The following is a 121,896-nucleotide window of genomic DNA, read 5'->3' as shown; positions in this document are numbered from 1 at the left end:
TATTGTTACATACTATTTACAAATTAATTTCTCACTTCCATTTCCCGGGATGTAGGGTGGCCACGGATCAGGTATCAGAGCAATTCATCTACCAATCAGATGGTCAGTGGAACAATCTCCAGCTCCTTCTGTGGAAGTATCAACTATCCTTAGACAAGATACTCAAAGCACTGTTGCTCCCAGTGCATCCATCAGAGATAAAAGTACTTAGGTATAGATTTAAAAAACTGTGTGAATGTGTGCGATTGGGTGAATGAGCCTTACAGCAGAATGTGCTTCGAGTGCTCAAACTGAGTAGAAAACACTTCTTAAATACCAGTCCAGTTACCCGCCTATACTAATGTTTCATTCTGAATAAATGTCCCATGTCCTGTCCAAAATATAAACTGGCTTCAGCATGGCTTTCCCATCCTTGAGTTGCCAGGAATTACTGTACCATGAAATCATTAAGGGTAGTAAAGGCAGCGCTGAAGAAATGAGGTTAGCAGGGATGGAAGAAAAGCCGCTGGGAAGAAATGGTCAGGTCTATCAGCATTCCAAGGAACTGGGTCTAGATTATGTAATTATGTGTTTATGGAGGATTGTGAGTGTGAGCACTACGCAGTATAAAAGAATACTAATGCAAGAATATTAATTTACACTGACTTTAATTCATGGGAAATTTGCCAATAAATATATAGAACAAAAAATAAATACAAAAAATGTCAACAATTTTCACAAATTGAACAAGCCATTCACAAATGCCAACACTTAGCCTTCTATCTGGGTCTATCTTGGGAAGTGTTTTTTTCTGCTACTGGGGTCTACTGCAGAATGTGGACTCTAATCAGAAACGCAGTGTACTATAAAACACTTGAGGATGTGCAGTTTAGATTAAGCTACACACTAGAGAGAATATTTGGGCGTAGGTAACAGGATGCTCAGGAAGACATCACTCTGGGAAAAGAAATTTACAGGCACGTTCTGACTACAAGCTAGCTCAGCAGTTTTCATTTGTCTAAGAAAGTGGCACGAGGATCCTAAACTGCGGGTTTCAATGCTTCAGCTCAGGTAACAGCTGTTGGTTGACTACTTCTTTGCTTCCATCCATGGTCTTTCTTCCTGCTGGAGCAGAAGAATCGGGAGGTCTGGATGATAAATCAGATGAAGGCGTTGGGCTGGTTAGCCTCTGGATTCTAGAGATCTGTGGAAGGTGAAATAATGCTTTAATCTACATGGTGATATATGACCACAGCTACACAGTCTATCAGCCAGACCCTATTTGTTATTCAGGTTTATCTAAGCAGCTATGTTGTTGTCACAGGGCAGATCCAGGACATGTTGGAGATATTCTGTCTATGCTGGTTTGAGTATCCCTGGTGTGTGGAGATCGGGAATTCTGGGCATTTCTGCTTAGACTGCTGCCCCTGAAATGGAGGGATGGATCAATTTGTGCCACCTATAGTATCTTCGTCATACACCAACTGCTTACTTGATACATACGTAATTCTTTGACATGTTGCATGAGAAAAATAAGGAAAGAAAAGCATCCAGTAACCGATCCTTTAAGCTCCATTTGTACTTGGTATCTGGACATTCGTGTTTCAGGTGGACAAATCCTATTTGACTATGAACAAGCGCTGGTGACAGTAGGAACAGGAACATTTCCATTTTAACAACAAACATACGCAGAAATGGGCTCAAGGAGGGGTAGCCATCTACTGCCACCAGTTCTCTATCACAGACTATCTCACCACTCCGTTACATTTCCCATATGTACGGGGAATGATCCCCCTTTGCCAGGGCGTGTCGATATTACCTTAAGACTCTCTCAGCTGGACCGCTGCCACAACAACAGTCTGCACTCTTGGTGGCGCTGTCACTTGGTGTTCGCTCGCTCTGTGGTATAGTATCACTTCCTGTTCCTGCTCAAACACAGTGGTGTTTCTGAGTAGCTTATTTGCTTAGCAATTTAATTAACAACTTTTAAATACATTCTTTTTTCAGAGTATAATCTTCACATGCTTCATCCGAAGCACACTTTCTGTGTACTCACTACCTAATTTATAGCCAAAGTATTCACTCACTGTCTCTGTACTGTTTCGCTAGCTTAGCTCGTAGCCGACCCGTTAGCACCATGGCTACTTCACCTGTCCCTTCTGCACTTTCCTGCTCATTGTGTCAGATGTTTAGTTACTCCTCGGCCTCCTTTAGCAGTAATGATATCTGTAACAAATGTAGCATATTTGCAGCTCTGGAGGCCAGGATTACTGATCTGGAGACTCGGCTTTGCACCCTGCTCTCACCCTTAGCTAGCCAGGCCCCTGTAGCTGGTGCAGCCGAAGATAGCGTAGACCCCGCTAGCTGTTCCCCGGCAGACCCCAAGCAGCTGGGGAAAGACGGCTGGGTAACGGTGAGGAGGAAGCGTAGTCCTAAACAGAAGCCCAGGTACACCACCAACCCGTTCATGTGTCTAACCGTTTTCCCCACTCGGTGACACACCCGCTGGGGGTCAAACTCTGGTAATTGGTGATTCTGTTCTCAGACATGTGAAGCTAGAGACACCGGCAACCATAGTCAATTGTCTTCCAGGGGCCAGAGCAGGCGACATTGAAGGAAATTTAAAACTGCTGGCTAAGGGTAAACGTAAATTCAATAAAATCATAATTCACGTCGGCAGTAATGACACCCGGTTACGCCAATCGGAGGTCACTAAAATCAATATTGAATCGGTGTGCAACTTTGCCAAAACAATGTCGGACTCTGTAGTTTTCTCTGGTCCCCTCCCCAATCAGACCAGGAGTGACATGTTTAGCCGCATGTTCTCCTTAAATTGCTGGCTGTCTGAGTGGTGTCCCAGAAACGATGTGGGCTTCATAGATATTGGCAAACCTTCTGGAGGAAACCTGGTCTTGTTAGGAGAGATGGCATCCATCCCACTTTGGATGGAGCAGCTCTCATTTCTAGAAATATCGACAAATTTATTAAACCCCTCAAAACATGACTATCCAGAGTTGGGACCAGGAAGCAGAGTTGCAGTCTTACACGCCTCTCTGCAGCTTCTCTCCTCCTGCTACCCCCCCAAAAACCCATCTCCATAGAGACTGTGTCTGCTTCCAAAAAGACAAAAAAACAAACTAAAAACCAGCAACAAACAACTTAAACAATCACAAAGAAAGAACAATACAGTATCCACATCTGAACCAAAGAGTAAAACAGTGAAATGTGGATTATTAAATATTAGGTCTCTCTCCTCCAAGTCTCTGTTAGTACATGACTTAATAATTGATCAACAAATTGATTTACTCTGCCTTACAGAAACCTGGTTGCAGCAGGATGATTATGTTAGTTTAAATGAATCAACACCACCCGAGTCATTCTAACTACCAGAAATCTCGAAGCACAGGTCGAGGGGGGCGGTGTGGCAGCAATTTTTCACACCAGTCTATTAATTAATGAAAGACCAAGACAGACTTTTAATTCATTTGAAAGCCTGATGCTTAACATTGTCCACCCCAGCTGTGAAACTCAGAAACCAGTCTTACTTGTTATCATCTATCGTCCACCTGGGCCTTACACAGAGTTTCTGTCTGATTTCTCAGACTTTATATCTAATTTAGTTCTGAGCTCAGATAAAATAATTATTGTGGGTGATTTTAACATCCATGTAGATGCTAAAATGACAGCCTCAACATGGCATTTAATCTGTCATGTTGTCATGTTGTCAGCTGTCATGCATAATAAGAGCATGACAGCTCTTATTATGTAAGAGCTGTCATGCTCTTACATAATAATCAAATATGTAAGACTGCGTTCTTCCATTTGTGCAACATCTCTAAAGTTAGAAATATCCTGTCTCAGAGTGACGCTGAAAAACTAGTTTATGCATTTATTACTTCCAGGCTGGACTACTGCAATTCATTATTATCAGGATGTTCAAAAAACTCACTGAAAAGCCTTCAGCTAATCCAAAATGCTGTTCTCTCTACTTTTAAGATTAGGCTTAAAACTTTCCTTTTTGCTAAAGCATATAGTTAGGGCTGGACCAGGTGACCCTGAATCCTCCCTTAGTTATGCTGCAATAGATGTAGGCTGCCGGGGGATTCCCATGATGCATTGAGTTTTTCCTTTCCAGTCACCTTTCTCACTCACTATGTATTAACAGACCTCTCTGCATTGAATCATATCTGTTATTAATCTCTGTCTCTCTTCCACAGCATGTCTTTATCCTGTCTTCCTTCTCTCACCCCAACCAATCACAGCAGATGGCCCCGCCCCTCCCTGAGCCTGGTTCTGCTGGAGGTTTCTTCCTGTTAAAAGGGAGTTTTTCCTTCCCACTGTCACCAAAGTGCTGCTCATAGGGGGTCATATGATTGTTGGGTTTTTCTCTGTATTATTGTCTTCATCTTATTGTGATTTGTCGCTTGTTGTTTAAATTCCACTGAATTAAATTCAATCTCATATGCATCTAATTTTAAACATTTGAGATGTATTTTGTGTTCTGTGAATAAAATCTAAGAGTTTATTAGATGTGCAAATTATCTGTTTTTGTTTACACTGGTGGTGTATTGTGTAAACACAGAAAAACTGTCCACTGTCATTGACAATGGTCAACTGACTAGTTGCCACACTCAGGATAACAGCAGTGTGTATCCAAACATATGATTATATGTATGGGTGCACACCACATACAAACATGCTGACTGCAGACTAACGAGTAGCTGGTGTGCTGCTGTCGTCTCCGGGCGCTCCTTATCTTCTCAAAGCGAGCCTCCATTTCCTCCAGCACCTTCGGGGTGTAGCGGACCACCAACTTGACTGATCCCTGTGCAGCCTTCAGCAGCTCAACAGCCTTTTCATGGTGCTCACCTTCAACACTCTGCATGAAGACCAACACAAAACAAAAGTCTCACATGCTACAAGAAGCCGTTTCTTCCGACTACGTTTACTCTTTCAGCAATAAAGTGAACATTTGATGACCTCCCTCTACCCTTAATGATGTGGTTTGACAGCGATTGGAATAGGTTGTGGGTTTTTCCGAGGGTTGCCCTGGTGAGCTGTGCAGAGATCACCCTCATTAACTTCTGATGCACACCCACTCATTTTGTTCTGGAAGGGGACAGAAGCTGCTCCGTTCAGAAGAGAGAACAAGACTTCTTATCAACCCTTTCCAAGAGCAAAGGACAGTGCTAACCTGTTTCAGCTATGACGATGCACTGACATGCACTTCTACAGTGTTTCTTCATTTCAGAGAGATGGATACATCTCTTGTCACGTATGGCTAGAGTACCTCTCCAACCTCCCAGTGATGTGGGCTGGGCAACCAGTTCCACCTCTCAGGGTGCCAGTAACCTGTTCTTATGGTTACATCTGAGTCACATTAAAGCGACTGATGGAGGATCTTTAACACCTTCACTATCGATGTTGGATAAGGTGAGTGAACGAGGTAGAGATTGTAGGTTAAGAGCAGTCTTTTAGGTTTTCCACTGCATGTAGGAATAATTTAAAGCTGTTGCATGGATCCTCTACATCTTTCTCAGCATGTCAGCATAAGAAACACTGCACCATTCACACCTTTAGGAACTCAGGGGGAACCTCATCCACGCCAGAGGCCCAGCCACCACGGAGGTGTTCAACGACCTCAGTGATGGACGAGTCGTCTCTCCCGTCCCCAGCCAGGAGACGCATCAGTGGGCTTAAGGAGGTCCTCAGAGTATCGAGTCTGTCGTCCCATTGTCCCAGTGGGAACAACAGTGAGATCTGAAGGGACCTGACAGGAGGAATGGCCCCCGAACCCCACCCAACACACTTTGCACCTGACCCCTACAACACCTTATCCAGGCCAACAGGTAGGCTACATGAATCAATTAGTATCAAACAGTATCAATTATTGATATCAATTATAATATACTGATACTGTATATTCATGTAGATGTTCTGCTGAACATACATAAAGTACAAAATCTGATAATAAATGTGACTGTTGATGCGCCGGACCTAAAAACAAAGTGTAAATGTGCCATATATGTGTTTATGTTTGAATTTACAAATTATACAGACAATGGTTTTAAACGGGGGCTTGAAACTGGATAAATACTTGTAGTTAACATTTTTACAATAATGCCAGGATTCAGTGACTGCTTCTGGTCTGTGTGCACCTCAGCAGGTTGTAAGTGGGCTTCTGTGATCCTCTTACCACACCATTGACGGAAAGTAGCTGGTCTCCTCTCTTCAGCCCACCTTGGCGGTCAGCCACTCCTCCAGGAATAACTCTTGAGATATAGATGGGAGAGTTTTGCTCTTTTCCACCCATGATGTTAAAGCCCAGTCCCTCTTCTGTCTTGGGCAGTTCTACCACCCTTGGGTGGGCGTGCCCCTCACTGGCTGCAAAGGCTGCCACTGTGGCCTAATCAGAGAGGAAACCACATGATGAGCAAAACAACAAGTTCGATTTCACATCACATCTGCAGATCCTCCATTTGTTACACAAAACAGAGGATCTGACAGCACACAGGTGGGAGGACAAACATATGCTGCATTCAAAGGATGCAATACAAAACAAGCTATTTTCCACAGTGGTAGTGTTAAACGTGGGCCTGTTTATAGACAATCTGAGTAACTGATAAAGTCCACAGCATGTCTTCATCCTGTCTTCCTTCTCCCACCCCAACCAATCACAGCAGATGGCCCCGCCCCTCCCTGAGCCTGGTTCTGCTGGAGGTTTCTTCCTGTTAAAAGGGAGTTTTTCCTTCCCACTGTCACCAAAGTGCTTGCTCATAGGGGGTCATATGATTGTTGGGTTTTTCTCTGTATCTATTATTGTAGGGTCTACTGTACAATATAAAGCACCTTGAGGTGACTGTTGTGATTTAGCTCTATGGACATAAAACTAAATAGAACTGAATTACATAATTTTAATAAAAATGCATAAATAGATCAAATATATTAGAATAAATAATGAAAAACAAACAACACAAAAAGGAGCCTATAGAGAGCACAGCTCGTGGTAGAAATGCAAACATGTTTCTAACAATAGTAAATTCTGATTGCAAAAGCTGCCAGAAAAGAGGAAAAACCCAGACAGAGAGAGTCAGGACATAAAACATGAAGCTCAGCATTTCAAACTGCTGAAAGGAGATGTCGGGAAGAGCACACTGTGTGCTAACCAGTCGAGCATTCGTCCTCACATGGCACCATGACAGGCTTTTAGAGGTCAAAGGCTTAAGGAGACAAAGACCACCGTCAGAGGCAAACTCTGGAAGGATGTCAGGTGGTATTCTGCAACTTCATGTATTAAACGCTGCATTCATCTGCAGCATTTCAAGATTCCCTTCAACTATGCTCTACTGTTTCAGTGGGAGATGTACGATCACTACATCTTCACTTGTTTTGACCACACTCTGCCACTCTGGTGCAAACCTTTCATTTACAAGGAAAGTGGCTGTGGCTCAGGTGCAGCAGATCAGCCACTGACTGGAAGGTTGCTGGTTCCATCCTTGGCTCCTCCAGTCTGCATGCCAAGTATCCTTGGGCAAGATACTAACCCCCAGCTGCTCTCCGATGCGTCCATCAGAGTGTGAATGTAGATTAGTTTGCACTTCAGTATAGAAGGGAGTGCTTGTGTGATTGGGTGAATGAGGCATGTTGCATAGCTTTGAGTAGAAAAGCGCTCTATAAGAATCCGTCCATCTATGACAGAGGTCACCATATTCAGCACTGCAGGAGTGCTACACTGTTAATCCCATTTAACTGTATTACTTTTGTTAAAACACATTTATCAGTTTAACAAGTGCATACGTCACTGTTCTCAGTGTCTCAGTGGCATTAGCAGAGTGTCGTAGTCTAAGAACTATAACACTGCTGTGGTTTGCAATCACAAACAGCCCAAACCTCTAAAATAAAGCTGCTTTGTCAGTTGTAATACCTTGGCTGTGGCCTGGGCTCGCACCTCTGGTCCTCCAACAATGTCCAGAGTGTCATAGAGCTGCTCATAAACCTGAGGACAACAAAGCAGAGCAAAGGTGGCTCAGACTGGAGTGTAATGGTGCTATAGCATCACACAGTGCAGCAGATACACAGACAATGGCTAACACTGCAAACATCCATGATAAATTCTATTATCAGCTAAATATAAGAAACTGCACCACGTGCTTTCAGTCAGTCTTTGATAACAGCTTCAAGGCTCACACTCATTTACTGGTATCTTCTTTACTATTTAGTTATTCATTAAGTCATTAGTTGTTACAGTCATTAGTTATCTAACTTAACTTTTTAAATGCAAGTGTTGCCATGAAAGCTAGCGTGGTGGCTGGTTGCTCGTTCAGCATCAGATTTTAGTAAATGGCCTTAAAGTGTAGTTTTCACTGATTGGAGGCTAAATATGTGGCTGCAGCTCAGGAGGCAGAGCAGGTCTACTAATCTCTACTGAAGGCTGTATGGCCAGTGTGCTGAGGCCCAGGTGAGAGTCCAATCCACGGTCCTTCCATCTCCACTGCGCCACCATTCAATAAAGACAAAAATGTCCAAAAAGAAAGGAAACAAGTGCACATGTTCTCAGATGAGTCATTTAAAAAAACTCTGAGATGATTAAATGAAAACAGACTGTTGTGTGAGGACGTGACGATGCTCACTTTATGCACCGCACATTAGGAAAAAGATTATTAAAACATTATAAAGGGCCGTGGCACTTTACCTCTCTAATGGCAGCACAGAATTTGCTCTGCAGGACTCTCTGCAGGGCCTGCAGTTTGGGAGGAGGCAGCTCACCAGTCCGCTGCAGCCGGTCCAGCAGCTCGATCACCCTGCATACATCTAACCCACAACACACACAAGCCAGGATTAACAACAGCAACACAACACTGTCTGTGGACATTACAGACCCTCCCACAGTCACAATATGCATTTCCATGAGGTGAGTGGGAACATTTCTCCAAGTGGTGAAGACGGCCGCATGAAGGCATCTACTGCCTGCATCTACTGCCTGCATCTACTGCCTTTCCATCCATCCCCAAAGATCCTCAGTTGGATTTAGATCAGGGGAACACGCTGGATGGTCCAACAGGGTGATGTTATTGTCCTAGAAGAAGTCTCTTGTCCTGCAGCGTTGTGTACTGTCGCGTTGTCCTGTTGATAAACCCAGTGGTTACCACACAGACGAGGGCCCTCAGTCATGAGGGACGCTCTCTGCAACATCTGGGCACAGCCAGCAGCTGCCCCTGCACCTCCTGAAGCTCCACTGAAGGAAAAAGCACCCCAGGCCATGATGGCGGGAGACTACCTGACAGGAAAGGACAATGAATCCACATTCGGCCTTTTAAAGGCCATGATCCCACCAAGAGGTAGGGTCATGGCTAAACTGGAAACCTGGACCCTCCTGGGGTGATTACCAACACGATGTTAACCCTCTGAAGGTCTACTGGAAAATGTGAATATGGAGCATTTTGGACTCTTTCTAGTCCCTGTCAGGACTCTTGCTGCAGCATTTTGGATTAGCTGAAGGCTTTTCAGGGAGTTTTTAGGACTTCCTGATAATAATGAATTACAGTCGTCCAGCCTGGAAGTAATAAATGCATGAACTAGTTTTTCAGCGTCACTCTGAGATTACTTATTTACTTATTACTTTTTAAAAACATGATACCTAACCTGAATACGTAATAAAGCGACAGACCTTTCAGCCCAACTCTATTTTTCTGCATAATCATCATATCAAATTGAATCAAATGGAAAAGTCTCTTTTTAAAATTGTTTTATTAGTTTTAATCTTTTAACTTTATGCACATTGCATCAAGCAAAAGTTTAATTATCTGTTAGTCTTTCACATGAAGAAATGTACCATTTAAACCTATGTTCTGCATATTCCAGCATATGAAATAATATTATGTTTTGAGTTTACACTCTTTCAAATAGATGCAAGTAAAACTCAGCAAATAAATAAATAAAATCAAAGATTCAGCAGCTCTTAAATCTATTGTCACCTGTTTAGCAGGAGTGGGACGGATCCCTTAGTAATCCTTTACTTTACTCATCACTTGAAAAACGTAATCGGATTACAGTAACGTGTCACTGCCCATCTCTGCTCAGCATAACATGGAAGCGCCTGTCAGCAAACATAGTGGCTGAGATGAACAGACAGAAGGCTCAGTACATGAGCAGGGCACAGAGAGGAATCGGCAGGAATACCAGAGGCACAACGCATCAACCAATGGCAGACGGAGCAGTTTCCAGAGCCCTGCGAGCTTGAGGGTCCTGCACAGCATCTCTGTTGTTCCTAGGACTGCGCTCTTCTGGACAGAGATCCAGAACCTCTCTGCACTGAATCATATCTGTTATTAACCTCTGTCTCTCTTCCACAGCATGTCTTTATCCCGTCTTCCTTCTCTCACCCCAACCAATCACAGCAGATGGCCCCGCCCCTCCCTGAGCCTGGTTCTGCTGGAGGTTTCTTCCTGTTTTCTTCCTGTTGAAAGGGAGTTTAAAGGGGTGAGATATCATCACCCCACCCGAGATTGGGTACTTCGCCCCAAGTGCGATGGAAGAAGGATTGTTGAGTACACTGATCCTGAAAAATAGGATCATGGTAAAGCTTGAAACCTGGATCTTCCGTAGCTGGTTAACCAAGACTACATGAAGTACCCTCAGAAGATCTACTAGACGATGTGAACAGGGTCCAGTAACATCACGGTGACAGATATCCAAGACAGGGTCTCCAGTGTAAAGTATTGGACAGCACCAGAAGCTGACATGGATCACGCCTGCTGTCTGAAGAAGCTGACTGCACTCCATGAGCGTCTGGCAGCACAGATGAACCAGAGAGACATCTGGGATGGCTAACCATAGGCCAGACAGTCCTGATCCTCAAGGACCCCCAGGAGGGACCGGTCCCCTCCAACTACCGACCAATAACCTGCCTCAGCACCACGTGGAAGCTCCTGTCAGGCGTCATAGTGGCTAAGATGAACAGCAGCTACTGGTAGATCGAGCAGTTAGCGGAGACTGCAAGACCAGTCTGACCAACCTGTGCACTGCCTGGATTGATTACAAAGAGACCTATGACTCGATGCCCCACAGCTGGACCCTGGAATGCCTAGAAGAGCCTTCATCAGGAACTCAACGGGAATGTGACAGACAACATCAGAGGCCAACTTCAAGCCAACTGCACAAGTTACCATCAAGTGCAGGACCTACCAAGATGCTCTGTCCCTGCTGCTGTTCTGCATAGGCCTGAACCCCCTCAGCGAGATCATTGGCAAGACTGGCTACGGATACCAGCTTCTGAATGGAGCAGCTGTCAGCCTCTACATGGATGACATCAAGCTGTATGCCAAGAGTGAACAAGACATCGATTCACTGATCCACACCACCAGGATATACAGCAAAGACATCGGGATGTCGTTCGGACTTGAGAAGTGTAGGAAAGGTAGTGTTGGGATTAAATAATTTGCAGTGCCTCAATAATGCTATGCTTTTTATTAATAAGTGTTATAAAGTTATATAGTGTAGTATTAAGTGGACACAGCCCTGAAAAATAAAGGCATGAGACCATGTGTTCTTGGGGAGTAGAAAGCTGCAGAAAAAGTAGATAAGAGGGGAGCATCTGGAAAGTTACTGAGACACTGTTGTTTAGACTAGAATCAGACAGCTTCTGTAATAAAACGGTTAGGGGCGCACCACCATTTGGAGATAAGTGGCAACGTGTCATGCAGGACGCATCTCCCTTCTAGAAGTAATGTGAAAGAGAAATAAAGTGTTAAATGGTCTGAGTCTGTTTTGTCTTCCATCGGCTGTCTCTGAGGAATCAAAAGAACTCAGAACTGTGGGGATCAAACTACCAGAAGGCAGCATTGCTGTACGAAAGGCCCCGTAGTTACGGTTATCGTTGTTCAGTTGTTAGTTTCACCGGTAGTTTTTTAGAGTGGCCAGTGGAGGTCACCCCACTGCTTTGTATGAGAGAGACAATGGGCAGGCACCTGAGCTTTTCTGCTCCAGGTTACGGGCAGAGAATCGGTCATTCCTTGAGAAGTGTGCGTTAATGAGCAAAGTAAGCTTGTGATGTGTGAGTATAAGTGATGATAAGATATGTTTGGGACTGTGTCTGAGGTTAGTGGGGGAATGACTGTGCTTCTGCCTGTGCAGCTAGTGAGCGTGATCAGGTACCCTGCTGGGGTAATAGGCTGGCCAAAGGAGGAGATAGAAGCCACTGACATCAAGACCAGGAAGCACCTGACCATGCATGGAGGGTTTCACCCCAAGTCCAGCACCCCGAGGCTGTACACTAAGCGGAAGGAAGGAGGCCGGGGACTGGTGAGTGTCAGCACCACAGTCCAGGATGAGACAAAAAACATCCACAAAGACATCAGTAAGATGGCCCCAGCTGACAGCGTGCTCAGTGAATACCTCACGCAGCAGAAACCCAAGAATGAGGAGGAAGAGGAGGAACCATCATGGAAGGACAGGCCCCTGCACGGTATGTACCACCGGCAGATAGAGGAGGTGGCTGATATCCAGAAATCCTACCAGTGGCTGGACAAAGCTGGACTGAAAGACAGCACAGAGGCACTAATCATGGCAGCACAAGAACAAGCTCTGAGTACAAGATCCATAGAGGCTGGGGTCTATCACACCAGGCAAGACCCCAGGTGCAGGCTGTGTAAAGATGCCCCAGAGACAATCCAGCACATAACAGCAGGGTGCAAGATGCTAGCACAAAATGGTGGTGGCTAACCAACCGGACATAGTGGTGGTAGACAAACAGAAGAAGAGTCCGTAGTGATCGATGTAGCGGTTCCGAATGACAGCAACATCAGGAAGAAGGAACACGAGAAGCTGGAGAAATACCAAGGGCTCAGAGAAGAGCTCAAGAGGATGTGGAGGGTGAAGGTATCGGTGGTCCCCGTGGTAATCGGAGCACTAGGTGCAGTGACTCCCAAACTAGACGAGTGGCTCCAGCAGATCCCGGGAACAACATCGGAGATCTCTGTCCAGAAGAGCGCAGTCCTGGGAACAGCTAAGATACTGCGCAGGACCCTCAAGCTCCCAGGCCTCTGGTAGAGGACCCGAGCTTGAAGGATAAACCGCCCGCAGGGGCGAGCAGGGATTAAAGAAAAAAAATTGCTGGAGCCACTCACCTAGTGCTCCGATGAGGGGTTTATGTATATGTACATATGTATATATATATATATATATATATATATATATATATATATATATATATACATATGTACATATATGGTTTTAATAGTAGGGTGATCATTGGCAGTATTCATAGAAGTAGTTCTGAAAGAAATCATAAATTCTTTGACCATTCTTATAGATAAGGGGGAAAGAGGTCTGCAAAATGTGTTCATGTTACCTCCTCTCTTTCACTAACGAGGCCCTCACCCTGTCAGCGCCAGAATAATAACCACTCAGATAATATTGTAAATATAAAATAAAATAAAAAGACTAACACGAGGAGCCTGTAGTCTATAGTGCTCCTCTCGGCAAAGCAAATATTTTTGACACAACCAAGTAGTCAGACGATGATTGTACTTCTTAAAACTATTGGACAGGTCAGGTATAAAAAAACAAAACGTTTAGTAGCTTCACTGCACTGCGTTTGCACACGGGACTGAAGAAGATAACAGAGGAATTATACCTTTAATTAAATATTAATTAAAGATACAATCCAAGCACCCTTTTCACACCTTGACTCATGTAATGAAGCACATGATAGTGGGTCACCCACTGGGATAAATACCTGGGACTGTCCACCTAAGCTTCTCAGTTGAGACGTCTTCAAGAAACTTAAAGAAGTCCAGTTACATTTTTCCCCAAGCTCCTCAGACTACCATGACCTGGATGACTGAGAACCGACACAGATATGATGTTAACCTGCTTTAATGATTCCAAAACCAATTTTGATGAGTATTTGGAATATCTGTCCTGCTGGAACATCCAGTTTAGCGCATACAGCTCTTCACCTGAGGTTAAGTTGAAGACGTTACTCCATCCTCTTTGTGTGGAGATACCTGTAGCACTTGCAGCAAAACATCCCCAGAGCATGTCGTCACCACCATGATCCACAGCATATGTGTATGCAGGTATATGTAGCACAGACTGTATCCCACACACTTTTGATGCTTCATCCTTGGCTGTTTGATCAGTTTTACCAGTGTAAACCTGCTGTATTATATTGGAAACATGGGCTAATTTATTCTGAATTATTCTCTGACACTACAACAGGTCATCCCACTAATGAGGGTTGCTTTTGAAGGTGGTGTTGTAATTAAAGAGTTTAAAAAACTGAATGTGTCTGCGAGCAGCGTTCACAGTAACTCAGAGGTGGGCGTGGCACCGGGGACCGAGCCCCCCTAAAGGTTACGTCCTAGTCACCCCTGCTGCGCACATCATCAAAACTGTGTCGTGGTTAAATTATTAACTTGTTTCGTTGGGGTTAGGGTCTGTGTGCATTAACAGACGTCGAACACGATCCTCCTCACCGACTGGATCATGCAGTACGCTGACGGATACTCAGCATTTTAGGCCCAACCAAGCTCTACACATGCAGGCTCCATACCGCTAAAGACGCAGTAGATGGTGCCGTAAAACCCAAAGAAGCCGACCTGTAGGCGGGGCTCAGGGACGTGTACATCGGTACCTTTGCATGCATTAGACAAGCCAACGCTCATCGTTTCGCCTTTGTTGTGGAATCAGACTGCTCCAGGTGCAAGCACGTCTCCCACACACACACCACACTGCATCTGCTAGCTACGTTACCTCTCTCCAGGGTTAGGGTTAGCTACCCTGCTAGCTACGTTACCTCTCCAGGCTGAGGGTTAGCTACCCTGCTAGCTACGTTACCTCTCCAGGGTTAGGGTTAGCTACCCTGCTAGCTACGTTACCTCTCCAGGGTTAGGGTTAGCTACCCTGCTAGCTACGTTACCTCTCCAGGGTTAGGGTTAGCTACCCTGCTAGCTACGTTACCTCTCCAGGGTTAGGGTTAGCTACCCTGCTAGCTACGTTACCTCTCCAGGGTTAGGGTTAGCTACCCTGCTAGCTACGTTACCTCTCCAGGGTTAGGGTTAGCTACCCTGCTAGCTACGTTACCTCTCTCCAGGATTAGGGTTAGCTACCCTGCTAGCTACTTTACCTCTCCAGGGTTAGGGTTAGCTACCCTGCTAGCTACGTTACCTCTCCAGGGTTAGGGTTAGCTACCCTGCTAGCTACGTTACCTCTCTCCAGGATTAGGGTTAGCTACCCTGCTAGCTACTTTACCTCTCCAGGGTTAGGGTTAGCTACCCTGCTAGCTACGTCACCTCTCCAGGGTTAGGGTTAGCTACCCTGCTAGCTACGTTACCTCTCTCCAGGCACAGCGGTTCTGTCATGGCCGCCATGTCTGCTTCTTTAGCCGGGTGGTAGTACGAGGACATCATCGCGGACTCGGTGCACACTGATCCAATAAACACCTCGTATGGCCGATAAATGTTGTTCACAGCAGTGCGTGGCCCATCGTTGCCCACGGCCTGCTCAGCATCGTGAGTGGAGCTCGGAGACTACAACCTGACGCAGCAGCTCTCCTCCAGCTGCGGCTTCAGTGCGCGAAGGAGCGATGTCATCTACGCAGGACTCATGTGCTCCACGCACAGACACGGAGGACATCCCTCACACACTTTCAGTATCTGCGTTTTTAACATTTATCACCCAGCTGAAAGGCTAATAGAGCACTGCTACGTGTGCTCTGGACATCCTGTAACTGGCCTCCGTTTGTCAGGGTGACAGGTTTGGTAAGAACTGATCTGAGACTACGAAATAAACAGAAAACATTTGGCACAGACTCGTAGACAAAGGATGCAAAGTGAATGGTGAGAAACTTTCTGGCTTTAAGTCACATCTTTATTAAAATGTCCTTGCAAATATTACCAACAGCAGGAGAGATCAATAAAAAGGAATAAACAGATAGCTCATAACTGCCACAACACTACAGCTCCAATCTGACAGGATGCTCATTGGGACACATTTACCAAAGTCAGTGGCTCCTACATCTGGAAATTAAAACGGCTACACCATCGACCCATTTCAAAACAAAGTTTATTTGTGTTTGTTTGTTTGGGGGGGGGGACTACAACCAAAACCATCGCTACAGTAAAATGAGAGTGTGATGTAGTGGCACACTAGTGGGGTCATGTTGAGAGCGTACCATGACACCAGGTTACAGAAACAGACAGGAAGGCTCTGACATCACAAAGGTCAAAGAACACAGACGATGAGTACGAGACGCTCCGACAGGCGCTTCATTTCAGTACTCGTCTCCTGCAGCCTCCATCTTGTAGCCGTTTTCACTGGAAACGTAGCCATCAGCTGACGGCGCAGACTGCTGGCCCGCCATCATCCCATCCTGGCTGTATTCCTCCATCTGTGGCGGCACTCCTCCATCATCCTCGTTTACCATGTCGTCTTGAGGGCCCATGTCATCTCGCAGGGAGCTGTGGCGCTCCTCTCGCCGCTCTCCCCTGTCCCTCTCTCCACGCTCCCGTTTGTGCTCCCTGTCTCTGTCCCGCTCTCCCCTGCGTCTGTCTCTATCCCGGTGGCTACGCCTTCTGTCCCTGTCCCTGTCTCTGTCTCTACGCTCCTCTAAGCCCTCGCTCGCTTCTCCCTCGTGTTCCTCCAGCATGCGCTCTCCGACCTCGGGGGCAGCTTCTCCTTGGCCGACCTCCTCCCCTCCTTCTGGGCCCTTGACCCTGTCCCTGTCCCTTTTACGATCTCTGCTCCTGCTCCTCCTCTTCCGGTCTCGACTCCTCTCCCTGCTCCTGCTGTCTCCTCCCGATGCCGCCCCACGCTCCCTTTCGCGATCTCGACGCCGGTTAGTACCACTGTTGTCGTCTGCTGCTCCGATCTGTCGGTCCCTTTCTCGCTCCCGGGAACGGGTGTGGCGACGGCGTTCGCGAGATCGGGACCGGCGACGCTCTCTGTCCTTGTCCCTGTCCCGTTCACGGCTGCGTTCCCTCCGGTCTCCACGGTCACGGTCACTGTGAGCAGCACAGTTGCAATATTATTTACAGCAGTATTTTTACGTCAAACTACAAATGTAGAACGAAGACCCACCCCCCAAGAGGACGGTCGTCATAGCGTGACGCGTCATCTCGACCAGAGTGCTTGATGTTGACATCAGCGCCGCCTCGCCTGGTGCCACCCAGTCCACCTCCTACACAAAGAAACCACAAACATTTCTAACATGTTCATGAGACGTCTGCTTTCTTAGGTGAATGTTGACAGCGCCACCTTGTGGAAACAGAGGCGCTGCACCTTACAGTCCCACAGTGGAGGGACGCCTAACGGCGAACTTAGACAGCAGTGCTCACCTAGCCTGCGAGGACGCCACCCTTTGACAGTACGTCCTCTTTCCACGTCCACCAGGACCCTTCTGCCATCAATCTTCTTCCCGTCAGCATGCTTATAGGCGGCTGGAGAAGAGTAACGGGAAGAGGGAAGATAAAAGGTGAGGAAAGGGAGCGAGGGAATATGGCTAAGGAAACAAACAGTGCATTATTATACTGACCAGGAGCAGGCGAAGCCGACATGGCTGCTCTCTGGGCAAAAGTCGAAGGATAATGGGAGCAGACTTCCTTCCACCCGAAGAGTGATTGTTACATTACACCATTTCTTTTACTTACTCAGGGTCCTACACCAGCTCCACCACAGAGCTGCTGTTTTAAGCTGTGGCATGTTTGGATTCACTGCTGCTAAACCTTTGTGTCACCCGCTGACACGTCTACAATGAGTTTGTTTTCTAGAAGATTTAAATGCATCGAGCTACAAACTGTTGGTAAAAAGCTGCAGCAGCTTCTGTTATTACACAAAGCTGCTTTCATTTACAGGTTTGCTGAGAGCAACATACAGTAGGAACATCAGGACCTGGCAAACTGTCCACTCGTATACCACAACATGGTATGACCCAGGTTGAAGAACGTGCCACGATCCAGCTAAGCTACTTGATGTGTGGACCCAAGGCTAAAACGTTAGCATCCATGAGAGGGGCCTTACCAAAACCCACCAGACAACATCATTTCACTGATAAGAGTTCAGAAAGGCTCAGGCCAAGCTTTAAGGCCTCACTAAAGTACCTCCACACCACGACAGTGTCACAGCACATCTACTTACCATACCCCGAACCCATTTCCCTCTTCAAGAAGGGTTTTACCACCAGTCCTACTGACATGGACCACGTGGGGAAAAGGAAAGGAAATGTGGAAAAATATAAACAAAAACCCAAAACAAACAAAACTGGGCTTCTTTGCAGGACTGGCTTTATCACAACTCCAACCTACTGAGAAAGAAATGTTCCTAACACTGGCATGCCATGGATGTGTAGGCTGAGATGCATTCAGATGTTATAAACTGGAGTTGTAGAAACTAGCAGCTGGAAACTTTGGTCACTTCCTGTTGTATTGACTATCTGCCTGGATACGCAGTGAAAATCATTAAAGCTAAGTGAGAGCGAGGCTGAGAACCACAACGGTTTGTTTGTGGCTGCAACTACGCAAAGGGGCTGATCACATGACCCCGGCACGCCTGGTTGAGGGAAGAAAACCCAAACTGGGGGGGCTCATACACGACACTCGGAAACTTCAAGTGAATCATGTTAAAGCTGTTTTGCAGCCCCCCCACACTAACTTATCCATTTTGTTGGTGACCCGTCCTGGAACACTTTGACCTGACAGCACAGGAACCTCGTGATTAACGTGTGGAGCTTCACTCTTCACTGTGGTGAACAACAAGATTATCGGAGTAAATAAATGATGAGATTTAAGCTTTTTGGTGACAGTCTGCAGTTCGTAAGGCTGCCAACTTAAGCATTGCAGCAATTTAGTGCTGTGCAATGAGAAAGACTGCAAACGCCACGTCACAACAAACTCCAGCTAATGCGAATGGCAGCCATTTAATAATGCGTGTGGCGCTGTCAGGCTCAGCTACCAGTCTGCCTTCATTAACCTGAGGTGACATTTAGGACAGGCGGTCGGGTGCGTTCAATGGTAAAAGTCTAAATAAAAGCTCTGTAGGGTCTGCAAGAAGACGCTTTACCCATTGAACCCTATCCCTATGTAGGAGATGGAGGGTGGAAAAAAATCTTACCCATCATACAAACCCATTATACCAACCATATACTGAGCTGTGGTAGTAGGGTGTAGATGTATCATAACCATCATCATCTGCCAGCCAGCTCTGGCCAATAGCCATCACAGATTGGCGGCTGCAGTGGCAATGAGAACAACATACAGTTAATACACTGTTTACCCCACATTCCCCATCAGTTCATCCCCTGCTCCAACTACACAACTGTGATTCAGCAACTCTGGTCTTGAAGAGCTGATTGCACCAACATCCCAGAATGGCGTCATTGTGTTCGATGACACCATTCGACTAAAGAGACAGTATTTACTGTGGCATCGCCGCCAGCTTAACGTATCTCGCTAGTGTGGAAAGGCTGAATTAATCTCACCATGACCAGGGTTGAAGACCACCGATAGATTGTAAAACGTGGGCTTTGACACACGTCTGGTAAAAAACCCATTCAATGCTTGGTGACCAGTCTGACTATGTGCTTACCATTATAGTCCAACCGGGAGAGCTGCTCTTCCACAAAGCTACAAGGCCTAACAGTTAAAAAGACAATGTGCCTTTGACAGGCAAAGATGTTCAGGCTCACAAATGAAACAGTTGACCCTGCCCCCACACAAGATGCAAAAAAGAAAACAAGAACGCCGTCCTTAGACCAGACTGATGACACGCATCTCTCTCACACACGCACACACACCTCACATGCACGCACACACATGCGCACACACACGCACACACACTGTAGAGCTCCAGCACTAACCAGCAGCTGGGCTCAGCAGCAGTCACTACAGAGAAAGCTGCTGTTACAGAGCTGCAGAGGAGAAGCGCCCTGCACAGTATTTGGTCTTTAAGAAACAAAACTATGTTTGGGTTCATGTTGGTACTCACAGTGCATGTCTCTCTCATGCTCATATTCAATGAATGCATAGCCCCGAGGCTTCCCCGTCCTCTTGTTGTAGACTATGTAAATCTGGAAAAACAGAAGAAAAGAATATATCACCATATATATCATTACCACACATGCTTCAAATTATACGGCGATATGGATTTTAGGCCATATCGTGCAGCCCTGGGCAACAGTAACTCAAATCACGAGTTGTTACAACCAAAGTAAGCAGAAGAGCATCCTGAGTGTGCATGCACTGACAGCATGCAGCAGAAAGCAACACGCCCACCCAGGACCAGGACACGCCCCTCTCCTGATGGCTGCTTCCAGCAGGATAACACACCGTGTGATAAAGTGGATCAGTTTCTTGAACATGACAATCAGTTCATTGTGGATAAATGAGCTCTGGGTCACAGATCTGAATCCAACAGAGTGCTACTGAAACATGGTGGAGCTGCAGTTTAGCATCATGGATGTGCAGCTTGCAAATGAACAAAGGCGATACGGACAACAGTTCCTGAGGAATCCATGTTTTTCTCTTCAGGTGAACACGGAGTCCAGCCTGTTACCATCAAGGTGTAGCTTAAGCGGCTGGTGAGTTTACACCTGAGCGACCTGCCCAGGACGTGCACATGCGTTAGTCTGTCTTCATAACAGAAATAAGTACTGAACACATCGTCGATCTTTGATGTTCTGAAGGTGCTGCTGACATCAAAGTCAGTAACAAGGCGTGCTACACACACGCCAACACATCGAACCACAGCTGTCCAGATGTGTAGTAATGAGGAATGAGAGAAAGCTGGCAGCTGCTGTGTGCACAAACCAGTCTGACGCTCCTCAGGTTCTGGACCTCCACACACGGACTGGTATTAGGCATCCAAACAGCCAGTACCACCAGTACCAGCTTGGCTCAACTGGACTTTGATCATTTCCATGACGATCGAGTACCAGCTAATGTGCGTGGGGTTGTTATAGCAACACGTGGTTTCACGTATGCGACACAGGAGCGCGTGGAGGGAACAGCATACCCCCTGCTCTGTGTGGGCTCGCTGTCAGACTCGGGGACCACGGTGTCGTTGTCAAGACAACAGAGGTTTGGGTTTGAATGAGCTCCTGATTCAATGACGATGAGCTCAGTTTGGCTCTTCTGTGACCAGTTTATGGTGATTCCTTCCACTTCTCCACTACGGCCCAACACTGCTGCAGAGTTTAGATGTTTCTGTAACCAGTGCCACCAGTTTGGTCATGACAGAGCTCACTGGTTCTCCTCATAATGAGACGTTACTCGTGTGACGACAGCTTTGTACAGGATGGGATTGAACGAGCTGCCGTGACTCGGCCTTCAACACTTCATTTATGGACCGCCATGATTTCAATAGATGAGCTGTTTTCTGGAGAAAATCTCACGTCGGAGCAGCTTTAGAAAGACACGGACTCCAATTGGACACGTGTCCAGTACACGAGCCCGACAGTCAATACAATTATTACAGCAGGTGGAAAGTATTCCAATAATCAAGAGTAACATTTCTCCTCCTGAGATCTGCAACTGTTTTAAAGGCTAACCTTGATATCTTTGTTGCATGACCCTGATACCGTTAGACTGCAGAACAGGCTTAGCTGGATCTGGATGGATCGTGGCTCAAATATCCTCTGTTCGATTCACCATTGCTGCACTGCTACATTTGATAGTTAAGGGGCAACACAAAAGTGTGCCGATGCCAGTTGTGTACCGTACACGATAAATAAGACATTAAGCACAACGTTACTCAGACGGGACCGTGGAAACGTACCCGTTTGATGGGGCCGTACACTTCAAATTCTCGGCGAAGCTTGGACTCAGTGGTGTCATAATTCTGTAGAAAGAAGATATTTAGAGTTCACAGTTCATACAGGTAACACCCCCACCCAAAACCCCCACTCCCAACACACTTGGGCAGGCAGCTGTATGAATATACTAACCACTCGTGCCACGAACAGAGTCTTGAAGGCGTCGCCCTGTGCGTTGGGGTCATTATGAGGATCCCCTGATAGCAGAACAGAAAAGCAACATTAGGCCAAATCTCCACATCGTGCAGTGTCTGCAGAGCGTGTGCCGTGTCAGGAACTTACAAAGCTTCAGCTCTGTCTCTACCACTGCTTGCCTCCTTTCAATCTTCTCTCGTCTCTACAAAAACAAAAGATTCACAGAAACGGTTAGTGCTCAGCTTTCTTAACGATCGTTGTCGTGTTCTCAGAAAACCTGACACACAGACTTCAGAGCTTCATCTAGTCTCTTTCAGCATTGGATTAAGTTCATTTCCACCTCTAAATTCTTCACAAAACACCCCATAAAGTTAAGATGCATCCCGTTTCCACTGATCACCTGTCAGATGTTATGTCTACAGCCTGACTGGAGCCCCAGCTGTGGTAAATAAAGCAAACTGGACATTATTTGGAAGACCATTATAGACCTTTCTCTATAAAAAGGTCCCACAGCTGACAGTCCACGTCAGAAACACACCCAAGCTGTGAAGTCCAAGGAGTTGTCCTCAGAGGCTGATTGTAGGTGAAGGAGGCTACAGAAAAGTGTGTGCAGTATTTAAGGTCCCAAAGAGCCCCGCGGCCTCCATCGTCTATACATGGAAGACGTCTGCAGCCACCAGCACTCTTCCAGCTGCCTGGCTGATCTGTGCAGTTGTAGTTGAGGGTCTTAATCAGGGAGAACCTGATTCTGAAAGAACCATTTCAGCTCCCACGGTGCTCAAACCCTGTGCTGTCCAGCAGTGTGGAGAGAAACTGGCCTCAAAACGGTTACAAATGATCCACAAGCATGAAGGAACAACACGAATGTGTGCAGTGATTTGTGTGTAACCTGCTTCGATCCACACAAATGGATTTCCATGTGGAAACATGGAACTCCTTTTTTTTTTTTCACCTCTTCTCATCACACTCAAACACAAACAAGTTGTCCCTCTTTAAATCACATACAGGACATGATATTTCTAAAATTAGAAATATCCTGTCTCAGAGTGACGCTGAAAAACTAGTTCATGCATTTATTACTTCCAGGCTGGACGACTGTAATTCATTATTATCAGGAAGTCCTAAAAACTCCCTGAAAAGCCTTCAGCTAATCCAAAATGCTGCAGCAAGAGTACTGACAGGGACTAGAAAGAGAGAGCATATTTCTCCTGTTTTGGCTTCCTGTTAAATCCAGAATTGAATTCAAAATCCTGCTCCTCACATACAAGGTCTTAAATAATCAGGCCCCATCTTATCTTAATGACCTTGTAGTACCATATCACCCTATTAGATCACTTCGCTCTCGCTCTGCAGGCCTACTTGTTGTTCCTAGAGTATTTAAAAGTAGAATGGGAGGGAGAGCCTTCAGTTTTCAGGCCCCTCTTCTGTGGAACCAGCTTCCAGTTTGGATTCGGGAGACAGACACTATCTCTACTTTTAAGATTAGGCTTAAAACTTTCCTTTTTGCTAAAGCATATAGTTAGGGCTGGACCAGGTGACCCTGAATCCTCCCTTAGTTATGCTGCAATAGATGTAGGCTGCCGGGGGATTCCCATGATGCATTGAGTTTTTCCTTTCCAGTCACCTTTCTCACTCACTATGTATTAACAGACCTCTCTGTATTGAATCGTATCTGTTATTAATCTCTGTCTCTCTTCCACAGCATGTCTTTATTCTGTCTTCCTTCTCTCACCCCAACCGGTCGCAGCAGATGGCCCCGCCCCTCCCTGAGCCTGGTTCTGCCGGAGGTTTCTTCCTGTTAAAAGGGAGTTTTTCCTTCCCACCGTCGCCAAAGTGCTGCTCATAGGGGGTCATATGATTGTTGGGTTTTTCTCTGTATCTATGAAGCGCCTTGAGGCGACTTTTGTTGTGATTTGGCGCTATATAAATAAAATTGAATTGAATTGAAATGCAGAGCATTGATCATTTCCCCTTAATAATAAAACCTTCATATAGAAACGCGCACTCTTTTTGTCTGATGATCTGAAACATCTCAGTGTTACACCGGGACATGAACACAGCTGTGGATCTGTGCAGAGCTAGCAGCGTGAAGCTCGTGCATGCAACGTGACATGTGCGTATCGGGCGACTCATGCACACATATTCAAAGTTTTGTACGTAAGCAGACGCAGTTTCAGACATCTGCATGAACAGAAAGCTTATTCAGAGAAAACTAGTGAAGCTAAACTTCTTATGTGGTGTAAATGATTGGTTTCAGGTTCGGTTAAAAGCTTTTATAAGTAGTTTTACATGTGCTCACACTGCTTTGCATGTGTGTGTGTGGACTGAAGCGTGCGAGTCCTCACACACACACATTTGTAACCTTTTGAGCCAAGTTTCTCAGCTTCTCTTCAGCTCGATTCTGCTGCCGGTGCTGTGGACGACGCCACGTTCACTCAAAGGTCCTGGACAGGCTGCTTCTTGATCCGTCCTCGCTCTTCAGTTTGCTGACCTGCCTCTTGTCAGGCGGATGCTGCTGCTGCTACATTTTTCGTTTAAAAACAAAAAACTATCCAACCACATCTGCTGCTAAGTGAGAAGCTGCTCAGGCCTCGGTGCGTACTCTGGGAGCACCCTCTCTGATTTTGTGGTTAACTGGAGCAGCACGGGGTCAGTCAGATGTGAAATATGCCACCTGCAGACGTTCTCTGGCAGCAGTTGGCTGGAAGCGTGATTGGCCAGAATCGGGAGGCGTCGATGAGGGACAGGAAGTGAACAAACTGCTCTCCAGCACAGCTCCCTCACACTGACTCCTCCTGTTCTCTATAAAGCTGTATGATGTACAGATCACTCAGTGACAGGTCTCCGGTCATATCTCTGTGTGGCTGTTTTTCTTGGACTTACAGTGTACTGAATATTTCTGATGTAATCTGGACTTTCTTACACAGTGCCAGTCTTACTGTCTGTCTGCAAAGCTTTCAGTCAAACCTTCCTCGCTGTGTCATTCTGGGCTGCAGGAGGAGCAGGTTGAACACTCACCTTTCTCTCCAGCCGCTCTTCACGGGTCTCTGCTCTTGTCGGAGGCGGTGCATCTCTCGGGTCCTGGTCAGAGAAAGGAGATATTTAACAGGACTAACGTGGGACGGAAGAAGAAGGGCTAACCAAAGCGTACAGCAGATTTTACATTCACCTCGAAATGTCTGATGAACGGGGCGATCCCACTGTACGGCTGATTGTGGTGCTTTTCGTGGGGTAACTTCACCAGCTGAGGTAGGAAAGGTATCGGGTCCCGTGGAGCAAAGAGGGCCAGGAGGTTGGGTGGTAGGAACTGCGTCATTTTTCACCTATTGCAACAACAAGGGGATCACTTCATTGACACTTATATGCTGGTGAATCCGGGCACTGAAGCACGCGACAGCCCCAAGAGCGGAAGTTCTCGGTACATGCTAACTGTTGTCCCGATTACGACGACACTCCTACAACCATAAGGCTAGCACGCGTTTCATTTTCACCCAACATCCTCCTTAACTTACAAACAGCACGGCAACGATATCTGAAATGTACGCGCTAACAGCTTTAAGTCCCATCGACTTGCTTAGCGCTTAATTGAGCCTTTCCAATTAGCCACCAAGCTCACTATGCTAACATGCAGCGTCCGCGGAGTCTTACCTTCTCTCCTCCAGTGTTTAGCAAATTTCAGATCATGTAGCAGAAGAAGAAGCGAGATCAGGTAGATCAGGTCCTTTGTGACGAACTTACTTCGACTGAAGGAGATAATATACGTGGATCTATTAGTAATAAGAATCTGATCTTCAGGGTACCCACAGCGTGCAGCGGCGACAAATAGCTAACTGTTCAGAGTTCGCAAATAAAATGGCGGGATGCCGCAAAATAACGACAATTGTCGTAAAACGAATCGTTCAGCCAAGCTGATCGTAAAAATGAGAATTAAGCGTTGAGTCGACATTATGATATTGTTTGGAGTGTTTATGAAGGAAAACAAAGTCAATTATGGTGTTAATGTTTTATCTTGTGTAAGCAATATATACATAAATAAACCAAACCAACCCTACTTCACTGGAAAAACGACTTAAACTTGTTGGTTAAATCTTTGACTTTAGTTTAAAAAACTGCATTTTTGTTTACTTTTTGGAAGATTTTGATTTAGTGAGTTAATACTCTGTTAACCTTTATGACTCCGTCTTTATATCTTTATTTTCTTTGTACAAAGTTTGCTAATTGGTAAGAAGTTTATATTTTCTGAATGAATAATTCAGAAAACAACTAAGCTGTAGTGCCTCTTCACTTCACTGTGCAATACCTTTTGTGCAATACTTTTTGTTAATAATCAGCGGTGCAATAGACTCCATACTTGAAATGTGCAATTCACTTGTATTTTTATTTTTATTCCCATTTATTCTATTTATCCCCTTTGTATATTTTATCTATATATGTCTTTGTATTTATATATATATATATATATATATATTTTTATATATATATATATATATATATATATATATATATATATATATATATATATATGTGTGTGTGTATGTATATGTGTATATATATATATAATATTCTGTAACTTGTAACTTCTGTCAGTGCTGTGCTTTTTTGGAAACCAAATTTCCCAGAAGAACCCACCCGAGGGATTAATAAAGTTTTATCTTATCTTATCTTATCTTAATATATGGTGCATTTTGTTTATATGTTGATTTTGCTAATAAAAAAAAGTTTTGAGTCGACATTAATTTATGAAAAGAAAGACACACCCTCTGACTCTTTACAGCCTTTTATAGCGTATGCGCCAAAGCGATTGTTGTTCCAGAAAAAGTCCAAAATAACTGGATTGTTTTGGTTCCTTTGAAGATATAACCAACAAAGAGCCTGAAACGAAGCTACGACGGAATATTAGAGCTACTTTAAAAATCAAGTCAAAATATGCAGATTACAGTTGTTTCAAGGCAAACCGCCAATAATTCATTTGTATTGTACATTAATAAAATAACTTCACTCCCTGCCGGATTGTACAGCCTGATCCGGCAGGGAGGTGTGGGAAGCGGTCGGGCACGCCACTTCCGGCTCTCCTCTCTCCTTTGTCTTACTCTTCTCTGTCACCTTTTCTATCCCTTTGAAGAAGTGAGGCTCCATAAATGCTAAAGAGGTATTATTTGTCAGTTGCAGTGAATAGAAAATAAACTGTAGGAAACTAAGCAGCAGAAAGAAGAAGAAAAATAACATTTTAACATAAACCAGTGACACTCTGGGGCCTGATCAACCCTGGCTGGGCCTCCTTGGATGAGGGTGTCTAGTGATAATGGCCGAAACACCTGATGAATCCAAGGTCCACTACTGACCCAAACTGGTAAAGTGTCTTTGCTGCCTTTCCTCATAACAGCCATCCCTCAAGATTATCTCCATTTAAAGCAATGCATTATCCGGGACTGTAACATCGAGTCCTTTTTACTGAATTATTTTATTAGGGTCACAGAAGAAAAACACATTATTGACCATTTTGAGAATAAAGTTAGTGACTCGTATTTGATCACAGTAACGTAGGAGGGGGCGTAAACACGGTGTGATGTTGAACAGGTGGTGCAGAGAGCTGCGTGGTCAGAAGGAAACCCACGCAAACTTGGAGGAGTGGATTTGTACAAAATGAAATGGCTGCTAGTGGACCGATGGCCACAGCCACGTGCAGTAAACCGGATGTATGGTAGGTAGGTATCATTTCTGCTGTAACCCACAACACTGTGTTTCACTGTTTCAGTAAAACTTCACTACTTTCATGTCTAGTTGTTGCAGTGGAGGTGGAGTCATGTGGTTCCACGCTCCCTGCCCCGTGCGCGCTCCCGTTCTGTTGGGGACACCTAGCCTGGCACGGCACGTGCCTTCCAGATGAGCTGGAGCCGTCAAACAGATGTGTGGTAAACGCTTCCGCCAAACCAGGAAGTAAACACTGGATATTCCGTTTGTGTGGCCACATTTAAACAGTTCGTCTTTCTTGTTGCTCTTGACCAATAAAATATTGAAAAGTTTCCAGCCAACTACTGCCCCCTTGTGGCCAAGCGCCCAGCCTACAGGCAGCTTGACTTCATTAGGTCGGGCGCGTTTAGCTCCCATTTCATGCACGTTACATTTGTAACTTTCAGGGTTTCACATTCTTGTGTCTTTCAAATAAACCAGTAAACTAAATGAAATGGTTGCATTTCTCTTTAGCTTACGCTGGTAAGAAATGTCCAATTACACACATGAAGTTCTAGAAAATGCCACTCTTATTGGTTAAGATGATTTTAGAATTCATTTTATTCCATAACAAAGAAATGTGTTTTGGACAAATATTACACACTAATATTTGACTATTGTTGTAACATCACATCCTGTTAGTGTAGTCGGCCTGTGTCTCTTCTCTGCACATGAATCCAACTTGGAAAATGACGTGTTAGTGGATTGTATGTACATTTATGTAATGAAGGTCACGTGGGACCATCGTGTAGTGTTTACTAAGAACAGCTGGGGCCAAAATAGATTAGCGATCGACACAGCTGGCCAGAGTTCGTAGTTATATACTGTCTGTTATATTATTATAGTTTAGTCTACAGGCTGTGTCCAAGTTCAGGGGCTGCAGCCTTTGAAGGACCCTGCCCAGTCTGAGGGTGGTTAAACTGGACGGTGACGTGAGGCTCCAGCAGCTACAGCTGTGGTAGACGGGTCGAAAGTCCTGAACAGTCTCTCTATGAACAGAAACAACTGACAGAGAGCAGACAAAATAAATAATACAATGTTTACCAGTGTTAAGCAACATTTATAGTGTGTTGGTCATTTTATAAGGAGACTGTATAACTGTCTCAGTAACATGCACAGAATACACAATAAAAGAAGTGAGACAGCAGTGACCAACAGCCTACAAGCTGCCTGTAAAGACACAGGGACACGCAGTACTTCTGTTTAGTATTGTTTGACTCCTTTGGGTGTGCAGCTGGGTATCACATCTCCTCTCAGTCTGGATGTTGATATAAAGGAGAGGAGAAACATTTAATTCAATACTATTAAAAAAGGTCCTGTAATTAGTCCCACCATTGAGACACTTCTAACAAATCCAACCAACAAAAACTAAGAACTAGACCCTTGACAAAGGCAGGATTTATTGCAGGGTTCAATCTGGGACTGTATTAGCTCACACTAGACAGGATCTACTTACTGAACCTTGAGTTCATGATACATTTGGAAAGGAATATTTACAACATGATTACAGCGATGAGGATACATACTTCTACATGAAAGTATAGACAAGGGAAGGAAACAATAAAATTAGGCAATGACAATCAGCGAGCTGCTCACGTATTGAGCAGATTGTGGCAAAGGTGGAACACCCCCCCCCCCAAAAGTCTTGTGTTAGGCAGAGGGATGCAGCGCTCCTGGCTCCCTGTCATCCCTTTCTTCCTCGTCCATTTTGCGCCCGTGTTTACGGAAATATCTGTAGCGCTGAACATACAGCTTCACAAGGTTGCTGACTTTGACTGGGTTGATTTCTCCAGTGCGGCTGTGGCAGATCTAAGATAAAGACACAGTGTGATTGAACAGTAACAACTCAGAACACAAGCACATAGCTTCATTTATGGACGCACAGGTCAGACATTTTGACTACATGTTGGTCCAATCCCATCATAAAAGCTCCAATGAAAGAGCAGGACGATCCACTCAGGTGCACTACACAGCAGCAGGGCACTGCTCGGCAGCTCATAGCTAGCATAGCAAAGAGAAAGCTAACAGCAGAGGGTCAGCAGTTACAAAGTACTCCACACCAACAGCGTTCCTTTGTGTGTCTGCAGAGTGTGACTGTGTTCATGTGAGGCTGCATGAATGAAATGCACAGATGGTGATTCTTTGTTCTTACGTTGTCTGGAAGAGCTTCCAGCATGCTCTTACTGCTCGTGATTAAAAAACCTGTCAGCAACCTTATTTCACCTCCCCATGTGTGCGGATCTGCGCAGGTGTGCGCAGGTGTGCGAGGATGTGCGCAGGTGTGCGAGGATGTGCGCAGGTGTGCGAGGATGTGTGCAGGTGCGCGCAGGTGTGTGCAGGTGTGCGAGGATGTGCGCAGGTGTGTGCAGGTGTGCGAGGATGTGCGCAGGTGTGCGAGGCTGTGTGCTTATAGGAAAATCAGAATAGACTCGTGCCAGTGTAAATGAATACAAGCTGATCTGAGACTAATGCAAATAAACTATGCTAATAATGTCAATATTCTTATATTAGTCTTAATTAGTCTTAATTCATTTTATTTCACTGATAAATACCAATTCACTAAATGTATATTATTACATTTATTTGTTAATGCGTTACACAAAGGCGTGGTACCATCTCAGTGGAAACATCCATAGTTTTACTGTAGAAACACTGCATGTTGTAGCCACACTGTCAACTTTACGCTGCTGTAGCGACAAAGTGCAAAGTCAACATGAGCCATGTGATTATAAAACAGCGCTACGTGTGGTTGGATTTGTGTGTGAAGCTCACCTTATGCACTGCTTTCCTGAGGATGTCTTTGTATTCTTCCTTGTTGATGTCTTTGCGTTGATAGTAAGGCTTGATCGCCAGCTTGACCTCCTCTACTGCCCGCTCCTGTGTATGCAGCTTCTTCAGGTACTGTGCAATTCAGGTGAGAGTCATGTTAAATAAAGGAACCCACAAAAAGGCCACAGCTAAACCCCGGGGGTGAAGCAGGACCCCTGCTAAGCCCCGTCCCACCAATACAGGAAGTTCAAGCTTACCTTATCCGGGTCTTTGCTCTCATTGTCCCATCCAGTGTCACTGGAACTCCCAGACACACCTGTCATCCCCACAGGTACGATGGAGGGTGGAGTCTGAGCGCATCCACCAGCTATTGACGGGTGCAGGTGTGAAGGTGGAGTTTTAGTGCAGCTAACCAATGGGAGGGAGCCGTGCAGAATGAACTGGGCTGGGCTCAGTCCAGGAGGTGGGGGGAGAGAGGGAGGGGGAGGAATTTGTAAGGATGAAGAGGAAGAGGACGCCGAGGGAGTGAGAACATGCTGCTGGGACTGGTTCTGATTGGCCTGTGAGAGCATCTGCACGTGAGAAAGGAGACAAACGAGTTGACGGTCATTCAAACAAGAACAGCATCATCGTTTCAAAAAGGCTGCACACAGGAACACAGCAAGGTCCCACAGAGGAACCAGCAAGGTCCCACTCTAGCACAGTGTGTGTGGCCTCCTCCTGAGAACATGCACTAAAATGTTCCTCCCCCCTGCAGATGAATGAAACTCCACTGAGTCACCTGGCTGGTTGCTTGAATGAACTCTTGTGCTTTGGCTCTGCTGGCAATATTGGCCTCTTCCATTTTGAAGAGCAGAGCAGTCACTGTGAGAAACAACAGACTGTTTAGGGAAGCAGACAAACATACACATGTTTTATAACAGGACAGCATGATCTTTAAAACTATAGATTCATATGCTTGTCTAAAAGCTTAAAATAGTGCTGCACAGCCTGTGTCAGTCTACACTTTACCAGAAACCTGGGAAATACTCCGACAGTGACCAGCAACATGTGGAAAATCTGAACTTGTCTTAAGTTGCTATACATCAATACAACCATTATAGCCCAGATTTTAATAATATGTCTGCATTAAGTGCATAGTAATTACATAAATTGCAAAAAAGTGCAATAAACTACAAAAAATTTGAAAATTGTTTTTGTTTTTTTAACATATATTTCTAGTTAGAGAAATTTAAGAGGCTTATCCCTCAAAACTGTAAATACAAAAAAGTTGCACAAAATAGTTTCCCACCACAGGAAATTTATTTTGAGTGCCTTCATAGTTTTATTTTTGAAATACACCAATTTTTATATACTGAAGGAAAAACAAAAATAAATATTATTGTGCAAATTTGCAAAAAAGCAGCATCTGCATCAAAATAAACTATTTCCAGCAGTGCAATATGAGTCCTAAGCATCCCAGAAACGACACAGAAAGTCATAAAGTCAAACATAACTTTTAAAAACACCAGTATAAGCTCATGAGGCCCTGATGGTAAAAAAAACTACATTTCCGCAAAAATGACGTCACTTCCGGTTTCGGGCAGGTCATGGTGGACATGCGATAGTTCGCGTTGACGTCTATTCCAATGTAGGAAGTGTTATGAACAGCTGATCGGATCGGCAAAGCGTGTTTCTGGAATATTATGTTTTTGTTGCTGCAAGTGCTTTTTATGCAGTTTTTGCAAAGCTATATGTGGAAGGAAACTGTGACCGAGGACAAGCTGATGGCATAAGATGTAAGTACAACTCCTCCGGTTTCATATGCAAAACAAATTATTGCGCTAGCTCACGTGGTTGCAGAGCTACCGGGATTTAAAAATAGTTACACAAAACGGAGCGTGCTGCTCTGACCGGCTTTAAAGGGTTAAGTGCAAAGGTTGAGTAAATGCTGGCGCAGTAACTCTTCCTTCATTTCCTCCACAACACTAAGAACTACTTCAGTAATCTCATACACTTAGGTCGATGTGAAGAAATGCTAGTAACAGCAAAACCCTGTCAGTGATGACCTGGTTCAAAGAGGAGAGACCATGTGACCAAGCTGCCCAGCTGTGCACACTACTAACAGTTTCGTTTCTGCGTTTGAATAATGTGTCTTCTCTGCATAGGGAGAGTCAACTTACATGCTAGGACACCTCCGGTTGTGCAGTCCACCCCAGTCTGGAGACTCCAGGGAAGAGTGGGTGCAGGAGCTGGAGGGGGAGGAGGAGGCGGCTTACCAGCAGATGAAGAGGACACAGATGAGGATGGGTCAGAAGAAGACAGAGGTAGAGCCAGGGAAGGGAGACCACAGACGGTTGAGGACAAGGAAGAAGGCGAGCCCAGAGACTTTGACAGATCGTCCTGACTTGGCAGCTTGGCCGTGGGTGGGGCGCTGCTGAGACCAGCTCCTTGTGAGGTGGCCAGGCTGGAAGGACTGGACGCTGGTTGTGTAGGACTCGGCTGCTTTGGACAGTCCTCAGTTAAGAAAGAAGGATCTGGAGTCTTACAGCTGCTGTCTACAGTTTGAGAGTCTGGTGAAGACTCCCTGGTGTCCCGCAACGACGGTGCAACAGGTGGCGGCGGGGTCTGAGGAGGCGACGAGGATGGTGGGAGCACACTAGTGGAGGAGGATGTGGACGAGGAGGAGGAGCAGGGTGCGGGGCCGGCTTGGCCAATATGTGGACTGACCGACTTGCTCCCATCTCCAACGCCTGACTGATCTAAGGAGACACCCCCACCCCAGGCTTCGGACATGACTTTAGTTTGGCTGCTGCCTCCGGCGGCCAGCCCCGCTGCTTCGGCCTTTTCTCTCGTCTTCTTGGCCAGGCGGCGGCGCCGCTTGGTTACCAGAGAGGATGAAGGGGAGGAAGCTGAGGAGGAAGTGGATGTAATGGAGCTGGGTTTTGCTTTCTTGGATTTCAATCCTGCAGGACCGGTCAGCGATGACGGCGGTGCGGATAGACCGCTGCGTTTTCCCATACTGACCAGGTCTTTGCTCCGCCCACCCAGTGACAGCGGTTCTGAACAAGGTTTCAGAAACGGTGACCTGCTTTCATTGTCCCTGCAGAACACAACTGCAATCGAGCCACCCACCACAGACCCCCCAGCACTCCCTGCTGCACCACCTGGGCCGAGAAGGTCCATGTTCAGTTTTCCAGAGCCAACCGAAGACCCCGTGGTGCTGCTTACGCCTTCGCGCACCAGAACCGACACTTTCGACTGAAGCTTTCCTTTCTGACTAGCACCGCCTTCTTTCTTGGACTTCCCAGAGCGACTCGTGTCTTTTCTGCTCTCTTTGTCCCGGTCTTTGTCTTTTTTGATCTTCCTGGTTCGCTTTGCTGACGGGAAGCCAGGGGAAACAGAGGCAGATCCGGAAGAGACCATCAGTGAAGAGAGGCATTTGCTTTTGGTTGTGCTGGCAGAAGCCGAAGCTTCAGAGCGGGCGATTTTCTTTAATGTGCGAGATTTCTTTTTGGGTTCATGTCCAGTCTTGGGCGTAGCTGTAGCTTTAGGGCTGGGGACGGGAGCCTCTGGAGGCAGAGCAGCAGGGGGCGTGTCCTCCAAAGACGGGTAGTCTGAGTCCAAAGCTTCGCCATCCAAAGACAACACGTCAATCTCCAGTTTGTCTGAGTAGCGGTCTGACTCATAGCTGTGGTACCTGGGCGGCGAGAGCGACTGCGAGCGGCTCTGACAGCTGCCTTGTTTCCCCGCCTCTCCAGCTGAATGCCACTTTCTCTTCTTCTTACAGGGCTTGTCCGAGTCCTTCGTGGCCCTCCCAGGAGAGGATGGGGCAAGTCTCGGCGACCCGGGAACGGTGGTGGTCGTTGTGGTGGTTGTGACCGTAATGGTCCGCTTAATAGCGAAGAGGTCAGACCCACTGAGGTCTTGGATGGACGGCGGTATGACGGGACGACCGTCTCGTCTCCTGTCACGTTCCCTGTCTCTATTGCCTTCTCTCTTTTCTCTGCTTCGTTTGGACCGCTCTGAAACGCCTCGCTCTCGGCTCCTTGAATGTTTTCCCTTCCTTTCCTTCTCCCTCTTTCTGGAGCTAAAATCTTCCTCCCGTCCATCTCGTCTGTGGCTACTGATACGATCGTGTTCCCTCCCTCTGTCTGTGTCTCTGTCCCGATCTCCAGCCCGGCTCCGGGGTTTATCCCGTTCCCTCTCTTTGTGCCTTTCTTCAGACAGGCTGGAAAACGACCATCTGGCGTGGCCGTCTCTTCTTGAAGAATTGCAGGACCGTGAAGTCTCTGGGCTGCTGTGCCATCTTTTCTTCCTCTTGCGACTGCTGCTCCTGCTGCTCCTTCTTCCTTTATCCTCTTTGCCCATCTTTTGCGCCTTTTTCTTGCTCAGCTCCTGACCCCACTCTTTGCCTTTCCTTCTCTTCTTTCTTCTAACCTCCTTTTCTCCGTCTTTCCTATCTTTGCTTTTTTGCTGGCCCTTGGAGCTTTTGGAGGGCTTGCAGCACTTGCCACCCTGATCTTCAGGAGGCGTTAAAGGGGACGAGGATGTAGAGGTTGGAGGATGAGAAGGAGGCGGTGGTGGTGGCGGTGGCGGCGGCTGGGGAGAGCAGGGTGAAGAAGCAGGAAAGGAGAGATATCGTTCCTTCCTTCTGCTGACCAGCTTCCTCCTCAGATCCTCGACTCCCACCACAGGCTCATCCTTGAGCTCGCTGTCTACTTCCCAGCTGCCCTCTGTGCACACGGACACAAAGCCATCCCCATCGAGCACTCGGAAGATTCGCTCTGGCTTTGACCCAAAGAAGGAGATGCTGGGAGAACTCAGGGGGAGGGGTTCCTCTACAGGTCGCTTACTGCTCCCATCTCTTTCAATGGCTCCAACGATCTCGCCCTCCTCTATCTCAGAGTGATCTGAATCAGCTTTCATGGTGCTGCAGTCCACCCTCCTCCTCAGAGGGAGCTGAGTGCTCAGACAGGCGCTTGGGAGGTCAGTGAAGGCGTCCGTGGAATCTGGAGGTTCCTCCACCTTCTCCTTTTCTTCTCTTATAGTGTTTCTCTTCAGCACCCTTGCTTTGCCGCTCTCATCATCAACATCTGACGCTGGGGAGCCCGTGGGGTCAAAAGGATCATATTTCTCCCCTTCCCCCACCTCCTTCATCTCAGTTCCTTCTTTTGCTCCATTATTTGGATTGAAAGGATTGTACATCACCCTTTTCCTCTCCGGTTTTTCACAGTCAGCACTTTGTTGCATTAAAGTGTGAGGCAAACAGTCTGAGGAAGTGGTACTGCATGCAGGTTTGGAGAGAGACTGCGTAGCTGTAGAGGCAGAGCTGGAGGAAACCCTGGCTCTCTCTGTTCCATTGAATTGGCTTTTTACATGGCTGGGATAAACGGATGTGTTGGCACATATAGAGGAGGATGTAGACAATGGAGAAGATGGACCGGTTGAAGGAGATGATGCAGAAAATGAAGGTGAGTAGGAAGGAGGGCTCTTTGAGGTCTCTTCAACTCCACCTGGGGAAGAGAAGGCCCTGGGCCTCCTTCTGAAGCCTGATGCCAAAGTCAAGTCCATGAGCCAGAAATACTAGTGGGTCAGAAAGTGAGGGAAGTAATGCTGAGACACCTAGGGCGTGGCAGGTCACACCGGAAAACAGGGCTCAGGAACAACCTTGCAGAAAGAAGAGAACATGTGTCACCAAACGTTACAATATAATCCAAGTGGAAAGGCTGGAGAGCCCATGATCCTGACACGTGAATATCATGGAGCTTAGACTGTCTCTACAACTGTGTTGTCAAAGTGAGGGCATGTCTTCAGTACAGAGAGACTAAGAAAAGACTGAACAAATTTGAATGATATTATTGTTGTTGTTACAAAGAGCTAAACATGCATCTGCCTGTTAACGTGCATCTGCAGGGACTGTAATCAGTTTGGAGTCCCGTCATATGAAACAGAAGACCCGAGCCAGTCTGAGGGGTCCACGGAGCCCCACTGCGCTCTCACCGGGGTGAGCTGAGAGGAGTGGACCCCACACCGGACCAACAGACACATTTCAGTCCACGCTCATTGAACTCAATCATTAAAAACTGCGCAGCACATGACTGTGTCTCTGTTGTTTACACGGTGGATTAAACGTCCTTCTTCTCTGTCGGGATGCTTACGTGGCTTCTGAGTTGTAAAAGAAAAGAACAATATGTTTAGCTTCCATATTAGCGACTTGTTTCTCAGTGCTTGTCACAGATAGCATTATCATTAGCTTTCCGTGGCCGGACAGCGCGTTGGTTGCTTTACAAAACATCTCTCCGCCTCGCGTTTTGACCATTAACTCCATTATGTGTAATGCGGATTTGTCAACGGTCGCACACTCGATTGATTATCAGACGCTAAAAATGTCTGGCGGCAGATTTTCAGTTACCCATGTAGCTAATTAGCTTAGCGCAGCTAGCAAGAAGAGCAGTATGTTGACGGGTTCCCTTCACCCCGCTAACCTTCTGTCTCAGGCCAGAGCTGCCGCTGCACATCTACCGGCTGTTACTTTGTCAGACATTCAATCAAACCACGAAATTAGACATATGCGGCTTTTTGCGGTGTTTAAATACGTACCAGGATTTAAAACGGGTCTGTTCCACCAGTCACCGCCATCTTCCCTCCGTGAAACCGGACGACAAAGAATGATGGGAAACGGAGTGAATATCAGGTGCTGCACAAGAGCCGCATACATCATTTAACACACGTCATTAAAGCTGCCTTTGATGTGCCGTGATCGCGACACTGTTACACATTTTAACAGAACTACAAACTGGCTTTTTAAAAAGAGTCTCTTTTTGTAACAACTAATTAATTTCTGCTGTGACTGATTTACAGACAGCTGTCTGAAGTCTGCTGCCTAAACCCGAACTTATAGTTCAAAGTAACATGAACACGTTTACTGTCATAGCTCACTTTTACTTACTGCTCCCCAGGTAAAAAACACCTGTTACTAAAGAAAGGAGACAGTAGCTGTTCGGTTTGAACATCACCCATCCATCCAGTGTCTGTCTATCCCAGCTGCCATAGTGTAAGAGCCCGGACAGGTCATCCACCTGCTGTGGGGCTAACACTCATATTTACACTTGTGATGATAACCATGCATGTTTTTGGACTGCAATAGCACATTAGCGTGAACAGAAAGAACCCACACAGACATAACAACATGCTATCCAGTATGGCCACAGCAGTGCTGTGAGGATTTTCCCCCTCATATCTTTAGAATATAATTTCACTCCCCTTCTGTTTTTCTTTTCCTTCCTCTCTCTTTCTCCCTTTCCTATCCCTCACTCATGTCTGTCCCGTCTGTAACAACTGAAAATAAAATAAAATAAATAATAAAAACAAAGGTCGATCAAATGGACCAATACGGCAATGCCATGATGATCCATTTGTCAGAATAAATCCATTGGGTATCCTTGTTGGTCTTCAGACAACAATTCTGACGGCTAAAGAACCAAATGGGACAGGCAAAAATAAAATAAAATAAAAAATATATATAATTTCACATGAAAAAACTTTAAAAAAAAAAAATACTAACCTTGCTGCCTTTTCTCAGGATTTTTTCTCCTTTTGGCTCCTCAGTAAAACACGCATTGCTGTGACATGACAAACATGTTCATATTAAACGCACAGGTCAGTTGTTGGGTTGGCGCAGGAACAAATGAGAGAAGTGTTGGGTTACCCACATCTCTTTTAATTTGTCAGCAGTGTGTATGCAGACCAGTGGTAAAACACCACCCGTGTGCATAACTGAAACAGAACAGAGCCCAGTGTTTCTGTGCAGAGTGTCTGACGTGGACCAGCACGCTGCTAACACCTGTGCAAAGCTAAGCTCTGTAGAGTAAACTACAGAAACGGACTTCACACATCAAACAACCACACAAAGCCATTTAACACAAGCAACATGAAAACTGCTGTCACAGATACACTATTTAACACATTTGTTGCCATTGTCTAATTTTATTTGTGTAAGGCAGGTATATACATTTCCAAAGATACACAACATGTAGATTCAAACAGTTTGTCCACATCCCATAGTTGACCTGTTTCTGATGACTCCATCAGGCGACGTACCGCTGAAAACAGAGTGCAAGCAAAGTGCAGGACAGATTTGGCGGCATACCAAAGACAGAGCAACAGTCTTTGTTTTAATAATCAAAATAAAATAAGCTCTAAAACATTTCTTACATGAATGAAGCCTCCAATACGATGTAAAGCTGTAACTGAAAGACAATAAATAGTCAGTGCTGAATGAAGTAACAGTCCAGTGACAACAACAGCTGTGCGTCTGTATTTTCTTTGTGTAATTCTGACCAATCAGCTTGGTCGCACCATGTCCCACATCCTTCCCTGATACAAGGTTAAACTGGAAATCTCTCCAACGGGAACATTCCTGATTCCTTACATTTAAACTCATTTAGTGTGCATGCACGCACCGGGTACAATCAAGCTGCGCCTCAGCTCAGGATTACTGCTTGTATGAATGACGCGTGTTTACTACTGTAATAATGATGATGACAGCATCTTGTTGAGGAGTTTAACAGTGTGGATAAAAGAAGCAGACCCACAGATCGGGCTTCTTCATCCCACCATAAAAATGTGGGGGCTTTAATATTCACGTGGTAATCTTGATATGTGGTATGAACTTTGTCAGGGCAACACAAACACCCCTCACTGCTGCTGGTGATATTCTCTAAGTAGGCCCAGCCTCCTTGTGCAATGAAAACTGCTGCTGGTTTCAAAGCAAAGAAGAAGGTCGTTGGCACGTAGGACTGTCCCCCTCTCATTGGAAACATCAGCTCTCTGCAGCAGGAGGACATAACGACACTCCCCGGCTTCAGACGAGTCCAGAGTCCTTGGCCATCTTGTGAAAGACACCTCTCTGACTGATGAGGTTGGAGGGCGAGTCAAATTCTGCCATCTTTCCATTCTCCAACACCAAAACCCTGGAAGCACAGAGAACACTCAGGAAACTGTTCGCAGGCAGAAATACTACAGCTGATGTTAGCCGTGAAGTGCAACACCACATTAGTTTATGCCTGAAGCCATCATTCTTCACAGAATAACCACAGACTAATATGTTGTATCTCCAAGTGTTTGATGTGATGCCGTGTTGTTACTTTCCAAATGCTCCTCACTATAATGACTCATTGGGAAGTGGTTACTTTGTCGCACACGTCTAGTAAGGCGGCACTGTGCAGTCTTAGGATGACATGAAAGGACAGCGCCAAGTATGAAGCGAGGAGCAGTGACAAGAGTAGCTGAAGATGACGACCAGCGTGGTGTGGGTGGGGTTTATGGAGAACCCCGAGTCAGGAAGAGGATCTTGTCTGCACCACAGTTAAAGAATATTTACTTTTTCCTCTTCATACTCAACAATAGACTATTTTTCTTTATGTGGCTTCCTGCTGGACATTTGAACGAACCAACGAGACGTCCGCTGAACACTGATACTCTCTGGTACACAGAGCGGCGAAGTGTCAGTGAGGCGGCTGTAGCACAGTGCTAAGATCACAATGAAACAGAGGAAGGAGAAATGAAAAGCCTCAAACAGAATGAAAGAACCTGGAGAACAAAGCACAGAGCTAAAACCATCTCATCTTAGAGGTAAAGACCCAAATGGAGTGGACATACATGGATGAGGTCCAGAGGAATGGTTTCCTAAACAACATGATGATGAAACAGGAAATAAATCTGCTGAACTTCATCTTACAAAACGAACAAAGAGACATAAAATCAGAAGGTTTTTCAGAAGAAATGAAACGTAAACGCAGCTCGTTCCCCTCATCAAGTGTTTAATACAGTTTTAGCCAGAAGACGTCAAACTGCTTTCATCAGACCGAGAAACAACAGCAGCAGCAGGGCCTGGGTCAGCTCTGTGTGACGTGGGAGTGGATTTTACACTTCAGCACAGTTTAATCAGAACGATCAAAGCTCTATGCTACAAACCAACACCTGGAAGAAGATTGTGATTATTACTCTTTGCTATTTACATAAAGCTGTTGAGTCAGCAGATAAGGACCAGAAAATAAATAAAACAGCTCTCAAATACGGCAGTCTGGACAGATGTTAAAGATGAATAACATTTAATTATGTCCCCAAACAACATGAGTTGAATCACCTTAGAGGCAGCTGGGCTCTCAATCGATGACTTACACACTTAAACTACGATCCGCTCATTGCCAAAACACAATCAGACAAGATGGAAGACGCTCCCCTTCCTGGGTACGGCTCAAATAGGAAAATTAACTTTCTGCAAGGATTCTTGTATTTATTTCAAACGATACCAACAGAGCCTCCAGCGTGACAGACTTCCTGTTTACACACAGGGTTAAAGACCTAGACCGTGCTACCAGCTAAAGCCAAAGGAGGTCTTTTCCTGCCAAATATCAGAGACTACTTTAACAAAACCTTAATGGACATATGTGACGCAGTCTGCACAGCTCAGCAGGTGCAATGACAAACATGAGGACGGACTCCATTACAGGCGACACACACCTGAGTGAATCCAACCCCCGCACATGAACATCTGTTAGTCAGAGAGAACCAAACCAAGGAAGCCTATAGGCTGATACAGAGGGTCACATGACCCTGAATTCATTCCACATAAAACCAAGAATGGGTTTGTGTCAACAGAAATGACACAGCAAAGATATTTGACTTTAAACACAGGGCAGTCACTTCAGCTTCAAGCGCAGGATTGAGCCTCGTTTTTAAATCCTTCGAGCCAATAGAATCACAGTGACATCACTGCATTTACGTCAATCCCACCAATCACAAACTGCAGGGCGAGACACATGATGCAGGAGGAATGAGCCTCGCTGCCGTCCAATCAAATCTCTGTAGCCGGGCATAAATTGGCTATTTTTTGATGGGAGCCAGCTCTAATGCATTGTGGGAGATGGAGTTTTCCAGTGGATCACAGTGGATGTAAGTTTACAAAGAAAGGCAGAAACGTGGTTTGAATCCATCACTGAGACCGGCTCTCTGCTTTGTTTCTGTCTGACACCATTGCATCATGGGATGTTTCTGCAGGTGTTAGCATATTTCAATGCTTTTGTTTGTTGCATGGAACTAGGGTGATTCACAGCAGGTTATTAACCCTTTAAAACCGGTCGGAGCAGCACGCTCCGTTTTGCGTAACTATTTTTAAATCCCGGTAGCTCTGCAACCACGTGAGCTAGCGCAATAATTTTTTTGCATATGAAACCGGAGGAGTTGTACTTACATCTTATGCCATCAGCTTGTCCTCGGTCACAGTTTCCTTCCACATATAGTTTTGCAAAAACTGCATAAAAAGCACTTGCAGCAACAAAAACATAATATTCCAGAAACACGCTTTGCCGATCCGATCAGCTGTTCATAACACTTCCTACATTGGAATAGACGTCAGCGCGAACGATCGCATGTCCGCCATGACCTGCCCGAAACCGGAAGTGACGTCATTTTCTCGGAAATGTAGTTTTTTACCATCAGGGCCTCATGAGCCTATACTGGTGTTTTTAAAAGTTATGTTTGACTTCATGACTTTCTGTGTGGTTTCTGGGATGCTTAGGACTCATATTGCACTGCTGGAAATAGTTTATTTTGATGCATATGCTGCTTTTTTGCAAATTTGCACTATAATATTTATTTTAGTTTTTCCTGCAGTATATAAAAATTGATGTATTTCAAAAATAAAACTATGAAGACACTCAAAATAAATTTCCTGTGGTGGGAAACTATTTTGTGCAACTTTTTTGTATTTACAGTTTTGAGGGATAAGCCTCTTAAATTTCTCTAACTAGAAATATATGTTTAAAAACAAAAACGATTTTCAATTTTTTTGTAGTTTATTGCACTTTTTTGTGTCTTTAGTGTACAGTACCTGGTGTAGTCCATGATGGTGTTGAGGCGATGAGCTATGGTGAGGACAGTGCAGTCCTCAAACTGAGAGCGGAGGGTGGACTGGATCAGGTTATCCGTCTCCATGTCTACAGCTGCCGTGGCCTCATCGAGAACAAGGATCCTGGTCTTCCTCAGCAAAGCTCTGGCTAGGCACAGCAGCTGCCGCTGACCCACACTGAAGGAGAAGCAGACCGTTTCAAAGGCAGAAAGCGCTGCTCCAGCTCTTTATAAAAACGACTGATATATGCACTGTTGCCCCATAACTAGTGTACAACTGCAAGAAACGCAGGTGTTCTTAATCGCGCTTGACGAGTGTGCACACTAACGTGTTTTTCAAAGCTGTGAACCTGGGATACTTTGTATCTCATTTCTAATTCAGTTTCTAATTTGTGGTTGCTTGGACGTATAAAGCAGTCATACCTCAGGTTCTCTCCTCCTTCACTGCAGTCGTGGTTAAGCTTGTTGGGCAGGCTGGACACAAAGGTCTTAAGATGGGAGAATTCCAAAGCCCGCCATACTTCCTCGTCAGTGTAGGAGTCAAAAGGATCCAAGTTCATCCTCAAGGAGCCTGAAAACAGCACCGGGTCCTGTGGAAGAGAACAGTGTCTTATGCTGGGATCTTTTCCCCATTTTGAGACGTTTTTCAGTCGTGTGACCGTTCATCGCCTTCATCGTGCATCGTGTAGTATACGTGGGGTAACGAGAAGCGATTAACACCTCACGACCAGCTCCCGATCATCAATCGTTTGGTCGTAAGACAATCAAACCTGTTTGAAATCCTGTCGCCCTTCGTGAGGGCGTCACCGCAGCCTCTCACACTGCGCACGCGCAAACACAGAAGTGAAGGTGAAAAGGCAGCACGGCAGCGTGTGACACAAGCGATGGAGGCACAACTTTGAAGAGGCTCAGATGAGCCGTTACGTATTTAAAATACAAAATATGAGTAACTGTATTCCGTTACAGTTACCGTTTAAAAAGGTGGTATTTAGAATACAGTTACTTTGTTGAAATAAATGGATTACACGGCGGTACTTCCCTGTTTCATATTGTGGCGGGTCAGGACTGTTTGGGTTTTGTTTGACAGCTACGTTCTGTTGGTCCAGGCAGCAGCGTTACGGTTGCCATGGTTACAGGGTGACGCTCTCTCTGCGTGTTTCCTGGGTGAGAGAGCGCCTGTTGTTGTTATGCTAAGCTAATAGGCAGAATGCTACAGGTATAGCTCTAAAGAATGTAGCATCATAGGCAGTGTAGTCCGTGCTGCAGGGAGAATGGACTGCCATACACGTTATGTGTCTGTGAGCGAGGGAGGGAGAAAAAGGAAAAGTACGAGCTGTCATTGAGCAGAAACGGGAGCTGGAAGCATGTAAATATAATAATAACCACTGCAGCCAAGAAGAGAGCCTGACGAGCCCAGCTGTAAGTAAGCTATTAAGACTCGACTGTACACCGTGTTCGTGTTTTCCTCTGAAACAATAAGTTCTGTTGGAGCAGCCTTTCAACGCCTCTCTCTGTCTCTGCTAGCAAAGTTGACCCAGACAACAAAGTAAAGCTAGTTTTTGGCTATGAGCCGACACAGAACCCACCGTATTAGCCAGAGGTCCCTTTACTACGGTTCGGAGCCGTGGACCTTCAGTAACAGTAATAAATCACAGCAATAGTACATTCATGTAGTTGTAAACAGCATGATAATATATTAAGTAATCCAAAGTATTCAGAATACGTTACTCTCATTGAGTAACGTAACAGAATACGTTACAGAATACATTTTGGGGCATGTAATCTGTAATCTGTAGTGGAATACATTTTAAAAGTAACCTTCCCAACACTGGCTGTACAACTCTCCTGTAGCTCCCCTGGCTGCTGTAATGCACAGGCTGCAGACTAATCAGTGTAACCGTTTTGATCCTCTCAGGACGCACCTGTGGTATGATGGTGATTCTGGAACGAAGCTCATGGAGGCCAAGCTTGGCGATGTCCACTCCATCAATGAAGATTTGGCCCTCGGCTGCCTCGATGATGCGGAAGAGCCCCAGCGTTAGGGAAGACTTCCCTGCACCCGTGCGTCCCACGATCCCCACCTGATGGAACAAACAGCTCAGAACAGCCACAAACACACTGTCACTGGGCTGATGCCTTCACTGCAGTCATGTGAATCCCACCTTCTCTCCTCCGTTAATGGAGATGGTAATGTTGCGGATGGCCAGATCCAAATCTTGGCGGTAGCGCAGGCCAAAGTTTCTCATCTCTATGCAGCCATTAGTAGGCCAGCCTGGGGAAAGGGTGGAGGGCTCGTGTTTCCACTCTGCCTGCGGGTCCAAACACATGTTTAAAGACACGTATGAGGCGAAACCTTTTTCCAAACACCCCACATATGCTGCCAGTATATCTACGCTATGTCTCACTGCCTTTAAAGGCTTGTTTCTGTGTACCTCTTTCTCTGTGTCGCTGTATTCTTTCACTTTCTCCACAGCCACGATGTTGGTTTCCACATCAGAAGACATCCTAACCAGCCAGGTAAGTGAGGTAGTTAGCTGCACACGGGGCAAGAGGACACCACATTAATGCACGCTCAGTCCTCTAGACAGGGGATCCCAAAAGGTTGGTTCTCTTCATCTGGACGTTTTCAGTGGGAGAAACCCATCATCATCATCATGGTCAGAGGGCCCGGTGGCGCCAGTGTCCGGCAGCCTCGCCTCTGTCAGTGCGCCCCAGGGTGGCTGTGGCTACAATGTAGCTGCCATCACCAGTGTGTGAATGTGTGGATGACTGGATGTGTAAAGTGCTTTAACCCTAACCCTTAGGGACTGAGTAAAGTGCTTTGGGGTCCTTAGGGACTAGTAAAGCTATACAAATACAGGCCATTTACCATTTTACCATCATCATCCAGGTGACTCCTTCAGTCTCAGCTGACTGCAGGTTTCCAACGATTTTCTGAATCGAGGAGGGGGCCCAGGGGTACATCTATCACCATCTCACACTGCTGTGACTGCAAACTCTGTGCTACTCATTACCCAATATGACAGTCTGCACATTAATGACCTCACAGCCCATTGTTCGGTGGGCTGATGTTGGAAACCTGCAGTCAGCTGAGACTGAAGGACCCACCTGATGATGAAAACGTCCCGATGAACAGGATCAGAGTTTTGGCAGATTAAGAACAAACATAAAGCACAAAACCTTTTCCTTCTTCTAGGCAGAGGGCTGTTTGAATTTCCCCTCATAAATAATATAACTGAAATGAAAGGACATCAAATGGAACAAATTACACAACAAAGTTCTCCTTTAAATAAAAAAGTCGTTTTAAACTGAACTTAAAAGTGGGGTGAGTTCCATTACTGACAGAAGACTGTTTCTGAATATTTACCATAGATTAAAAAAACAAAAGTCTGGTAACCATAAACAGAGCTCGTAAAAAGTATTCCTGTATAAACCATGATGGGCTCATACATGTACCCACTCAGTCACTTACTGTGAAAGTAACATCAGGACTGTGGGACACCGTTTCCATGAAACAGTGATGAATCTATTGTCAAAGGAGCTTGCAAAGAAAAGCGTCTGGACTTCTTTCAGTTGCTTGAAGACGTTTCACTTTCTCGGATGAGAGGTGAAACGTCTTCAAGCAACTTAAAGAAGTCCAGACGCTTTTCTTTTTATGCTCCTTTGACTACGATGACCTGGATGACTGAGAATCTTCACAGACATACTGATGAATCTATTCTTAAAATGTTTTTCAGTGAACTTGTGTACTAAATCTGACTGCTAAAACATCAATAAAATGGCTTAAACTAGGGAATAAACAGAGTTAAATTAGTAGGAAGGCTAAGATCCTTGTAGCTCCTTGGCACTCTTTTTCTTTAATGTATGAAATAAGTGCACAGGTTAAGGAGATTGTCCATGTTTACCTGTAGGGCGTAGGAGATGGACAGTCCCATGATGCCTGGGCTGAGGCTCTGTCTGGCAACGACAGCAAACAAAGCAGCAAATGACACAATGCAGTTTCCCACAAACTCCAGGCGAATCGCCAGCCACCTGCAGAAACACAGATTCAGGAAAGTAGATTATTGTACAATATAAGGCGCACTTAAAATCCTTTGATTTTCTCAAAAATTGACAGTGCGCCTTATGTATGGATTCTGGTTCTGCTCAGGGAGCCTCGCGGAGTGATCTGGGTCCTAAACTCCGTCCAGTTCAGGTCCCAAAGTCAAACGAACACTGCAGCATCACTGAGAGTTAAAAATGGTCTAAATTCTTTCATCTTTAATAAAATGATCAGCGTTGCTGCTTTACCAGGTGTAACAATTAAGTTTAACATCCAGACATCCATGAAAACAGAATTTAATACATTTAACAGAGTTAGAAGTTAGCAGGAAGTTAGCTCGCTAGCTCCCACCTGAACATGATATAGCATGTTCTGACTGAGAGGTTTCTGAAACAATTCAAACATACAGCTCTGCTGTCACTTCCAACATAAATGAAGACAGAAAACTAAACAGCAGTGATGTTTGTAGGGTTACTGAAGTTGGGCTAGCTGGTATATAACGATGTGCTACGTGATCGCTAGCAACACAGCTATATTAGCATAAACAGTGAAGCTGGAGGATGAACGCTAACACTTTTCCACTGATAAAAGTTAACGTGAAGGTTCCTGATGGTTAGAGACAAATACAATCGCATGGCAGGATGCTGTAAACGGACCAAACTTCAGCAGGAGAACAACTGAGATAATCCATCCACAATACGAGGTTAGTCATTAATATACTGCAACAACATGGGAACAGAGCAGCTGTGATAGAATACAGCATTAATGAATCAATGGTACAGAAGTGGAGGAAGCAAGAAGAATGAGTTGAGTTTGACTTATCTGACTGTTTTGTTTATAATCCCGTGCACCTTATGTAGGAAAAATACAGTAGTTCCCTTGTGGAGCTTAATGACTTTTAACCAGTGTTGGGGAGTAACGGAATACATGTACCACCGTTATGTATTTAAAATACAAAATATGAGTAACTGTATTCGGTTACAGTTAGCCTTTAAAAAGGTGGTATTTAGAATACAGTTACTTTGTCTAAATAAATGATTACACGGCGGTATTTTCCTGTTTCATAAGGCTATAAAGTATATATTTTTGTTTTCCACGCCGGTGGAAGCCCAAACAAAACGGGCATTAAGAGGCTCTAATTCCTGCGTCTCAATCTCGCGGCCCATGTCGCCTCTACTTGCGCCCGCAAAATGACCTGAAGAAATATTTTAAAAAAATTATTCACAAAAATGATTTGTTATGAAGGCAATAGGCAGAGTGTTACAGGTATAGCTCTAAAGAATGTAGCATCATGGGCAGTGTAGTCCGTGCTGCAGGGAGAATGGACTGCCATACCCGTTATGTGTCTGTGAGCGAGGGAGGGAGAAAAAGGAAAAGTACGAGCTGTCTCCGTACTTTACCACTGTACGTGTGTGTATACACATATACACACACACACACACACACATACACACCCTGCATACAAGGTTAAAAACAAAAGGTGACAGAGCGTCAGCGGCTCCCAGACTCTGGAACTCGCTCCCTTTGAGTTTGAGATCTGTGGACTCAGTCATGTCTTTTAAAAATCTGTTTAAACTCGCTTTTGGTTGATTTTGTTTTGTTTTAGATTTTAATGTCTGTTTCCTGCCTCTGTAAAGCACTTTGTGATTTTATCTTGAAAGGTGCTATATAAATAAAATTTTACTTTACATTTTAAAAGAAACCTTCCCAACACTTTTAACCTTTCAGCCAGAGATTGGAAAGAAACATGAAAATTAAAGCATGTAAACGTAAATGGAGCTTTTCTACATCCAAAGTGAATATAATGTACTCGTGTTGCTGCAGTAATACTCCAATGAACAGTCTCAGAGACATCCTAATTTAGGGACATTCATCCTAAAAGGCGGTGTAAACTGTTGCAGCAGGTGGTGCAGTGATGCGTGTGACGGCAGCCTCCCTGACCTGTTAGCCACTATGCTGGGATAGTAAGCCTTCTGGTTATGGTCCACGCGCTGGTCACTCTCATGGATGAAACGCTCCTGCTCGCTGAAGGCTCGGATAACCGATGTGCCCAGCAGGGTTTCATTGAAGTGGGTGTAAATTGGGGAACGACTGACCGACTCCAGACGCTTCAGCTGGCGAGATGACGCCACATAAAACCTCTGGACAGAGCAAGGATAGACACATGTGACTTATGTAGTGTGAGTACAAGAAAACAATTATTGGAATACGATGTGTTAAATTTGTTTAGATCACAGGAATAAGGAAGGATTTGTCTGTGTGTTTCAGTTTGGCTCAGCTGTGGCCTGAGAGTGTGTAGTTTAGAGAGAAAGGAAGTTATGGACACTGGAGGTCTGCTGTCATAGAAGGAGACAGGAAGCTACAGATGGGGGTTGCTGATGCTTGTACCTTTAATAAAACTCATAATTGTTATAACTTAGAAGTAGGTTTGCAGGAGACTCTCCACCTTAAATGTAAGACAACAAGAGGCCACTGGCCCAGTGGATGCAGAGTGGGAGTCTCAGTGTTTGTAATGTGTTAACTGTGTTTTCTATGTTGTGTAGAGGAATCTGGTGCAGCTTGGGTGAGGAGATCACTTTTATGACCGGCAGGAAGTCACGTACACAGAGACACACACAGTGCTTTGACTGTCACACACCTACATGCACACTCACGTGCTCGTGCACACACACAGACACAGAGTTTGCAGCACACCATGGGGTATGATGGGGGCGCTTCTATAAAGCTGACTGTAACAAACAAAGCAGTGACAGATCTGCAGAGGGACACCGGCCTTGCACGTCTCCCCTTCTAGAAGATGAATGAAGATGAATAAAGGTTTTGTGAAAATGACTGAGTTCTGGTGCCGTGTCTGGAAGCCTCGAGGAATAAAAAGAACCGGGGTGCAGCTGATTTCGTAACAATAGTCAGAATTACAGTGCAGGGAGGTGTAGTACTGTGGGGAGAACACTGGAATATTCTGACACTTCAGAATCAGTTTCCCTTTTCAAACTCACCTGCACAAAAAAATAGAGCAGACCCAGGAAAGGAATGATGATACTGACTAGAGGTGTGGCAATCAGGATGATAACACAAGAGCCCAGCACGTTGAACATGGAGCCCAGGAACATCTTAATAATGCTGGGGATCAGCGTGTCAATGGTGTCCATCTCTTTGGCAAAGCGGTTGACCAGGTTACCACTGGGGGTTCGCTCAAAAAAGGACATAGGTGAGCGCAGGACATCGTACAGCATGGACTGGTGGAGGTACCGGGACGCCAGAACACCCCCAATGGACATGGACAGGGAGTATCCAAAGACAGCCACACCTGAAGGACAGCAGAGGAGCACAATATCATGACTTATTATTTCTGTGTGAAGAACACAGCTGCATGAGACGAGTCTATAACTGAGGGGAACGAGTTGGAGAAGGGGGGCCTGGACCCTAGGGCTGTGCTATGACCAAAAAGAGGTTTGCTGTGTTTGAGTCTGAGGCATTGGACCGGTTTGCTGCATAGTGTGCATCGTACAGTTTTCTGGTCCGTGTCAGACTTTTCATAACCAAACCGCTACAGAGGTAGCCCCTCGTTTAGGAATAAGGTCCTTGATTTGTTTGGACTGGTCCTTCTGTTTGTCATCATTTCAGTTTATTTTGAAAAGTCTCAACAGGCTCTTCAGCTTTATTGTGAAAGGTTTATGTGGAAAATAAAGAAGAGGAAGGCATAGCCACACGCTGGGTTTACCGTCGTTGTTGCTAACGACAACACGTAAAAACAGTCGCCTGTCCGTCTGTAGTGTGGTTATTTTAAATATAAAGAGAATACTCCACTACAGTGACCGTCAGAACCATGAAAACAGCTGTAAACAGTTTATTTTGCGACACCACGAAACAAACGATAGCGTAAAATGAAACGACAGATGTTTTCATATTGTCATCAGATATATATCGTTATATCGAACAGCCCTACTGGACCCCAGCTGTGACAGAGTAGGACCGAGGGCGCGCTGCAGGGTTAACCAAGCATATTATTAGTCAACAGGTGGTGGACACGGTCACCCTGCTGTGAGCTGACACCACATCACAGTCTCCCTCCATCTCTGTCCGGTGGCACCTACATGGAGATGTGCGAGTGTCCTCTGGTGCTCCAGCTTCCCACAGACATGTGATTAAGTAAGCACACATGTCAGGCCTGTGTTGGACTGGCCACCTAACATTTGCATGTGGTTTGTTTAAAAAAAACGATGAGCAGGAAAAAGCAAAGGTGCTTTTTCCTGCTCATCGTGATGAGTACAATGGCTACCCTTGGTGTTGCCTCACTTTCTGAACCAGACAAAAACATGATTTTTCCTCCTGTCATGCTCACCCTGAGACAGGCCAAAGGCACCATACACCCCCAGTCTCATTAGTCTGTTAGGCTGCGTGCCGTTAACCACAGGGTCATCGGTCCACAGACTCAGCCAGTAGTTGGAGAACAGGGAGAGCAGGTGATGGGCAAGAAACAGCAGAAGACTGATGCAGGACAGAAGCACTCCAATGGACTTAAAATAGGCCCAGAAGACAGACAGCTTAACCTGCGGAGGACAGGAGAGCTGCTGTGATCCCAGACTGAACATAGACACATTATACAGAAATGTTTGCATTCATACATGCGACCACGTGCAGATCCACACACCTGCCCAGTGCTGGCCTTGTCAGCCTCCGTCAGCTTCCCCACCTCGGGATTCTTGGGCTTCTTGCTCACCTCCTCGTCTGCTTTGGTTGACTGTTTGGATGCAGTGCAGACACCTGGACTGCTGCTTAAACAGAAGGACACTTATGTGGTTAGTGAGACACCCCAGCCCCCAGGACCCTTACCCTAAATCACTCACCCAGCAAGAGTGGGCACGCTGCCGTTCTCCAGTCGTTGGATGCTGCTGTTTGGCACGGGCTCTAAATGGAGGAAATTTGAAACATGAAGTCGATCTGAGAAGACCAGCTGCAGCAAACATGTATGATAAAATAATGATCAGACTTCATCTCAACAGAACTACTACTCGGTGCTACGCTACACGGCAGCACGACACACTCCTCACCACTGTTATCAGCTTTGTCGACTGCAGCGTAAGTTCGCAGGAACTCTGCAAAGGCTCCCTCTGTGGCCATGAGGTGCTGGTACGAGCCCACCTCTGAGATCTCGCCCTTCATCATGACCAGGATCAAGTCAGCTTGGGGCAGGTAGCTCAAGCCGTGGGTGACCAGCACACGAGTCTGTACATGGCTACACAGAGTTAGTAAACTTGGTCTTAAAGCATCTATGCTGCTGAGAGACAATTTCAACAACTAAAACAACTTTACATTTGGATCATCTTATGTTGTTTGGATAGTTTCATACAATCTACAGTACTGTGCACCAGCCTGAAACCACCACAGTCTCTTAGGTTCTACCTGTAAGAAGCCAGAGGAGTTGTTTTTTTTAACACAATATTTTTGGGCCTTTTTGATAGCAGAGTGAAACAGGGGGAGAGTGAGTGAAAGGCCCCATTTAGCCACATGGTTGCCTTTGGGTCAGCTTTTACAACAAGGTCAGTGTTATTCACAGACAGCGGTAGACGTTCCCAAACATTTTTTTAAACACTGATCTACGAATCATTCAAGACTAAAATGCACATAAACTCAAGGGATGAACACAGAGGCTGCTCAGTGAGCAGAAAAACACCGTGATGTCCCAGCTTGACTGGCAGAAAAACACTGTGATGTCCCAGCTTGACTGGCAGAAAAACACCGTGATGTCCCAGCTTGACTGGCAGAAAAACACCGTGATGTCCCAGCTTGACTGGCAGAAAAACACCGTGATGTCCCAGCTTGACTGGCAGAAAAACACTGTGATGTCCCAGTTTGACTGGCAGAAAAACACTGTGATGTCCCAGCTTGACTGGCAGAAAAACACCGTGATGTCCCAGCTTGACTGGCAGAAAAACACCGTGATGTTCCAGTTTGACTGGCAGAAAAACACTGTGATGTCCCAGCTTGACTGGCAGAAAAACACCGTGATGTCCCAGCTTGACTGGCAGAAAAACACTGTGATGTCCCAGCTTGACTGGCAGAAAAACACCGTGATGTCCCAGCTTGACTGGCAGAAAAACACTGTGATGTCCCAGTTTGACTGGCAGAAAAACACTGTGATGTCCCAGCTTGACTGGCAGAAAAACACCGTGATGTCCCAGCTTGACTGGCAGAAAAACACCGTGATGTCCCAGCTTGACTGGCAGAAAAACACCGTGATGTCCCAGCTTGACTGGCAGAAAAACACCGTGATGTCCCAGTTTGACTGGCAGAAAAACACCGTGATGTCCCAGCTTGACTGGCAGAAAAACACCGTGATGTCCCAGCTTGACTGGCAGAAAAACACTGTGATGTCCCAGTTTGACTGGCAGAAAAACACCGTGATGTCCCAGCTTGACTGGCAGAAAAACACTGTGATGTCCCAGCTTGACTGGCAGAAAAACACTGATGTCCCAGCTTGACTGGCAGAAAAACACCGTGATGTCCCAGTTTGACTGGCAGAAAAACACCGTGATGTCCCAGTTTGACTGGCAGAAAAACACTGTGATGTCCTAGTTTGACTGGCAGAAAAACACTGTGATGTCCCAGTTTGACTGGCAGAAAACCCCGTGATGTCCCAGTTTGACTGGCAGAAAAACACCGTGATGTCCCAGCTTGACTGGCAGAAAAACACCGTGATGTCCCAATTTGACTGGCAGAAAAACACCGTGATGTCCCAGTTTGACTGGCAGAAAAACACCGTGATGTCTCAGTTTGACTGGCAGAAAAACACTGTGATGTCCCAGTTTGACTGGCAGAAAAACACTGTGATGTCCCAGTTTGACTGGCAGAAAAACACTGTGATGTCCTAGTTTGACTGGCAGAAAAACACTGTGATGTCCCAGTTTGACTGGCAGAAAACCCCGTGATGTCCCAGTTTGACTGGCAGAAAAACACCGTGATGTCCCAGCTTGACTGGCAGAAAAAACACCGTGATGTCCCAATTTGACTGGCAGAAAAACACCGTGATGTCCCAGTTTGACTGGCAGAAAAACACCGTGATGTCCCAGTTTGACTGGCAGAAAAACACGTGATGTCCCAGCTTGACTGGCAGAAAAACACCGTGATGTCCCAATTTGACTGGCAGAAAAACACCGTGATGTCCCAGTTTGACTGGCAGAAAAACACCGTGATGTCCCAGCTTGACTGGCAGAAAAACACCGTGATGTCCCAGTTTGACTGGCAGAAAAACAGTTTGGAACCAAGAAGGTTGACTTCAGCCCAGAACTTATCTCTGGATGCTGTGCAGTGTCTAACAAAGAATTAAGGCTGACACAGCAAAAGAACAGCAAGGATAAGAAATGTGAGAACAGGCTGATTTACTGCTCACTGAAGCCAACATCCAAAGAGCTTTGGACTGCCAACAGTTAGTCCTGGGAACTAAAAGAGTTTACGCTGTGTAGAAGAACAAGACTCGTCCTACACACTTTCACATTCAGTTTCAATAAAGTGCTGCAAACATTTCCAAGTTCTTAGAAAATATAAAGGAAAGACGGGTGGCTCAAGAATTTTGCACAGTCCCGTACGAGCAAAGTACCAATGCTGTGAGGGACACACAGGATCCCAGTCATGATCCTGGGTATATGTATATGACTCCATCACACACACCTTGTCCTTCAGCAGTCCCTGTGGGCCGATGACTTGATCAAAGATGTGCTTCCCTACGTGAGCATCGACAGCAGACAGCGGGTCATCCAGCAGGTAGACGGCACGATCGCAGTAGACGGCCCTGGCCAGGCTCACCCGCTGCTTCTGCCCTCCTGACAGGTTCACTCCCTGCAGACAGACAGACAGTCAGAGGCAGACAGTATAGCAGGCTAGCTCATCATTGTAGAAATGCTGCCGGTGTCATCAAACAGCAGCAAAAGACTCAGTGACACACCAACAAGTCTGTCCAAACTACTGTCTGTGGTCTCGCTCAGTAACCAGACGCCTCAACAAGAAACCGGTTCCCTGTGAATTCCTGGGGGTCACATCCTCAAAGCTTTATCGGGCATCTCCTCCAAATACCTGTCGAGTCTTTGCTAATCGTACGGTCATGATCTCACTAACATTTAACACACTGACTCAGGCCTGCAGTCTGACATGTAGCTCTTGGGCTTTCCTTTTCCCATTGCACCGTCTGACCACGATAACAAGTTCCTGGTGTCGGATTATAATATTATTTTGTGCCATGTTAGACCCCTAATTAAAGATTGTGAATTACTATGTAGTTTTAGTTTGCATCATTCTCCTGAATTAGAAGAAGGTGATAACTATTACATTTGTTAAACTGATCTGCATTACATTAGACTGCTGATTTATTGTGAATGAATGATATTGTTTTGTGATGCATTATACTGCTGAGTTATAAGAAATACTGTTCGCAGAAAGTCATCGCCTTATTTGTCTGGTTAGAAGAGAACAGAGCATACTGCCCCATCTCAGCAGGAGCAGATAAACAGGGAGCCAAGGTCGTAGCTTAGGCGCTGTGTGAGAAAGAATGTGAATGTTTAGGCTTTTATGATGAGGTGGGGGCCACTAGAGGCTATAAGAGTTTGATCAAGGCTCCACCATTTTGAGATCTGATGCTGTCTGCTGTATGGTGTCCATCTCCCACGCGTGTGTTCATTAAATCATCGTTTGACTTGACCCGGCCGGACCAGTGTTGTTATTTTGTTTTTCCTCTTGTATCCATCCCCAATATTTGAATCCGTAACACTGGGATGTGCACTCCTGGGAAGACTGATGGCCTCGGGTGTTCAGGTGTGTTTTAATACAATACTACAAACCGACACAACACATGCTCAACTGCAGAAAACTGCATTTAAATAGCAGCACTTGGCTTTTACTCACCTCTTAATAAGTAAGACGCAGTAACGATGTTTTCATAGGACTGCAGAGCGAAAACTGTTTTACGTTCTCCGAGGCCAACTTGTTTTGTGTCGACATTGATTTACACACAAAGACGAGTACTATGGGCTCATACCTTCTCTCCTATCTCAGTGTCATCTCCTGCAGGAAGTATGTCAAGGTCAGGCTGAAGGGCACATGCCTCCACCACATGCTGATACCAGGACTGTCTCCTCTCTTGACCAAAGATTATGTTGTCTTTTAAAGAGGAATTCTGGATCCAGGCCTGCTGGGGAACGTACGCCACAGAACCCTGCAGGGCAAGGACACAGGCACACCTTACACTCATTGGACAATTAATTAAACATTAAGACTGCCTGTCATTTATTATCTATTTAGTCATAATCGCACTCAAAGAATGCAGGCGCTACTAAAGTGGCCACTGTCCTTTATTTTATTTATTCAATACGCTGCTGTGAGAAAGAGTTTCATTGTAATTGTGCATCCTTCCATCCATCACTTATCAAAGGTGCTGGTGCTTTTGTACACGTGTCTGTGTGGGCCCTCAGGCAGCGGGGCGCCCTCAGGCAGCGGGGCGCCCTCAGGCAGCGGGGCGCCCTCAGGCAGCGGGGCGCCCTCAGGCAGCGGGGCGCCCTCAGGCAGCGGGGCGCCCTCAGGCAGCGGGGCGCCCTCAGGCAGCGGGTTCATGGCAGTCTACGGAGCTCAGAAATGAAGCGACTCGACTTCTTTGAGTTTCATAAGGATGTTTCCTCTCATCCAAGAGGCTTCTTCAGCCTCTCAGAAAATTCAGGAGAAATTTCTCAAAGCACAACATCCCAGTGCTCTTCAGACCCAGTCACGCCCCCAGACCCAACCACGCCCCCCTGACAAGCCACGCCCCCGGGGGAATGCTAAGGGGGAACACAAGCTTAACATCATAGTAAATGCTGTGCAGTGCAGCAGGTAGTCCTCGGGCCTCTGTACTGGAGAAACCAAACAGCCACTCAATACACACATGGTGCAACACTGAAGACCCACCTGGACAGCTCTACATCTGCAAGGTCAAAGGTCACTCTTTCAAGAATGCCAATGTTCACATTTTAGACAGATGGTTTAAAAGGAGAGTAAAAGAGGATATCCATGTCCACTGTAAATGACCATTGTTGAACAGAGGGCGGGGCTTATGACTAGGGATGGGTATCGTTTAGGTTTTATCCGATACCAGTACCAAACCGGTACTTTTAAAACGGTGCCGGTGCTTAAACGGTGCTCGAACCGGTGCTTAAAGAATGGAGAACACAAAATTGGTCCAAAAACCTCTCATGTTCAGCTGTTTTTTTGTAAAAAGATAACAATGTTAGCCTTTTCTGCAGCTATGGGGCATATATGGTATCATTCTTGGCTGGAAGCAGCTTAAACAATGGAAAAAAACACAAACTTTGTCCAAAAAGTGGCGATCGTGGCTCAAGAGTTGGGAGTTCGTCTTGTAATTGGAAGGTTGCCGGTTCGAGCCCCGGCTCGGACAGTCTTGGTCATTGTGTCCTTCGGCAAGACACGTCACCCACCACCTACTGGTGTTGGCCAGAGGGGCCGATGGCGCGATATGGCAGCCTCGCTTCTGTAAGTCTGCCCCAGGGCAGCTGTGGCTACAACCGTAGCTGCCTCCACCAGTGTGTGAATGCGAGAGTGAATGAATAGTGGCATTGTAAAGCGCTTTGAGGGTCCCGAAAAGCGCTATATAAATGCAATCCATTATTATTATTATTATTATTATAAAAAACCTCTCATGTTTAGCTGTTTTCCACTTTTTCTTTGGTCATTTTAGCCTTTTTGTCCAGGGTGAAGGGAGTATCTGCCATCAAACAAGAAGACAGCTGCATGTAGCTATGATGGTGTTTGCTAGTTCACCTTACATGCATTAATGTAATAACGTGGTTAGCCTACTCAACGTAAATTACACACGAACAACATTAAGCTACTCACGCAGAGAAGAACGGCTGCTGCTGCATCATCATCCTCATCATTTCTGCTACACTGGCAGGGCTAGGGGCCAGGACTCTCCTCTTCGGGTTTTTGGGGGATGTTGCTGACTCCGGGTCGATAACAGGCACCACACCCGCAGTAGATGTGCTCGGTGTGAGGTCTCGCAGCAAGCTATCAAATACGGCGCATTTCTCGGCTTTTTAAAAAAAACGCTATACGTCGCCAGGTGTTTCATCAGATTTGAGGTGTTACCTCCTTTGACAGTATCACAGTATCAGCTTAAAGCACTTGTTGCAGCTGCTGAGTTTGCATCTTTTGCTGTGAAGTACAGCCAGACTTTGACCGCTTCACTTTGGGCATTTTTAATCTGTAGCTCTGCTCTAAAAGAACGTACGTACCTGGACCCGCCTACTATCCTCGGAAACGTAAAATGATTGGCTAGAATCTGAAGTGTATCACAGCTCAGGAAATAAAGCACCGAAATGTGCGCTGTTTTTCGGTCTGGTTACTACCGTTTATGTCAGAACTGGTGCCATCATGGCACCGGACACCGGTACCCATCCCTACTTATGACACCAGCTGTCTGCCATCTACACTGCAGTTTCCAGGCCACACCAGATTCCCATCTAACAAATGCTGACATCAGCACAAAACCTGCTGGATGACTGAAGTATAAAGAAACAGATATTGGAACAGCACTGCCATGGAAATCTAATGGGAATTCTACATCTAGGAAAAGCAGCAGACAGCGAGATCTCAGTGTGTGTGTGTGTGTGTGTGTGTGTGTGTGTGTGTGTGTGTGTATTCACCTTAACAGTGACAGATCCTTCAAGTTTGTCCATCTCTCCAAGAAGTGCTGAGAGCAGCGAGGACTTTCCCGAGCCCACGTGTCCCACCACAGCCACCAGAGAGCCTTCTGGGATATTTATATTCAGCCTGAACAGAGACAGAGTCGTACAGCTCAACTGCATGTAAGCAGCAGTTCAGTATTAATGACAGACTCTCTACAGAACTGATTAAGGAAGAGTCTGTTTGTTCCAAGCTTATGGAACAAACAGCTGAGCTACAGCCGGGGGTGGCTGTAGCTCAGGTGGCAGAGCAGGTCAGCCACTAACCAGAAGGTCGGTGGTTCGATCCCAGGCTGCTCCAGTCTGCATGCCAAATATCCTTGGGCAAGATACTAACCCCGCGTTGCTCTCCGATGCATCCATCGGAGTGTGAATGTGTATGAATGGTAGATTACTTAGCACTTAGTTCAGAAAAAAGTGCTTGTGTGAATGGGTGTGATTGGGTGAATGAATTAGTTGTATAAAGCGCTTTGAGTGCTCAGACAGAGTAGAAAAGCGCTATATAAGAACAAGTCCATTTACCATTTATAAATATTTAATTTGAGGTAAACCAGTGGCTGCTGGGAGCTCACACATTACTTCACTTTGTCATACAGGGCTGTGCTTCAGAGTACAAGCACAACGTAACCATGGAGACACACACTGCAACTGAAAGTCACACACACACACACACAGACACACACCTCTTGAGTGTTGGTGCTTCGGTCCTGGACCAGGTGAAAGCCCCGTCGGTCACAGAGATGCTGTGCTGGGCTGAACAGAGAGAACAATGACTAGTTTAACCTACTGTGTGTCTGGATTAGAGTATATGGTACTACAGGAAAGGGGACTCACAGCCTTCTGCTGCTTTATGCTCCACGCTGTCCAACTGCAGCTCCTCGTGTGACAGAAACACCCTGAGTCGCTTCAGGGACACGCTGGCCTGAGGACGGACGGTGGGAAACTGTCAGAGTGCAAAGGTGCTGCAGACTGCTGCTTAGTACAACTAACACAGAGGGAAAAGGCCCCAAACCACAATTTATACTCATGTGAATATTCATGATTGCATTTTGTGGGAGAGTGAGGAGAGGAAAAGTCCACAGTGTAACACCCCGTAACACTTAAGGTTTAAGGATCAAATGTGTCAGGTGTAGACTGGCACACCAAAAATGAGCCAGTGCAAAGTCTGTTTCATCATTTGGATCAAATCATGGAGTCGTATTTAAATCATGTGCACGGACAGCGAGATGTGACGCTAACACGTCATCATATCATGGCCACTATGCTCTGCTCTGGGCTTCTGTTTGTTCACACGGTTCTGGGCGGAGCATCCTCCACACACTGCACAGGCTCACAGACAGGTGATACACAGACAGGCTCACACACAGACAGGTGTTACACAGACAGGTGTTACACAGACAGGCTCACAGAGACAGGCTCACAGAGACAGGCTCACAGAGACAGGCTCACAGAGACAGGCTCACACAGACAGGCTCACACAGACAGGCTCACACAGACAGGCTCACAGACAGACAGGCTCACACAGACAGGCTCACACACAGACAGGCTCACACACAGACAGGCTCACACAGACAGGCTCACACAGACAGGCTCACAGACAGGCTCACACACAGACAGGCTCACACAGACAGGCTCACACACAGACAGGCTCACACACAGACAGGCTCACACAGACAGGCTCACACACAGACAGGCTCACACAGACAGGCTCACACAGACAGGCTCACAGACAGGCTCACACACAGACAGGCTCACAGACAGACAGGCTCACACAGACAGGCTCACACACAGACAGGCTCACACAGACAGGCTCACACAGACAGGCTCACAGACAGACAGGCTCACAGACAGACAGGCTCACACACAGACAGGCTCACACACAGACAGGCTCACACACAGACAGGCTCACAGACAGGCTCACACACAGACAGGCTCACACACAGACAGGCTCACACACAGACAGGCTCACAGACAGACAGGCTCACACAGACAGGCTCACACAGACAGGCTCACAGACAGACAGGCTCACACACAGACAGGCTCACACACAGACAGGCTCACAGACAGACAGGCTCACACACAGACAGGCTCACAGACAGGCTCACACAGACAGGCTCACACACAGACAGGCACACAGACAGGCTCACACACAGACAGGCTCACAGACAGACAGGCTCACACACAGACAGGCTCACACACAGACAGGCTCACACACAGACAGGCTCACACACAGACAGGCTCACAGACAGGCTCACACAGACAGGCTCACACAGACAGGCTCACACACAGACAGGCTCACACAGACAGGCTCACAGACAGGCTCACACAGACAGGTGAAACACAGACAGGCTCACAGACAGGCTCACCACAGACAGGCTCACACACAGACAGGCTCACAGACAGACAGGCTCACAGACAGGCTCACCACAGACAGGCTCACACACAGACAGGCTCACACAGACAGGCTCACAGACAGGCTCACACAGACAGGCTCACACACAGACAGGCTCACACACAGACAGGCTCACAGACAGGCTCACAGACAGGCTCACACAGACAGGCTCACACAGACAGGCTCACACAGACAGGCTCACCACAGACAGGCTCACAGACAGGCTCACAGACAGGCTCACAGACAGGCTCACAGACAGGCTCACACAGACAGGCTCACACAGACAGGCTCACAGACAGGTGAAACACAGACAGGCTCACAGACAGGTGAAACACAGACAGGCTCACCACAGACAGACAGGTGAACCACACACAGACAGGTGAACCACACACAGACAGGTGAACCACACACAGACAGGTGAACCACACACAGGCTCACACACAGACAGGTGTTACACAGACAGGTGTTACACAGACAGGTGTTACAGGGGAGGGGTTTGTACTGTACAATATAAAGCGCCTTGACTGCTGTTGAGATTTGGAGCTATATAAACAAAATTGAATTGACCTGTGAGTTGGATGTTGATGTGCAGAGTCTACATTTAATGACCTCAGTTCTCCTCAACACGTCCCCCACGAGCTGATAGGCCTGGATGAACTGTACATCACTGTCATTGGCTTAGAGAACTCTAAACCCAGAGGTATGAAAATGCTACCAGCGATTCATTCAAGTGTCACAAACCCTCCCCACACTGCCTTTGGGGAGGAAGACCACGCTTCCACGCTGCTGCTGCCGCCTGACTCACGACTCAAACAGAAAGAAAAAGAGCCGTTTTCAGGAACAGGAAACTGAAGCTGAGGAGCTTACAGGACAGGTCTTAGACATCTACTGGAAACCCTGGGAAAATGGTGGCAGGTGTGCTAACCTCTGCCTAAACTCCAACAACTCTGAAGCTTAAAAAGCAGCCAGGTATGACCTCTGGAATTCCATGGGAAAGCCCAAGAGGAACTACGAGGATAAAGTGGAGTCCAGCTTCTATGACCCCAAGCAGCTCTGCATCCCTGAGTATAAAAGGAAAACAGTGTTCAGATGAGCTATGCTAAGGAAGACGTTGCATGCCCTGCAGAGGGCAGTCAGGCTGCCACACTGATCCTAGCATTGCTGATGGGACATTATCCTTTGAAAAGGTCAACCCACACAAAGCTCCCGGACCAGTCGGGATTCCAGGTGGTGTTCTCAGAGCAAGTGCTCCACCATCTTCAACCCCTGAAGCAGCCACAGGAAATCAACAGTTTCATGTTGCACCAACGCCTGACCCCTCCTCTCATTGGCCTACAGAAGGAAGAGAGCCACGCACGCTGCCCTCACCCACCTGGAAGAGGGGAGCACATATTGTGACCTACACCATCAGTCCTTTGAAACTCTGTGACCTTTGGACGTCCATCAGCACTTCCTGACAAACAGGAACCAGTTAGAGAGAGCTGGAGAACACACTTCCTCCACCGTCATGACAAACACGATGCAGAGCTGAGTGCTCGGTCGCCCTCTGTACTGCTTAGTTAGTCGTGACTGTGTCACTAAGCACAGCTTTAATGTTATATTCTTACATATTAATATACAGTAAACAGGATTACTGACTACAACAGCATCATGTTTGTTTTAGTGTAGCACGCTACAACGTAACATTACAACCAAACCACACCTGGAAACCCAGTCAAGCGTTGGTGTTAGCAGGCTGCAGACTGGGTGGAATGGTTGTAAACCAGTTGTTTATGTCATCCTCAGTCTTGTTAAAGGGAAACATTTGATCCTGATGTTTACAGTAGCTCTGAGTCTGTGGATGATGTCATCTCTGTGTCACAAAAACTCAGATGAATATTCAAGCACACTGACTATGAGCACAGCGCAGGTGTGCCGCATGGCCAACAAGCCTCTAACAGTGAACAGCTCACTCTGGCACTGCAAACCTGACATGCTAGCCCCGTAAACCGCTTCCTTTCTGTACAGCAGGAGGAAGCAGAGCCACATGGTCAGACTTTTATACAATCACCTTTCTGGATCTCCTTACCTGGATTACTTCCATCAAAACATCCTTGTGATGGTTGGTACTACACTCAGCTTTTAATGCAACAACAAAAACATCCAAGCTTTTACTTAAGGTCCTTAAGCTCATGTATACCAATCCTACCATCCCAGTTTGAGCACTGGCACAGACTGGTGTCCATCTAACATTTTGGTGAAGCTTTCTTTGTGTTTCTTTGTGACGGGATGAGTGTGCGAAGAAGACGGAGGACACACACCTGCACCATGCTGCTAATGACCATCGGCAGCATGTTGAGAGGAAAACGCAGGATGTTGAAGAGTGCGAGCGACACAAAGGCCTTCTGGGCGTCCAGCACGTTCTGTTCATCAATCAGTACGTACACAGCGAAGGTTGACAGGGCCACCTGTGCAGAGATGCAAAAGACAGCGCAATGAGAGTTTCATTAACGACAGTAAAGTGCTGTGTTTGGTTTAACTGCAGCTGCTCGTTGGGATGTGCGTCATGTTTGTGTCGCTCTTTTCCCCGTCACACTTACAAGGAATGGTGCACAGACCCAGGTGAAGGTGGACACCGCCCCCAGGTAGGCAGCCTTTTTCAGGACACGCAGCTCACTTTCACGAATGTCTGACACCTTTCCTTTGAAGGCCAGCTCCCAGGCGTAAAGCTTCAGCACTTTGATGCCATTCAGCATCTCATTCATCAGCTTAATGCGATTGTCTTTACTCTTCATCTGAGCCACCTGCAACAAACACACAACACTGTGCTACAAACAGCTACCAGCTAACAATGTGTGTGTGTGTGTGTGTGTGTGCGCGCGCACATAAATGAAAACAATCACTGTGCTGTCACTCGACACACTCACACACTCTTTAACAGAAATGAACTGGCACCGACATGCTGACCACCCAAAGCATTAACACAGTGCTCTGCAGATTTGAGGCCTGTTATCTACCTCAGTGTTTCCTGTGGGATTATGATATTATTTTATGCCATGTTAGACCCCTAATTAAAGATTGTGAATTATTATGTAGTTTTAGTTTGCATTATGCTCCTGAATTAGAAGAAGGTGATAACTATTACATTTGGTAAACTGATTTGCATTATATTAGACTGTTGATTTATTGTGAATGAATGATATTGTTTTGTGATGCATTATACTGCTGAGTTATAAGAAAATATTGTTCACAGAAAGTCATCGTCTCATTTGTCTGATTAGAAGAGAACAGAGCATACTGCCCCATCTCAGCAGGAGCAGATAAACAGGGAGCCAAGGTTGTAGCTTAGGCGCTGTGTGAGAGAAAGAATGTGAATGTTTAGGCTTTTATGATTAGGTGGGGGCCACTAGAGGCTATAAGAGTTTGATCAAGGCTCCACCATTTCGAGATCTGATGCTGTCTGTTGTATGGTGTCCATCTCCCACGCGTGTGTTCATTAAATCATCGTTTGACTTGACCCGGCCGGACCAGTGTGGTTATTTTGGTTTTCCTCCTGTATCCATTCCCAATATTTGAATCCGTAACAGTTTTGGGGGCTCGTCCTGTGGTATTGGGATGGAAGTTTTGGAGGCTTGGACGGTCCGAGGTGGTCAGACGGGCAGACATTATCCGGCAATCGAACTGAGTGGACAGGCGCCTTTATAAAAGAGGTAGGCACAGGCCTGTTGATTTTATCCGAAGTGTGCTGAATTGGACGATGAAATTAAATGTCTATTCAGTAAAAGTTGCCGGTGGGTGTCTGTTTTGATTTTGATGAAAAATCTCATGAGTTTTGAAACTTGAAGTAAGGTTACAAGTAATAATACTGGGTTAGAGTCCCAAGATAAAGTAATAATACTGAGTTAGAGTCTCAGGTAAAGGTAATAATACTGGGTTAGAGTCCCAAGGTAAAGGAAAATAATACTGAGTTAGAGTCTCAGGTAGTTGGATAGGGAATTGGTCATTTTGTGAGTTAGAGTCTCCATTGGTTTAAAGGATTGCATCTGTGTTGGCCATGTTGAGAGTTAGAGGCTCCATTGTCCATAACGTTGCATCTGCGTCGGTCATACTCTTGTTTTAGAGGGTTGACGGCGGTTTAAAAGTATTATAAATTTTGTTAGAACGGTGGTTAGAGTCCACTAAGAGGCGCATAGCCCGGAGGTTACGCTCCCTCCTGGCCGCGGACGCGCGACCTTGACCTGTCGGCGAACAGGGTTAGTTCAGTTGGTCACTGTGGAGCTTGGGGCACTCCAGAATAACTAGGAGTTCGAGTCTCCTTATCTGCGCTTTTTTGGGCACTTTAAATTGAGGTAGGGACTTTAGAGATGAGGCCAGATACAGTTCGAGTCTGATACTGGTTAATTGATTACAAAAAAGTTGGACTTTCTTCGGTTGGACCCGTTATCTTAAATTTGTCAAAATTGTGTAGGCGCTAAAACTTTCAGGCCTGAGAGTGATTGTAAATATAAGACGTCTTTGTAATATAATATAGAGTTGAGTGTGAAACGAGGCTGTGTGTGACGACAGTGTGCTGCGAGCTATTTTTAGATAGTGTGTGAACATGCAAATGAGGTGGTTGCTGTGAAGCCCACAGAGGACTTCCTGTTTAGCGTGTTATTGAGTTTTATAAGTATGATTTGCAAACAATGATACATGCCTGTAATTAAAACGCTGATTTTGCTGATTACAATATTACAAATAAAGTTTTAAATCACTACGGTGAATGTTTAATGTTTGGCTGAGTTTTGATATGGGAGAGACGGCTTCGCAGCTGCTGGGGGTGAGTGACCGGAAACTTGCATGCCCATAGAAGGCAACTGCCTGACTGTGTGAACTATGCACCAAGAGAGAGAGTAAAATCTAGGCAGATGAAGCGAAGGAATGTTTTCAGAAAAGAAAGAGTAAGTGAATGTTTTCAGAAAAGAAAGAGTAAGTGAATGTTTTCAGAAAAGAAAGAGTAAGTGAATGTTTTCAGAAAAGAAAGAGTAAGTGAATGTTTTCAGAAAAGAAAGAGTAAGTGAATGTTTTCAGAAAAGAAATAGTAAGTGGATGTTTTCAGAAAAATAGTAAATGAATGTTTTAGTCTCTTAATACAGGTGGATTTCTCTCAACCTGGAAACCTGAGTACAGCAGCAAAAGGATAGATTAATAAAATTGGGACGACACACATGCCAAGCTCTGGCTCAAAATTTTACAGTTTGACCTCTCACTTTGTCCATAACCGAAAAAGAAGCTTAAAGGACATCTTCTCCTCCAGTTATCGGTTACCATCACTGGAAATTTTCAGGCAAGTTTTTCACTGAATTGTTTTTGGCACCATGTGTCCCTGAATCTCACAAGCAAGCTCTAATTCCTGGCTGAAGACATGGAATGCTGTTATTTAAGGTGGGAAATCAAAATTTGGGAAACAAAATTAAAAACCACATACAATTGGAGAAATGCCTTGCTTGAGAAAAAAAAAAAAAAAAAAAGTTAAAATAACCCACCCACAAACGCACATACACGCAATGAAGAAACAGCTTACACTCATGAACACGTGAAAATTTTCAAGCAAGGTTAAAGCAGCGAAACTTAACATACACCTGATGTTAAATGATAAAGTTTATCCACTACTAACAATTAAACTCTCTGGGTTGCAGGACAACAACTTGACTTCAAAAAGACAGACACTGGTAAATCACAAACCAGTGATGAAACAACAAATTTAGTGGTTAAAAGAGTCAAATTGTGACATGTGTTCCTGTGATTGATTAATACAAGAGATTACTGAATAAAATAAAATTCCTTTTTTGAATTATTAAACATGATCTTAAGAATTTTAACGTGTACCTGTGTTGTCCTGTCAACTTGGTGGGTTATGAGTTGATTATATAGTGAGAAAAAACAAAAAAAAAAAAAAAGGGGGGGGAGAAGGCTGACACAGGGCCTGGCCCCTCTCTGAATAACATAGCCAAAACAACATTATTTTCAAACAACATCATTTTCCTGTTCGTCTGTTTTTGTTTTGTTTTTGTTTTTTCTCTTTATGCTTAATTACAGGCTGCTTTGTCAGCCCGGAAAGCCGAGGCTGACCTGGACTCCTGCTCTCCCCTCTACCATCTTTGCTCTCCCTTCTACCATCTTTGATGTGACCCTGACCAAATGCTACAGCAGCTGGACTCACAACAACAACCTGAGAATGTCAACAGTGCTGCAGGAAAAAGATCTCATGCAGCGGAGACGGAGAACGTTAAATCCAAGGCCCGTTTCACTACACGGGGGAGATTTCCAGACAGCTTCAGCTGACAGAGCTGTGACGAGACGCCTATTAAGCCCGGATGAAAGGTGAGGCCGAGCAAAAGAATGCTGACCTTAACAACTCTGCATTAAAACTGTGCAGGACAGTGATGGACCAACACGGATGATCGGGCAGCAAAAAGGGCGTGCCAGAGACACGAGGAGTAACTGAGGTCAGGAGGCACCTCAGATTGGACAAAAGCAGCAGAAGAACATAAGCTGAAGGCACAGGTGTCGGGGCAGCCAGGAGCTGACCTCTGAGAAGAGCCGAACAGCAGAGCTGCAGAAGGCCGTGGAGCAAAGCAAGGAAAACATCAATAAACTTCAATCTGACGTGTACGGAAAAGACTCTGAGGTTTCTGCCCTCAGTGAGAGCTCAAGACATCAGAGCAGAAACTGAGCATGGCTCAGGAGGAGCTGGCTGCTAATCGAACCCATCAGTCAGGCTTGGAGTCCCAGATACAGGACTTAAAATCAGGCCGGAGCTTGCTGGAGCAGGAGGTTGTCAAACCTGACGAGAAGCTCCAACACCAGGAGCAAACCCTGAAGGACCTACAGAAGCAAAAAGGGTCAAGTTAAGGAGGAGCTGGACAAGGAGAAGATGCAGGAAACTGGAGAAAAGGACTGCCTCAATTGGGGCCAGAACCAGTATGGAGAGAACTTTGGGCAGCAGCACCAATGGACCCAAACGGACTGAAAAGGGGGAGGGCAGGACCCCAGAGCACGCTTCAGGCCATGGTTTACCCAGAATACCAGAACAGGAAGGTGATGAACACAAACACACACACACACAAACACACACATCTACATACACTGACTCAGAAGCAAGAGAAACACACATATGAACACATATGCACTTGTTGATTGACTGAGAAATGACACACACACATGCACACAAATCGAAATGCTGATTCAATTCACTGAGAAGTGATCCACACACACACACACACACACACACACACACACATGTTTGTGCAATGAAGAGTGATACACACATGCTGCTGCAATGAAGAATGCTTTACTAACAAATGCTATGCTGATACGCAAAATGCTGCACACAAATGTCCAAATACAGAATTTGTTACAGCAACAAGAAGCCATTGATTGTTAATTGGTTAAATGCATTTCATGTCACCCAGAGGGCAATTGTGTAGATTTAGGGGACAGGGTCTGGAGCAGTTTGGTTATGAAAACAATGTCTGTGAGTGATGTCTGTTTATGGCTTAAGGCCTCGACTGAATTGTTTACTGTGCTTCACACAGCCTGATAAGGAGCAGTGGTACAGAGTGAAAATGATGAATTAACGGTGTGAGCCTTATTTCGGAGCGCCACATTTTTGTGATTGAGATTTAATTGAAGGAGGAACACACTAAAAATAAATAAATAAAAATAAAAATAATAACAATAATAAAATATAAAATAAAAAGAAGAAAAGGGGGCCAGCCCTCGGATTTATGTAAGCATCCTACATGTATTTAACACAATTGCCTCAGGCTTTAAAGATTTGTATAAAATTCAACAGGAAATCATAGCTTCCCTGTATTTCCTACATTGTTGGCAGGCTGGTGAGTGCTTTTGCTCCACAGTAAGAAGGTCCTGGGTGCAAGTCCACAGTCTGGCTAGTTTGCAGTGGTTTCTCTCTGGGTATTCTGGTTTCCTGCCACAGTGAAAAGTCATGCAGCTGTTAGAGCTAGGTTAATTGATGATTCTAAATTATCCGTGAATATAAGTGTAAATGGTTGTTTGTTTCTAGGTGATAGACTGGTGACCTGTTCGGGGTGCACCCTGCCTCATAACCTATAACTTTAGAGTTATTTCCCAGCCCTCGTGCAATTCGGATAAAGATAGGAGGATGGTAGTTGTTGTAGACCCATTCAATTTTTATGGTAATCAGAATTTAGACTTTGTTGAACCGTAGGCAATATGAAGACAACATGTAGTATTTAAGGGACCAAGTAGAATTTGGATAAAAGTTATTGAATAGTGTTGAAATAAAATGACAGAATTGTGAAGGATTAAAATATTCCAGGAGCTCAACTTACTCCATATGAACATGTCTTAATCGTGTAATATGAACTCAAAATGCACAGGTTTACTGAATATGAAAAGGTTGTGTTGATTTAACTCAGTTGTTTAAGTTTCTACCAAAGCAAAACATTTGTGTGCAACTAGTGTCCACTATTGAATCAAATAAGTCCAACATGTTTTTGTCAGTGCAAAAAGAAGTTACGGTACCTGTATGCTTACACAATATTGTCCCGGGACGGAGAAAAACTTTCTGGTGAAGTTTTGGTTGATTTTGGGTTTTGCTTAACACTAGGTTGATTTTATCAGTGAGGTTTGGATTGTTTTCTTCCTCTAAGAGAGAGAAAGATGGTTTTATGCTTGGACATGTTTCCAACGGGCCCCAGTATTTGTTATTATATGAGTATTTTATTGGTTACGTTTGTCTTTGCTTTTGTTACAGTGCACTGAAATAAGAACATCTGAGAGGAGTGATCCACCGGTGGTGATATTTTGGTATTTTGTGAGTTCCTGATTTAACAAATCAGCTCTTTAATCCAGGCCTGAGAGATTGAACTTTAAAGCGCTATAAACATTCTTACTGAAAACAGTTGCAAAGTATTTTTCTCCATGATTATAATGGGCTCTGGAGAAATTCACTTATATGGGACATTGATCACATGAGAAGTCCTGAACCTAAAAGGATTGCAGCGAGTCAATCCAGTCAAAAAAAAACCACAAAAAAAACAAGGAACTGTTTTCCTTTAAAATGATGACGTCATCTTGCTGGTGATGGAGGCTTGATTAGGTTGCGTGTGAGACTCCATTATCAGCAATATTTGGTATGAATGTGTGTGAATGTATGCATGTGACTGGACTGTGATGGACTGACGACTAAATGTTTAAACTGACTTGACACTGAGACAAAAACGATACCGACTTTAGGATTAGTAAATGTCCACAAACAATTCACCCAGCCTGTAAAAGAAGGGTGGATGTTTTGTCTCGCTTTGTTTTGTTTTTGCAGGAGTAGGAGGACAGAGACTAGGGGGGGAGGCTGTAGCTTCACATGAGTGTGAACTGCAGACTTAACCCTTTGGTTGCTAATTTTGAGCTACTGATGTTTCCATCAAGAAAATTGTGTTTTATTGGCTGTGTTTCGATTAATGCAGCACATTATATTGTTGGGAATGTTAAATGCTAAAGTGAAGAGAAGCTTTGATTTCACTCAAGACTGAACATGTTATTATTAACCATAGCAGGCCACTGAAAAAAAAAAAAAAAAAGCCAATTAATTTAGATAGAAAAAGTCAAAAAACTCTACTGATGTCTATGAATAACAGGGGAATGATAGACTTGTCACATTCAAAATATAGATATGTAATGACAAACACTGGTCCACGTCATTTAGGTTCTCCATTGAAATAGTCAATAATTTAGAAAAGTAAGATAGAACCGACAGACAGGGGCATGTGGTGCTGCACAAGAATAAGAGCAAAATAAAGAAAAATTAAAATGTACCATTACACTCAGAGGATCAATATGAAATTCAATATATGCTAATTTTGTATGAAGTACGTGACTGATAACTGTTCTGTCCTGAGCTTTTGTTTTTACAGCGCCCACTTGACCACACCAACAGTTTCTCGCCACCAAAAGCGGGTACTTGCAAAGAATAGGGAGGAATATCATCAGAAGTGGGAAAGGTAAGCCCCGATGGGGGTGATAATGTAACACACCCAAAGAAAGATTTTAGGTCTGACCAACCGTCTCAGTTGTGGGCAAAACGATGACAGTCAATAAAATTCTAAAAGATAATTTAGTGACAAAAATATCAAGAGATAAAAGATAAAACAGTCCAGTGTCCCATTCAGGAATCAAATAAAAACACACAGTCCCAAGGCTAGAGTCAGCTATGCCACACGGCTAGTTGCACTCCACATGTTGCCTTGAACAGGGGTAGAAGTTGTCCTTGGAGACCCACTACCCTGAAAGCATATAGCCAGTGATCACTGAAACCTGTGTAACTATGCTGTCTTTAGGCTGTGGCATATAATAGGCCCTGGCCTGCACAGAGAGACAAAATGACACGTTGAGTATAAAATTCATAGCGCAAAACCCATTAATCCCAAAAATATCAGATTATCACATTACATACATGCACAGAGAGACAAAATGACACAGCAGTGTTTGTAGTGTGGGCTATAAGTAGACCAGTGTATCAGTGCAATCAAGTACACCTGCCTGTAATTAGTCAAACCGAATTCCAGCCATTGGCTAACCAAAAATGTGACACACACACAAAAAACCACTCCCAACCCAGTGCAACTTGACACAATAATATGGAGCTGAATTAACACAGGCACACTAGTCTACCATGTTACAACAACACCATTAATTTCACGTATGGTCAAATTCTTAAAACTTGACCCCAAACATGAAAAATTCTTCAAACATTTAGAGACAGAGTGGAGTTCTAGATAAACATAATGTAGCAAACCACATAAGGATGGAGCGTTGGAATCAATAAGATGGTGAAATAACATGCAGGAAAAATGTTGATCATGTTGATTATGTTTATTCCAGTGTGCAGGGATTGGCTAATCTGACCAGGAAATGTTATAAATGGATTCTCGGAACAATCAGCGTTAAAATCACCTTTGACAGTCCAGACTAAGATGGCGTTGGACATGTTCAGGGCGGAAAAGGGTTGGTGTGACCAAGGTGTGGTTTGGCTTGTTGTATGTATATTTCATAATGATACAGCTCTGGATGGACCAGTTACCAGGGCATGGAAGGAGGACAGACTCATTAAATGAGGAGAAGGAATTTTCTGGGATTGGAGATCCTGTGGGTGAGTGGTTGACTAAAAGCATGCATAAAAATAAAAGCTATCTTTTGTTATTGATTGGTAATAGATTGATAATTGGCCACATTCACAGTTGTATTGACTTGTTGTGGACGTAGTCTACTTCATGTTTAAGCACTCTAATTAACAGATTGAAAATAGTGACATTAAAGGAAGAATATGCAGCACCACCCTGTCAGATGCCAGTGCCGGTGGGGCTCAGTGATGAATCAGGTGAGCTTCATGGCTGAATCAAAACATAAAGGCCCCTGCTGTGGTCAGTAAGGGATAAAAAGGGTGTGTTTTACTGTTATTTTAGCATCAGCATTATTGTTACATCAGAATCAAATAACAAGCATTGCATTGAACATTTATTGAAGCTATTGACATATTAACATTTGTATTACAGTGATTGTTATAACCCCATGTTAATCTTCTACCTACAGGTGTCAAAAGTAGTCAACAAGTTCATGTTGAAGTGAAGTTCATATTACTACAGGTTTTGTTTGTAGACAATTGTGAAGACGCAGGCTCTGGGCGGAGCCAGGTGTTGGACAGATCTAACATGACAATTAAATTGATTTCATTCCCTAACACAGAATAACAAGACTGGAGCAACGACACTGGATAGGAGAAAGTCTGATACTTTCTAAGATATGAGCTCACTAACCTTTTTTAATTTTCTAGCTTAATTGAATGGACACATGTTAGAATTAGAAATGGCTAATTTGTTTTTTATGTCTTTTATTAGAATGAGTGGTTTTAATCATTTTTATACATATCTTGCAAATGTGCTTATAATGAGTTGGCACTCGGTTTTTTGAAGGTCATAAGCTTCGTTCGGCGATAGTCCGGACTGATAAAGTGTAAGAAATGCCTTGAGTGCAGCGGGCTAAATGCAAACACGCTTACACACACATACACTAAATTAGGATAAGTCCTTGGGACATTCTGAATATTCTAAACAAATTCTGAATCACCAAAAGATCAGTAGACAGCAACATTAGATTGTTAGAGCTAGGAAGAGAGGTGTTTTGGTTTTCTGTCTCTTACAGAGAAAGGAACAGACACCAGACGAGGTCACAGATATACGAGGATCCTTGGCAGCAGAGACAGTTACGGTGACTGCGGAAACATCAACTGGGTTCAAGTGTCATGGCATTTTGGGCTCCAGTTAGTCACCTCAAAAGGATGGATCCCATAAACACAGCAATAATCATGAAGGGGTTGACGGAAATCCAGGAACACCACACCAACGACGTTCGAGAGGCTGTTGGTCATAAGGAGAACACCTTTCTGTTGCTTTTCATGGGGAACACAGCTGTGATCCCAGAATACACAGATCATTGTTTGAAATCGGGGCAGAATAATCCCCTGATCTGTGCAACGACTGAAGGGTTGTCTAACCCCTGATGTTGAAGGAAACAAGAGCCGAGGATCACCCGACTGGAAGACACTGGTGCCTACAGCCATAAAATAAAGGTTAAAAGCTCCTCGGACAGAGGTTCTAGTCCGAGTACGTTTGGAGGGTATAAGGTAGCACCAAAATAAAGCTGTGGGAGAACTGGGGAGTGATGGGAGTATCATCTGTACCTACTATTGTTGTTGTAATAAAAGTTTTTCTTGCATCTGAACTGCGTAAACACAGAGGTCATCTCACATATGGTTCACCCAACAGGGGGACAAAAGGCCTCAGGAGTAAGAAGAAATGAACCCGGCAACACTAGATTGCAGGGTGTAAGTGAGCTCTTTATGTCTAAAGAGCTCATCAGGGGGAATTGTGGGATTATGATATTATTTTATGCCATGTTAGACCCCTAATTAAAGATTGTGAATTATTATGTAGTTTTAGTTTGCGTTATGCTCCTGAATTAGAAGAAGGTGATAACTATTACATTTGGTAAACTGATTTGCATTATATTAGACTGTTGATTTATTGTGAATGAATGATATTGTTTTGTGATGCATTATACTGCTGAGTTATAAGAAAATATTGTTCACAGAAAGTCATCGTCTCATTTGTCTGATTAGAAGAGAACAGAGCATTCTGCCCCATCAGCAGGAGCAGATAAACAGGGAGCCAAGGTTGTAGCTTAGGCGCTGTGTGAGAGAAAGAATGTGAATGTTTAGGCTTTTATGATTAGGTGGGGGCCACTAGAGGCTATAAGAGTTTGATCAAGGCTCCACCATTTCGAGATCTGATGCTGTCTGTTGTATGGTGTCCATCTCCCACGCGTGTGTTCATTAAATCATCGTTTGACTTGACCCGGCCGGACCAGTGTGGTTATTTTGGTTTTCCTCCTGTATCCATTCCCAATATTTGAATCCGTAACATTCCCAACCACTGCGCCGTGGCATGTAGCTGTGCCGTGGAGGTTATCTGGTTCCACCTGATTGGTACTCTAAGCGACGGGCATGAGTAACGGGCAGCAATGACATTTTCTTCCACTAGAGGGCAGTACAACCACTGCTCTAATAAATGTGTTGCCAACTAAGTAAAACAGAAGAAGAAGAACTTAAATAATAGTCATGCTGTGAGACGATGTTTAAAAAGAAAAGTGTTCAGTCTGACCTGGTGGAGAAAACTCGACCCAGATGAAGCATGAGTAGTGGTCAGAAGGAAGCAACAAAGGTATACTGGGGACAAATGAGCCAGTTCTGCTATATTTGGTGGAAGAATGATCCGTATGGTTTTGACATTTTTCTTTAGTGGTGTGCTGCGGGACTTTTCTAATGTGAAATATGAACCGTGCCTCCAAAAGGTTGGGAAACACTGAAATGTATAATTATATCAAATGTATGTATTGGGAACTTGTCCATTATTTAATGGAAAATGTGGTAACTCCAGTAAAGTCTGACATGGATGTGCATCCGTCCCAGGATTGGGTAGATATGGCGCCTAGAGCCTATCCTAGTGTTCCCAGGCGAGATGCCCCCTGGAGCCGCTCCCAGTCTGTCATGGGGCTAACACAAAGACTTTCACACAAACGTCCAATGATGCATGAAGCAGGAGCACCGAGCATGGGGACATGCAAGCTCCACACAGAAAGCCGCCACATGGCTGAAGGATTGAAAGCCAGCCATAGTTATAATAACAGTAGAGCATGAAAATGTAAGGAAGGTGTATACGGGTGTAGGGTGTGGGGATAATAACACTAAAGTCCCACCTGGTAAGCTTTGGTTTTCATTGCAATTACAGCATTAACAGGAACCATGAGGACCATCACAGCCACTCCAGCCAGCACAGACGGGCCCAGGTTCTGCACACATGACAAACGGTTTCAGTGTGAGTCTGTGGGGCACAGTGTTATTCACACTAGTGGAACCATCCTTCCACGAGCAGAGCGACACTTTAAAAACAGATTTTGTTGCACTTTATGGAGAAACCAGCTGTAACTGACGAGCATTGCATGAAACATCATCTGGACTCCCTCCTGCACGGGAACAATCAGGCTTCGCTGCCCAAGCCTCATGAGCCGAGCCAACACACAATAGAATGTTTATTTTCTTTATATTGAAAGTTTGTAAGCAGCATTAAACATTTGATTTTAAAAATATATTTAAAGTTTAGTTTACTTAACCTGACCTGCCAAAGAAAGTAGAGGGCCAGGACCACCTGCAGCGGAGCAGACCATATCATGTTGATGTATGTGATGAGGTCCATGAAGCGCTGCGCGTCCACTGACATCAGGTTGACGATTTCTCCCACTGTAGAGGCTCGCCGTGCCGCGCTGCTGATGACCAAGGCCTGAGGAGCAGATGAAGCGATGAGATGGAGGCTTTTCAGCAAAAGCAACCAGTGATGGACAGAATAACAGTCACATTTATCAACCTTCATCACGAAGAATCTAAATTGCTCTGAAGAAGCACTGGTGTTTGTCCGTTACCTTCCTATAGACGGCTCCGATGACTGCAGTGCGTAAGCGCATGCCTGACACAAAGCACACATGAAAGTACTTCTGCAGGATGAGCGACTGCACGGAGGTGCAGACGAAGAGCAGAGCAGCGTAGAAGTAGCCCTGCCAGGAGGGGGCGCTGGAATCATTGACAAACTGGATAAGCAGTCTACAGAGAAACAGGAAACAAAGGAACATTGAGCACGTGTGCTGCCCCTCGGTCCTTAACTGCATCGTGTATTTATGTAGCAGAAAAACACGGAGCAGCCCAAAGCAATACGTCGCACTGTCTACTGTGTTTGTCACCACTTCCACACCTAGAGTCACCATGTAATCAAATCCATTTATTTATACAGCACTTTCCACAGGATAAAACCACAAAGTGCTTCACAGTAACATAAAAACAGAGATACATAAAATAAATTAATAATCAAACACAGCACAAATCTAATTAAAAGATAATCTAAATAAATGAGTCTTAAGCTGCTTTTTAAAAGAATAAATACAGTCAAGTCAAAGTAAAGATGGAGGGAGAGCATCCCACAGCCTGGGGGCCACCGCTCTAAACATCTATCTCCTCTGGTTTCAAAATATGTTCGTGGGACTACCAACAGCCTTTGATTAGAAGATCTCAGGCTGCGAGTGGGAGCGTGGGGTTCTACAAGATCAGAAATGTAAGCAGGGGCATCACAAGTGAAAGCTTTAAAAGTCAGTACCAAGATTTTAAAATGAATTCTGAAGTGTACTGGAAGCCAGTGTAATGAGCGTAACACTGGTGTAATGTGCTCTCTTTTTCATGTCTTAGTTAAAAGCCTTGGAGCAGCATTCTGGACTGACTGGAGACGGTCAAGATTCCTTTTGCTCAAACACAGAAAAAGGCTGTTACAGTAATCTAAGCGAGGTGAAATAAAAGCATGAATATATTCATGCTTTTATTTTATTTCATTTTATTTATTTATTTTATTTATTATAATGTTATAACCATGGTTATAACATTATAATAAATAAAATGAAATAAAATAAAAGCATGAATATATTCATGCTTTTATTTTATTTCATTTTATTTATTTATTTTATTTATTATAATGTTATAACCATGGTTATAACATTATAACCATGTTATAACCATTATAATGGTTATAACCAAATAAAAGCATGAATATATTCATGCTTTTATTTGGTTATAACCATTATAATGGTTAAACCAAATAAACCATTATAATGGTTTAACCAAATAAAATAATGGTTTGGTTTAACTTTAATAATGGTTTAACATTTATTTGGTTTAACTTTTATAATGGTTAAACCAAATAAAAGCATGAATATATTCATGTTTTTAATAACCATTATAACCATGGTTATAACCATTATAACCATGTTATAACCATTATAACCATGTTATAACCATTATAACCATGTTATAATGGTTATAACCATTATAACCATTATAACCATGGTTATAACCATTTCTAACTCAGATTTAGACAAAGTTTGCAGTTTGGAGATGTTTCTTAGCTGAAAAAGGCAGTTCCTAATTAACTGGTGAGCGTGTTGTTGTAGGGACATGGCAGAACCAAAGATCACACCACCTGAGTCTCGGCTGAACAGATGAGCCGAGAGAACCAAGATGCTGTTTGATTAGAGATATCTGATTGTTGGGGGCAATAATTGAATGTTGGTCTTTCACCAGCTGGTTCACATTTGCAGCTCTTAGATTTTGTGTTCAGTTCAGAGCACCCAGCCTTCTTAGGGTAACTGAGTGGGTGCTCCACAGGGGGATGCTGTAGTCCCACTGGGAGACCTGACGGTGAAACCTGGAGGTGGAGTCCTATCAGGTTTGGGTAGCCCGTTGATGGGAACGGAGCGCCAAGCGGAGCTCGACTTGGCGCTGAGCAAAAACGTGTGTGGGAGGAGTTTGTTGAGGCACAGCAGTCCTGGCAAAGATATATTTAGGGCAACAGACGGGCTCTGATGGGTTTTCCCGATGATTTAAACAATTAAAGCTCTAGAGCGTGATAAATGCACGCTGCAACTTCAGACAGACGACTCAATGTCATCTTATCAAAGGGTCTACAGTTTCCTCACCGCAGGATCTCAGGGCCAACAAACATCAGGATGTCCTGGATTAATTTATAGATACAGGAGATGAAGAAGTAGGGCCCAAACGTGAGGCACAAGGCCCACAGCAGTGAGGGCTCTTTATTCTTCTTTTGAGGTCTCAGAATCAAGATCTCAGACTCTTCCACAGCTTGGCGCTCAGGGTTTTCACTGTGGGGCGCTCGCTTGGACGAGTACAGCATCCTCTCCTCTGACCTGTGAAGAGGAAAGAGAAATAACCTGGCTGCATGTTTCCCAAACAATCTGCATTTGTATAAGGAAGTTTGATCCCTTTCCTGACCTTTTAAATTTTTGGCACTGTGTGTTCCAGCGTTTGACCAGCTGTGGGACGACTCTGTGGGAGCAGTCCTCAGCGTTCAAGGACCACAGGTCCTTCTCCTCCAGTGGGCGCCTGTAGCCTGTCATCATCAATCTGGTGGAGAGGTTAGGACAGGTAGGAGGATGAAACACAAACATGTAGAAGCTCAATGTGCAGTAACGTTTCCAGAAAGCACCAAAGGCCCATGTAGAAGTTTCAATACAGAAGACGTCTTGTCTTAAATATCAATAAGAATAATCTTTAGAGACCAATATGAGATTTTGTTACACAGAAATAAGAGCACGTTCACTGGAGTGGAACGGCGTGTTCCTACCTGGTGATCCACCAGAAGGTTATTCTGGAGAGGAAAGACGCTCCAGGCTCAGGGCACGGATTCTACAGACAAACATCGTGCAGTTACACACAAATGATGAGCTCAGAAGACACTGATGCAGCAACGCTTTCACTGTACTACCAAAAGTATTCGTCTTTCTCCCGTCACACATCACATTCCCGATCCGTAGGTTTAACATGATGCCGGCCCACCGTCAGCAGCTCTAACAGCTTCAACCCTTGACTCTGCACAAGTGTCAGGAGTGTTTATGGGAATCTTTGACCGTTGTTCCTGAAGGTCAGACACTGACGATGGATGAGAAGGTCCGGCTCACAGTCTCTGCTAATTCACCCCAAAGGGCTTCTGCTGAGGTGGACTCTGAGTTTGGTGTGGAAGAACCTGACAGGCCTGCACACTCGTCTTTATGGACCGGTGCAGTCACGTTGGAACAGGAAGGGGCCATCCCCGAACTGCTCCCACAAAGTTGGGAGCATCAAAATGTGCAAACTGTCTTGGCACGCTGAAGCATTTAGAGTTCCAGGAACAAAGGCCGAGCTGAACTCGGTGATTCGGAGGGGTAAGCGAATACTTATGGCAATATAGTAATCTGAGTATAAATGAGTGACAAGGAAAGAAGATTTGTCAGGCAGCCTCACAGAGTCTTTAACTTCCCGGGAAAAGAGGGGTGGCTGGTCGGTCAGGCTGGACAGGAACAGAGCAATCAGCAGCAGAGCGTAGTAGATGTAGAAGGTGGTGTACCTCCACACACACACTGTCTGAGGCTGCACAACAAGAGGATGTTTTTAATCAAACAACCTTATTTTGTTTATTTACTACAACATCAGTTCAATTAGTAACCAGTTATTTATCATCATGTAAGTAAAGTGAGTGTAGTCCTGCTCACTGAGCACCAACCTGCTCCAAGGCCTGGAAGACCTTTGACCTGAAGGTGACAGTGGCACACAGCAGCGCCAGCAGCCAGTAGATCAGCATCACGCCCGATGACTGAGCCCCCTTCATCCGCTCATAGTGGATTAACATGACAGCCAACAGCTGCGGCACAAGCAAATATTTTTATGTACTAAAAGAAATAGTCTATTTAGTTTTTACAGCATTTATTAAAGAGCATAAATTTAAGAGTTAAGTGAAAAAAGAAAGACTACCCTAAATAACAGAATACATGTGACGGGCTGGATGCTCACCATGGTGAGGCCCAGGAAGGTCGGGCTGACGAGGCGGACAGGTGCTGGGCTGCTCACATGACTCCTTTCCCAGAAAGAATAAAAGACATCTGACCAGCAGATAATCCAAAGTAAAAAGCCAACAGCCTGTGGAAACAAATCGCTCCTGGATTTAACACTCGTGTCATCAATATTGGTTTAATTCGTTGGTAAATACATTTGGTATCTTGTTTATAGACATATGACCGACATCTCCCACAGTTACAGTCGTGACAAGTGGAACCAACCAATGAAACTACAAACACACCGTTCAGTCACTGTCATTAAAACAGTTTAGATTAAACTGTGATCCTTGATAATAATATCTTTGGGTAGCAGAACATCAAATGTTTAAACTGTGAAAACACGCAATTAAAAAATAGATAATGTCATTATGACTGATAACAGCAATATAATTACTAACATCAGAGCTGTAGCAACATTTGGTACCAGTCAGGTTACCTGGTAACAGGTCAGTAACACGACTGTCCTTCCTCCTGGTTAGGACAGGCCCAATTCAATTCAATTCAATTCAATTTTATTTATATAGCGCCAAATCACAACAAATGTCGCCTCAAGGCGCTTCATAGATACAGAGAAAAGCCCAACAATCATATGACCCCCTATGAGCAAGCACTTTGGCGACAGTGGGAAGGAAAAACTCCCTTTTAACAGGAAGAAACCTCCGGCAGAACCAGGCTCAGGGAGGGGCGGCCATCTGCTGCGACCGGTTGGGATGAGAGAAGGAAGACAGGATAAAGACATGCTGTGGAAGAGAGACAGAGGTTAATAACAGATATGATTCAATACAGAGAGGTCTGTTAATACATAGTGAGTGAGAAAGGTGACTGGAAAGGAAAAACTCAATGCATCATGGGAATCCCCCGGCAGCCTACATCTATTGCAGCATAACTAAGGGAGGATTCAGGGTCACCTGGTCCAGCCCTAACTATATGCTTTAGCAAAAAGGAAGGTTTTAAGCCTAATCTTAAAAGTAGAGATAGTGTCTGTCTCCTGAATCCAAACTGGAAGCTGGTTCCACAGAAGAGGGGCCTGAAAACTGTGAGCGACCCACAACCCTCGACTATGAGCGAGGCGTTCAGATACCAGGACCCCTCACCTGCCTCTACTCACCCTCCTGAATGACTGAATTCAAAAGTCCAGCAACAGGTCTCAGCTCCCAGACGACTGCGGACTATTTTTAAAAGAATCCCACACAGCGGGAAACATGGAAGTTTTTAAGAGATGTGTTACTTCCAAAAAAATTCAAAATGACCTTGTTGTTTTTTTAAATTGTACCTTTTCCTCAGTTTAAACATTTTTTTTCTGAATAAATGAATAAAATGATTTTTCCAGAACATCCCATTTTCCTGAAGTTGGAATTGCATCATGACTCGAATCTTCAAACATTTGTGTTTGAACGAGTTTCTGGTTTGCTCCACTGAGAGAACAGATGAGTGCAGCGATGAAAACTACTAGAGCGGGCTCCCATAACTCACAGTTTTGGCTTTGTTGAGGTGATTCATACATATATATCCATGGTCATGGGTATGGAGGTAGACGAGGTAGAAGGGTGCACATAGCCAAAGGTAGAAGCATGGCAGCCACACCAAGACAGTGTTCTGGAAACACTGGGTGAAGTCAGGATTATCGGTGTACCACGTACGGTTCCAATCCTGGAAAAGGAAAAGTAAGTTTGAAGACATCTAACAACAGCAGGCCACACATTACTTATGCGTGGCCTGGAGTTATTAATAAAGCTTTCTTGTCTTATTTAGATCAACAATGTTGTATTTTACTGCTACATGCAGCTGGAAAAATTAAAATGAAAAGAAGACCTCATCACAGTATAGGACAGGGGTGTCCAACTCCAGGCCTCGAGGGCCGGTGTCCTGCAGGTTTTAGATGTGTCCTTGATCCATCACAGCTGATTTAAATGTCTAATGACCTCCTCAACATGTCCTGAAGTTCTCCAGAGGCCTGGTAATGAACTCATCATGTGATTCAGGTGTGTTGACCTAAAATCTGATCTAAAACCTGCAGGACACCGGCCCTCAAGGCCTGGAGCTGCCCACCCTGCTATAAGACAAACTCAGTTAAACAGACAATAACAAGGCAACTCCCAAAAAGGGAATGGTTTTGTAGGTGGTGGACACAGGCCACGGCCCTCTTCTCAGCAGATGGGACTGATTTTCCTCCATTTTTATTACCAGATGACACCTACGGCCCAATGACATGTATTCCAGCTCATCCAGGATGGCATCTGTATGCGCCACTGCAAGAACGTTTGCTGCATCTCAAAACTGTAGAGGAGATGCTAGGATAAGGTCTAATGAACTCGAAGAGCTGGAGAGATGCAGAGGAGCAGGAAGTATAAAAAGCATGTCTGTGGCCACCACCAGTAACCCTTCCCTTATGAGGCTAACTTGTCATTACTCTCTAGTGGACTTATGACTGGTTTGGACCAAAGCAATTCAAAGTGAAGTATGTTGTGAAATGGATTCACAACAGTAGATAATAGAATTGAGTTTATATTATACTTTAATGATGGAGTGCTCCTACCTGGAGTGCTCAACTCACCCAGTAATACTAAATGGACTGCTTCTTATATCGACCCAGAGCTTTTCCACTCTGAGCACTCAAAGCTTTACACACCAATCACACCAGCACTAGTTTTTAGTGCTATCTAACTAGCATTCATACACACTCGCACTCCGATGGATGCATCGGAGAGCAACCTGCAACATGCAGAATGAAGCAGACTGGGATCAAACCACTAACCTTCCAGTTAGTAGATGACCTGCTCTACTACCTGCTACAGCCGATATCAATCCCTCCCTGCTATGTGACAGGAGCCTGACTAGAAAGGTTTGGCAAACAGTGAAAGATGGTAACCAGTGTTGTGATACCATCACCTGACTGCAGTTTCAAAGTGTGATGATTTCATGTCCCGAGCAAACAAAAGAAACCATAACCTACGTACCAACTGCTGCCAAGTCTGTGGCAGAAATATGACCTACCAAAGTCATCAGCTGGGAAATATCAATAAACAGCAACATTTTTATTTTTGTTATTTCAACTAAACCTAATCCTCAGTTTGATCACACCAGTCACGGTATAGAGCAACACCTGGAACAAACACTTACCTGAAACTAATAAAGGATAGAGACTAATCACAGCCAAACATTTTCTGACAACACACCAATTCACTGTAAGAAACCTACTAAAGTCATGAGCTATCCCCCCTCAGAAACCTTCCTGTTCTACAGAATGTGCTTGGTACCATGGTACCACCATGGTTGCTGTTACCGGTGCCTGAGTGTGCTGGGACTGATGTGTTCCTACAGACCAGGAAACGAGAGGGAACAACACAAACACGAGCTCGGTGAACACTTGTTCTCCTGCGAACCCTCCGATGTTCAGATCAGAGAAAACGTGAACTCGGCCAATGGAGGCTCAACGATCAGCTGTAACAAGGATTTATAATGAGAGAAGTGCGTCTGACGTGACTAAATAACACGGAACTTGCCGTGGCTTACTATTAGCATGTACCGGGCACCGGCAACGCCAACTACGAGAGTTTAAAGCTAGAGGAAAAGACACGGTGTCCGTGACAGGTAACTCACCCACAGGGGATCGGACCTGTCCACGCTACAGAACTGATCAAACCCCATTCGCTGCGAAGCATCAGAGCAGCCGGGGCTGCGAGCTCAGCTTGTTTTGTAACGCCTGTTAAGACGAAGAGGAAGGTTGTTTTTCTTCTTCTTCTTCGGTCAGTCAGAACTCGGCCCAAAGGCCTACACTGCCACCTACAGCTTCTGTAACGTTATGGCTGACTACACTATTTGTGCAGCAGCTGCGGTGGGATTGCTGCTGCGATAGTTACAGGAAAAGAACAGGTCGTGTGACTCGTGTCATTACATAGAGCAGATAGTTTGGTGCTGTGAGTGCAAGCAGATGTACCTAATACAGACTTTACGACCGAGATATGTGTCTGTGCTCCCAAAACTGTATATTCACACTAAGACAGCGAGAAAGACAGAAAAGGTCATCATGAAAACTATCCCATGTTAGCTGTGTCTGTGACTGTGTCTTAGAAAGCACTTTGAGTACTCACCTGACGAATATCAGTTCATTCACATTTCTAATGCAGCCGGGTGGAAAATGGGAGAGACATGTTTATCTTTTCCTTTCCACTAGTGGGTGATGTTTTAAGCATTTTCTCTGGTTGTAGTAGAGTGGCTGATTTTTTTCTTTTCTTTTCTTTAAACTTTCTTTTTATTGTTTTTCTTTAAACACAATAAGAAGAACACAAAACAAAACAACAAAAAGATAAATACAACAAGTAGGATAACAAAACAAACAAACAAAACAAACAAAACAAACATGTTGGATCTCTTTGTATCTACAGTTTGATCATTTCTCATTATCAATGTGTTGGTCTTTATCCTGTTGGGTTTATGTACTCAGTCCATTTCTCCCACTTTTTATGGTATTGATCTTCCTGAGTCCTTATTCTGTAGGTCAGTTGTTCCATAGTTTGTATTTCATCTATAATTTTGATCCATTCGTCCTGTGATGGTGGGTCTATCTTGTTCCATGTTCTTGTAATTGCCTTTTTACAGGCAGCAAGCATAATTTTCAATATGTATCTATCTTCTTTCATCACATTTCCCGTAATGACACCAAAGTATAATAATGTACAAGTCTTAGATACAGCATAACCCAGAATTTTACCTATAACTAAATGAACATCTTTCCAAAATTTTGTAATCTTGGGACAGAACCAGAAACATGGGAATGATTCACATTTACCTCTGCACAGCCCCTCCAACACGGTTGTGGTAATGAGGTATGTTTGTTCTTAATTCTGGGTGTTATAAAAAATCTAATTACATTTTTCCAGCACTGCAGTCTCCAGGCACGTGATGATGTTGTTGACTGCTGTATTTTCCAGGTTTGTGACCATTCCTCATCAGATATGTTCACTCCCAACTCTCTCTGCCACTTCAGTTTTACATATGTTGTTGTACGCCCTCCTGCCTCCATTATATGCTCGGAAATTGTAGAGATTACTCTAATTTTTTTTGCTTTGTAAACTTCAGTTATGGATTTAATTATCGAATTTTTATCCAGATCTACACTATGTTTTACTTCTTTATTAAAAAAGTCCCTAATCTGTAAATATCTGTAGTGATCTTGATTACTTAGGTCATATTTTTGTTTAATCTCCTGGAAACTCATAAAATTCATCTTTAATTAGTGTACACATCGCTGTTAATCCAGTAGGAATCCACTGTTCAATCTTTGGTCCATAGAACCGGGTGTAAAACCCTCATCATAGGCTATCCATCGGATTAATCCAAGCTCTTTTTCTAGTTTGTATTTTCGTATCAGGTTAAACCATATTTTAAGCGTAAACTGAGTGACTGAATTCAGCTGTTTAATTACTCTCATTGTTTCTTCTCTGTCTCCTATAAGGCTTTGAATTTCTCTTCCTTGTTCTGATTTTTCTAAATTCTTCCATTTGGCGTCATAATCATTGTCACACCAACAAATGATGTACCTGATTTGTGCAGCATAAAAGTATGCCTCAAGGTTTGGGAGTGCCAAACCCCCCGTGTCCTTTCTTATCTGTAGTGTTTCAAATTTAATTCTCGGTCTATGACCATGATATCTATGACCATTCCATATAAACTTAGATATAATTTTGTCCCATAATCTAAATTGTTTTTCAGGTATATCAACGGGTAGTGACTGAAAAAAGTAGAGAAGTCGGGGTAGGACACATACTTTTATCGTCTCTATTCGAGCGCCAATATCTGATGGAAGAGTAGCCCACCAATCCAAATCACTCTTAATTTCCTTATCTAAGTTAACGTAGTTAAGTTTATATAAGTCCTCAACGTTTTGTGATAAGGTTACCCCAAGATATTTCATTTTTGTTGCTCTCCAATTCAAATTATATTTTTGTTTTATGGTTTTGGATGGGAGATAGTTGAATGTTAAAATCTGAGTTTTATTCAAGTTAAGCTTGTATCCTGAATAAAACCCAAATATCTCAAGTTGCTTAATTAATATGGGAATACATATGTCGGGATCCTCTAAAAAACAGATCACATCATCTGCAAAAAGTCCTATAATATGTTCCCCCACCTCTATTCCTTTAAGATTTCTATTTTGCCTAATTGCTTGTACAAGGGGCTCTATAAAGATTGCAAACAAAGCAGGAGAGAGGCAGCAGCCCTGTCTGGCAGACCGCTCTAATTTTATACTCTCAGTTAAACTGCCGTTTATTCTTATCCTTGCAGTCGGGTTTTGATAAAGCGTTTTAATACATCTGATAGCTTTATCATTAAATCAATATTTAGTAGATCTGCCTTTTGCAGAAATTACAGCCTCTAAACGCTTCCTGTAGGTTCCACTGAGAGTCTGGATTGTGGTTGACGGTATTTTGGACTGTTCCTCTTTACACAACATCTCTAGTTCATTCAGGTTTGATGGTTTCCGAGCATGGACAGCTCTCTTTGACTCACACCACAGATGTTCAATAATATTCAGGTCTGGGCTGAGGTGGCCGTTCCAGGACGTTGTACTTGTTCCTCTGCATGAAAGCCTTAGTGGATTTTGAGCAGTGTTTCGTTGTCTTGTTGAAAGATCCAGCCCTGGTGCAGCTTCAGCTTTGTCACTGATTCCTGGACATTGGCCTCCAGAATCTGCTGATACTGAGTGGAATCCATGTGTCCCTCAACCTTGACAAGATTCCAGTGAGATTTGTTCAGATTATAGACCTATATCAGTACTCAATGTTGACTATAAAATATATACCTCAATTATTTCTAAAAGATATGAATATTTTATTAGAGATATTATCAATGAAGATCAGACAGGCTTTATAAAGGGACGTCTAACCCAAGACAATATAAGGAGAACTTTATATATTATCAATCATATTCAACAAAAAGGAAAATGTGCAGTCTTTATAAGCCTTGACGCAGAAAAGGCTTTTGATAGCGTAAATTGGAATTTTCTATATCAGGTACTTGAGAAATTTGGATTTCATTTCTTTTTTTTGTGAAGCCCAAACTTATGCACCTGCCTGATTTTGTTTAAACAATTATCGCACACTTTCTGTAAATCCAATAAACTTAATTTCACTTCTCAAATATCACTGTGTGTGTCTCCTATATGATATATTTAACTGACATTTTTTATTGTAACAACCAACGATTTATACAGGAAAATAATGACTATTAACAAGGCTGCCCAAACTTTTGCATCCCACTGTATGTAAGACTGCTTTCTTCCATTTGTGCAACATCTCTAAAGTTAGAAATATCCTTTCTCAGAGTGACGCTGAAAAACTAGTTCATGCATTTATTACTTCCAGGCTGGACGACTGTAATTCATTATTATCAGGAAGTCCAATTTCACAGCAGCTCATTTCCGACCTTGCCGACCTTTGGAGGACCTGACCCACGTAGACCTCGAAGGCCGGATCCTCAGGAGGATACAGCCTATGAATTTGGACACCTCTAGTGAAAACTATCCTCCCCGTCTGGGTGAATCTACCGCCTCCCGATGAGCGGGAGAAGAAATGGGCCACTGCCCCTGGCCTATGGACCACCTTGAATTTGAAGGGCTACAAAGCCAGATACCACTGGGTGATCCAGGCGTTGGCATACTTCATGCAGTGGAGCCACTGCAGCAGGGCTTGGTCTGAACAGAGGGTGAACAAGCGTGCCAGGAGGTAATAACGAAGGGAGTCGACAGCCCACCTGATAGCCAGACAGTCCTTCTCCACTGTGCTGTACCTGTGCTCATGCTTTGTCAGCTTCGTATGTATGTCACGAGGGTCTATGAGAAGGTAAACCACTCTATAATGGGAAGAGCAGTGAAGGATCACAGGGAGTAGAGAATATAAAAACTACATTTCTAAAATATAGTTTATTGAACATAAAAAACAACAAGAAAATACCATGGCCAGGGACAATAAGAATTTAAATATATAAAAACAAGACAACTAAAAGTTCTAGTGGCCTCAGCCGAACAATTAAAATCACTAAAAGTCCAAAAAAAAAATCCCAAGTTGGCAGCGCCCAAAAATTCACCTCCAGTTGCAGAAGCTTGCACTTGTTCAGCTGCAACTTCAACCCATGACGCCATAGCCTCTGAAACACTTTATCTAGGTTCTGTAAGTGAGAAGTCAGGTATGTAAATAATATCTTATTCAAATACACCAATAATGACTCAGCAATCTGTCCTCTCAGCCAATGCTGCATCAGCTGTTGAAATGTAGCGGGTGCGTTGCAAAAACCAAACAGCATCCTCTGGCACTCAAATAACCCCATCGGGGTAGAAAAAGCAGTCTTCTCCCTGTCTCTCGGGTCCATCTGGACGTGTCAGTAGCCACTGGCTAGGTCAAGAGTGGAAAACCACAGGGCTCGGGTTAGGCTTGTCAATGTCTCTTCTGTCCGCGGCAAAGGGGAAATCAACCTTTTGACAGCTGGTGTCGAAATTGGAATCAGGTAAGGGGGTATACAGGAGCAAGCTGGAAGCCGTCTAAACAAGGGTGGGGCGATCTAGCACTTCAGAGGGATTTTAGCCCAACACAGAACCCGCTGACCCTGTCCATTGGGGGTCGGTAACGTGAGAGACCTCTACATCTGGTTCTAGGTGTCAAAGTTTCAGGGACAGATCCAAAGGGGTTAATAAAGGTCAATTTCATTAATAAAACTAAACCAACACCACAGCCACCAAACAATGTCAGTACATCTCTGATAAAAGGGAAAGCAGTGGTGGTTGACTACACGCAAATGAAACAGCAAGATTTAATTGAACGCGCCACCGGATTCAGTGACAGCAACCTCTGGCTGGATTGGGAACAGCACGTGTCTGATTGTGTCGCCTGTGCCACGGCCAGACCTTGTCTGTTCACCGAACCCGCGCCACTGTATCCAGAGGACGAGTGGGGTTTCAACTGCATGATGAGGCTAACTAGAGAAGCAGTGAGCACCGGCAATTGCACCATACTTTCGAGCTTATTTCCACCAATAGATAAGCGTACACAAGTAGAACCATTTATACCCAAACCAAATAATTACACGTGCTTTAAGTTTTCAACAAACACAATTAAGTTTACTCTGGGAGAGATAGATTCAAGTTGGTGTAATGTCACACTCAAAGGAAGGACCACAAACAATGCAAGTGACCCAAATACTATCATTGGCACATGGGCTCTAAGCGGGTTGTATTATTATTGCGGACACCGTACTTTATTGGTCAGTAAGTAAAGTCTACATGTCCTGTTTTAGGACATTTCTTAGAATATTAATGCTTACAGGATAAATTTTTTTTTAAAAGTGTTTGATGCCAACAGAAAAAAATTAAGGACTAAAGTTGCAGCTAAAAATATTATTGTGTGGATGCTGTAGGCATCTACACTATTGAGTTCCTGTTTCTCTTTATTCTTTATCCTTACTTTCTTTATTCTTGTCGCTTCCGTATGTTTTTTGGCCTTTAACTCCACAATTTTTGTCTGATTTTTACCGTTCAAATTTTAAACTATTCTGCTATTTCTGCTATGACTTTTGGTATTTTTTTCTATTATACTTTTTAAAATATTAAGCTTTTTATGCATTTTTTTGTCCCATTGAAATGAATGGGAAACTTCCAAAGTTCTACTAAAACTTGCTTGTTTTTGAAACTTAACTACTTCCTCATACTTTCACGTAGAGCAACAATTCAAACTTTAAAATGTTCTCAAATTATTGGGCTATTCATGTATGATTCAGCTTTTTCATATTGTTTACCGTTTTAATCCTATCCCTCTGTAAATTTTCAGTTTCATCTTTATGATTTTTCAGAAAATACATGTGTTGTTATGGTTGCTATGCTCTTGACTTAGAGTGGATACTGGCCCTTTCTGAATCTTCTCTTCATGTCCAAACAACTTCTTGCTACTCGCTCTATTTTCACTCAAGCCCCACAAATTATACATCAAAACACAGGTATTTTTGCTGGCTTTCAGAAAATGTCACCATCATTGTTGTGTCTGTGTGTGTGTGTGTGAGAAAGAGAGAGAGAGAGAGAGAGAGAGAGAGAGAGAGGGAGAGACCCTTTTTTGGCAGCATCTCATTGTAGCATAAAAATTGAATATGTTCAGACTGGTTGACAGGCATAGATCCTGTGTGTGTCTCTCTGTGGCTTTGTGTTTCCATATGTGTCCATGTTTGTAATTGTGTGTATCATCTGGCTGTTATTTCCTGTTTTTTTTTTGTATTTCTGCCAATTTTTCACAGGTGAACAACAAGTAGTTTTGAGGGAACCTTACCATGTTCAGCTTTTTTCAGCTGGTCATTTTGCTTTTCCAGTATTTCTACTTAAGTTATTACTATTCTGCTAAATCACAGTATTTGTTAGAATCATATTATTTCAGCTATATCATAGTATTTCTACTAAATTATGGTATTTCTGCTATGTTATAATATTAATATATAATATGCTGAATCACAGCATTTCTGCCAAATCATAGTTTTTCTGCTAAATCACAGTATTTCTGCTATGTTGTAGTATTTTTCATAAATCACAGTATTTCTGTAATGTTTAAGTATTTTTGGCTTTACATCATCCACACAGCATTTTTGCGGAAAATGCAAATTTTTCTAGTCTATTATTGATGCTCATTGAGAACACAAAGACATTAGCCAGTATTAAAAACCTTCAGACCCTCTTACTGTTCAGGCACAGAAGTGATCTTCCAGACCTGCGAGAAGAAAATATAATCCCGAGCAAATCTTTTCATTTCACAGGTGCAATTAAATTCCTAACGTGTAAATTCAACAACCCGCACGCATAACAGCCATGCGCACACACAGAAGCCATCAGGCATACTAGATCTGCTTTGCACCTTGCTGCAGTTTCAGGCTCCAGCAGGTAACTCACTGTGCTTGGAGGTGAACCCTGCTGGCTCGAACCAGCTGACTGTTGGTGTGTCACCCAGTAGCGAAATCTGCTGGATTTAAACGTTCACTACGGGCAAATGCAGAATTTACAAAAAACGTTTTTCCAACAAAGTACAAGTGAAAAAAAGTGAAATAAAAGTTAATGTTGGCAGCAAGGTGGCGTGGTGATTAGCACGAAGGTCCTAGTCAATAAGGAGGTCCTTATTTTGACCCTACTATCTGGCCAGGGCCTCTCTGTGTTACGTTTGCATTGTTCCCTCTGTGTTTGCATTGTTCCCTCTGAGCACTCTGGCTTCCTCCCACAGCTCAAAGACATGCAATTGTTGGTCTTTGCTTAACTGGTGATTCACACTCACATTTACTCCCATAGAAGCAAATATGAGTGTGAATCGTTGTCTGGATCACTGTGTTAGCCTTGTTTTGTCTTTCTGTGCTGGTGGCCTGTCCAAGTATACCCTGTGTCCTGCCCTATGGTAGCTGGCGTAGGCAAAGATGAAAAAAAGCACAATCATCCTCAGTAGTTACTGACTACTTGTATTGTCAATACTTTTATTGTTAATACCAATAAATCATACCATGTTGCCTGTTAAAATGCTATAAATTTCTAACCATATAAAATGGCATTTTTTGAGTTACTTTGTACCTATATCTCTTCTGAGTGTTCCCACTGTTGCCCTTAATTTCCACACCTTCTCTAGCTCTACTCTCAGTCTCTGGTGTTTTGTGAGGTTCTCATCATGCTTGCTGATGTTCCTTCATCCCATTTCAGCACAGTGAACATCTTGTCCTGATATCTTCTTTGGTCTTTCACTTGAGGTTGAAGAATAATTGTAGAATTTAAAAAAAAGCTTGTGAAAGCTAGAATCAAATTAATCCTTAAGTTGTTGCCAATGAAAGTTTTGTCAGGTAAGATACTTGACAAAAATCTGCTGTTTGTGGTCTCTTTGTGCTCATCTTCTTCTCTTCTTCCCCTGGTCTGCCTCTAACTATGCCTGGTGCTGCCAGAGGTCTCTTCCTGTTAAAAAGTTCCAACTGTTGCCAAGTGCTCACTTATAATAATAATAATAATAATAACGGATTGGATTTATATAGCGCTTTACAATGCCACTATTCATTCACTCTCGCATCCACACACTGGTGGAGGCAGCTACAATTGTAGCTGGGGCAGACTGACAGAAGCGAGGCTGCCATATCGTGCCATCGGCCCCTCTGGCCAATACCAGTAGGCGGTAGGGTAAAGTGTCTTGCCCAAGGACACAACGACCAGGACAGAGAGCCCGGGGATCGAACCGGCGACCTTCCGATTACAGATGCGCTTCCCAAAACAGTCTGCATTTAAAAATCAATCAATCAATAAAAATGTCCCGTCTGTTTTATTTAAATAATGATTTCAGTATTCAGACTTGTCAGGTAGCAACAATACATAAACATGTGAAATTATTATTTTAAAAATTACTCTGACGTTATTGGGGAGCAAATGTGTTATTGAAGAAAAAAACCCCAAATAACCATAACCAATGAAAGTATGGTATATTAGTTTGTCCACATGGTGGCAACATATGGTTAAATTTAGTTGACATCATCTTCATCAAAGACGTCAGCTACAGTCCTATGGAAAAAGAAATAGAGATGTGAATGACTGAATTTCAGAATAACTTGAGCAGGCTTAAAGCCAGTGTGAACAGCACTCACTTGTAGATCGATCCAGTCACTTCATCCAGAAATCCTCCTGAATAAAAACGATGAACCATTAGTGAGCTGGAGACAACCAACCACAAAGTCAACATATATGATCAGATGGAAAACTGTTACCTATTGTAACTTTCTACTGCAGTTTGAATTAACCAAAAACATGTTCCTCTCAGGATTACAAATGCTGGAACACATTGGATCATAATCGGAAAACCTAATTTGATCTAATCTGCTGAGGGATGGCTAAGGGAATTCTTCATTTTGCTTGCAGGATTACCTCTTTCCTCTTTAGCAACCACCTGTAGCAATCTCTGTGGACTGGCAGATGGTATGTCCACCAAAAAGGCCATTTTAAGGAAATGTCATTTCACATGAGCATCCTTGAGCAGCTCAAAGGGACAATGCTGAAGGGCACCAAGGATCACATCCATGTCCCATGGATTTCCCTAATTTCCATTAGGGATTAATAAAGTATTCTGATTCTGATTCTGAACTGGAGGTCCAGTCCTGCGAAATGTAAGTTGCTGGGCACTCCTAAGAAACCAGGAAATTAGGGAGAGGTCAGTCCCACTGAGTGCTGAGCAACCAGTGTGAACCACCTTGATTGCTGTTACCATACCTCGCTGGGTAATTGCAGATCAGCTGGGAAAGCAGGAACTACAAGATGGTCTTAAATGTAGCCTTGTAGTGGTCCAACTAGTGGACTGCACATCAGGAGGCAAAAAGTCCCCAGCGGTAGGGGTAGGCAGACCTTGTGGATGGTGCACAGATTCCTGCAAATTTCATATCACAGGTTCAGGCAACCCTAAGGAAAGGTGCCTTTCAGGGGCCAGGTTATCACCCTGAGCCCTGCCAGGAAGGGCTGGAAAAGCATACCGCTTATTTGAGACAGGAGGTCCCTTTGGAAGGGAAGCTCTCATGGGTCCCATTCAGTAGCAGAGGGATTGCTGAAAACCAAGGCATGTGGGACCAAGAGGAGCCACCAGGATCAACCTCATCTCCTCGGTCTGGACTCAGTGGAGGACCAACTGGAGGAGGGAGAATGGAAAGGAAGGCATAGAGTCTGGGGGCAAGGGTGTGCACGCGTGTCCCACCCCAGAGGCAGGTCATCATTCTGGAGGGAGAAGAAACAATGGCATCGCGTCAACTCCCTGGACGAAAAGATAGAGGTTTGCCCTTCCAAAGTGATGCCAGACCTGGTCAACCATCTGTGGATGGAGTCTCCACTCTCCTGGACTCGGGCCCCCATCAACTTAATGTCCACGTTCAATGGCCCTGGTGCATGTACCACCCCAAGCAAACTCAACGGAACAGGGGATGAGCCCACTGCCACAACCTGTTAGCCATCCTGAAGAGGAGGGGAGAACCTAGGCCTGTTGATGTAGGCTGTTGCAACCATTGTGTCTGTCCTGATGATAACATGGTACAGCTCCAGTGAGGATGAGTTGCCTAGTGGCTGGTTCAATAGCCATATACCGCACAGCCTTAGTGGACCCTACCCAAATTGACTTGGAAAGAGTCCGTGAAGACCAGCTGACGGTGAGTCACCAGACCTACTGCGTGACCCTGGTCTAAGTTGGTTGAGTCCCTCCACCAATGGAAAGCTCAGTGGAGACCACAACGTTTACCTAGTGAGACCGCTCCAGGCACAGGCTGGAAGGGGGCTGGCCAACCTTGCTCCAGGATAGGTCAGGGGAGAGCGGGTCGCTGGAGGATGTCAGAGCCTTGGCTGTTCATCCTCCTTCTTTCCATGTGGGTACGCACCACGTCTACAAAAGCCAAGAGCCGAACTACTAGCTCATCAGGTCCTTAAAGTCAGGCACCTGCATCTGGGAAGGCCGCAAATGTCCAGTGTCCTCAAAACTGGAAGCAGGCGCCACAGAGTCCTCAGGAAGGGCAGAGCTCTGGATGCCCTGCTAATCACATTCAATTGCTGGGGCCAGTGAGGAGCTCCTAAAGGGTGGCTCTTCGACAAGCCTAGCAGCAGGGGGAGGGAAAGACACCTGCCAAGGGTCTGGGCACTCCCCCTTGGCCCGTGAGGCATCCACTTTTCCAACTTTGGCTTTAGGCATGTCGAGAAGGGGTGAGCCTGCACATTTTGTGCCAGAAAATTGAGTGCAGGCCAGTCCATACAGGACTAGGGGTTTTTCCCTCACCAGCAAGGCATGTTGGTACCCAATCACATTGCACCTGTCATGCCATCATCCAGAGGCATATAAATGTCACATCCCACACAGTTATGGCACACAGGGCTTGCCATACTTGCTGGGAGAATGAGGCAGCTGTAACCATGAAACAGCGAGATAAATACTGCTTTTTCCTAAGCTAAGCTAAATAGCTCATCTTTCTCTGCTGATCTTCATGTTCCCCTGACTGTCTTTCATACAATTTTCTTTTAGCTTATATTGTGAAGGATGCTTGGTGAGAAGGGTTATGCTAAGCCACTCAGTGTGAAACTCACGATCGTGAAAAACAGACTGGGCTCACCTAGCAGACCAGAGAAACCCTCGCTCACTGGGCTAACAGCATCAGCCACAGCAAGGACCCAATGGTTCCCAATGGAACCAGCGAAACCACAGGCAATATGCCAGAAGTGATCACAGCCAACTAGAGCTACAGAGGAAATGACAGCAATCCTGGGAGGCTGCCAACAGACAGGCTCCCCACCATAAAGGTAACAGACACACACTCTTCCAATACACACTGCACCTGACGGTAAAGTGAAGCTCAAATGATCGATGATTTCAAGTCTGAACAGCTGTTTTATAGATAAGGGGCATGGCCAGGCAAATTGGAGTGTCTTAAAGAAGAAGCTACACGCCCTGACAAAGGGGGATCATTCCATGTTGAGTATGTAGCAGAGTTTAGAGATAGTCCCAAAGTGATAGTAAACATACAAGGCACGACAAAGAGCAAGGGAAGACAGAGACAACTAGAAAAAGCATTTCACAGCAAATATGCAATATACAATACCATACCAAGTGCTTCACAATAAAACAGCAGGTTAAAACATGAATAATATAAGACCATTAACAAAGTACTGAATATGCCAACAGGTCAATGGCACTAATTACGCAAGAATAAAAGTGAATATCAAACCAAACTTGCTAGAAACACATGGGTATTAAGTAGAAGATATATACAAAGATAAATTTGTAGTTAAGTATAAAATACAGGCATTAACTAACCAGAAAAGCAAGGTTAAATAAGTGAGTTTTTAATCGTGATTTAGATGATTGGATCGATTCAGACGTGTGAATAGCAATGGGAAGGTTGTTCCACAGCTTAGGTGCAACCAGGGCAAATGCACGGTCACTTCTGGTCTTAAGCCGAGATCTAGACTGTACCAAAAGTCATTGGGCTGATGACCTAAGGGCTCTCCCAGGGGTATATGGTCTAAGGAGTTTCGTCGAGATAGCTAGGCGCTGTATTATTTAGAATTTTGAAGGTAAGGTTAAATTCAATACAGTATTTGATTGGAAGCCAATGCAAATCAGCAAGGACAGGGGTGACAGAGGCAAACCTTCTGGTTTCAGTCAAAAGGCGTGCCGGAGCATTTTGGACACGCTGCAATCTATAATATGAATGCGGAAAATTTGGAAATTTTACCTGAAATGCTTGAAACTACTAGAAATACTTAAAGTTGAATTTGCTGAATGGCTTAACTGCATAAGATTACCAAAATATAGAGTACCAAAAACTGAAAAATGTGATAAATAAAGCCAAAAAATTACTTAGACTGAGCTTCATTTGCTAAAATTTCCTTTTCCAAAATAAAAAAAGCAAAAGTTGGTACTGAAGATCATCAAAATGAAGAAGTACTGAAAGTAATGCAGTACAACAAAAAATGACCTCAAGCAAGCTCAGTATGATTCCACAAATTCTAAGAAGACAGTTTTTGATTGGTGGCAGGATGTAAACACCCCTCTGACACATATCAGACTAAAGAGACTAAAATATGACTTGAGCATATCAAAAGGAAAATTTAATGATTCCCCAAAACTGTGGCTCAAAGATAGGACATGACTATATATAAAGTGTCAAACTCTAAGCTTCCTGTAATTTAAGAGTGATGACCAGATAAACTGAAACAAAGAAACTTTCCTTTTGAAATGTCGTTCCATATATATTCATATATTCATAGTAGTGACAGAGAATTTACTCACCGGGCTTACAAACGGTTTGGCAAACAGGACAAACATTGCAGAAACTGCACATCTATGAACAAAAAGAAACAAATTAATGAATTCAAAATTTGTCCTGGCATGAAATGGTACAGGGGTTGGGGGTTCTGAACAGTAGCAGAGTGGTTAGTGACATTATAAAGTGACAGTATAAAGTCAGGAAGATGGGATGACTATGGAAAAACAGAACTGCTTCAATGCACTTTTGCACACTTTGTGTGTGTGTTTTATACCGAAAGGTAATTGATTGGAAAAGAGTTTATTCTGCTTAGATTTTTTTGTAGTGATGTTATTTATATGTAGTATTTTTTCCTTTTCATTCTTTCACTTTATATTTCTGCCTGTCTGATGATCTCATTTTTAAACATTAAACCAGATGTTATGATCAGTTACTCAGTACCCAAGTAGCCTTTTTACTCAATACCTTTTAACTCTTGCTTGAATAATTTCTTGGATGGCTAGTTTTTACTGTTACTTGAGTAAAACTATGTTGAGGTAGTGCTACTGTTACTCGAGTACAATTTTTGGCTACTCTCTGGTAGTAACCCATTCCTCTAATGGTAAAAGTAGACCCAGTAGTCTACTACTACTAGTAGAAGACTAGTAGTAGTCTTCTACTGCCAGTAGACCATGGCAGCAAAATGCCTTAAATCAAAACACACCTATTGCTTTTTGTTGGACTCCTTTGGTGTGTTTCCTGTTTGCTAGCTTCCCCTGTATCAGCATCAGCCCCACTTGTTGCTTGCTCCAAACGTCACCTCAAACTATACAGTCTTGGCTCCCCCCTTGCCTCAAAACTACAACAGACCAATATCACCATCCATTACATTACTAGTAAATGAACCACTATTGTCAAAAACTCCCTACTTTTCTGTGCTCTGCAGTTCTTAGCTCCTGGATTTATTGTCATCGTGTTACATTACCATAGTTGTTATTTATTGTGCATCAAAGGCAGAATTGCTTTAAATTGAGAAGGAGGTCAGATGTTGTGTACTTTCTCACCTTGCAGTCGTCACAGTGCTCGGAGGTGTCTCCCTCCTCACAAGGACATTTATCACAGCTGTCACAGTGCTGGAAGAAAGCCCATTTTATTTTAAAAAGACTAGAAAGCAAATCATGAAATAGCAAGCAGTGCTTTCACGTCAGTAAGGAAGGAACAATCCACCAGTTTTAATGTTTAGATATTTGGGTCCATAACTGTACATCGTGATATTTGTTTTAGTAAGGATTTGACTTTGGTCCTGTAATGACAGAACATCATTTCTCAAAGTCAATCTCATACATACCTCACAGAATTCACAATATGAGCACACAGAGCCCTTGTGATAATCACCGTCTTCATCGTCGTCGTCATCTGCACAGAATATTTATAAAAGATATATGACTAAATGAGAATAATTACAATAAAATGAACTAGTTGTTTCCCTGGTGTTTTTGTTTTATACAACAAAAGGAAAGAACGAAGTTCTAATTCCTAATATTGTGATCTGTACTACAATGCAGATTTTTGTTATAAGTTTGCTTCTTCACAGATGATAACAAAACCAAAGTGCAGAAAATGCAAAATTGTCTTTTTACTGGTAAAAATGACTGACAACAAAGTAAAGAAGGTACAGAGTCAGTAGACTCAGTATACTTTGAAGACATTGACTGGTTTAAGTTACAGGAGCAAACCTAGTTCTAGTTTTATTCTATAATAAGTTAGTACTTGTTTGCTAAGTGTATATAATGGCTATAGAGTAAAATAGAAAACTATCAAGATGTTTACAGCTCATTTCTTAAAGTTTTCGGGATCTTTGGTGCATTATGGTTGGCATTTATAGATAATTTCAGTATTGGAGTATTTATTGGAGGATATGACTAATGAAATAAGTAAAGTGAAGTTCTGGCTTGATAAAAACAAATTATCATTAAATTTGAATAAATCTAAACATGTTATTTGGAAGCAGTAGTTTAAATACAAATGCAAAGATTCAAATAAATGGTGTTGATATTGAAAGAGTCAGTGAAAATAAATTTCTGGGGGTAATAACAGATGAAAAACTTAACTGAGAGCTCACGTAAGATATATTCATTCCAACGTATCACAAAGCATTGCAACACTAAACAAGGCAAAGCAGGTATTAGACAAACATCACTTTATATTCTCTACTGTTCACTGGTTTCACCATACTTAAGCTATTGTGCAGACGTCTGGGGCAATAACTATAAAACCACATTACATTCACTTTTTACTCTTCAAAAATAAAGCAATTCGAATCATCCACAGTGCAGGTTATAGGGAACATACAAACTCACTATTTTTTCAGTCTGAAATATTGAAAATTGACGATCTAGTGAAAAGCAAAAAATAAAGAACTGCCAGGAAATATTCAGAGTATGTTTTTTTTTTGAAAGAAGGAAGTTATAATTTAAAGGGTTTTTGTAACTTCAAAACAGGGAAGGTCTGTACTACAAGAAAAAGCTTTTGTGTTTCTGTTCATGGAGTGAAACTGTGGAACAGTCTGAATATGGAATGAGAAAAAGTTGCATTTCCTGCGAAATTGCAGTGTGAATGCCTCGTATTGAAATCTGCTGAAAACAACTGAAAATGCAGAATTATCTGCTGAAAGAGGTGTAGAAGCAGAAGTGCCTGCTGAAGATGGCTGTATGTGAAAGGGTACACTGAAGAGTGTCAAGAAAGCAGAGTGCATGCAAGGGGGGAAGATGTGTGGAAACCGTCACAGGTAGGATTCAAACCTTTGCCACCGGGTCTCACGGCAGCTGCTCAACCCACTGAGCCAAACCTGTTCTGGTCCCAAACAAAGATATTATGAGAGAAAAATGTGCACTGTGGAGCAGAAGTTGAAATTTGCTGAAAAGAGGTGAAGAAGCAGAACTTTGTGCTGAAAGGAGGTGAAGAAACTGAAATTTGTGCAGAATAGAGTTGAAGAGGCTGAGATTTGTGCTGAAAAGAGGTGGAAAAGTTGGAATTCTGCTGAAAAGAGGTGGAAAAGTTGGAATTCTGCTGAAAAGAAGTGAATCATGCAGATGACACACAGCTCTATCTGTCCATGAAGCCAGATAACACACACCAATTAGTTAAACTGCAGGAATGTCTTAAAGACATAAAGACTTGGATGGCCACTAACTTTCTGCTTCTTAACTCAGATAAAACTGAGGTCATTGTACTCGGCGCTGAAAAGCTTAGAAATATGGTATCTAACCAGATTCTTACTCTGGATGGCATTACCTTGGCCTCCAGTAACACTGTGAGGAACCTTGGAGTCATTTTTGACCAGGATATGTCCTTCAACGCACATATTAAACAAATATGTAAGACTGCGTTCTTCCATTTGCGCAACATCTCTAAAATTAGAAATATCCTGTCTCAGAGTGACGCTGAAAAACTAGTTCATGCATTTATTACTTCCAGGCTGGACTACTGCAATTCATTATTATCAGGATGTCCAAAAAACTCACTGAAAAGCCTTCAGTTAATCCAAAATGCTGCAGCAAGAGTACTGACAGGGACTAGAAGGAGAGAGCATATTTCTCCTGTTTTGGCTTCCCTTCATTGGCTTCCTGTTAAATCCAGAATTGAATTCAAAATCCTGCTCCTCACATACAAGGTCTTAAATAATCAGGCCCCATCTTATCTTAATGACCTTGTAGTACCATATCACCCTATTAGAGCACTTCGCTCCCGCTCTGCAGGCCTACTTGTTGTTCCTAGAGTATTTAAAAGTAGAATGGGAGGCAGAGCCTTCAGTTTTCAGGCCCCTCTTCTGTGGAACCAGCTTCCAGTTTGGATTCAGGAGACAGACACTATCTCTACTTTTAAGATTAGGCTTCAAACTTTCCTTTTTGCTAAAGCATACAGTTAGGGCTGGACCAGGTGACCCTGAATCCTCCCTTAGTTATGCTGCAATAGATGTAGGCTGCCGGGGGATTCCCATGATGCATTGAGTTTTTTCCTCTCCAGTCACCTTTCTCACTCACTATGTATTAACAGACCTCTCTGTATTGAATCATATCTGTTATTAATCTCTGTCTCTCTTCCACAGCATGTCTTTATCCTGTCTTCCTTCTCTCACCCCAACCGGTCGCAGCAGATGGCCGCCCCTCCCTGAGCCTGGTTCTGCCGGAGGTTTCTTCCTGTTAAAAGGGAGTTTTTCCTTCCCACTGTCGCCAAAGTGCTTGCTCATAGGGGGTCATATGATTGTTGGGCTTTTCTCTGTATCTATGAAGCGCCTTGAGGCGACATTTGTTGTGATTTGGCGCTATATAAATAAAATTGAATTGAAATTGAATTGAATCAGCAGAATTTCTGCTGAAAAGAGGTAAAGAAGCTGAAGTTTGTGCTGAAATAGCTGAAGAAGCTGGAATTAGTGCTGAAAAGTAGTGAAAAACTGAAAATTCTGCTAAAAAGAGGTGAAAAAGCTGAAATTTGTGCTGAAAAGAGTTTAGACAGTTGAACTGTTAACTGAATTTTTTTTGTCCTAAGCGGATTTGAACCCAGGCCTTCTGGTCTGAGAACGGCTGCTCATCTCACTGAGCTAAAACATGGCTCAGCCCGGCAAGCAAAACTGGTGATCACACTGATAATGTGGTCCCATTCAGCAAAATGGGCCAAAAAATGGCATAAAAAGCTTAATATCTGAAAAAGCATAAAAGTTATGAGCACCAAAAGATATAGGTGGCATTAGCAGAAACAGCAGAACAGTTTAAAGTTTGAATGGTGGAAATCGGCTGAAAACTGAGGGAGTAGTTAACCAGCAAAGGTCGGAGCAACTAGAATAAGGTAGAAGAATAAAGTTTAAAGAGAAACAGGAACTCAATAGTGTGAATGCCTTGAAGCATAGTGTGAATGCCTTGAGGCATTCACACTATTAAAGCAACGTCCAAACATAAAACAGTTCAAAAAGAGTTATAAAAATATGATCTTCTCGAACTATAAAGAAAAGTAAAATATTGAAATTAAGTGAATGTCTCTATTTTAAAAAAAAAAATCATGATGTGATATTATAGTATAAGGTATATCAGAAATCTGTTCACTATTTTTATTACAAATTATATCAGTAAGGAAGCTGATTAAATATTAACTGATAATTTATGGCAAAGGGGTGGGATTAAATAAGTGTTTACTTCTTCCCTTTCAACATGTAAATTAATCAGAATGGCAGCTATATTGAAATGTATTGATTTTTTTGTATAGTATTTTTCTCTCTCTTATTTTCTTTTCTAAATGTACCTGTATATTGCTTACATGTTTGAAATAAATTACCAATCAATCAATCAATCAAAGTGCCAACATAAAAGTGTTGTAAAAACAGACTTTTAGTTTCTGCTGTTTAGTATCATTTGTATTATGTTGTAATACCATCCACGCAGGCTGGAGCCTATCCCAGCCACCATAGGACGACAGGCAGGGTGCACCCTGGACAGGCTGCCAGTCCATCAGCAGGGCTAACACACACTACATGTTAAAGTGTGGACACACCTTCTCATTTCATGGTTTTTCTTTATTTGTTTCTACTTTCTACATTGTAGATACAAACTGAAGACATCAAATATATGAAGCAAGTTTATGGAATTATGTATCAAAGAAAAGATGGATAAATAACTCTAAATATATTTTAGATTCCTCAAAGTAGCCACTGTTTGCTTTGTTGACAGAGCTGCAAACCCTGCTCTCAGTGAGCTTCATGATGTAGTCACCTGACATGGTTTCCCCTCACAGGTGTGCCTGTCAGGGTTCATTTGTGGCATTTCTTTCCTTCTTAATCAACACAATCAGTTGTGTTGTGCAGAAGTCAGGTTGGTACACAGCTGACAGCCATAGTTGACAACTGTTAGAATTCATATTATGTCAAGAACCAATCAGCTAAGTAAAGAGAAACAACAGCCCATCATTAATTTACGAACTGAAGGTCAGTCAGTCCAGAAAACTGCTAAAACTTTGAATGTGTCCCGACATATGACTGTACACCAACCCACCCAACCAATGTCATCGTCAAGTATGCCTTTGACACCAATGTGGTTGGGCCCATCTCTGATAGAGATGAGACAGTGTACAGAACCTGTCCTCCTGGTGCTCAGAAAACAACCTGAGGCAGAAGGTCCTTAAAACCAAAGAACTTATAATGGACTTTAGGAGCGACAGACAGCTCCATTCCCCTTCGATTATAAATGGAGGATGGGTGGAATCTGTCTCCACCTTCAGGTTTCTGGGCACCCACATCTTTGCTGATCCCACCTGTACCCACAACACCGACTGGTAAAGAAGACACAGCAGTGGCTGCACTTCCCCCATGTCCTCTGGAAAAACAACCAGAACCAGAAGCTGCTGCTGGCCTTCTATGGCTCCTCAGTGGAGAACGTGCGCTCCTACTCCCCGGGTGTTTGGTGCGCAGGGGCCGCAACTGAGAACAGGAAGACTGCACAGAGAGTCATTAACACCGTCCAAAAAAACCATTGGCTGCCCTCTGCCACCCCTGCCCACCCATCTCACCAATCTGAGCCATGGTCTGTGGTTGGCCTCATGTTTTAGGCCAACCACAGACAGACTCTATTCAGACCAAGTATTTTCTTTGCGCTACCTCCAACCAAGCACTTTGCTCTCCAATGTGTGCCTTTCTATTGTTGTGTATATATTTCTCTAGACTGTATATATCGCTTCTGTTTGCTATTTATAGCAGATGTCTTTACTATTTATATATTTATTAAAACCATTAAGCGCTATGGCAAAACTGGCTCACATGAGGACCACCCCAGGAAAGGAAGACCAAGAGATGGCCTGGCCTCCACAGTCGCCTGACCTAAACCCAGTGGAGATGGTTTGGGATGAGATGGAGTGTAGAGTGAAGGTAAAAGGACCAACAAGTGCTCAGCATCTCTGGGAACTCCTTCAAGACTGTTGGAAACCATTTCAGGAGACGACCTCATGAAGCTCATGGAGAGAGAGCCAAGAGTGTGCAAGGTAGTAATCAAAGCAAAGGATCTAAAATATAAAACATGTTTTGAGTTATTTCACACTTTTTTGTTTACTACATATTTGCACATGTGTTCATTCATAGTTTTGATACTTTCAGTGAGAATCTACAATGGAAATAGTGGAAAAACCATAAAATGAGAAGGTGTATAGGGTTAAGGGATTAGGTTAATTGGTGACTCATAGTGAGTTCTTAATTAATTGAGTGAATGGGAGTTCTTAATTAATTACAGTTTTAATGCTGCAAAAGTGCAAAAAACACATGGGAAGTAAGACAGAATACAAAAGAAGCTGAATAAATCAGTGGAACAATGGAAGTAGAAATGGAAGTAGAAAAAGCCAACAGTAGCTGTTTACTATCAATGTATTAAAATTCTTAATTAGAAGTAAATTGAAACTGTCGAAAAATGTTATTTGAGCTAAACTACAGAAATCTTTACAAGCATTATGGTTCATCACGAATCCCAGAGTTGGGGTCAGTCTGATGTACCTGTCGAACTTCAATTTCTTTGTAGTTGTAATTAAGTATATAGTCAGACATTAGAGAAGAATTACCTTATAACTGTACTTATGGATATAAATTCATGTAGTTCACTAAAAAGTAATCATGCTACAAATAACTTTTTGACATGATATTATATTATCATCAAAAAATGTTTCACGCAAAAGTTAAAAAATGTGTTGCCCCTTCATTTTAATGAACATTTTTGCAGCTCTATTACATTTGTGTTCACTGCTTCAAAACACCACCACCCAGATGCTTAGAAAAGCATTTAAAGCACAGTTCACATAGACAATAGGCCGTGGTCAGAAGAGATACTCACTTGAACACTGAGATGTCAAATGTCTGTAGCTCTGGTCCTCATACAGGTAAAACCATCAACACATTTGTACAGATCTTTGATAAAAGTAATATGGCTTTTCAATCAGTTTGACAACTCTAATATAAGTCCACTGCCTTCATTAACAGATTAAGCGATTTTGAAAACCAGATTTATTTAATAAATCAAAGTAGGTTTTAAGATAAAAGACAATGTTGATTGTAGTAATGTCTACATGATTGTTCACAGTCAGCACAAACCACAAATGTGGCAAATGAGAATGCAGACAACCCATTCATCTCTTGACAGTTTGATTTTTTTGACAAAGCTTTAATTCCTCTATAGAAAGAGATGTTTCTCTCTTTTCCCAAACACTCTAATCCTAAAGGTCTGAAAAGGCATCGGCAAATCTGTTACATTTCATAACAAATAAGGTTTTATACATTTGTTCAATTTTTACATTGAGTATTTGTATTTAGGTATATCAGTGCCAAATAAGCATCGGATTGATAGGAGAAAAATTAATAAAGGAAATAAAATTTTAGTTTAAGCTACTGAAATGCACATCACAATTCTTTTTTAAATGTAACAATTAAGAACATGAGAATTTGACAAGAGAAAATGAGGTAAGATTATTACATTTCTTGTAAATACATAAAGTTCTTCCATTATATGTGTTTAGCAGTTTTTACAAGTGCACACACCAGACTTGATTAATGAATTTGGTACATTACAGCAGTGAGTGGCATGAATGCCCCACAGAGAAAGAAAGATGAGAGATATTGAAAAAGAGAGAAACTTTAAGTCTGTTGGTAATTAAAGCTTTCAAATGAGTGAATTTAGGTAGTGGCCGTCCTGCACCTCCCCTCACGCTTTACTCTCCCTCTGTCTGTTTCTGTAGCGCCCTGTTCCCCAGTCTACTCCCAATATCACTGTCTCTCTTTCTTTCTCTGTAGGTTCACATAAAGACACAAATCCAAAACAAATGAAAAATGAAGATCCTAGTGGAGGAACCATTCTCGAGGAGACATTCTTTCAAGTGATACACAAATAAAAAATCTCAGACTAGTGACCCCAATAACTGACTCCCAAGACAAGCTTGGCCTTATTTGAAATGTTTTTTTCTCTCTCTCTCTCAAATCAATTCTTCTGCAGTCCCCAAGTTCATATCTAGCATACTGTACGAAGGACTTCGGACAGTTGGACTTCAGATGGGCCAGTTCAATTTCCCAAGAGTGCTCATAACTCTAGTTAAGCAGGGAAAAGAACACAGTGTCAGAGACAGCAAGGGAAATGGACAGCTGAAAAGAGGTGGAGGAGGCACTTTTATTACCAATGAGCTCTGAGACATTAAATAAATATGGACAAAGAGATGATCAGGTTGTAAGAATCTTAACAAGGGGAGTGGCTAACATTTTAGCTCCTCCCCTTTTGTACACTGTCCTGCACTGAACATGCAAACATTTGACCCCTGAAACATTGTGATAACTGCTCGTTAAAGCACTACCTCACTGGCACTTAAATATTCAGTCTGCTTTGACTGGTGGCTACTTGGCTATTTCATTCCTCTGTTCTGACAATTTGTGTAGTCATTCATAGCCTGAAAAAGTAACATACCTGGCATAACAGGTAATGCTCAGACAGATTACAGTTTCCAGTATGTTACATGGGCAAATGGCTGCGTATATGAAAAATCAAAGCAATATGAGAACACACGTCCCCTAAATTCCATTAAAAAGACTAACCTTCATGATCGTCATCATCGTCGTCGTCGTCATCATCGTCATCATCGTCATCATCGTCGTCGTCATCGTCATCGTCGTCGTCGTCATCATCATCATCATCATCATCGTCGTCGTCATCATCGTCATCATCGTCATCATCGTCGTCGTCATCGTCGTCGTCGTCATCATCATCATCATCATCATCATCATCGTCGTCGTCATCATCATCGTCATCATCGTCGTCATCATCATCGTCGTCATCATCATCGTCGTCATCATCATCGTCGTCATCATCGTCATCATCATCGTCATCATCATCGTCGTCATCGTCATCATCATCGTCATCATCGTCATCATCATCGTCATCATCATCATCATCATCGTCATCATCGTCATCATCATCATCGTCGTCGTCGTCATCATCATCGTCGTCATCATCGTCGTCATCATCATCATCGTCATCATCGTCGTCATCGTCATCATCATCGTCATCATCGTCGTCATCATCATCATCATCATCATCATCGTCGTCATCATCATCGTCAGCCATCAGACCCTGCTCAGAAGGGAATGGCAGATCCTGTGCCTTGGCAGTAGGTGCCAGCGGGGTGTGGAAAGAGCAGAGCAGCGCCAACAACAGTGCAAGAATCAAACTTCTCAATGATGCCATGGTTACTGTTAAGAAAGAGCAAACTAAGGAGTAATTAACCTAGAACGACTGCAGGAGTCCACCGCTGCAGCTCTTTGCACCTGCTCACACAAGTTAATCAATTCAAACCCACTCTGACGTAGACACTTCAGACAGACTCTTGCAGTACGGAATGAACACCAGTAAAAATGGCATCCAATGGACACAGTCCAATGCAGAGAAGATATTCCAAAGTGAAATCCAAATACTTGTTCCCAAGTTGTGACAAAAATGATCCTTAGAAAAATTGGTGTCCTACCGTTTTAATCTGGGATCACAATAAGACCGTGTCTTTTAGTCCAATTGTAACACTTGTGTGAACAGTTAAGACTGCAGGAAAAAGTGGAGAGGAGTAAGTGGGCAATGCTGAAGGCACATTCAGAACTAATGTGTGAGCGACAGAAAAAGAGTGAGACTGACCTATGGGGTAAGCTGAGAGGTTGGAGGGTGGGGTGGGGGTGGCAGTCAGGGTGACTGACAGGGGCAAATGCTGGAGGTTAGGCCTGCACAATCCATAAGTTAAGTTCATGATGAAGAGGGGAATGCCTGTAGGAGGTATATGAAACAAATGGAACGTATTTTTCCATCATCAACTATTCAACTGTAGAACAAATGTTAGAGAGACACATATGAGGAGAAAGTCTGGCCAATCATGACAATACACTGTGGCAGAAAGGAAGATGACACATTATGTTAGACCTGGCAGGATATTGACAATGTTGTTGTACACGGTACTGACTGACTCAGCTAGTTGGGAAGTTAGTGTGTTTGTACGTACACTGTGTACTAATACCACTCTGAGTTTTGGTAATAATTGTAATTGTAGGTACTCTCTAAACTTTCTTCTAAAGTATCGGAGGGAAAATGTTTGCCACAGGCTCGCCCTCTGATTGAGTTAAAATGAAACAAAATATATTTATAATGTTTGAGGAGACAACAGCAAAAAACAAACAAGCTGTGTGGTTAAACTTCACATCAATACACACTTTGCTTTCATTTAGCCCCCATTACGTTGAAGACAAGCTAAAAATATTGTTGATTTATACCCTTAAATGCACAGTCTGACATGAAATTTGGATATGCCAAAGTTCATGTAGATCCATAACAATAATATCAATAACTGAAACAATGATGTTACAAATGGTCACAGCTACTGCCAGAATGGGGACCAAAATATAACATTGACTAAAAGGACTTTTATTTTTGTTTGGATGTTGGTCTCTTTTAGTTTGTGGTCTAAAGCTTTGAGACATTATTTATTCATATTTGATACTTGGATAAATCCAATACTGTCTATGTGTTCTGATATATACACATATATAAATAAAGTATATATTGTCATATATATATTTTGTACATGGTTTCTGAGTGGAAATAACATGAAAATGGGACCATTGTATTTCACTTCTAGTTCATGCTCAGTAATATTGTGTGAAGTGGTGTCTACAGCACACTGATATCATTGCCATCCACCTTCCTACTCTCCTAACTGCACTGGACATAGCTACAGAACACTATTGTTGTTCCGTAAAATAGAAGAAATATCATTCTTAGAGCAAACGGCCTCATGATGATTGCCATAATCGTGTGTTTGATCTTGTGTAAATAAATCCATTGGTTTTTAATGACTCTATACCCTTACACTGCCCTCAGGAAATATTTTTAGCTCTGAGAATAGCTGAATCATCACATCAAAACATTTAATTGTGTAGGTGCTGCACACAAAAACTCATACTAATTGTTTTTAATTAATATTGTGTGTTATTGAGCCAGGATCAAAGCATGTGGTTTGTTGAAAATTATGTGTTATACCTCCAGATATACACAACTGACACTAAACTCTTAGCTCATCGATTTGCCTGTCCCTCCCCCTACATGCTGTCCCCAGAATAGATGGATTTCTGCAGGGAGGAGTTGACAGCCGTTCTATTTTAAAACACACACTGTACGAGTCAGTGTAATGTGAGCCTTCCTGGCTCTGTTAGTGGTACCAAAACAGTTTCCCACATCCTCTGTCAATTCTCACCTCTACATGCATCAAGAAAGAGGTTGGTGACAGGAACCTCTGATATACCTCCTAAACTAAGCTTAAAGACTTGATTATAGTGAATAAATATACTTATTATACTCTTTTGGGCCACTGTTGTGATGCCGGTGACGCAGACAACACAAAAGCTGGTTGCATTTTTGGGAAGGTCTTTATACGTGTGTGTGTAATAAGAAAACCAGGGCAGATTACTGAAGACTGAATGAGCAAAGGTCAGTCTCTGCAGCGTGTCAGTGTTTTTAATATCAACATGTAATTTATAGATGGAAGTCATAGCATGCATGATGTTGGCAAACAAACGTTGGCAACAAATCCCAGCCTTGCACACTCAATAAAAAGGAGAATTAACCTTAAAGCCTTATAGAGAATCAAATGTACAGGAATCAGCAAAGTTTGACATAAAGTTCTGAATACTGATTAGATTATGGCAGTGAGAAACAGCTGAGCTGCAAAGAGTTAAGGACAGAATGAGCGAAGAGACCAAACTGAAATGAGGAGTGCAAAGTGGTTGAAAGTGGAGATGAGCTCAGACATACCAGAGACATTTCTTCTATCTTAGTTTGGCCCGTGGTTGTCCCTGCAGTGACCCATTTATACCTCAACTGTTAATTTTCTTATTCCCGTATTGTAATGAAAAAAACCCTCAACTCAGTTCAGTTTTATTTATATTGCACCGAATCACAACAACAGCTGCCTCGATGCGTTTCAGTTACAAGACTGGAAAACACGCGTCGGACACTTCTTCCACAGAATGAGGCAGAGAGCACATACCGATCCAACAGGTCTTGGTAAAGAAAAAACAGGTGTTATTGGAGGTGTTGGGCAGGGAATAGCAGTGAATTAGAGAGGTGACAGTTAATACACTTCATCTGCTCATTAATCACCTAGATATGACATTCCCCAGCTGGATTGATTTTCCTCTGTGAATTTAGTCCAGTGCCAAATTCATCCCAAGCTCTTTCCATGTAAGGACTGTCTAAAGAAGGAAATCGGTTTCCATGATACAGTTACTTAAGGGGAGTGGTGCATGTGTATGTGGGTGTACGAGCGAAAGCTAAAATATTCAACTTAACACCTGAACTGTGAAATTAATTGACAGAACATTAAAATGTTTTGGAGAGGGAGTAATTATGGATCCTCGCATTGAAATGACGTATCAGTGTCATCATTTATTCATTATAGATTACATTTTTGCCAATCATCTTTATAATTCTTGACCAATAGAAGGAAAAAAGTGATATTTTTGAAGCAACTGGTATATAATGCGTGTATCTGAAGACCAGCATAGGACACTTCCCTGCAACTGTGCAACTGTCAAAAAATGAGCATTGATTAAAGGAGTGAATAAGTCTGGAGAAATGTGATTTTTATAGACTGCTATCCTCAAAGACTGGCTGAGACATTTTCTTCTCAAAGCTAAAAAAAGTCTTAGATGAGACCACCTGCTACGACAAATCTGTGACGGCCCTAGGAAGCCAGGTTCCCCCCTGACATGACATTTTGTTTAGTTTTGCTGAGTTCCTTCTTTGTTTAAGCCATGTGTAGTTTAAAGTTACACATCTACACAGAGAGAAAAGAGAGAGCACAAAGCAGACAATGACGACCCCAGTGTAAACTACATACGTTTCCAGCCCGTTCTCACTCCCGAGGCGTAATATAATGACGATTTGTCACCTAGCTAAAAATGTTACGCTTTGGGAGTGGGAACGTGTTGAGGTTTCTGTTTTGCATTTGTGCACAGAAACATTTCCATTTTCATTCTTGGAGGCACAATGTCGTTTTCTCGCCGGAGAATATGCTGTGTGGTTTTTATTGAATGTTACTTCAAATGCTTCAGAATTCATTAAGTAAACATCTCATTGTTGTATTTGTTTTAAAGTCAATTCAATTCAATTCAATTTTTTTATATAGCGCCAAATCACAACAAAAGTCGCCTCAAGGCGCTTCATAGATACAGAGAAAAACCCAACAATCATATGACCCCCTATGAGCAAGCACTTTGGCGACAGTGGGAAGGAAAAACTCCCTTTTAACAGGAAGAAACCTCCGGCAGAACCAGGCTCAGGGAGGGGCGGGGCCATCTGCTGTGATTGGTTGGGGTGAGAGAAGGAAGACAGGATAAAGACATGCTGTGGAAGAGAGACAGAGGTTAATAACAGATATGATTCAATACAGAGAGGTCTGTTAACACATAGTGAGTGAGAAAGGTGACTGGAAAGGAAAAACTCAATGCATCATGGGAAACCCCGGCAGCCTACGTCTATTGCAGCATAACTAAGGGAGGATTCAGGGTCACCTGGTCCAGCCCTAACTAGATGCTTTAGCAAAAAGGAAAGTTTGAAGCCTAATCTTGAAAGTATAGATAGTGTCTGTCTCCTGAATCCAAACTGGAAGCTGGTTCCACAGAAAAGGGGCCTGAAAACTTAAGGCTCTCCCTCCCATTCTACTTTTAAATACTCTAGGAACAACAAGTAGGCCTGCAGAGCAAGAGCGAAGTGATCTAATAGGGTGATATGGTACTACAAGGTCATTAAGATAAGATGGGGCCTGATTATTTAAGACCTTGTATGTGAGGAGCAGGATTTTGAATTCTGGATTTAACAGGAAGCCAAAACAGGAGAAATCTGCTCTCTCTTTCTAGTCCCTGTCAGGACTCTTGCTGCAGCATTTTGGATTAGCTGAAGGCTTTTCAGTGAGTTTTTAGGACTTCCTGATAATAATGAATTGCAGTAGTCCAGCCTGGAAGTATTAAATGCATGAACTAGTTTTTCAGCGTCACTCTGAGACAGGATATTTCTAACTTTAGAGATGTTGCGCAAATGGAAGAACGCAGTCTTACATATTTGTTTAATATGTGCGTTGAAGGACATGTCCTGGTCAAAAATGACTCCAAGGTTCCTCACAGTGTTACTGGAGGCCAAGGTAATGCCATCCAGAGTAAGAATCTGGTTAGATACCATATTTCTAAGCTTTTCAGGGCCGAGTACAATAACCTCAGTTTGATCTGAATTAAGAAGCAGAAAGTTAGCAGCCATCCAGGTCTTTATGTCTTTAAGACATTCCTGCAGTTTAACTAATTGGTGTGTGTTATCTGGCTTCATGGACAGATAGAGCTGGGTGTCATCTGCATAGCAGTGAAAATGTATGCTATGTCTTCTAATGATGCTGCCTAAGGGAAGCATGTATAATGTAAACAGAATTGGTCCTAGCACTGAACCCTGTGTAACTCCATAATTAACCTCAGTGTGTGAAGAGGACTCTCCATTTACATGCACAAACTGGAGTCTATTAGATAGATATGATACAAACCACTGCAGCACAGTACCTGTAATACCTACAGCATGTTCTAATCGCTCTAATAGGATATTATGGTCGACAGTATCGAACGCTGCACTGAGGTCTAGCAGGACAAGCACAGAGATGAGTCCACTGTCAGAGGCCATAAGAAGATCATTTGTAACCTTCACTAAAGCTGTTTCTGTGCTGTGATGAACTCTGAAACCTGACTGAAACTCTTCAAATAAACCATTCCTCTGCAGATGATCTGTTAGCTGTTTGACAACTACTCTTTCAAGGATGTTTGATATGAAAGGAAGGTTGGAGATTGGCCTATAATTAGCTAAGACTGCTGGGTCTAGAGATGCTTTTTGAGTAAAGGTTTAACTACAGCCAGCTCGAAGGCCTGTGGTACATAGCCGATTATTAGAGATAGGTTGATCATATTTAAGATCGAAGAATTAATTAATGGCAGGACTTCTTTGAGCAGTTTTGTAGGAATGGGGTCTAAAAGACACGTTGATGGTTTTGGAGGAAGTAATTATTGAAGTTAACTCAGAAAGATCGATTGGAGAAAAAGAGTCTAACTTAACATCAATGGTACTAAGAGTAGCTGTAGATAATATTACATCTGTGGGATGATTATTGGTAATTTTTTCTCTAATGATAAAAATTTTATTTGTGAAGAAGTTCATGAAGTCATTACTAGTTAACGTTAAAGGGATGGTTGGCTCAAAAGAGCTCTGACTGTTTGTCAGCCTGGCTACAGAGCTGAAGAGAAACCTGGGGTTGTTCTTATTTTCTTCAATCAGTGACGAATAGTAAGATGTTCTGGCTTTGTGGAGGGCTTTCTTATAAAGCAACAAACTATTTCTCCAGGCTAAATGATGATCCTCTAAATTTGTGACACGCCATTTCCTCTCCAGCTTACGAGTCATCTGCTTTAGGGTACGTGTTTGAGAATTATACCACTTTTTATATTATACCACGGAGTCAGGTACTTCTGATTAGAGACCTTAGTTTTCACAGGAGCTACAGTATCCAGAGTCGTACGTAGTGAGGAGGTAAAATTATTAACAAGATGATCGACCTCTGTTGGGGTAGCATTCAGATAGCTGCTCTGCTCTGTGTTGGTACAGGGCATTGACGATGATAACAGTGGGTGGATTATATTCTTAAACTTAGTTACAGCGCTTTCAGAAAGACATCTACTTTGATAAAGTCTACTCTCCACTGCTGTGTAATCAATTATTGTAAATGTAAATGTTATCAGGAAATGATCAGACAGGAGAGGGTTTTCAGGAAGCACTGTTAAATGTTCAGTTTCTATGCCATATGTTAAAACAAGATCTAGAGTGTGATTAAAGTGGTGGGTGGTGGTTCTTTTACATTTTGAGAGAAACCAATTGAGTCTAATAACAGATTAAATGCCATGTTGAGGCTGTCATTTTTAGCATCTACATGGATGTTAAAATCACCCACAATAATTATTTTATCTGAGCTCAGAACTAAATTAGATATAAAGTCTGAGAAATCAGACAGAAACTCTGTGTAAGGCCCAGGTGGACGATAGATGATAACAAGTAAGACTGGTTTCTGAGTTTCACAGCTGGGGTGGACAATGTTAAGCATCAGGCTTTCAAATGAATTAAAAGTCTGTCTTGGTCTTTCATTAATTAATAGACTGGTGTGAAAATTTTTTACCCTACCGCCTACTGGTGTTGGCCAGAGGGGCCGATGGCGCGATATGGCAGCCTCGCTTCTGTCAGTCTGCCCCAGGGCAGCTGTGGCTACAACCGTAGCTTGCCTCCACCAGTGTGTGAATGTGAGAGTGAATGAATAGTGGCATTGTAAAGCGCTTTGGGTGCCTTGAAAAGCGCTATATAAATCCAATCCATTATTATTATTATCATTATGTACTAACAGAGACTTGGAGGAGAGAGACCTAATATTTAATAATCCACATTTCACTGTTTTACTCTTTGGTTCAGATGTGGATACTGTATTGTTCTTTCTTTGTAATTGTTTATGTTTAAGTTGTTTGTTGCTGGGTTTTAGTTTGTTTTTTGTCTTTTTGGAAGCTGACACAGTCTCTATGGAGATGGGTTTTTGGGGGGGTAGCAGGAGGAGAGAAGCTGCAGAGAGGCGTGTAAGACTGCAACTCTGCTTCCTGGTCCCAACTCTGAATAGTCATATTTTGGGGCGTTTAATAAATTTGTCCATATTTCTAGAAATGAGAGCTGCTCCATCCAAAGTGGGATGGATGCCATCTCTCCTAACAAGAAGGTTTGCCAATGATCTATGAAGCCCACATTGTTTCTGGGACACCACTCAGACAGCCAGCAATTTAAGGAGAACATGCGGCTAAACATGTCACTCCTGGTCTGATTGGGGAGGGGACCAGAGAAAACTACAGAGTCCGACATTGTTTTGGCAAAGTTGCACACTGATTCAATATTGATTTTAGTGACCTCCGATTGGCGTAACCGGGTGTCATTACTGCCGACGTGAATTATGATTTTACTAAATTTACGTTTACCCTTAGCCAGCAGTTTTAAATTTCCTTCAATGTCGCCTGCTCTGGCCCCTGGAAGACAATTGACTATGGTTGCCGGTGTCTCTAGCTTCACATGTCTGAGAACAGAATCACCAATTACCAGAGTTTGACCCCCGGCGGGTGTGTCGCCGAGTGGGGAAAAACGGTTAGACACATGAACGGGTTGGTGGTGTACCTGGGGCTTCTGTTTAGGACTATGCTTCCTCCTCACCGTCACCCAGCTGCCCTCTTTCCCCAGCTGCTTGGGGTCTGCGGGGAAAAACAGCTACAGGGGCCTGGCTAGCTACGGTTGAATGAAGGGTGCGAAGCCAAGTCTCCAATTCAGTAATCCTGGCCTCCAGAGCTTCAAATATGCTACATTTGTTACAGATATCATTACTGCTAAAGGAGGCCGAGGAGTAACTAAACATCTGACACAATGAGCAAGAAAGTGCAGGAGGGACAGGTTATTAGCCATGGTGCTAACGAGTCGGCTACGAGCTAAGCTAAGCTAGCGAAACAGTACAGAGACAGTGAGTGAATACTTTGGCTATAAATTAGGTAGTGAGTACACAGAAAGTGTGCTTCGGATGAAGCACGTGAAGATTATACTCTGAAAAAAGAATGTATTTAAAAGTTGTTAATTAAATTGCTAAGCAAATAAGCTACTCAGAAACACCACTGTGTTTGAGCAGGAACAGGAAGTGATACTCTACCGCAGAGCGAGCGAACACCAAGTGACAGCGCCACCAAGAGTGCAGTCCAGCAGTCCAGATCAGAGATGTCATCAAAATGGGTCTCATCTCAAATTACTCAATGTGTTTTGATACTAAAAGCAATATTTGCAGTCACGTGCTACATGTTTAAAAGTTTCTCCTTAGCTAGCTAAGTGTAGACCTAATGCTAAATCTTTATTTAATGTGCAAGTCTCTTAACATGATGTTGTTCTGTGTTGTTTGGTGTCTTTCTTACTAGTCATTAACTTCACTTTGGTTACTTTTGAACGCAGCACTAGTAAATACATTTTAATTCATGACTGGGTGCTTCACTGAAGTTGGAGCTTCACATTCACTGCTATTTCAGCAGCTTAAAAAATCCCTTAACACATCATTCACTATGGCTTGTAAAACAGCAGGGCTGCTCGTTAACCCAAAAGGCGCTACCAAGTACTTGAAGTGACCAAGAGGCGTGTTGTATGCAGTTTAACACTCGTCCTCTTTGTGAATGTGGACAAGGTGGTAAGCAATGTGAAGATCAAGTTTTGGAACATGGTGGTGTAATGGATGGGTTCTTTGGCTCTCGGAGGAGGCGGACGCACCTTTTCTCCTCTCCTTTATCTTCCCTGCTTATGTCCTTGTCTAGTCTCGTGGGTTTTTTTGTATTTTCCCTGGAACACTCTCTCACAGTCTGTTCTCTAAAACCTAAAATTTGAATGCAATTGACACCCCTTTCTCAACGAGAAGTTTGGGCTTGGGTGAGCCTGACTGCTGAAGATATCTACCTATTCAGAACCATGGTAACAGGGTTCTTGCTGATCGGAGCTGGCTTGGCCCTGACTTATCGGAGAATTAAGAAAGCGGAACCGGCTGTTCAAACCCCCACAAGGCTGCCCGCTAGGATTGGAACGATGGGAGAGGCGTGAGTTTCTCAAAATGGGCTCATTGAGTCCGCACGGATAAGATCTTGGAGAGGCTACGGCTGCTGTGAATACTCAGAATAAGATCTCTGACTGCAGACTGGATACATCTCGGAAGGGCTAGCTCGGAATAACATCTCTGGGTGCAAAATTGAATGACATCTCGGGGAGGCACACTGCCGTGAGTTCTCAGAAATTGGCTCCTTGAGCACAAGAAATGACAACATCACAGAACGCAAGTATGGCGAAGCTTGCGGCTCTCCAATGGGAGAATGAGAGACCAGTGTTGGACTGTAGAACTGCTTTGAAATTCATATGAGCTGTTCGCACTAAAGTAAAAAAATACCATCACTAATGCAGATACCCCTTTGGCGCCAGCTGCAAGGCCGGAGCTGAACAAAACTCCCTGATAACGACTGTGTTTAGTCTGTTCTTCCCATTCCATGCAAGGCCACCTGGGTTGGCTGGAAGACTGTTTACTTAGCCTGGCAGGGCGAAGGACACTGTCTCAGCTGAACTCTGAACACGCACATACATATACTGATACTGATAAGCACTCACCGACACATCACCCTCCCTACCCCGGATCCAACGGCACCTCCAACGCTTACCTCCCCTCTGACGTGGACATCGGGTCAGTTGGAGGTGCAGTCGAAAGATTGCAGCGGTCCCAGATCAGATGTACACACTGGCACTCTTTTCCGTGTTGCTTGTCTGTGTTTATTGTGCTATGGTGTGTTGATATCTGTGCATTCCTGTATTATCCTTTTGTGTTACACATTTCAATGTTTTTTTTCCTCGCTACCAGCCTGACCTGTCTCCCCAATGTGATGTTTGTGTATTGTATGTACGGTCGGCAAGGTCTGTCATCTCGGTTGTGGGCAAAAGACCTGCAACTGACAAATAAAGGCTATCTCATCTCATCTCTCATCAAAAGCTGAGTTTATTAGTGTCAAAGGATATATATATATATATATATATATATATATATATATATATATATATATACATATATATATATATATATATACATGTTTTTACAGTGATGTCGTTTAGGCCTAGATAATCAATACATCCTTCTTCCCTAAGAAGAAGAATTCAGCCTCAACTGGAGAAGAAGATAGCCAAATGATTCCTGCCACGAGAGACTCCCAAATGTAATCTCCAGTGCGGCCAGCATTCAGGTGAGCAAAAGGCAAAAGGCAAACTGCAAACGTTGAGTATGATGAATCCGAAGAGATACTAGGAGCACAAGGAAAACAAGGTGAGGAAAAAGAAACAAAGCATGGAGAGTTAAGGCAGCCTATACTAACAGAGGTTATTGGACGAACTGGTGAAGAATAGTTGACAACCCTGGCCTTAAATACTGCTGGTTGATTACCAGCGGTATTTAAGGTCACCCACTCACCCAGCCCATGACAGGTGGTGGTGGTGAAGATGAAGCCTGAACCTTGAACAAAGCTCTAGCTAAGGTGCTGGAGGTGGAGATGGGGAGGAGGTAGGTGAGCACAGATTTAAACCATGCAAAGCTGAGGCTGATTGGCTAGAAGAAGCCAAGCAAAAAGATGACTGGACAAGAGTAATGAAGTCAGTACTGAGACTTACAGCGTGGGTAGACATGTGGTAGACATGTTAAGCAAAAAAGCAGATGAACACCAAAGAAAGCAGGCAGATGAGTGATTACCGATCTTCCTTACTGAACTTAGGCACAAGCTAAATAGCCCATGCAACAGCTTGGCCTTCCATGACGTTTCCTCTTCCTCATCATCATCTGTCTTCCACTTCTTGAGGCCCTCTTGGAGGAGATCATCTCTGAGATGGCATCTTCCTGATGTTTTCATGGGTGCTACTTGTTTCCTCCTAGATGGGGCCCCAAATGGCTGCCTCGGTACTTCGCTCTTCCCCACACACAGACCATCAGTATCAGCCTACCACAGGGATGTGTTCTCTCCCCACTGCTCTTCTTCCTCTACACTTCCTCCCCACGTCAGGGGAACCATCTGTAGAACTCCTGAAGTTCGCAGATGACATCACAGTCATTGGTCTGATCCACGAATAATGACGAGTCCGCACACAGAAACTTTGGATGTAAGGCTCTGTGCTCTGTGAGTAGTTTTCATGTTGTTGCATCACTGGCATCTACACTACCACTTGAACGTTTAGAACACCCCAGTCAAGTCCAATAGCTGGAAATAGTCCAAAAGTAAGGAAAAATAAGGCACATTTCAGAATTATACAAATTTCAGAATTCTGGATTTTGCGAAAGTGTTTTGCATCAACTGTCAAACATGGAGGAGGAAGTGTGATGGTCTGGGGCTATTTGCTGGATCCAGGGTCGATGACTCATACACAGAGAGGTAACCTGAACCAAAACAACTATGACAGCATTCTGCAGCACCATGCAGGACCCTCTGCTTGGTCAGGGGTTCATTCTACAGCAAGATAATGACCCCAAACATAAGTCAGAGTTATGCCAGAACTACCTCGGAAAAAAAGAACAAATGGTGAGCTTGAAAACATGGAGTGTCCAGCACAGTCTCCAGACTTAAACCCCATCGAGCTGGTTTGGGATGAACTGGACAGAAGAGTGAAAGCAAAGCAACCTACAAGGTCCACATTTATGGGAACTTCTGCTACAGATATGGGAGAATATTTGATTTCTATTGTAGAATGAATGCCACGGGTGTGTTCAGCTGTTATATCTGCCAAAGGGGGCGACTTTGATGGGTCAAAGTTTAGAATACATTTTGGTCCATGATTCCATTAATTCTTTTTTAACTCAAGTTTGTTATTTGTACTCTGCTTTCATTTCAGAGTGCAATAAGACATTAACTGCATAGTTTTCAATAAAAAACTGGAACATTGGGGTGTTCTAAAACCGGTAGTGTATGTCCTTCTGTGGCCATTTTATTATCTGTATCTGTATATGACCAGGAGGGCAGATGTATTGATAGCTCATTCCTACTGTTGAGCTGAGTTCTCAGCACCTGTCTTGCCTTCTGGTTATGTGGCTGTGGCTAATGCTTATGGCCTATGAGAATACCCAGGTAATTGTAGCTATTCTGAGTGGCACCAGATCACCTCCTGGATCACCTTCTCTCACTTTGCAACCAATTGGCTGCATTTTCCAGTCCAAAACTGGAGATAATATCTGAATCTCAGGAAGGAGACCACACCTTCATACACACCCCTTCAAGTTCTCTGTCCATCCCGTCTCTATAGTCTGTTCGTTCTCATCTGTTCGGTCAGGACTTCTGTAAATATTGTTTCCATTAAGGATTCAGATTGGACTGTAGCCCTTCTACAAAGGGGCACACAAAAGAGTCATTTTATTTCTCAGCTATTCTAATTGTATTTAGCTTCTTAAAACTCACATATTCAAACATCGTGCAGAAGCACAGATAGCACCTGAAACAGCAAAGCTACTGCCTACCTTGGAGGTCCACACACCCACCAGTACCAGGTAGCAGAGCCTCACTCAGGGCAACATAATAAGAAACCTGCCTTCACCCCACAGAGGGTGGGGTGGATTTGAATGGATGTGTGTGCAGTTTCTGTGTGTGTGTGTGTGTGTGTGTGTGTGTGTGTGTGTGTGTGTGTGTGTGTGTGTGTGTGTGTGTGTGTGTGTGGCTAGGCCTGGGTCTGGGGCTTACCGGGCCTTGATCCCTCCAGGACATTGTTATTAAGGGGGATTCTTCTCCCTGCTACTCCCCACTGGTTGTACAACACAATACAGTTCATGTGCTAGTGGGGTTGGGGCAGTCAGTGAAAAGGCAATGGTGGCGGTTCAGAGTTTTGTATGATTGGGGGTGGGGGGTTCAGAGGGTAGAGATGAATGCAGGTCTGGAGTTGGTGTGTGAGAGCAGGGAGTGAATTCAGCATCCTGACAGCCTGATGGATGAAGCTGTCTCTCAGTCTGCTGGTTCTGGCCCAGAGGCTCTTCAGTCTCCTTCCTGATAGCAGCAAACAGATGAGTCAGATGAGTGGAGTCACCTGTAATGCAGAGGGCTTTTTGGGTGAGGGGGGTGCAGTAGTTGTCCTGGAGGCAGAGAGGAGAAGTTCACACAATCCTCTCTGCTGCTCTCACTACTAGTTGTAACTTTTTCATAATGGGGGTTGAGGCTCTTGCTCTTTCTCAGTTTGCGGAGGAGGTAGAATCACTGTTGGGCTTTACTGACCAGTGACGCTGTGTTTTTTTGAGCAGGAGAGATGTTCTGAGATGTGCACACCCAGGAACTTGGTGTTGCTTACCCTCTCTGTTGATGGTTAGTGGGGTTTGCAGGGTGTGAGTTCTCCTGAAGTCTGTGATGATCTCCTTAGTCTTCTCTACATTCAGGGACAGGTGGTAATTGCTGCACTACTTGGCCAGATGTTTAGCCTGAGTCTGCAGAGGGTCCCAGTGCTGTGGAAGACGTCATGCGTCATTCCTGTACCAAAGATGTCACGTCCCACGGCTCCCTAGATTACAGGCCTGTGGGACTGATATCCCACATCATGAAGACTCTGGAAAGACTCATCCTGGACTAGCTCCAACCCATAGTCAGACCACATCAAGTTCTCCTTCAGTTTGCTTACCAGCTCTGCCTCGGAGCTGAGGATGCCACCTGCTCAATCGTGTCTACACACATCTGGACCAGCTGGCGAGCACTGTGAGGGTCATGTTCTCTTAATTTTCCACTGTATTAAACAACATCAGGCCGATCTTCCTGGGTGATAAGCTAACAGTGATGCAGGTGGAGGCGTCTCTGGTGTCCTGGATTGTTGATTACCTGACAGGAAGACCACAATATATCTTCCACAGTGTGTGTCTGAAAAGGTAATCAGCAACACAGGGGCACCACAAGGGACTGTCCACTCCCCCTTCCTCTTCACTGTCTACACCACAGACTTCAGCCACCGCACAGAGACCTCCATCTTCAGAAGTTTTCTGTTAACTCTCCGGCATAGCCTTAAAACACAAACACAATTTGAAATAACAACTCTCCCTGAGCACAATAAACACAAGAAAACGTTACTATGATGAGGGTAATGAACACGAATAGGGTGAACCACACTACGAGGACAAGATCCTGTGCGTTGCGAGCAAAACACACTAAAACTTAACAGTCTGAAACAAGTGAAACAACCAGTTTTACTGAGTACTGGAAGGGGTCCGAGAGGGAGCCTTGGGGCTGTTGCAGTCGGGGAGGAGAACCCGACACTGAGTATGTTCCAGTGCAGGAACTCCGGGGACGAGGGAAAGAGGTAAGGAAGTGTCACTGTGAAGAGCAGGGAGAGAGTACTGATTAGCGGATTGTCCAAGTAAATGTCTACAAACTCACAGGATAATGCCACAGTCTTACTTTAGCATGAGCGGGGCTAAGCCAGAGGGGGGCAGTGGAGTAGCTGGACAGGGAGGCAAGCAGGTGAGCGTGGAAGTGGCAGAAGCGATCCAGCCTAATAATCCAAAAGGTCCTCAGAGAATAAATCCTGCCAGAGAGCTGAGCCAAACCGGCTTCACCTGAGACACGTGGGACACCGGATGGACACGTAAGGCAGGCGGCAATGAAAGTTTGAGAGCAGTAGAACTTGAGTACCTCTGCTATCTTGAATGGCCCGATGTAACGAGGAGATAGCTTATGAGAAACTGCCTGAAGGGGAATGTCCTTGGCGGTAAGCCAAGCCTCCTGACCCGCGGTGTACACCGGGGCCGGAGTCCATCGCTGATTGGCGTAGTACTGCTGGCGAACAGACGTCCTCGTCAACGCCTCCCGAGTCCTACTCCAAGTCTGCCGGCAACGTTGGAGATGGTGTTGCACCGAAGGCACCGCCAGCTCTGCCTCCTGCTCAGGGAACAACGGAGGCTGATATCCCAGTGAGGCTTCAAATGGAGACAA

At 43.9% G+C, this 121,896-nt stretch overlaps 5 protein-coding genes across 7 annotated transcripts; all 5 read right to left on the bottom strand.

Annotated features, from left to right (window-relative positions):
* Positions 1-634: 634 nt before the first annotated feature.
* lin7b (lin-7 homolog B (C. elegans)) lies at positions 635-15,881 on the bottom strand. 2 transcript variants are annotated; one of them, XM_085157203.1, is made up of 6 exons: positions 15,314-15,881; positions 8,672-8,790; positions 7,904-7,975; positions 6,176-6,385; positions 4,672-4,858; positions 635-1,183 (listed from the first exon to the last, which is right to left on the bottom strand). In XM_085157203.1, the coding sequence occupies exons 1-6, from the start codon at positions 15,387-15,389 to the stop codon at positions 1,176-1,178; spliced, it is 672 nt and encodes a 223-aa protein (XP_085013329.1). In that variant the 5' UTR covers positions 15,390-15,881; the 3' UTR covers positions 635-1,175. The 2 variants fall into 2 exon arrangements, with proteins under 2 accessions (XP_085013329.1, XP_085013330.1); XM_085157204.1 differs by having other exon boundaries at positions 4,695-4,858.
* Positions 15,882-16,026: 145 nt separating this feature from the next.
* Positions 16,027-25,783, bottom strand: snrnp70 (small nuclear ribonucleoprotein 70 (U1)). Its single transcript, XM_085157202.1, has 10 exons — positions 25,568-25,783; positions 25,089-25,242; positions 24,938-25,000; positions 22,067-22,121; positions 21,917-21,981; positions 21,748-21,810; positions 19,960-20,041; positions 17,316-17,417; positions 17,059-17,158; positions 16,027-16,982 (listed from the first exon to the last, which is right to left on the bottom strand). Exons 2-10 carry the CDS (start codon positions 25,233-25,235, stop codon positions 16,253-16,255), a joined length of 1,407 nt encoding a protein of 468 aa, XP_085013328.1. The 5' UTR covers positions 25,236-25,242; positions 25,568-25,783; the 3' UTR covers positions 16,027-16,252.
* Positions 25,784-28,179: 2,396 nt separating this feature from the next.
* On the bottom strand, positions 28,180-37,369 carry scaf1 (SR-related CTD-associated factor 1). Its single transcript, XM_085156905.1, has 6 exons — positions 37,001-37,369; positions 32,581-36,067; positions 31,200-31,282; positions 30,676-30,990; positions 30,422-30,550; positions 28,180-29,458 (listed from the first exon to the last, which is right to left on the bottom strand). The coding sequence occupies exons 2-6, from the start codon at positions 35,969-35,971 to the stop codon at positions 29,300-29,302; spliced, it is 4,077 nt and encodes a 1,358-aa protein (XP_085013031.1). The 5' UTR covers positions 35,972-36,067; positions 37,001-37,369; the 3' UTR covers positions 28,180-29,299.
* Positions 37,370-37,953: 584 nt separating this feature from the next.
* abcc1 (ATP binding cassette subfamily C member 1 (ABCC1 blood group)) lies at positions 37,954-83,263 on the bottom strand. Of its 2 annotated transcripts, none has more exons than XM_085156903.1 (31): positions 83,106-83,263; positions 80,979-81,155; positions 79,462-79,587; positions 79,175-79,312; positions 78,916-79,041; positions 78,260-78,321; positions 77,908-78,039; positions 77,595-77,822; positions 75,501-75,678; positions 75,200-75,361; positions 74,781-74,873; positions 63,047-63,250; positions 62,768-62,914; positions 58,910-58,997; positions 58,759-58,828; positions 58,037-58,163; positions 55,381-55,557; positions 54,021-54,188; positions 51,404-51,578; positions 51,200-51,260; positions 51,004-51,127; positions 50,695-50,902; positions 49,349-49,659; positions 48,294-48,493; positions 46,216-46,342; positions 44,743-44,844; positions 44,473-44,619; positions 44,233-44,391; positions 42,734-42,900; positions 42,294-42,488; positions 37,954-39,372 (listed from the first exon to the last, which is right to left on the bottom strand). In XM_085156903.1, the coding sequence occupies exons 1-31, from the start codon at positions 83,151-83,153 to the stop codon at positions 39,264-39,266; spliced, it is 4,536 nt and encodes a 1,511-aa protein (XP_085013029.1). In that variant the 5' UTR covers positions 83,154-83,263; the 3' UTR covers positions 37,954-39,263. The 2 variants fall into 2 exon arrangements, with proteins under 2 accessions (XP_085013029.1, XP_085013030.1); XM_085156904.1 differs by having other exon boundaries at positions 51,004-51,124; positions 83,106-83,262.
* An 8,534-nt stretch (positions 83,264-91,797) lies between these two features.
* LOC146520881 (uncharacterized) lies at positions 91,798-106,943 on the bottom strand. Its single transcript, XM_085157859.1, has 6 exons — positions 105,859-106,943; positions 97,606-97,673; positions 97,322-97,390; positions 96,302-96,353; positions 92,136-92,172; positions 91,798-92,052 (listed from the first exon to the last, which is right to left on the bottom strand). The coding sequence occupies exons 1-6, from the start codon at positions 106,505-106,507 to the stop codon at positions 92,013-92,015; spliced, it is 915 nt and encodes a 304-aa protein (XP_085013985.1). The 5' UTR covers positions 106,508-106,943; the 3' UTR covers positions 91,798-92,012.
* Between the last annotated feature and the right edge of the window lie 14,953 nt (positions 106,944-121,896).

The sequence above is a fragment of the Neolamprologus multifasciatus genome, chromosome 4 (assembly GCF_963576455.1).
Source record: "Neolamprologus multifasciatus chromosome 4, fNeoMul1.2, whole genome shotgun sequence".
In the NCBI taxonomy this organism is placed as follows: Eukaryota; Metazoa; Chordata; class Actinopteri; order Cichliformes; family Cichlidae; genus Neolamprologus; species Neolamprologus multifasciatus.
Note: the sequence above shows the minus strand (reverse complement) of the source record. Positions and strands in the feature narration are given on the sequence as shown.

Bases quoted from the DNA above. Each gene is read 5' to 3' on its own strand.
- lin7b (XM_085157203.1), bottom strand. From the start codon at position 15,389: ATGATGTCCTCGTACTACCACCCGGCTAAAGAAGCAGACATGGCGGCC. The intron at 7,976-8,671 runs GTAAAGTGCCAC...TGTTGTCCTCAG, and splicing joins TCTGTGCTGCCATTAGAGAG to GTTTATGAGCAGCTCTATGA. The intron at 6,386-7,903 runs GTATTACAACTG...CTCTCTGATTAG, and splicing joins GAGCCCAGGCCACAGCCAAG to GCCACAGTGGCAGCCTTTGC.
- snrnp70 (XM_085157202.1), bottom strand. From the start codon at position 25,235: ATGACGCAGTTCCTACCACCCAACCTCCTGGCCCTCTTTGCTCCACGG. The intron at 25,001-25,088 runs GTGAATGTAAAA...TTCTCTGACCAG, and splicing joins CGTTCATCAGACATTTCGAG to GACCCGAGAGATGCACCGCC. The intron at 16,983-17,058 runs GTGGGTCTTCGT...TGCTGCTCACAG, and splicing joins GACGACCGTCCTCTTGGGGG to TGACCGTGACCGTGGAGACC.
- scaf1 (XM_085156905.1), bottom strand. From the start codon at position 35,971: ATGGACTTGACTTTGGCATCAGGCTTCAGAAGGAGGCCCAGGGCCTTC. The intron at 31,283-32,580 runs GTAAGTTGACTC...TGTTTCTCACAG, and splicing joins AACCGGAGGTGTCCTAGCAT to TGACTGCTCTGCTCTTCAAA. The intron at 30,551-30,675 runs GTAAGCTTGAAC...TGAATTGCACAG, and splicing joins AGAGCAAAGACCCGGATAAG to TACCTGAAGAAGCTGCATAC.
- abcc1 (XM_085156903.1), bottom strand. From the start codon at position 83,153: ATGGGGTTTGATCAGTTCTGTAGCGTGGACAGGTCCGATCCCCTGTGG. The intron at 75,679-77,594 runs GTGAGGAAACTG...GTTTCTCTGTAG, and splicing joins GTTGGCCCTGAGATCCTGCG to ACTGCTTATCCAGTTTGTCA. The intron at 62,915-63,046 runs GTAAGTGTGACG...ATCTCTGCACAG, and splicing joins GGGTCTGTGCACCATTCCTT to GTGGCCCTGTCAACCTTCGC.
- LOC146520881 (XM_085157859.1), bottom strand. From the start codon at position 106,507: ATGGCATCATTGAGAAGTTTGATTCTTGCACTGTTGTTGGCGCTGCTC. The intron at 96,354-97,321 runs GTGAGAAAGTAC...TTTTGTTCATAG, and splicing joins AGCACTGTGACGACTGCAAG to ATGTGCAGTTTCTGCAATGT. The intron at 92,173-96,301 runs GTGAGTAAATTC...GTTTTTATTCAG, and splicing joins CCAAACCGTTTGTAAGCCCG to GAGGATTTCTGGATGAAGTG.